This window comes from Gadus chalcogrammus, chromosome 1 (genome assembly GCF_026213295.1).
Source record: "Gadus chalcogrammus isolate NIFS_2021 chromosome 1, NIFS_Gcha_1.0, whole genome shotgun sequence".
Taxonomy (NCBI): domain Eukaryota; kingdom Metazoa; phylum Chordata; class Actinopteri; order Gadiformes; family Gadidae; genus Gadus; species Gadus chalcogrammus.
The window spans coordinates 9,338,201-9,479,953 of NC_079412.1; the positions used below are offsets into that span (position 1 = coordinate 9,338,201).

The 141,753-nt window shown below is 43.2% G+C and overlaps 3 protein-coding genes and 1 long non-coding RNA gene across 32 annotated transcripts in view; 2 read left to right on the forward strand and 2 right to left on the reverse strand.

The window, feature by feature from the left end:
- The first annotated feature begins 18,542 nt into the window (after nucleotides 1–18,542).
- Nucleotides 18,543–82,364, forward strand: LOC130380433 (C4b-binding protein alpha chain-like). Of its 17 annotated transcripts, none has more exons than XM_056587700.1 (18): nucleotides 18,543–18,635; nucleotides 18,869–18,983; nucleotides 27,802–27,987; nucleotides 30,679–30,855; nucleotides 33,054–33,230; nucleotides 47,855–48,040; nucleotides 50,989–51,085; nucleotides 52,213–52,283; nucleotides 52,382–52,567; nucleotides 52,690–52,866; nucleotides 60,075–60,260; nucleotides 64,296–64,478; nucleotides 64,601–64,777; nucleotides 66,152–66,334; nucleotides 66,457–66,633; nucleotides 68,008–68,190; nucleotides 68,313–68,489; nucleotides 82,273–82,364. In XM_056587700.1, the coding sequence occupies exons 1-18, from the start codon at nucleotides 18,624–18,626 to the stop codon at nucleotides 82,278–82,280; spliced, it is 2,658 nt and encodes an 885-aa protein (XP_056443675.1). In that variant the 5' UTR covers nucleotides 18,543–18,623; the 3' UTR covers nucleotides 82,281–82,364. The 17 variants fall into 17 exon arrangements, with proteins under 17 accessions (XP_056443675.1, XP_056443640.1, XP_056443648.1 ...); XM_056587665.1 differs by lacking the exon at nucleotides 82,273–82,364 and adding an exon at nucleotides 78,137–79,328; XM_056587673.1 differs by lacking the exon at nucleotides 82,273–82,364 and adding an exon at nucleotides 76,449–78,049.
- Nucleotides 82,365–88,129: 5,765 nt separating this feature from the next.
- On the forward strand, nucleotides 88,130–107,911 carry LOC130380525 (sushi, von Willebrand factor type A, EGF and pentraxin domain-containing protein 1-like). 8 transcript variants are annotated; one of them, XM_056587806.1, is made up of 12 exons: nucleotides 88,130–88,285; nucleotides 88,518–88,632; nucleotides 95,630–95,815; nucleotides 98,820–98,916; nucleotides 100,248–100,318; nucleotides 100,417–100,599; nucleotides 100,722–100,898; nucleotides 103,097–103,135; nucleotides 104,078–104,107; nucleotides 104,754–104,795; nucleotides 106,398–106,453; nucleotides 106,697–107,911. In XM_056587806.1, the coding sequence occupies exons 1-11, from the start codon at nucleotides 88,163–88,165 to the stop codon at nucleotides 106,427–106,429; spliced, it is 1,095 nt and encodes a 364-aa protein (XP_056443781.1). In that variant the 5' UTR covers nucleotides 88,130–88,162; the 3' UTR covers nucleotides 106,430–106,453; nucleotides 106,697–107,911. The 8 variants fall into 8 exon arrangements, 7 of the variants coding, with proteins under 7 accessions (XP_056443781.1, XP_056443789.1, XP_056443765.1 ...); XM_056587779.1 differs by having other exon boundaries at nucleotides 88,225–88,375; XM_056587814.1 differs by lacking the exon at nucleotides 103,097–103,135.
- LOC130380583 (uncharacterized) lies at nucleotides 107,000–116,725 on the reverse strand. Of its 6 annotated transcripts, none has more exons than XR_008895310.1 (6): nucleotides 116,471–116,717; nucleotides 115,266–115,339; nucleotides 114,666–114,778; nucleotides 110,430–110,543; nucleotides 110,159–110,248; nucleotides 107,000–109,613 (listed from the first exon to the last, which is right to left on the reverse strand). It is a non-coding gene; the product is annotated as an uncharacterized LOC130380583 (long non-coding RNA). The 6 variants fall into 6 exon arrangements; XR_008895307.1 differs by having other exon boundaries at nucleotides 115,307–115,339; nucleotides 116,471–116,715; XR_008895308.1 differs by having other exon boundaries at nucleotides 110,430–110,540; nucleotides 114,666–115,339; nucleotides 116,471–116,725.
- A 9,236-nt stretch (nucleotides 116,726–125,961) lies between these two features.
- The window catches only part of cd34 (CD34 molecule), an 18,687-nt gene continuing 2,895 nt past the window's right edge, over nucleotides 125,962–141,753 (reverse strand). The window contains exons 2-8 of the mRNA XM_056587852.1: nucleotides 132,813–132,884; nucleotides 132,335–132,606; nucleotides 131,547–131,621; nucleotides 130,491–130,602; nucleotides 130,306–130,358; nucleotides 129,642–129,794; nucleotides 125,962–128,044 (exon numbers count right to left, since the gene is read on the reverse strand). Coding sequence (XP_056443827.1) covers nucleotides 127,796–128,044; nucleotides 129,642–129,794; nucleotides 130,306–130,358; nucleotides 130,491–130,602; nucleotides 131,547–131,621; nucleotides 132,335–132,606; nucleotides 132,813–132,884 — 986 coding nt within the window. The 3' untranslated portion in view covers nucleotides 125,962–127,795. The remainder of the gene's footprint in view (nucleotides 128,045–129,641; nucleotides 129,795–130,305; nucleotides 130,359–130,490; nucleotides 130,603–131,546; nucleotides 131,622–132,334; nucleotides 132,607–132,812; nucleotides 132,885–141,753) is intronic.

The following is a 141,753-nucleotide window of genomic DNA, read 5'->3' on the forward strand; positions in this document are numbered from 1 at the left end:
CGACCCTCGTTGCCTACAGCTATGGGTCTGGCCGTTGCAGGGCCCAACCCGCTGCTGACGGAGTGCTCAGATGGTGTCTGCAATACCATACTGAACGCCAGGGCGCCTTCTACCTGGGCGCAGTATGAGAATAGGTGGCAGCTATTTACGGCATGGTGTTCAGACAGGGCTGAGGACCCTGTGCATTGTTCAGTTCCAATGATTTTGGAGTTCCTCCAGTCACTCCTGGATGGCGGCCGGGCCCCAGCTACTCTGAGGGTATACGTGGCAGCCATCTCCTCGAGACATGCTCGGGTAGACAATGACACAGTGGGGGGCCACAGATTGGTGTCCCTTTTTTTGAAGGGGGCGTTGCGGTTACGACCCCCACGAGCACAGCGTGCCCCAGCATGGGATCTGCACCTGGTGCTCAATGCCTTATGCTTGCCTCCTTTTGAACCCCTGGCTCAGGTGGAGCTGAAGTGGGTCTCCACTAAGACTGCCTTTCTCCTCGCCATCGCGTCAGCGAAGCGCGTCGGGGAGCTTCATGCTCTGTCCGTGAGTGACTCATGTCTGAGGTGGAACTCGGATGGCTCAGGGGTTACCCTGTGGCCGAATCCAGCTTTCCTCCCGAAGGTTCTGTCATCATCGAACCTCAACCGACCTGTCCGCCTGGCACAATTTGTCGCCTCGGAAGGGGAGGACAGGTTCAAACTGCTGTGTCCTGTGCGAGCTCTGAGAGCGTACGTAGCAGCGACCGCAGGCATTAGACGCTCGGACCAGCTCTTCCTCTGCTATGGTGGTCCTAGGAGGGGCTGTGCTCTCTCCAAGCAGCGGTTGTCTCATTGGGTTGTGGACGTCATCACCCATGCCTATAAAGGAGGTGGTCACCCCCTGCCATCCGGGGTCAGGTGCCACTCTACCAGGGCTGTCTCAACGTCATGGGCTGCCCTGCGGGGCGTGCCCCTGGAAGACATCTGTGATGCAGCATCATGGACATCACCATGTACCTTCTCCAGGTTCTACCGGGTGAACGTTGCCACTCCCCATCCGTTGGCCGTGGTCCTGTTGCCCGACTCTGCTGTTCCCTCTCAATGAGGTAGGTGTTGGAGTTCCTCGTGACCTTGTTGGTAGGAGCCATCCAGTGCTTAAAGCACCGCCTCTGGCGGTCAGTAAGGATGAAATAGAACGATAGTTACGTATGTAACTACGGTTCTATGAATCCTGGATGACCGCCAGAGCGCTCTGTCACTCAGAATCCTTGTGTACTCGCGAGAAGATTCTGCAGGAACAGATCCTCTGATGTCACCGGAAGATATAGGCTGTCCGGAGCTCATCAGGGGTCACAGGTGACTTTGTTGATATTAGGTACTCGAACTGCGCATGCGCGAGACGGATAAATCCAGTGCTTAAAGCACCGCCTCTGGCGGTCATCCAGGATTCATAGAACCGTAGTTACATACGTAACTATCGTTTTAAGCAGGTTTCATAGTCTAGAATGTTCAAGAACCTTCCTACGTGATTTGACGCGTCATTTGACGCGATCGCCCGTTTCGCGGGCAATTTTCTTTATTGTTTCGATTAAACAATTAAATACAATGCAAATATAAAGTAAAAACAAGTGTTATCGCTATCTATCATAATTCAGATAGCGATCCGCTATCTGTTTTATGTTATTTCGTCGTTTGGAAACATGTTTTCTGCATCGCGTCGTCTGTTGCAGGGCAGGTTGTCAGGTTGTCAGGATGTAAACAAACGATGACGTAGGCCGGTACAATTTTCGCCCCCGGTACAGTTTTAACGTGACAGAGGCTCAAGCGCGCTGATTTGGAATGTCTGTGTTCATGACGTCATCAGGAATCTCAGCTCTTCCCCTTACTCTGCCTGTCCCGCCCAGAGACGTTCGCCCACCAATGAGACTCGACCGTGCGAGCGCCACACGTGTGAGTGTGTGTGTGTGTGTGTGAACTGTGAATACACACACTCTAACGCAAGTGTTTCTTGTCGGTTCTTTGACGTGTCTTGTATTTCCACAACGAGACTGTCGTGGGGGTTATCTGAGCCATGGTTGAGAAGGAATTGGGGGAAAGGAACTTTGGTTTGACTCGCTGAAGTACATGAACTGCGACATGCCGCCGGTTGCCGCGAGGCACCATCGCCCGGCAGCGGGCAGCCAGCAGCGCGCGGTTCAGTCGACTTCAGGTTGATGTGAAAGTGGAAGAACCAGAGACGTCGCAGAACCCGACAAAGTCGTTTGTGATTCATAATATCGTCTGGAGGCGCACACAATATGTTATATGATATAGATATCTATGTATTATATGATATTATTTAGATATAGAGCTCCAGGACTGTAACGCAAGTGTTGTACACTTCCTTGATATTTGGATAACAGTTATGCTGTTGGTGTGATGGCGCATAACACGTCGGACTCTCGTCTCTGGTATTTCTACAACGAGACTCGTATTGGGGGTTATCTCAGCCAAGGTTGAGAATGAATTGGGGGTATTATGTTCTTCAAGGAAAGAGGGGTCGAATCCAAAGGAATAGCTTTAAAGATACTTTATTTGTATAAAGTATTTTCGGTATGGTAAACTGATGCTCTGAAGTTAAGAGAGATTGAAGATGTGCCTTAGCACGTGCGAGAGTGTTCTCCTAGCTGGTCCAAGACACTAACCCACCGATGTCCTAGCGCTGCCTGGAGAGTTCTACCTGTCTCCAAGATGTGGAGGCTTTCTTATGGACTCGGAGGACCGGAAGACTTGGAGAAAACCGGTGGGACGTAATCCTCGGTTTTCCTCGCTTGGTCTGTGGTGCTGCCCTCTGTGGATAAAGTATCTATTGCAGCCTTCAGTAAGGCTCCCCTTGTGGCTATGTATGGTATTTACGGCTAATATGTTTGGTCTTCATTGGGTCTATGTGTGGGTAGCTTAGATTCTTAAAATACGTAACAGTCCCTCCTTGGTCATCTCAGATGACCATACAATAATATTTTAAATCATAAACACCATTTACCACACCGAAAACATAGTCAAATTAGGATCAACACCATCTACCGTTGTGGTAAACTCTTGAATAGAGGGAAAAACCACAACGGGCTCATAATACTGAAATGGCATCCACCTTGTGGGTCTCATTGGAAATACAGGTCATTATTTAACAATACAACAATGAACATAAATCTTGTTATCATACAATCACATGTCCAAATATCACACAAACAAAACTATTCATAGAAATCCTGAGCTAATACTTTTGGTTATGTGCTACAAGGCCATACAATTTTCATCATGTGCAAAAGTAAAGTAAAAATTGGTAGTCATAATACAATTTAAAAATTTCAAAATAATTGATAAGCTATCATGGATTTGGGGGGTTCAGGTGATCTTCGTGTTTTGGTGTGCCGGTTCATGTGGGTGGTTTTGGGCTTGTTATTATTGCAGTCATTGTTTTTTCTGTCGCCGTCTGGCCTGTAATTCATGAACCCAAGACTCGTCCCTCCTTGTCAAGGGCTCAACTCAGAGAGGTTACTCCTACATCATGGGAGCCTTCAAACAGGTTCTCCGTCGTCGTCGTGTCAGTAACAGGTGGCCTGTAAAACAATCGCCTCAAGGAAGATCAACTGTACCATTATTAATGCAGCGATTCAGAAATAACGAGTTGTACTCATAATCAAACAATACTATATAATAACAAACACAATTCGTCTTGGTGGTTCAATAATTAATTATTCAAGTAAATCCAGGATATTGATTATCTTAGACACAGGTGCTACAAATGGTGGCATTTTATTCTATATATTGTAATTGGATAGGTTCAGGTTCCTCAGGTGGTATCTCATTGAAGTTCAACGGATTATATCTGATTCCTACGTAAGCATGAATGTCACCTGGCACTTTTGTGGCGCCCAATGCTGTGGTGATCAGCCGATTCAGTAGCCCTCGTGCGCAGGGAATACAACAGCAGCCGACAACAATTAACACGGCTACTGCCATTATTCCCGCGATGAGTACTGACTGGATCATACCTCTCCACCTACCAAACAGGTTCTCCATCCATCCAGCTATTGGGTCACCAATACCGGAGTTCTCGGCCAACTCCAACTTGAGGGATTGCAGTCCAGCCAATGCCCTGGCCACGGACCCATCTGGTGCTGTGTTATTGGGGATAAATGTACAACATGTTCATCCCGCACACCCCTCCTCGTTCTGCTAATAACATATCTAAAGCTAGCCTATTCTGATAGGTCATCCGGGAGGTGGCATCCAATTGTTCGGACAGTCCTTTGACTGCCTCTTCTGTAAAATTAACAAACCGTTGTTGATTATAGTATATGTAATTTATCCAGTCAACATTTTTATTAATAGTAGACCACCAAAATAGAACTGATTCAAATCCTGCCGCTACCTGATTCCGGGCTTTATGTTCGTTGGGGACCCCTCGGGGTACTCCTATTGCGTCTATGTATATGTTTTTATCAAAACTACCCGGGACTGGTGCATACTCTCGTTTCCGACGGGTCAAGTCCGGGAGACCACCGTTGCTGGATAATGTGAGATCCATCACCGTCTTGCTATCGGGTAAAATGTAGATGGGCATTATTAACTGTATGATTGCGCATGTTCCTGAGAATTCAAAGGGGAGAACTCCCCTGAGGATCAGACCTCCACAGAACCACCATATATCACTACGGGCACGGGTCATATTGGACAACAATTTTATCTCTCTAGTGGTGTTACAAGAGTCAAGAGGAAATGATCCCACCTTTCTCCCTGTTCCCCTTCCTGTGATACAATGATAGTCCGGAGTTAAATTAACTTCAAATCTTGGGGGTAAAGATCTAATCGGGGTCTGAGGATACATGTTATTTAGTCTGGATTTTATTGCAATTGTGCACCCTGGGATGTGGCCGTCCACGAATAATTCCAATAGACAAACAAAACCTTGCGGTGAATTATGCGGGGTGATTCTAGCGGGGGCTGTGGTCAAGGAGGGGCGGCCGGCGGCACAGATAATGCAGTTGGTCTTGCCCTGGGCTCGGGCCGTGTAGTTCATCCATTTTAACCACATGTTCTGATCAAGCTCACCCGTCTTTACCTCCCAATATTCTTCGTGCGTCCCTCCATTTGGGTGCACTACCGGGGGTGGTGAGAGATGTGGCGCTTCTAAGGAATCATACGTCCTTCTAGATGGAAATTTATTGGGACCGCATGCAATTCCTGATAGATGGATAACTACCTTTAGGTCCTCCCCATAAGTATCCGCCCTTAACGTTAGAAAAACCAGGCCTTTGTCTGTCTTATGAGATCTGTTTTCGGGAATGAGTAAATCTGCCCTTACTTTTATGAATATTGACTCTCCCTTGACTGCTAGACCATTATTGCTCCAGACTTCCTTATAGCCATATAATCTTCTGGTAAGGGAGATTCCCTTTTGGATTTCCTTGTAGTTGGACCACAGGGGATAATAGCCCTCCTTGTACCCAGGATGGGTAAGCCACGATGCCTGAGACCACTCTTCGCAGGAATAACCTCTCATGTAGCTACCGTCTCGTCTGGTACTTACGCACATGTACTTTTCTGCCTGGTAGACCCGGTCCATCCTGGTCCCACAGGGCAGCATATCACAAAAATTCAGCTCAAAGATACTTTCTATCCCTCGACAGTACCTTAACCAGACCTGACCTGTTGTTACTGGTTTTGACGGTGGGTACCTGGCGATGTTGTCTCCCGCTCCTTCTTGGAACAGGACTACCAGAAGGAATCCCACCAGGTACTTTACCAAGGGCACGCTGTGGCCCATCGTCTTGGGATGAGGAGTGTTTGTCCTTGGCTTGGAGTGCAGCTAGGTCGGTCAGGGTCTCAGTCCACGATCTGCCAGGAGTATCTGCTTTGCGGCACTGGCTCAGGTGGTGCCACTGGGCTCCGCGTCGGTCCTCTACAGAAACAGAAAAGGGTGTGGCCAAGAGTACCTTGTATGGCCCCTTCCACCGGTCTTCTAGGTCTTTCGATGGTGTTTTTTCACCCAGATCCACTCGCCAGGTGTCACCGACGTTGGTGAAGGATTCTCTGGATCGGACGGCTTCTGGTCTGTGATCTGTCTTGCTACACAACTTTCAATCCTTGATTTAATATTCACACTACATCCCTCCTTGCGCATTGCTTCAGCCATGCGCATTAAAATTAACCAATCCTAACCATTTCTTATTTTGGTATTTTGGACCTCGTCAGGTCTGTTGAACTATGCATTTCTACCGCTTGTCCTCAGGATCCTCTATTGGGGGGGACTCCTCTATTGGAGGTTATCCCAGAACTCTTCTAATAAGAATCCCCAGGCCTGGATAACCCCGGATTTCTGTGGACGAGCGGTATGCACGCTATGGACAACTTTAAAGGCTAACCGTTCATGATGTGGAGTCTAGCTATTTTAAGATCACTGTGTAACTGCCGTACAGGGATCTGGTTGATGCAAGACCTCTGGGTTGGTGCCCTTTTGTAGGCTTCTAGTTTCTGGAATCCGGCTTTCCTAATTGTCGAATACAAGATAATGCATTCATATTGTGGTACGATATTATATCTATTGCAATCGCTCCAACGGAGGCAATAGTTGACCTTTGAACATTTCACGCAGTGTTTATTCGTATGTAGTAGCTGATTATAGCAGAATTTAAGCCATGTAGATTTAGTATTCGCAAAAAACGTATTAAAATTGTGTCTACCGCAGTTGAGCTAACTCCCTCCTTGGGCACCGTTTAAAACCATGTGCACCATTTATTAATTCAACATATTATTCTAGCAGTTGAACCCCGTGTCTATTTGAACCAGCCTGGTTCTCTACCTGTCTTGCTACACAAAACGCATGTTGAATAGACAGAAGGGCTCAGCAACCTGAAAAAAATAATTACTCTCAGTGTTTGGCATTCGTTCTTATACTGCCATTTCCTGGAGAGAGAAAGAATTAAGATCAATGCAGAGAAGTAAAAAGATGAGTGTTTGGCAACTATAATGCTTGTGTTGCCACCTCCTAAAGAGAAAAGAGAATTAATATTTTATGCACAGAAGTAAAATGATGATGATGGGCAACCGATCGTTGTGTTGCCACTCCCTGATTAGAAAAGAGAATATTTGTAGTAATGTTAACGATTAAAATGATGAATGTCGGGCATCCATTACTGCTCGGGTTGCCAAGGCCTGACGAGAAAAGAGAACAAATTTATTACAAATGCAAGAGATCGGCTACTTGGAAAGTTGGGGGGACGTCTAGTTGGGACTCATAATAGTTATATACTTGTGGTACATTTGGAATAATCTCGTGTTAACGAGTAGGCGGCACTACCAAGAACTACAAATATGGCTGCGGTGCATACTACATACGTATCAGCCGACTACAGAAACTTCTGAGTTCTATCTGTCCGGCTGAACACTGTGGTACCTTATGGCATAAGGCTACCACTTAACCGCATTTTGCGCTCTCAGTACACTTTCTCCGCGCTGTGTGTACATGTATATATACATAGATAGTCCTATATGTTCCTTGGATGATAAGGGGAACTACAAATAAAAGTTATCGTTGTTAAAAATAGCGACACAGAGAGATGTGTCGTGGGAGAGGCTGGGGGGTGGTCTTTATGATGAGGGTTTAGAGGGAGGAAGATTGGTGGTGGGGGATGGGGTTCATTAAGACAGTGGAGGAGGAGATTGGAACTCTCGTTAATGTTCTTTGGGCTCGATCTTCACAGAGACCGATAGTGGAGGACCTTACCTCGCACCCATAACCATGAACAATCGTTAACTACAAGTACTCAAAACGACGCCAGTGGGGCATTAAAGACAAAGCTATTCTGTGGGGGGGGTGGGAGATAGGGACTAAAGGATGGGGAAGGAATTTAAAGGGTGAGGGAGGGCCTACCTTTAGACAGGCAGGCAGACAGAGAGAAAGAGCGAGGAATTGGGAGTTACAAGATTGTACAACGTTAATTACTCTTCAATATTCCGTATTGAATCTGTGGAACAACCTTCCTGGTTGCCCAAAAGCAATATGTCTGTACAAACAAAGTGGAGAGAGAGTGAGTGAGTGAGTGAGTGAGTGAGTGAGTGAGTGAGGAAGAGGAAGAGGGAGCGGGGGAGAGAGAGCGAGAGAGATCTGCTATTCCAGGTCAGAGGTCATGCAGTCTTAACAAAAGACTGACCATTCAGACCCTACTGACTTGCAGGAGAGAGAGAGAGAGAGATGAGAGAGATGAGAGGGTGAGAGAGAGAGAGTGGGGGGGAGAGGGAGAGAGGGGGAGAGAGAGCGAGAGATCTGCTTTTGTCCCAGGTCAGAGATCATGCAGTCTTAACAAAAGACCTACCATTGCAGACCCTACTGACTTGTAGGAGAGAGAGAGATGAGAGAGATGAGAGGGTGAGAGAGAGGGGGGGAGAGGGAGAGAGGGGGAGAGGGGGAGAGAGAGAGAGACAGAGATCTGCTTTTGTCCCAGGTCAGAGATCATGCAGTCTTAACAAAAGACTTACCATTGCAGACCCTACCTATTTGCAGAAGAGAGAGAGTGAGTGAGTGAGTATCAAAGTGAGTGAGTGAGTGAGTGAGTGAGAGAGAGAGGAAGAGGAAGAGGGAGCGGGGGAGAGAGCGAGAGAGACAGTGAGTGAGTGAGAGAGAGGGGGAGGTTAGGTGGGGGTGGGGGTCGCGGCACAGGGGCTGCGAAGTACTAAGAGTGTTTGGGTTTTTCGGAATTCACAACTTATTTATCGATAAAGAAACTTTTCTTGATTTCTATCTGAACGACAAAAGGCAGTGATAACCTATTACTATATCCAACACTTAAAGGACCAAGCACACACTATTCGCACGTCGTGCTGTGAGTGTACCCGTCAATAAACAGTATTCAATGGGATGGGGACAGGGATCTGCAACAGGACCTGCGGAGAGGGTGGAGATAAGGTGGAGAAGTGAAAAAATAAAAAGGGGTGGGGGTCGCGGCACAGGGGCTATATCCAACACTTGAATGACCAAGCACACACTATTCGCACGTCGTGCTGTGAGTGTACCCGTCAATAAACAAGTATTCAATGGGATGGGGACAGGGATCTGCAACAGGACCTGCGGAGAGGGTGGCGTTAAGATGGAGAAGTGAAAAAATAAAAAGGGGTGGGGGTCTTTTACTCCAGGACCTGCGGAGAGAGATCAAAGGGGTGTGAAGGGGGTTTACAATAGGATGTGGGGACAAGGACAGAAGGGTGGGGAGGGGGGGGTGAGTTTACGATAGGATATGGGATATTGGGACAAAGGATGGGGAGAGGGGGGTGAGTTTACGACCAGATCTATAGAGACTGAGACAGAAGGGTTGGGGTTATCAAAGGAGTTTACGACCGGATCTGTAGAGACAGAGACAGAAGGGTTGGGGTTATCAAAGGGGTTTTCTAGGATATGGGAGAAAAAGTACAACAACTATTCGAGTTGTTCCAGTCCTACCGGACTGCGCAACCAGGCCACAAGATAGCACCGGCACCGAGAGAGAGAGATCTGCTTTTGCCTAGGTCAGAGGTTATGCAGTCTTAACAAAAGACTGACCATTCATCTCCTACCGACTTGCAAGAGAGAGAGAGAGAGAGAGAGAGAGAGAGAGAGAGAGAGAGAGAGAGAGAGAGAGAGAGAGAGAGAGAGAGAGAGAGAGAGAGAGAGAGAGAGAGAGAGAGAGAGAGGGATAGGATGTAACACTTAAGTTGAGCCCCCCGTTGCTTTAGAGAAATGGCGTCTATTTCAAAAAAGGAGTTCGACTATAACGACTGATGGTATGAACAAAGGAAACGCACTTGGTACACACCACGTGGTACATCCAAAGGGCTGTAGAGACAAACTAGTTTTGATCCAGGTAGCTCTAGTCAAAAGCATGTATTGGATCTCTATAAGAAGTATGAGATTCCTGCAAGTTTGTCCCCACGGCGGGTTAGCGAGGCACTTGATAGCAGATGGGTTATTACTGCGTAAGTCCACCTCTACGGCTGCGTTCTATACTAACCAAAATTGCACATTAGATGTTACATGAACCGGGCTGTGAGGAATCAATTCGATTTGAATTCCTTGGCTAACTACGGCCAAGCTTCCGGTTTAATATGCAACTAAGCTAGGTTAACGTTAAAAACCTGACCTTTCCTCACCCCGCCGTAAGAGTTCAGAAGTTTATGGTCGGTAATAAATATACCTCATGGTGGCCCGGTTTAACTTCGGCGCTTCACCAAATAAATAACACTTAACCACAGGTAATACGTCTCCCACGTTGGTACGAACATTTAGATCTAATCAGGATTGCATATAGTCTATCTACAAACCCATATAAAACACACTCCTAGCCCTTATACTTCGTGAGCTCGTTATTTAATTTCAATCTGTTAGCTTATTCTAGGCCGTTTGTAACCGGCTGTATGAATTTAAACCAGTCCGAGATTACACGTCCCCGCAGCCTGACGGATGCAGTACAAGCTATTCACCTAATGTTACTAATCTAACTATACAGAGTTTAGTCATTGACAACAGGTTCTGTTTACCTTTGTTGTGGCGCCTGTAAGTAGCTTGTACTGCTTTCCGAACGGCCTCGCGGTCGCCAGTCTCGGTCCGGACTTTCCACGAACGTCGGGGTCAACCAATTATTATGTTCTTCAAGGAAAGAGGGGTCGAATCCAAAGGAATAGCTTTAAAGATACTTTATTTGTATAAAGTATTTTCGGTATGGTAAACTGATGCTCTGAAGTTAAGAGAGATTGAAGATGTGCCTTAGCACGTGCGAGAGTGTTCTCCTAGCTGGTCCAAGACACTAACCCACCGATGTCCTAGCGCTGCCTGGAGAGTTCTACCTGTCTCCAAGATGTGGAGGCTTTCTTATGGACTCGGAGGACCGGAAGACTTGGAGAAAACCGGTGGGACGTAATCCTCGGTTTTCCTCGCTTGGTCTGTGGTGCTGCCCTCTGTGGATAAAGTATCTATTGCAGCCTTCAGTAAGGCTCCCCTTGTGGCTATGTATGGTATTTACGGCTAATATGTTTGGTCTTCATTGGGTCTATGTGTGGGTAGCTTAGATTCTTAAAATACGTAACAGGGGGAAGGAACTTTGGCTTTGACTCCCTCAAGAACATGAACCACAACAAGGAGGAGAAAGGGATCTTTGCCGGGCAGCGCTTATGCACCTCCGCCTCCGGCGGTGGTCCCTCAGCGGGGCTCAAGCGGGAGACATTCGCCGCCAACAATCCCTTTCTCCTCCATGTCGTGGTTCATGTTCTTGAGGGAGTCAAAGCCAAAGTTCCTTCCCCCCAATTCATTCTCAACCTTGGCTGAGATAACCCCCAATACGAGTCTCGTTGTAGAAATACCAGAGACGAGAGTCCGACGTGTTATGCGTGTTGCATATTCTCGAAGAAAGTTGTCCAATCCCGGGTTGCTTTAACACTTCATTTATTATAAAGTCGTCGGCATGTTTCGGCATGGTAAGTGAAGCTATACGGAGGGAATTCTAGGAATCGTGTAGAACACGTGTGAGAGATAATAACTCTGGCTACTTCCAGCCACGGGCAGAGGGCCGTGACTGTCCGCGGGGGTCGCTGAAAATCTCTCTCTGTGTGGCCCCTTCCCCTAGTGTGCACAGGTAAGGGACCGTCAAGTGGGCGCGGCCTAGTGGGCGTGGCCGGGGTGCCGTAGTGGCTTCGGCTTCTTCATATATTTAAAAGGCTGGAGCAGCCTCCAATAAGCTCTTGCTCCCCTTGTGGCTTTGTATAGTATTTACGGCTTATATGTTTGGTCCTGCTTCATTTTGGTCTATGTGTGGGTAGCTTAGATTCTTAAAATACGTAACAATCCCTCCTTGGTCATCTTAGATGACCATAAAATAATATTTTAAATCCTAAACACCATTTACCACACCGAAAACATAGTCAAATTAGGATCAATCATCAACACCATCAACCGTGTGGGAAACTCTTGAATAGAGGAAAAAACCACAACGCGCTCATAATACTGAGACGACATTCACCTTGTGGGTCTCGTTGGGAATACAGGTCATTATTTAACAATACAACAATGAACATAAATCTTGTTATCATACAATCACATGGCCAAACAGCACACAAACAAAACTATTCATAGAAATCCTGAGCCAATACTTTTGGTCATGTGCTACAAGGCCATACAATTTTCATCATGTGCAAAAGTAAAGTAAAAATTGGTAGTCATAATACAATTTTAAAAAATTCAAGATTATTGATAGCCTAGCATGGATTCGGGTGGTTCAGGTGATCTTCGTGCATTGGTTCGCTGTTGCATGTGGGTGGTTTTGGGCGATGTTATTATCGTAGTCATTGCTTCTTCTGTCGCCGTCGGGACTGTAATTCATGAACCCAAGACTCGTCCCTCCTTGTCAAGGGTTCAGCTCAGAGAGGTTACTTTTACATCATGGGAGCCTCCAAACAGGTTCTCCGTCGTCATCGTGTCAGCAACAGGTGGCCTGTAAACAACCGTCTCAAAGATCAACAGTACCATTATCAATGCAGCGATTCAGAAATAACGGGTTGCACTCGCAACCAAGCAACACTACACAATAACAAACACAACTCGTCTTGGTGGTTCAATAATCAATTATTCAAGTAAATTCAGGATATTGATTATTTTAGACACAGGTGATTCTACTAGAATAGTATCGGTGTTGACTATTCTACATATTACAGCTGGATAGGGTCGGGCCCCTCAGGTAATGTAAGCCTGAATGGCACTTGCCACTTCTGTAGCGCCCACTGCTGTGGTGATCAGCAGATGCAGTAGCCCTCGTGCGCAGGGAATACAACGGCAGCCGGTGACAATTAACACGGTCTCTGCATTTATTCCCGCAACGGGCACTTACTGGATTCTGCCTTTCCACCTCCCAAACATATTCTCCATCCATCCTGTGAAAGGGTCATTAATGCCGGAGTTCTCTGCCAATTCTAACCTGAGGGATTGTAATCATACCAGCGCCCTGGCCACCAACCCATCCGGAGCAATTCAAATCCTGCTGTTATTTGATCTCCTCATGTGACTGTTAGTCCTTGCTCGGCGGTGGTAGTTTGTAGGCTCCGGGTGTGTCTGCATCTGGTTCTGGAACTTTTGTTTCTATTGCAGAAATACGAACTCATGTACAGCAGTTAGTTGTTCAAAAACATATTTCCATGAATTCTAATTTTAATTGTTTTACAGTATCTACTTTGATTTAATTTCACACTACATCCCTCCTTGCGCATGGCTTCAGCCATGCGCATTGAATGACAACCAAAGCTAACAACACCGTAGTGCAACCAAGTTGCTATAACCAAAAATATGTAAAAGGGAAATAACAATGTTAAAATTTGAATGTTCAATATCACTTCTGTGTTAACCGTATCTCATAATAACAGTTACCTTCATCATACTACCTGATTGTCCTACACTAACTATGTATATTGGATGACCTAATCTTCATTTATTCTACCTATTGCTCGCATTTGATGTTGTCCACACTTTGATTCACTCCTATGTAAATAATACCTATGGTGGTCCCGGCTTAACTTCGGGACATTCACCATTTACCTTATGGTGGACCGGCTTAACTTCAGTCCTTCACCATTTAAATAATACCTATGGTGGTCCCGGCTTAACTTCGGGACATTCACCATTTACCTTATGGTGGACCGGCTTAACTTCAGTCCTTCACCATTTAAATAATACCTATGGTGGTCCCGGCTTAACTTCGGGACATTCACCATTTAATCTAGTTTTTTGTTGGTCAACATCAAATCGATACATTAATTCAACCTTCTGCTAAACTAGGTAGAATAAAGAGTCATCCAAACTTACAACAATTATGCACATCTGGGTATTAAATATATGGTGATATTCTATAAACAAAACAAAAACTGAACCTAAAAGAAAAATTCAGGAGTTATCGGTTGAAACAAATGTTATTGTAATTGAACTACAGCAGTTGAGCTAACTCCCGCCTTGGGCACCGGTTAAAACCATGAATGCCGGGCATCCATCACTGCTTGGGTTGCAAAGGCCTGAAGAGGAAGAACAAATTTAGTGCACATGTGAACATTTACAGATCGTTTAAACTATTAATGTTGGTGAATATCAACTAGGGAGTGGCTCTCTGTACTTCAGCACCCAGACACACAGACCCTCAAATATACAAACACTTAACTAAATGTACATCTTGGGTCCAACACATGGCTAGGTGTGAGGGTGTGAGGGGGCAAGGGGAAGAAAGAACAATAAGACAAGAACCTCAACCCAACCAACAACAGCGAGACCACTTGCCTCTCTATTATTAGTTAAATCGAAGCCCCCGTCCCACCGTTCCCGATCTTCTTTAAGCAATATGAATAAGGAAGGGTAGGGGAAGAGAAAGTTTGCAGGGACAAAGGGTGGGGAGGGGGGGATCTGACGACCGGATTTGGGACAAAGGGATGGGGGGGGGGGGGGGGGGTCTGACGACCGGACCTGGAGGACTGGGACAAAGGGTGGGGGGGGGGGGGGGGGGTACACGTGTGTAGGGGGACTGGAGGGTCTTTTACCTTAATAATTCATCGTCTTTAATAACAAAATACCAACAGACTTGAATTTAAAATGAAGCATGCAGTCTAGGGTGGCATTTAGCGGATCGGCAGATAAGATAGTATGCACTCCGAACGTCCGCTATGGTGCTACTGCTTAGGAACACAGATCGTGCCGGCCTCAGCGGAGAAGTGAAAGATAACTCTCGTTAATATACTATTTTGGCCCGATCTATACTAGACCGATAGTGGAGGGCTTCACCTCTCAACCAGTACCAAGAATGATTGTTAACGACGAGTACTAAAAACAACTCAAGTGTGAAGAAAGGGGGAGGTTGGGCCTTCAGTGTTCCTTGCAACCGTTGATCTACACGTGTTGTTATGCTAGGCCTCTGGAGCAGTACGATCGGCCGGTGTCTAAAACAAACTTACACCTAATTGTTCTTATAACCAATCCTATTTCAGATTAAATCTTTAAGACAATGAGTTCTACTTACCTCAGACGTGTGTGGCCTGTTGAAGTTGTTTTAGCGTCGCGCCCGCCGGGATTTCTCGGGACTTTCTTCCAAACGTCAGGGTCACCATCTGTTGCATAGTTCATTTTGGTCTATGTGTGGGTAGCTTAGATTCTTAAAATACGTAACATGCGCCATCACACCAACAGCAGAACGGTATCCAAATATCAAGGAAGTGTACAACACTTGCGTTACAGTCCTGGAGCTCTATATCTAAATAATATCATATAATACATAGATATCTATATCATATAACATATTGTGTGCGCCTCCAGACGATATTATGAATCACAAACGACTTTGTCGGGTTCTGCGACGTCTCTGGTTCTTCCACTTTCACATCAACCTGAAGTCGACTGAACCGCGCGCTGCCGGCTGCCCGCTGCCGGGCGATGGTGCCTCGCGGCAACCGGCGGCATGTCGCAGTTCATGTACTTCAGCGAGTCAAACCAAAGTTCCTTTCCCCCAATTCCTTCTCAACCATGGCTCAGATAACCCCCACGACAGTCTCGTTGTGGAAATACAAGACACGTCAAAGAACCGACAAGAAACACTTGCGTTACAGTGTGTGTATTCACATTGATGTGGACGTTGAAGAACCAGGAACGTCGGAGAACCCAACGCGGTCGTTTGAGATTCATAATATCGGCTCACACAGCTTTTGGCCGTGATAATATATATTATATGATATAGATATCTGTGTAGGCTATATGATAATATTTAGATATAGAGCTCCAGGACTCCCGTGTGTTCTAGAATATTTACAGAACACGGCTAAAGGCTGTGTGCGCCTGCCATTGCGATACATCCACTGTAAACAGAGCGCATGGTACCGCACGTGGCTGCAAGCTGCTCAGGGCCACACCCCCACCCTCCTCCTTGACACGCCCACCGAAACAGCGCATTTGGGGGAAGCTCAATGTACGACTGGCTCGGAGTGGCTGTAACTCTGCACCACGGCTGAATTTCGGGAACGTCTTTGAATACTGTGTTAGTTGCCCACTAATACATATTAAAGAATACATAAAATAGCATGTCATGGGACCTTTAAGGAGACCTGGAGCACCGCCTACAGCAGAGGGAAAGACTGTTCACAGGGGAACACAAGAAGGACGGCAACAGAGAAAGGGAAAGGGACAGGAAGAGCAAGCGGGACCAATACCCAGACCCAAATGGGCTGCACACTGGCTTCATATGGCAGCAATGCCAAGATTAATGTTGGCGACATCACTCCTGTTAACTTCTGTAGAAATATCTTCCTTTTTATAGAAGTGAATGGTTCGTAATTGTCCATTTTATAAGTTGGTATCACCACCGACCGTTTGTGTCTGGATACGATACGAATGAAGGAAATCCACACAGGATCATGAATAGCTTAAAACACGTGTTTATTTACCTGTTATATTTCGATCACAATTATTGATAGCCTACATAAAGAAGGATCTTCGCATTAAAATATCTTAAAACGACTACACCAATGTTATATATTTCTTGTGTAGCCTACTTAAAGGGGACATATCATACCAGCAGGTCTGATGTAAGAAGCGGCACATTTTCAAAACGGCTCGTAATGGCTAAAAACACTCACACCTGGGTGGTATGATATGTCCCCTATAAATTATCCCAACCTCTTTGAACCATTTCTAAACTCTGTCCATACTTTTTCAAATGGAAGCGTCCTGGGCCATTCTGTCGAGTATTAACGGCATCATCGGCCCTTTAAAGGACAAATCCGTTGTGAAATGGATTTGGGATATGTTTGTTATGATAACGAGTTGGAACCTTCGTTTTGGAGCACAAAAAACGCACGGACGCATTCTTCAGTTGGCTGTTTTTAGCAGATTCTATCAAAACTCTATAAACTTGGAACGATAGGGGCATGTGTTATGGTAAAAACTCAATTGCTATTTTAAACCACTTAAAAGGCTAGAAGTAGCCCGACACTTCTTTGGTAGTATAACAAGGGTCTTAACATATAAAACGAGGCATTGATAACTTTGTTAGTGCACAGATTGTTTATTAAAAAGGACATTTTATACACACAATACCATCAGTAGATCACCCGTCGACGCCATCTTGTTTTTAAGACTTGATAGGTAGATTGAGGAATACAGAGATTGTGACATCCGTCAGCAACACGCAAGCTCTGTGTTCGCCAATCTACTTATCGAGTCTTAAAAACAAGATGGCGTCGACGGGTGAACTAGTGATGTTATTGTGTGTATAAAATGTCCTTTTTGATAAACAATCTGTGCACTTACAAAGTTACCTTATTCATAAGGTTCACGTGACGTCACTAGCTTTGCGCCGCCATCTTGACGACCGATCCCACCCACTGACCCACTGATTTCAGTGGTAACTCAGCACCAACAACAACACCTACGACCACAATCAAACAATGAGGATGCACTCTTTTATTCTCTTTAGTGCAGGTAATGAAAAGTTCTGAAAGATGGCATATCCATGTAGCTTACTAATGAATAAAATGCATACAAAAAACGTTGACATATGACCCACTATGTTCTGCTCCATATACCCAATGTTGACATCGTCTCAGCCAGAGTATTGGTATTAATACCTCATTCATTGTCCAAAATAATCCATAATAATTCAAATTGGGTTTTGTTGTCGGTACAAAATGAATCTTGAAGAAAACTCGTCCTAAGCGTCTCCGGCAGAATGATCGACTATGATTTGATGACTGATTTCAACGATCAATGATAGTAACCCACCACAAACAGTTCACAAGAAGTCACAAATATATAGTACTTAACTTTGCCCTTATCAGATAAAGATTATTGGTGGCCAAGTGCCTCACTTTAGCGTCCTTCACCCATCCAGCCACAGCATATTGGTAGGCATCAGTGCTCTTGAATGCTTTCAAGATATCGCCACTGTATGGGGAGGGGTTGTGGACTAAATAAATATATATGTCATGAAGATTGATTTGAGGCAAGCATACTAATGGACAAAAAAAAACCTAGGGATAACAAATAAGAATCGGAGCCTAAAATCGATAATATCTCTGTCTTTCTCTAACATTCAGAGGAGCGGTGTGGGCGGCCATACTTGGCGAGATCGGTCGTGCAAATGGCGGCGTTCCAGAAAACGTGACGTAGATGAACCGTATGAATTATACTAACAAAGAAGTGTCGGGCTACTTCTAGCCTTTTAAGGGGTTTAAAATAGAGATTTAGTTTTTACCATATCAAATGCCCCCGTCGTTCCAAGTTTATAGCGTTTTGATAGAAACAGCTAAAATCAGCCGACTTAAGAATGCATCCATGCGCTTTTTTGCACCCACATATCCCAGATCCATTTTACGCCGGATTTGTCCTTTAGCCCGTAACATTCAGAAACTTTGGGACATACAGAGAGTGTTTCCCAAAGTTTCTGAATGGTCGATGTGCAAATAAGTGGTGACTGGACTGACAGGAAGCAGTCCTTATATGTGGATGTTGCAGGAGAAATTATGTACTGTGGTTTTAAGGCCAAGCCTACCTTATGACCACAAATAAGGACTTCTTCCTGTCAGTCCTGTCACCACTTATTTGCACATCGACCATTACACTTGGAGCCCATGCAGCAAGAAGTAAGCAACCTAGTGTACAAATGTAACATATATTTAATATATATAAGTATTAATTTGGTTGGGGAAGACTGGACTAACGCCAATTCAGTGGTAACATTAAGTCAGCTAACAGTCTTGGCTATTATGCCGATCGATTATGAAGCGGAAGCTTAGAACATGTAACGTACATGCTCAGTGTTATATGTATTAAAGCCCTCTTGACTGTTGATTTTTGTTCTGGTTATTGTCTGCAGAGTGTAAGGACAGACATGGTGGACTCGGAACAGGTCCTGGGCTGTAAGGCCCCGATGGGTCCGGTCCTGGTGCTTCTCTTGTTCAGCCTGCTTGGGCCTCTGGGACAAGTACAAGGTAAGAAAAACATTTATTTTCGCTGATGGGAGTTATGGAAGATATGTGAATGGAAATGGTTATTCTTGATTTGTGAATTTATATGAAGTGCTGTTTTAATCAAAATTCGGCTGAGATAAAGTTTTGACCCATACCATTAAATGCCATATAACTTCAAAGATTGGCCACCCACAATTGTCAAACCAATTAAAAATTACTTCGAGAATAATTTCAGCTCAGTTTTTCTTAATGAACGAGTTTATTTTGGCAAATTTTTCATGGCAAATTATTATTCTGCCATATTATTTTGACTGAATTAACGAGATAGCTGAAAATCCGAGGAGAAGCTCTGATTCAGATAAGAGCTTTATATGATAGAAGCAAAGATGTCCCGCAAGTGTTATTTTGGTTACGCATTATGCTTCCGTAGTTGGGAGGTACTTGTGTCCTTAAGTGACAGTAAGGTAAGGCATTGTTATTAGTTTGCCAACTTTGCGCAGGCACCTCAGGGTTTAGGGTTAGGATTAAACCCCTCTGATCTGCTGAACATTGCAGCGTTTTTCCAGGATCAACACCGTGGTGTGCGCCCAAAGCGCAGCTTTTCTTGGGATTTTGAGGTATCTCGTTAATTCAGAAAAACCGAGCAGAATTTATTTTCTCAAGTGAATGCATTACGTTTCTAAGCAAGCGTAATGCAGTCACTTGAGAAAGCTGATGAGATACCTCAAACTCCCAAGAGATGCTGCGTTTTGGTCTGAGTTGTATCCCAGTTGTGACCTTCGAGGCGACGTCATTGGCCTTCATGAAACCACTTGTGTGAGACAAAGGGTGATTTGTGAAAACATTCACAAGCTCTGTTGATACAGAGTGGGGGAACCCAACCCCCCACTCGGTCACGAATAACAATGTCCCATCATGTTTTCTTCCATACCTTATATCCAGTGGTGTAGTCTATTTTATTGTAGTGGGTATACTGTGATGATTCCCTCCCAGCCTCGTACAAACCCGTCCGACCGGTACATGTACGTGTGTGGCGCTTATGGGGTGTCGCACCACACTCACCAACGCAGGGGTCTACAACCCGCTGATTTAAGAGTATAACGATTATCAACAATCATGGAAAGCTGAGTAGGTTTATCAGTTTTAATAACAGTATGAACAAATAGAACACAAAAATGACAAGTTGTCCTTTGTATAATATAGTAGCAATAGCACATGCTAAACAAGGACAAAATCTACTCAAAATAATTTAATGAACTGTTTACATCCATGGCTAACCAGTGCATGAGAAGGAGATGACAGGAGACTAATGTTTCACTCTTTCAATTGCTCTAATTTGAGCTCTTACTGTTGTTATCTAACATACCATACAGTAATTGAATTGTGTAAAAGTGTGAAATTACTGCACCTTAAAAATGACCATGAATTAGCTATACTCTCATTTGCATAGTGATTAACAATATGAATTTCAATTGTGTATACCAACTGTATGTTGGCTGACATTTACCCATAACTTTTTTTCCCTCCACTCTAACCAAGGATGCCTTTTTTAAATTCCCTAGCCTGACACCCAGTCTGAAAGGCTGGCCAGGGGTTCTCATCTAAAAGTAACAAGGAGATATAAAGTGGGATTAAAACATTGTCTTCTGTTGACTACTTATTATGTGGTTTACACATTAATATGGGAGGACTGGACACACACACACACACACACACACACACACACACACACACACACACACACACACACACACACACACACACACACACACACACACACACACACACACACACACACACACACGCCCACGCACGCACGCACACGCGAGAAGGAGGGGCTCGGCCCGCCAACTAACGTGCAGAGACGCATGGGCAGCTTCGCGCTTCGTAACAGAGACAGGGCAGAGCGCGCAGCGGGAATTTTATGAATGGTGAATGTAGGAGATAACTTCCCCTGCTTAAACTACTTTATTGCAGTTATACCCAACCGATATTTCCGAAAAATAAACACAGAAGTGAAAGATCTGTCACAAGACGATTGATACGTATCCGTGCACATTTTTAAGTGGGTATACGCAAATCCTGGTGCGTTCCTAGTGGTTATACGGCGTATACCTGCGTATCACGTAGACTACACCACTGCTTATATCAGCGGAACATTATATGAGACTGAATGAACCGTGTTTTATCTCTTCCACGGTTACTGTACTTTGGTACATTATTCAGCGATCAGTAATAAACTAATTTCAAACACTTTCTACTTTTGCTGAAGTGCATTGTCTAGAAAATATTTGGACTTTTATTTATACTAGATTTTATTTCTAGAGCAAAAAATTATCTGGATTTATATTTATAACGTAGCCTTTTTCAAAATGTAATCAAAGCACGAGGAACCAATTATCTAAACCAGACCTTGCGGTCCGTCAGGTGATGCCAGGCTAATGATATCATTGATATGATATTGTGAGACAAATGTGGACATTGGACAATATTTCAAACCTAACCCTTACCGTTGATATCGATTTTCCACCAGTTTTTTTCCACTCTTGGAAATATGTGTGAAACATTTTTCCATGTGTAAACTGGACCAATTTGAATTAAATCGACTCTCAATTAGTTAGGCAAGGCAAGGCAACTTTATTTATATGGCACTTTTCATACACAAAGCAGACTCTAAGTATGGTGTTCCCAACACAGAATGTTATACAGTAGATTTTATCAGTTTGCAGGTTCCCCAATGTGATGATTGGTATTAGGTGGAGGGCACCTATTGGTTGTTCGTGCAGGTATATTAGGGGCCACTCACACTAGGGCCGCGGCCCCGTGCCCGAGCTCATTTGCATACTAAAGTCTAGAACGTTTGGCTAGTGTGACGACGCCATCCGTATTCCAGCACAGAACAGCCCCTTGGCCATGGCACACTTCATGCGCCGTGGCAAAAGTACAGATGCTAATGAGAAGACACCCGCGGATACGCAACCTGAGCTGGATGACGTAGTCCTTGCGCGACCCTTCTTTTTTCTAGGTCCATGCCCTTCTTCCCCACAACAATCATTTTAAACAATGGCGGCAAGAAGTTCACGATTGGGTTTACGTTGGTGTGATAGTGAAGTCGAGTGTTTACTTGAAATTTGGGCCGACGACAGCATTCACGTTGTTGTTCTCCATTGTTGTTATGGCGGCGAGGACGCTTGGGGATAACGTATTTATCGTATTACGAAGTGATGACGTATGTATGAAGGAGCAATCGTGCCCAGGCCACGGCCTTTGGGAGCAGTGTGACCACGGGCCAGCGGGGGGAGTGGGGAGGGGGGGAATCGTGCTGAATCTTCCTGCAGCACGGAACAGGCAAACTTGCATAGTGTGAGTGCGCCCTTTGGCAGAATCGCCACCGGGGGGGCTCTCTGGGTACTCCAGTCGGCCTAAATAGCACGTGCTGGTTGCACTCGTGGATTTCAATAAAGTATTGGATTGAGTCATAAATCTTCCGTGTGCCCTTCAAGTTCTGCTTAAACAGTTTATAACTATACAGTGTTTGAAACACAATCCTGTAATAGATGCAAAATAGTGTACAGTGCAGCAATGCAGTCCAGTTCACAGTTATTGAGTGGGAGTTATAGATGGAGTTATGTGACCGAGGGGTTGGGGGTGTGGTGGGGGGTGAAGGGCCAGGTTGTTCGTTCAGCAATCTGACAGCTTGTGGATAGAGGCTGTTGGTCAGTCTGTTGGTCCTGGAGCGGATGGAACTGCATCTTCGTCCAGAGGGCAGTTGCTGGATGAGATGGTGCGTTGGGTGGACCTGGTCCTGTAGGATGTTGATCACCCGGCGTAGGCAGCGGGAGGTGAAGACTTTGGAGATCTCTGGGAGGCTTATCCCAATGATCCTCCCCGCAGCCTTGACCACTCTGTGGAGGGCCTCCTTTTCTGGACTGGTGCAGCTGGAGAACCACACCAGTAGTCCGTAGGTGAGTACGCTCTCTACTGCACAGCGGTAGAAGTTGACCATCAGTCCCTGTGGAAGTTTTGCCCTTCTAAGTTTCCGCAGTTAGAAGAGGCGTTGTTGTGCCTTACCCACGGCAGAGGTGATGTTGGTCCTCCAGGACACATCGCCAGCCACAGTCACGCCCCGAAACTTGAAGTTGGACACCCTCTCTACCTCCTCCCCTCCGATTAGGAGTGGAGAATGGCTGAGGTGTCTGGCCCTGCGGAAATCGATGATCACTTCCATGGTCTTGGTGGTGTTGAGAACCAGGTTGTGATCACCACACCACTCTACCAGTCTCTCGGTCTCTCTCCTGTATGAGGTCTCATCATTTCCTGTGATGAGGCCAATTACTGTGTCGTCAGCAAATTTCACTACAAGGTTAGATGGAGAAGAGGAGCAGCAGTCGTGAGTGAAAAGAGTGTAGAGAAGTTGGCTGAGCACGCAACCCTGAGGGGCCCCGGCGTTCATGGGCAGGGTGGGGGAGACGTGTTTGCCAATCCTGACATGTTGTGTGCGGTGTGTTAGAAAGTCCAAAATCCAGTTTCACAATGTGGAGTTCAGGCCGAGTTTGTGTAATTTGCTTTGTAGCTTGTTTGGCAGGATAGTGTTGAAGGCTGAACTAAAAAAAACTGGTTTAAAGGGGACATATGAAAACAGCACTTTTCCTGGGATTTTGGTTGATGAATTGGTAGATGGTGCTCCCACACGCATACAAACTTTGAAATAAGTCCGTACATGATTTTTTGAGTGAGATACGCATTTCTGGAAGCAGCCTGCCTCCGGCTACCAAACGAGCGAGTCAGTTTCGGCCCCCCTTCCTACGTAGGAAGGGGGCACATTTGAATATTACCTCCCACTTCCCCACTCCCCTCCAATCAGAGCATCGCTAAGATTTTGTGGACCAGCGGACGAGCAGCTCCGGCGGAGGGACCTCGGCTCTAGCCCTGCAGCTAAGCTACGGGATTCCCTTTCTCTAGCGCCGAGCTCACCCCGCTGGAGCTGCCGCTGAAGGGAAGTCGGGAGGAGGAGACTTGGAGTAGAAAGGGATTGTACTCCCGGAGCTGAGCTGCCGGACTGCCGCCGAGCTACCCCAGCCGGAGCTGCTCTTCCGCTGGAGCTGACACCTAGCTTCGGCGCCAGTTCAGCTCCCGGAGTACTCCTCCGGAGCTGCCGGACTGCGGCCGGACAGCTTTGACGGCGGCCGGCAGCTCCGGAGCGGGGAGCTCGGAGGTAGTCCGGCAGCTCAGCTCCCGGAGTACAATCCTTTTCTTCTCCATGTCGCGGTTCATGGACTTCAGAAAGTCAATGCCAAAGTTCCTTCCCCCCAATTCTTCTCAACCATGGCCGAGATATCCCCCACTACAAGTCTTTACTTGTGGAAGTACCAGAGACGTCAGACACAGTATTTATTATTCATAATATCATCCGAGGCGCACATAGCTTTTGGCCGTGATATTAGATAAATTATATAAATACCTGTATATAATATTATTATTATGTTATATTTAAGCAATAGAACACGCCAGGCTGTGGTATGTGCTCATTATACCACTGTCGAAAGTCATAGACACACTACATTTAAAAAGAAACCAAGAAAGTCAAAGTTGCCGTTTTATTAAAGAATACAAAAAAGTAGTCCCTCCTGGCTGCCTTCAAAATGCACGACGGTCGCTATGCAACACACTTTAGCGTTCCTCCGAGAGAACGGTTGAAACGGTTTCCACTTCAAGGCGCGGAGTGATACTTTCACAAAATGATCGGGCGTCATAGCAGTTATGTATACGCTCATTATACAACAGTTAGGAACCAATCAGATCGCTGGATTTAGGCCCCCCCGTTGTATAATATATAGATATAGAGCTCCTGGAGTCAGCAAACGGCAACAATCCCTTCTCCTCCATGCTGTGGTTCAGTATGACAGCTCATTGGTCAATGGGCAGCAGCTCATTTGCATCAATGCTACAGACATTAGTGGTGGATTCAATGATTCGTTTCCGTGACCCAGTTCGCATGATTCAGTTCGCCACGAAGAGTTGTTCGCGAATCGTTCGTTCGTTCAGTCGAGTTTCCGGGAGCACTAACTCCACTGAGTCTGACTGACTCAGCTGAGAACCGTGCAATGGGGTCCATTCCATGATGCGATTTACCGCTACCGGAAACCATGTCACCACACATGTCACGTTGGTTGATTCTGATACAAAGTCGCCAATGGAAACAAGTAGTTCCTATTTTGTAGGTCGGACCTAAACCAATTTAAGACTGTGCCTGAAAGCCCCACCCAGTTTTCTAACCTGTCCAAAAGTATTGTATGGTCTACAGCAGGGGTCGGCAACTGGCGGCCCGCGGGCCATAACTGGCCCGCCAGACATAATTTTTGGCCCGCCAGATTTTTCTGAAGTTACATGATTTATTTATTTATTTATTTTTGAATATCGATTATCGAATATCTACTGTATATCTGTTAGCTTAAATGTAAAGGGCCGGATACAGTGAACTTTTTTTTTTCTTTCACAACCATTTGTGAATTTAATTGTATCAAATCCTGCTACTACTTCCGGAAGGTTAGAGACACACTCGTCACGGTCACGCGTAAGCTGCGAGGGGCTGAGCGGGAGTTATTGGAAACTGTGCAATGTTAAATGAAACGGACCCCCCCTCTATAGGCCTATATACAACAACCATGGCGACCCGACATCACTTATTTTTGTGTTAACTGCACGGAGAGAAAGGCAGGAACTGTTGACAAAAGTCCAGAAAAGATTTAAGACGCAAAGCTCTGAGACTTTGCTGTTGAACGCAAGTAGAGTCTCTGATGAGGCTACTTCGCCTACAGCTCTTCTAACGTTGAGTAGGCTAGGAACGGAGGTTTGTGGGTGTGCTCAGTCAGTCAGCACCCGCCATGGTGTGTGTATAATGTATGTGCGTGTGCGTGTGTGTGCGCGCAGTCAATCAGCACCCGCCGTGGTGTGTGTGTGTGAGTTAGTGGTGGATTAATGATTTGTTTCCGTGACCCAGTTCGCGTGATTCAGTTCGCCAGAAGGAGTCGTTCGCGAATCGTTCGTTCGTTCAGTCGAGTTTCCGGTAGCACTAACTCCACTGAGTCTGACTGACTCAGCTGAGAACCGTGCAATGTGGTCCATTCCATGATGCGATTTACCGCTACTGGAAGCCAGGCTGAACGAACATACGATTCCTGAACGACCCCTACCAGTTCAGTCGAATTTCCAGGGAATCGATTCACCGGAAACTCGACTGAACGTGGAGGAGTCGTTCGCGATTCAGCCTAGTTTCCGGTAACGGTGAATCGCATCATGGAATGCACGCCATTGCACGGTTCTCAGCTGAGTCAGTCAGACTCAGCGGAGTTAATGCTACCGGAAACTCGTTCGTTCGTTCAGCCGAGTTTCCGGTGAATCGAATGGTGAACGAGACGACCGAACGAACGAGAGAGACGAACCGGTTCGGTTCGTTCTTCCTAAAGACTCGTTCATTCGAACCGGTTCGCGAACGAACGAGCCAACACTAGTGTGTGTGTGTGTGTGTGTGTGCGTGTGTGTAGTCAGTCAGCACCCGCCATGGTGTGCTTGTGTGTGTGTGTGTGTGTGTGTTGTGTTGTGTGAAGTGTTTTAAGGTGCTGCTTTTTTAGTTGCGCACTACCGACCTCTCTCCAGCATAAGGCCTTTCTACACTACCAAGCCGGTTCGGTCGAGGCTTGGCACGCCCGGCGATTTCACCGTCTTGTCTCAAGTTTCCTGTGTAAAACCGAGGGGGTAATATCCCCCGTTCGTCACGGTGCAGGCTTTCTTGGTTCACTGCAGAAGGCGGGGCTGCGCACGGAGTCTAGACCTATTTTTGCATATTCCCGAATGTTTTTTTATGAATGAAGACACCCGCATGCAAAAATGAGTTCACATCTGAGTGTAGGCTACAAACGCGATTAACTATTTACAAGTGCAAAAATGCCACCACATTCTTTATTTTGCGGACCACTTTTGGGTTAGGGACGGATTAGGGTTTTTTATCCTGACAAAAGCCTCATAAGGACAGTTCCGCTGCGTCTCCCTCGTAGATCGCACCATCTTTCAACGTCTTTGTTTAATACGACTGCATCATCTTCTCTCACATGATCAGCAGCTCGTGGATTTCACTTTCTCTCCAATTAGAACTGCTCAGGATGATATCACTGCGTTGTCTCTTTGGAGGCCTCTACCCAACATGATCAGGCATGACATTTATGTTATTAGGGCATACACTTGTTTATATGTACGTCTTTTAAGAGTCATCTGTTGCTTGGTAGGCATATGACTAAGGCAGCTGACGGGTCTGCGCCGCAGTTCCAGATGCACTTTCATTAATCAATTCCTTGGACTAGCCTTTGATAAAGTTCTGGCCCGCCACCTACTGCTGGAGAAATTGGCCCGAGGCCAAACTTAGTTGCTGTCCCCTGGTCTACAGTGTCGAATGCACCTCTGAGGTTACTTATTGAGATGAGGAAGCAAAAACTAGGGAATACTGAATGTCAAACCGAAATCTTCATTGACCCTGTAAGAAATCCAAAACGTTGGTTGATTGCTATAAATAAATACATTTGTGGTAATACATCAAATGCAAAAGGCTTCCTTTTCTGCTCTGCATGTGAAAGCAGCCTCAGGTGACACAGATAATGAGGAGACCATAACCTGTTCAGCAATGCACAACACGGTAACACTGAACAGTTATTAAATGGTTATGAGTTATTTAGCCAGGAGGGCAGCATTACAATAGCCGGTCAAAGCAGTGATGCTCATGTATTTATTTTGGCTTATTGTGCCAAAATGAGAACTCAATTTTGTCTTATGTGCTTTTTCCTTTTAGCTCAAGATTGTGAGAAACCTATGAGGGACACCATGATTTTAATAGATGAAGACATCCTGAAAGAGCATTTTCCAGACGGAGCATTAGTAACATTTGAGTGTGAAACGGGATACAGGAGAATTGGAGGATCTGGTAAAACCACTTGTGAGGCTGGGACATGGACACCTTCGACATTTACATGCGAGAGTGAGTATTATTAGTTTTAAATGTTTACTGCTCATACACAGGGACTGTGTATTGGTGCACCAGCCACTGTGTCTGGTGGATAAAAACAATAGCTGGAATACTGTAGCCCTCATATTGTAAGTAAGCTGTGTTTTTGATAAGTTAAACGGCAGTGTGACAGTGTCACAATATTACGGAAGAGGATTAGGGCCACTCATGTAAAAAAAAATTAAGTTCTGACTTTATTCTCAGAATTCTGAGAAAAAAGTCAGATTTCTGACTTTAATCTCAGAATTCTGAGAATAAAGTCAGAATTCTGACTTTAATCTCAGAATTCTGAGAATAAAGTCAGAATTCTGACATTAATCTCAGAATTCTGACATTAATCTCAGAATTCTGACTTTTTTCTCAGAATTCTGAGATTAAAGTCAGTATTCTGACATTAATCTCAGAATTCTGAGAAAAAAGTCAGAATTCTGACTTTAAAGTCAGAACTACGGGTATCTGTAAGGATCAACCTCCGTGGGAGAGTCACTTTGCTTTATGCAGTAGGAGGAAACCTATGGAATACGGAAGAGGATTAGGGCCACACATGTAAAAAAAAAATTAAGTTCTGACTTTATTCTCAGAATTCTGAGAAAAAAGTCAGATTCCTGACTTTAATCTCAGAATTCTGAGATTAAAGTCAGAATTCTGACTTTAAAATCAGAACTACGGGTATCTGTAAGGACCAACCTCCGTGGGAGAGACACTTTGCTTTATGCAGTAGGAGGAAACCTATGGAATACGGAAGAGGATTAGGGCCACACATGTAAAAAAAAAATTAAGTTCTGACTTTATTCTCAGAATTCCGAGAAAAAAGTCCGATTCCTGACTTTAATCTCAGAATTCTGAGATTAAAGTCAGAATTCTGACATTAATCTCAGAATTCTGACTTTAATCTCAGAATTCTGAGAAAAAAGTCAGAATTCTGACTTTAAAGTCAGAACTAGAAAGCCAAGAAGGCCACAATCCGGCCCTAGAATGGCGCGGTAAAAGTGCACGTCCCATAGCCAACTCACCAAGCCCACCAAGTCCAGTATTCAGAATTCAAAGCATTTATTCACAAATACGTTCTATTTTTTTGACAAGCGGAGCCGACAGTCCTGTGCAAGTATGCAAATTAGCCATGTGCGCCAAACAGAAGATAGACGCAATGTATAGAACTGATTGTTGTGCATTGTTGTGGATATGTAGGCTGGTTAGTTGTGGTTGTTTGTGGTCTTAGTGAAACAGCTTTGCCTTGGAGTTGGAGAAGTTGGAGTGATTGTGTGAGAGAGAGCGCACCTGCCGTGGTGATGTTGGGCTTGTTGTGGGCTTATATGTGATCAATGATGTATCTGTCTGATCGTATTAGCTGTAGATGGATGGTTAAATAATGTCACAAGATCGGTCATACTGCAGGCTCTCATTTGCAAATGCACTGATTGTGTGCCCGTCTCCAATATGCTATATACCTGGCATTTATTCAGTTCATGTTCTTCTTAGTGCGCAAGAACGGTGCCAATTATTGTCGTGTTTGCATTGTAATGCACAACTTTGCCCCTCCCTGTTATAAAATAACATGCATCCCAACAACTTTGGCCAATGCAGGCTCCTATTGCTTTACCAGTGTGTTTAACGTGTGTGCGTGTGTGTGTCTGTGTGTGTGTGTGTGTGTTGTCATGTAGGCTACAGATATAGATTGATTGTCTTGGCTTGCTTGCATCCATGAAATATTGTAATGTTATGGCCTAGCTGGCTACTGCATATCGAGAACAATCTGGGGATGAGGGCATCCCCGCACTTTTACCGCGCCATTCTAGGGCCGGATTGTGGCCTTCTTGGCTTTCCATAGGTTTCCTCCGACTGCATTAAGCAAAGTGTCTCTCCCACGGAGGTTGGTCCTTACAGATACCCGTAGTTCTGACTTTAAAGTCAGAATTCTGACTTTTTTCTCAGAATTCTGAGATTAAAGTCAGAATTCTGAGATTAATGTCAGAATTCTGATTTTTTTCTAAGAATTCTGAGATTAATGTCAGAATTCTGACTTTAATCTCAGAATTCTGAGAAAAAAGTCAGAATTCTGAGATTAAAGTCAGAATTCAGACTTTTTTTCTCTGAATTCTGAGATTAATGTCAGAATTCTGACTTTTTTTCTCTGAATTCTGAGATTAATGTCAGAATTCTGACTTTTTATCTCAGAATTCTGAGATTAATGTCAGAATTCTGAGATTAATGTCAGAATTCTGACTTTATTCTCAGAATTCTGAGATTAAAGTCAGAATTCTGACTTTTTTCTCAGAATTCTGAGATTAATGTCAGAATTCTGAGATAAAAATTCAGAATTCTGACATTAATCTCAGAATTCAGAGAAAAAAAGTCAGAATTCTGACTTTAATCTCAGAATTCTGACTTTTTTGTCAGAATTCTGACATTAATCTCAGAATTCTGAGAAAAAAGTCAGAATTCTGACTTTAATCTCAGAATTCTGACTTTTTTCTCAGAATTCTGAGATTAATGTGAGAATTCTGACTTTAATCTCAGAATTCTGACATTAATCTCAGAATTCTGAGATAAAAAGTCCGAATTCTGACATTAATCTCAGAATTCAGTTGAGTTGCATACTCTTGTTGAGAGAGTAACCAGGGAACGCATCCATGTTAACGCATTTCTATTACCATTTTTCTGCAGTGGTTCGCTGCAAAGCGCCGTTTATAACAAATGGTTCGCAAAAGTCTGGAGCCCGCCCTCCGTATGTACACAGGAGTTTGGTTGAGTACGAATGTAACCCTGGATTTAAGATGGAAGGGGAGGGGGTCATGACCTGCCAACTGAACAGCACATGGTCATCAACGCCAGAGTGCAAAGGTAAGGGCTGCTTATAAATGAAGTTGATAGATAATTACCGCATTTTTTTGCTTATTCTGTGTTTCAAACAATTAATCAGATTTGATTCTGCCGATATTTTCTTCTAGCATTTATCATGACCACAACTACCACCCCTAGAATCATGACCCCAAAGACCCTTCGCCCCCACCCAAAAAGATGGTAGCTTTGTTCTTGAGCTATATAAAAATCTTGATTATATATTATATTGTACATTATTAGCAGTGACGTGCAGTCAGGGTAGGCAAGGTAGGCACTGCCTACCCTGACAAAATTCAAACGTAAAAATGTTTATTAAATAATTTTATTTAATAAACTTGTATTTGTATTTGTACCGAGTATTCTTGTGTTTTATATATGCAATATATACGGTATTCCAATTGTTTAGACGTTACGATGACAATTGTATCAGTTACGCAACATCAAATACAAAAACCGGTAGAATAAGCAGTGCCTTTACTGTCCATTCATTTGAACGGCAACGAAAAACGAATGTGGCGCATGCGCACTTCGAACATGTATTCTTTAACATCTACGCCGAAAGGCACAACTCTGCTGTGCCTTTGTACGTAAATATGTTATGCCAGTAATCATCTACGCTACGTATCAAACATGGACCAATCGAAATCGAGATATTAATGGACATTTGCGCAGCTGACGTCATTACACCGGCTACACGTAATCCCCGCGAAACTCAAAAAGTTAAAATGACAGCAGCAACATCTACCGATATTTTAGAGCTAAGAAATTTCTCTAAACTCAACTTTACTAGAAAAAATGAGCTACTGGCAAAAGGGAGGCCTATGCCAACACTTGATGCACTCTTGCAGAAAAAGGGACCGAAAATTGTTCGCTCGTTTCAAACGGATTGTGCGCCGCGCTTGTGCATAGCCTACTGTTGTCACGTAGGCTCGCCTATTAGCCTAAACAATAAATGAGGTAATCTGGCTTTCATAACTCAGTGCCTACCCACTTACTGACTTCACCGCACGTCACTGATTATTAGGGGTCCACCAATACAGTCATCTGTAAATGTAAAGCATCAGAGTCTAGGCCTTAACCCTTGTGCTCTGGTCAGCTTTCTTACCTTCCTCTGAGTCAATCAAAATATTAACCGTTGTGCTCTGTTCAGCTGTCCCACCTTCCTCAGTGGCATCTAATTTAAATGTAAATTATTTTCTATGGGTAACCTGCCTGCCTTCCTCAGAATCAATCGTGATGTTAACTTTCATACTTGGGTAAAACGGTCACAAGGGATAGGACATCCTCAACCTGTATTCTGGACTCACTCTGCAAGGGAGGAGTCTAATGTATGCATGCATTAAACCTAGGTTATATTTGTTCTACAAGTGTGGTGTGCTTTTTGCATTTAGAAATCTCATCTTTCCTAGACGCAATATCTGTTAAAGGAAATTGCCATGATAATTTGGGGCCTCGTTCGGGATACCTAACCTGAAGATTCTACAAAATATTATTCCAAAGCAGGTCAACCGTGCTAGGTTGGGGACTGGTTCCCAGAGCTCTACCTCACCACCAGTTGACCGTAACCAGCTACTGGGGTGAGAAGAGAGCGCCTGTGGGAATAGATTTGGTTTTTTCAGTACGGTATCCTGAGGGAAAATAATTCGAACAGGTAACTGTTCATATAACAGTAAGAGACTCCGTTATATGAACAGTATGTATGGAACGGTAAAGAACCTCAGTTTGGGGCGTATATATATGAACGTATAGCCTAAAACGCTCAAGTTACTTTCATAGGGTCGCTAAAGCACATCCATTCCGTAAGTATATATACGTAACGGTAAAACACCTCTGTTACAGGAACGGTAAAGAACATCCGCTCCGAAAGGTGTATATACGTAACGCTAAAGTAACAGTTAAAAAGGGTAATATTTGATAATAGTAAAATAATCCCTAATAGTGTGTATTAAAAAATTGGAAATAAATCGGGAAAATTGGAAATTGCGGGACCTGAAAAGGCAATGTCGGGGAAACATGGTGAAACGGCTCTGGAGGGTTTAAAATACAGGAATAAACTGGGCTTTCCTGGAATGGGGATTTTTAATTTAAAACGGTTAGAAGAGTTAGAGGGAAGGTTGTTGGAGTCGGCATACTCTTGTTGAGGGAGTAACCAGGGAACGCATCCATGTTAACGCATTTCTATTACCATTTTTCTGCAGTGGTTCGCTGCAAAGCGCCGTTTATTCCAAATGGTTCGCAAAAGTCTGGAGCCCGCCCTCCGTATGTACACAGGAGTTTGGTTGAGTACGAATGTAACCCTGGATTTAAGATGGAAGGGGAGGGGGTCATGACCTGCCAACTGAACAGCACATGGTCATCAACGCCAGAGTGCAAAGGTAAGGGCTGCTTATAAATGAAGTTGATAGATAATTACCGCATTTTTTTGCTTATTCTGTGTTTCAAACAATTAATCAGATTTGATTCTGCCGATATTTTCTTCTAGCATTTATCATGACCACAACTACCACCCCTAGAATCATGACCCCAAAGACCCTTCGCCCCCACCCAAAAAGATGGTAGCTTTGTTCTTGAGCTATATAAAAATCTTGATTATATATTATATTGTACATTATTAGGGGTCCACCAATACAGTCATCTGTAAATGTAAAGCATCAGAGTCTAGGCCTTAACCCTTGTGCTCTGGTCAGCTTTCTTACCTTCCTCTGAGTCAATCAAAATATTAACCGTTGTGCTCTGTTCAGCTGTCCCACCTTCCTCAGTGGCATCTAATTTAAATGTAAATTATTTTCTATGGGTAACCTGCCTGCCTTCCTCAGAATCAATCGTGATGTTAACTTTCATACTTGGGTAAAACGGTCACAAGGGATAGGACATCCTCAACCTGTATTCTGGACTCACTCTGCAAGGGAGGAGTCTAATGTATGCATGCATTAAACCTAGGTTATATTTGTTCTACAAGTGTGGTGTGCTTTTTGCATTTAGAAATCTCATCTTTCCTAGACGCAATATCTGTTAAAGGAAATTGCCATAATAATTTGGGGCCTCGTTCGGGATACCTAACCTGAAGATTCTACAAAATATTATTCCAAAGCAGGTCAACCGTGCTAGGTTGGGGACTGGTTCCCAGAGCTCTACCTCACCACCAGTTGACCGTAACCAGCTACTGGGGTGAGAAGAGAGCGCCTGTGGGAATAGATTTGGTTTTTTCAGTACGGTATCCTGAGGGAAAATAATTCAAACAGGTAACTGTTCATATAACAGTAAGAGACTCCGTTATGTGAACAGTATGTATGGAACGGTAAAGAACCTCAGTGTGGGGCGTATATATATGAACGTATAGCCTAAAACGCTCAAGTTACTCTTTCATAGGGTCGCTAAAGCACATCCATTCCGTAAGTATATATACCTAACGGTAAAACACCTCTGTTACAGGAACGGTAAAGAACATCCGCTCCGAAAGGTGTATATACGTAACGCTAAAGTAACAGTTAAAAAAGGGTAATATTTGATAATAGTAAAATAATCCCTAATAGTGTGTATTAAAAAATTGGAAATAAATCGGGAAAATTGGAAATTGCGGGACCTGAAAAGGCAATGTCGGGGAAACATGGTGAAACGGCTCTGGAGGATTTAAAATACTGGAATAAACTGGGCTTTCCTGGAATGGGGATTTTTAATTTAAAACGGTTAGAAGAGTTAGAGGGAAGGTTGTTGGAGTCGGAAAGAAAAAAAAAGTTTTAAAACATGTTGGTGTGCATTTCATTTGTGGGAAAAAGAGGGCCAGGATATATAAAAATCAGCTAGAGACAGAGAGCATAGAGAGTGTAGGGATTCTTTATCTAAATTTCACCCGAGATGTAGACCCGGACCTGGACTGCACCGGCGGACCGCATGCGAATCCCCTTCCACATCCATCGTATGACATCACCCAGGCCACCGCTCGACCAGTGAACCTCTATCCTGACCTCACAGCAGAGGAGTAGTACCCACCAACAGCGCAACGGGGGTTACCCACTCGTAGCCAGGTGAAAGCTCAATGATCACACCGGCAGCTGGCGGCCACACCGACCAAGCGGGAACCCGTTGCCAGCCGCATAAAGAACGAGGAAATGACGCTCTGCCTATCTCCTCAACACGAGGGCAGGGAGGATGGACTGTTCCCCATGATCGAAGTACTGAACCCCCAGGATCGCAGTCAAGCATACGTTATCCGTGCATGGAGACCCAGTGACATTAAGGACATAGCAGAATGTCTCCCGGAACCATCTGCAATGGGAGGGGCAGCCCTCGCAACAGCCATTCTTGAAATGGCCTAACAATACAGGTCATCCATCTGTGATGTGCGCCAAGTCTGTATGTTCAAACTGGACCTGAACTGGGGTCGCATTCAAGGGGACATTCCCGGGAGAGACCAAGCTGATATAATGTTCAATTGGGACCAAGGACCTGTATACAGCACCGTCGTATGGGGGGGAAAGGTTATGACAATTATAAGGGCCCACAGCCTACTAGGCCCCACAGCCCCCAGTAGCCTCTATGACAAAATGATTATGCATACACTGAACTAATATATATTCATATGAATGAATCCGAATTAAAACAAAGCCACAAATCATACAATATTCTAATTTTAATCATTTCAATCAGGGGCGAGTCTAGGTTGTTACTTTTGGGGGGGCTCAACCCCAGGCAGCCACAGGGGTATATGAAGTATATAAAGTCCTGTGCAAGATATTTTTTTTTCACAACCTTTATTTTCTTAGTTACTATGCTGTTGTATGTCCAAGCAGATAGCTGGCAGTGTCAGATAAATAATGCAGTTCTGAACCACTAAAGTGATGAAATGAAAAAAGACTGTTTGGATGAAGGAATAATCAATGGTTGTGAACTGGAATAACAAATTTGAGGTATATTAAATTTCCTACGTGTAAGTTTCACTCAAAAATTACCATATTTTCCTGAATATGTTACTGAAACACATTGGTACAACATGATGTCGCCTCACTTTCATGGACCCATACAATTTATAAATGTAATCAACATACATTTTTATAAACTTTTGATGCAAAAAAATCAACAACATGTACAAGTCGAATACTATGAGAAACAGACCACTATTTCGGGAGCACTAAACTATGAATGGGTCTCACCTTCAGGGACCCATTCATTTTTATAAAACTTCTGATGCCAAAAAATCTTGTTGTTCTGATGCAAAAAAAAAGGATGCTAATTTTCAGTTTAAAAATAACCGCTGGCATTATTTTATCAACTGAAGGAGTTTTCATTGCCATAACAACGTGAGCTAATCAACAAGTACAACATGTTCTAGACCAGTGGTTCTCAATTATTTTTCTTTCATTCCCCCCCTAGGAGACAGACATTTTATCATGCCCTCTCTGAATTGAAATAGCCTACTATTGAGAACCTGCTAATATTTATTTATTTCGATTAATAAAATGAGCGGAGATAACATCTGCAACAACTTAAAACTATTTCCAACTTCAGTTTATTAACTCCATTTGTAACATTTAAACAAGACGGCTAAGTCTGTGTGAATCTCAAAACAGAGAAACAAGAGCAAATGATTCACTGGGGTTTGCATTTAATTATAATACTTTTAAAAAGTAAACATTGGTCACTTGTCAGCTTCATCAGCTTATTCCCTTTCAAAAAAAATTATATATGTTCATCTTTCAAGCATGAATAAAGACACCAAGTCCCTCTGTCATGACTTTGTAAGATTACAATTCTTGTAAAACTTCTGACCCTTGTTATTATGTTTTTTTTAAATAAAATAAGTAACTTATTAAAATAAATAAATAAATACATAAGACACTAAGGGCCCTATCTTGCATCCGGCGCAAGTGACTTAGTCACTGGCGCATGTGTCGTTGCTAGTTTACAACTGGCGCAGAGCGTTCTTTTCCCACCACCGCCACTTGCCGGTAAATTAGGGATTGATCATGCGCCCCAAGGGGCGGTTCGGCGAAAGGAGGAGGCGTGTTCTGGCGCAAACGATATTTTGCCGTTTCTGAATACAACTGCGCCACAGACCAGGAAATACCTGGTTTAAAGTCAGTGGCGCGTTGTTCAGATGCTGTTTTAAGGGTGCATGCATACATGCGCATGCGATGCATACGGATTGCTTGTGCACCTCGCGCATACACTTTGCTTCTCTCATCTACACAGCAGTTCCCATTTTTGCAAACCATACATAATTACAAGAAAAATAAAATATTACCACACAAGGAAAATCATTGTGGTGTCCATAAAGATAAAATAAATAGGCATAAATCTAGCGTACACATTTACCCAAATTATTCACGCGAATTGTAGCAGGTGTAATGACGGATCAAATTAACCTGGTTGACCAATAGTGGCAAGAGAGATATGTAGGCTATATAAGGACACCTGTCAAAGTGGGTTGTACTTCAAGAATCAGGAACCACAATTCTGAAGACTACGAAATAAATTCTGAAGACTGCGAAATCACCTTCTGTAAGTCCATTTAAAACCTTAATCTGCAATTTACCAGTTAAGTTGAGGTTGCTCATAATTTTTCTATTGCACCGTGGAATGGAATACGTCTTGGGACCGAGGATCAGACGCCGGGGGGAGAGGGTCTACCGGCCCAGACACACCTATCTCTCCCTGAGTGAGGAGGAATGTTATCATCTCTCCTAGAGGCCCTGGATAGCATCTTTGCTAGGTGGAGCTTGACTAATTAAGTCAAATCAGAGGTCACTAGTCTAAGGAGTTATTTTACATCTTTTAGAGCCATTGTTCTCCTGACTGTCTGAAAAAAATACTGCAGTCCATTGAAGACAGAAACATAATTCTGCAATTCAGAAAAATTACACTAGATGTAGAAGCAGCCAATATAGAGGCATTGAAGGAAGAAATGCAGTTCTTTCGCAACTCCTGGGACGACTTCCTTGCAGAGGCTTTCCTTATCGCAGAAGCTATGGATGTTCCCACTGGATTTCCAGTCAGCCACAAGCGAATGAGAAAACGTTTTGCATATGAGAGTCAGAGGTCAGAAGAAGAGGGAAACCAACAGACAGAATCAAATCTGTTTCGCAACAGCGTGTTCTATGTGGCTTTAGATAACATCATCTGTGCCTTGGACACCCGCTTTCAATCCATTGCAAATATCTGTGAGGAATTTGCTGCAATACTGAAAATCAAGGATTTAAAAGATGATCAGATTCACTCAGTTTGCCATTCATTAACAAGCATATACAAACAGGATCTTAGTGCTAATTTTGAAAGTTAAGTGCAACATTTGAGGTCTGTTTATAGTGCCACATTTTCAGACTGCGACTCCCCCCTTGAACTGCTGAATTCCATTCATAAACTTCAGCTTCAGAGCATTTTTGGTGAAGTATGTGTTGCCATCCGAATCTTCTGTACATTACCTGTGACTGTGGCAGGTGGAGAAAGGGCGTTCAGCAAACTGAAACTAGTTAAGAACTATCTCAGATCCACAACAAGCCAAGAGAGGCTAAATAACCTTGCTAGACTTTCAATTGAAAGTCAGCTAAGCCGACAATTGAACTTCAAAGACCTCATCAGCGAATTTTCTAACAAAAAGGCTTGGCGTTTCTGATGAGACTTACAGTGAACAAACAAGCCAATTTAAACTTTAATTGAGATTAGATGAGGCTTGTTGTTGTTTTTGATATTTGTTTTACAACAACGTATTCCATGTGCTCTTTGTTTCACTTGCACATTTAAGTTAAATGCTACTTATTTACCTGTGGACTATCTTGAGCCAGGACACTTTGTTTTTTGCATATCAGTGCTTGATTGTTAAATACAATAAAATACCCACACCTATTTGTTGAGTGGTTAATTGAAAATGTATTTGCAAACAGAGGTGTAATAACGTGATGCAAATCAGGGAAATGAGAATAAGACAATTAATAATACCTAATACATAGTAATACTCTGACTTGTTAAGTTATTAAATGTAAAAAAGGAAACAAATTTGGTGTATTACACCAGGCACCGTCAAGAACACTGAAAAACAAGAACATTTAAGGTGGCAATGATTGGGGTAGAGGGGCCCACACCGATATTCTTTCAGGGGGCCCAGAATTCCTAGCAACTGCCCTGCCTGTACACCAACTCCTGGTGGAGAGACTCTGCGATCGGACCTAGGGGGCATTCCCTATGATTAAGGACTGGACCGCTATTCGCAAGGTGAAACAACAAGAAGGCGATTAAATGGCTGATCTGGTAGATCGTGTTAAGAAGGTGTTCAAGATCCATGTTGGGAAGCCCGTACCAACCGACAGACTAGTTCAAACTATGTACGAAGAAAACCTTACCGCCGCCTTCCTGGATGCGTTGGACAACAAAATATCAGAATTCATAGAGACACATTGCATTGGATGGTGTACCGCCAGCCTTGCCGTGATTGCAAGCTACGCCAACCATGCAGAAGGAGAAGAAGAAGAGGAAAGAAGAGCTCAGGAAAAAGGAAGAAAAAAGGAGAGCCAAAGATAAGGCAGAGACAGCCCATAAGCTTCGACTCACTCACCTGAAGGCCCTGGAGAATCCCACGCCCATCCGTCCCATCAAACACCAGGGAGGCGACCGGTCAAAAGGGAGGAACATATTTCATGGAGGCGCCAGGTGGCAAGGACGACCAAAGGAAAGTGGTGAAGCACAGAGGCAGGCCTGCTTTCGTTGTGGCGGCATGGATCATTGGTTCAAAGATTTTCCCGACAGAATGGACAAAAACAATGGAACGGCCGGCTGACAGTTTGCAATAAGTTTGACTGTGAATCATCCAAGAGGCAGCGGTGGATGGGGGCATTTGTATTGACGGGACGCAGGAGCAGGCCAGGTCCAAGGAGGAGGTACGAGCACCATAAAGGCTTAAATACAACGGCGCCGCAGCGCAGCGGCGCGCATTTTACGCGCGTCAAAAGCCGCCCCTAGCACCAACAGGAGGAGGCGCGACGGCCGCGCTGCAGTATAAAATCAGGAAGTCACCTGTCAATAAACCGCAGCAAAGAGACGAAACGCAATGGGTGAGTAGCCTATTGTAGCCTAGTTTATTTATTTTCCATCTTTTTGGCTGAATAATTTGAAAAATGTATAATCTGCGCAGTGAAAGTATGTTTTCAAGAATCAGATCAACTTAGTTTGTAGGGCACTTTATTGTTTTATTTACTGTCATTTCTTATTTCTTTTATATTTTGCAATTATTCATCTACTGCATCAACAATCTCAATAAGTGCAGGACCTTCTATTAAGCCTTTTTAGTATATAGTGCAGTCACCTTTTAAGGCCAATTGTTATTGTGTGTATTTATTGTATTGAGCTACTGGATGGCTTTATTGGTCCCCATTGGGACCAATAAAGTAGCTATCTATCTATCCATCTATATAGCCTTAACATAGCCACACCTTTACATGTAGGCCTATGCAGCCAGTAGTTATCCATTTTAATTGAACACAAGTTATTTCATATTTTATTGAGTTTTTTTTATTTCAACAGAACAATTGTTGCCAGACAGAGGGTGGTTGCCCTTCTTCTGCTGCGCCGTAGGCGGGCAAGGAGAAGTCCCAGAGAGACAGTTAATACATGTCAATGCATTTTTGAACTTTGCCTGTGTTTTCTTTTACTTAGCCTATCTATTTTATTGTATTGTATATTTATTGTATTTCTATGTGAAGCACTTTGAGTCTGCTTCATGTATGAAAAGTGCTATATAAATGAAGTTGCCTTGCCTTAAATAAAAAAATATATATTACAAGTAATCTGGTTTCTACCTATACATGGTGTGATTATATGTGACTTGATTTCGTCTATTTCCCATTATGGTTAATGGTTTGGGTACTTAGTCCACCATTGTTGATTTCTCACCTGAAGAGCCAATCTCCAGAGCTATGGCTTGCCAGGCAATGTCCTTTTTGGAGTTGTCTTTGTTATGACGAGAACATTGGTCATACAATTCGACATATTTTTCCACCTCGACGTCTATCATCGTCCATTCTCGTAATTGTTTCTCACAAACGAAAGAGGGCGACATCCAGTGATGAGGGGTAGAAATGGAGGTGCCTACGGGACCCGGGATGTACAAACCAGCTTTTAAAAAGCCCCTTTTCAGGGGCGGCGACGCTTGGGAATAGAACTCTTGTCTCGAAGACTAGTTGGGCGGCGCGGAACGCTGCCGCGCAGCTAGTCGGCGCTGGTGTGGGCTAGTATATCCGGAATAATGGGGGCAGACTTTTTTACGCGCCGCTGCGGCGCCGGTGTATTTAGGCCTTAACACATACATCACCAATGAAATGAAATCAAATATTGCAGTCAGTCATCATCAATGGAGAACCAAACCCATTACATCCTGACCGGAAATGACTCCATCAGCTAAATTATATTTTAAAAATGAGAGAGATGCATTAATATTATTATTAATCATAAATGTTAATGTGAAGTTGTTTAAGATAACCTCATGAATCTAATAAAAGAGTAAACACTGAACATTTTCACGACCGACTGTTATATTGCCTGATTCACTGAACTTAAATTAATTGTGAATCGTTATTTCAAGAGAAAAGAATGATTAATAGTTAGTAAAAGTATGTAAAAAAAAAAAAAGTATAAAAACAAGATATACCATAGATTACACTTGGGTTTTGGTTTGTTGGTGCCATTAAAGTAGTAAACAATTATAAATGCTACTTTAACGGCACGACAATCCAAAACCCAAGTGAAATCTAGATGGAAAAACTGTGTAGTTCAAAATGTGAGCAGCTTTTACTGCTTCGCCACCTACAGAGTATGTTATGTACGATCATTCAAAAACTCCATGTTATTTCCCATAGACATTTGATCGATGGAACCAGGAGCCTCGGAGGCGGGACTTATTCTCCGTAAGTCTGCTCCTTCCGGTAGACACCCATGGGACCTAATGCCGCGTTTCCACCGCAGGGTGCGGTACGGTTCGGTTCGCCTCAGTCCGGTAGTAGCGGTATAGCCCAGCTAAGTTCCGAGGTCGCGTTTCCACCGCCGACAGTACCCTTTATGGTAGGCCGGATGTCGATCACCGCGGCAGCTATGTAAACATCGTAAACAACGTCTTCCTCCCCAAGAATGCAGAGGAACGTCTCCACCTCCTTGTTCGCCCAAGCAAGCATTTTACGCGACATGTTCATTGTAAAGAATAATACCTCTAGGCTACTTTTTTTCGTTTGTTTGTTTTTATCCCCACGTCGCCCGGAAGTGACGATTCTGTCGACCAATCAACGGAGGGGGTGTGTAGCTCGAATTTTCCGGCACTCTTTCAGGCGTCTCAGTACCCCAACGGAGGAGTACTGAAGACGAGGGCAAAACGAGTACGGCTCAGTCTGGGTCTTGCCCACTTTTGACGGTGGAAACGCAATCCGTACCGCACCTTTGCAAACCGAACCGTACCGCACCCTGCAGTGGAAACGCGCCATAAGAGATCACACATATGTGGTTTGTGGATTTAAATAAAAAATGTTCATGCAAAGATACCAGAACATTTTTGTGAAGTTTGATAATGTTAGGTTTTGTGTGAGGCCGCTTTGTGAACTACAGCCCCTCGCTGCTCTCGACACGAATATACGTCACCACCACTCTGGTACAGACATGGCGATCTCTCTGCGCCACTTCGCTGCTTTTTTCCAAGAGGAGGATAACCGCATCGAAAGAGGTCCATTATAAGTCGGGTCATGTGGTGATTTTCAGTTATGCCGATGGGGAGATTGTCGGTCTTGTCCAGGCACGTCGCAGGGAGCGTCACGTCACATACGAGACGTGTAGTCTTTCTCATTGTGTTTTCTCTACAGCCTTTAACTGAACAATGAACCCCATTCATATTTTACGATCTCAGAGGTCCCATGGGGGTGTACCGGAAGAGGCAGACTTACGCACTCTATTTACCATATATAGTATAAACATATCCCCGGTTTACCGCAGCTCAGGTTCCGGTCCCTTACTTCCTATAGGCTATGTGCATTAGTTAACAGTCACCGGAACGAAAAAAAAAAAGAATGATAAGAAGAACAATGATGAGTGGATGAATATAGATTTCTGACAAAATACTTGACAAAGCATTACTAAACATCTGAAGGAAACGGGTTTAACCAGAAGTTCTCTCGCCTCGCACATGGACATATTATAAAATGGACAACGGATTCCTAAATGGCGCCCATTCATTCCTATGTAAACTCATGTGCCATGTTCCAATATCCATACTATCCGTACTTCATAGCCTAAGTTTGAGTAGTAGGGCGTTCCGATTCAGATCGGGCGAAAATAAGTGTACTGAAAGGACCCTGATGTTGCACTCAAAAACGGTAAAATCGCGAAGTTTGTGGCGATTTTTGTAGTTTTTATAGTTTTGTAGTTTTTATAGTTTTTTTTATAGCTGCCAGGCGTAAAGAGTTCACCATTCAAAGCGGGATGTTTATTGCGGGGGAGGAGCCGCGGCGGCAGTCGTGATCGTAATTTCCGGTTATTGCACCACGGAGTATTCGATTTGGAACAACACTGAAATCTGAAAATTAGCGCACTTAGTGAGTGCGGATAGTGTACTTCGTTTAAGTGTACTGATGGAAGTATGGATATTGGAACACGGCAATGGACATATTATAAAATGGACAACGGATTCCAAAATGGTGCCCATTCATTCCTATGTAAACTGCTCAATTGCGCAGGGCATCAAGGAGAGATATGCTTCCGCATCATGGGTCCATAGCCACGCCCTACTTCATGATGTACCGGATGCAGAAATATTCTTGTTTTTTAGCATTGTTAGCATTGTAGCATCATAAGCGAGAGGTCTGAGCGATCGCAATCCCATTGTTTACCGACCATGGAAGTACAGGTTACTAATCCCCTGATGATTCTCTATATGTTTAACAATTATTATTTTAGATTAGTTTGCCCCTTTTTGACTTTATAAGAAAAGCACCTTGTATATAACTTTTCGAATGTTAAATAGAAATCATAATTACCACTCGTTTTTTTTATATATTTCTGTTTCTGAACCGAGAATCAAATGCCCAATATATACACAGACCCAACAGCTGGTGTACCCAGGGAACTCACAAGGTGTTAGGAAGCAAAGGAGTCTGAAATGACCCCACATGGTATCATGGACCTATTATGTGTGGGTGCAATAAATAAGACAGATATGATGGTGCCAGCCCCACGTCAGGTTCCAAAAACAAGTAATACTGAAACTGAATCTCAAACGTCATCCTGAAATGTATTTAACATTGATCGATGGAGGAGGCTGTCAGGTGTGCAGGAAGAGTATGATGGACAGGGATCTGACATGGACAGGGAATTTTTTTATTTAAACATTGAGAGGAAATCAAGCTTACTGTAGGCCTATGTAAATAAGATTAAAGATAGTATGAATGATAATTGTTAATGGCAGGTGTACTTTGATGGAGCCATAATGTTACGTTAATAAAAAGCATTTTATTGATGGGCACCTTTCAGGCCACTTAAGCACACCTTACATGTATAATTAATAAAAGATTAAAAACACTGGGGTGGAGCGTGTTTGTCACTTATGTGAAAGAGCTTGAAAGCTGGAGTAACGCAATAAGGGAACATAGAACAAAGACTCACATCACAAACTCAGACAGTCACAACATGAAAAAAACACATAAATACATGAAACATGTACATAACTACGAGACCATAGACCCACATCACAAACTCAGACAGTCACAACATGTAAAAAACATATAAATACATGAAACATTTACATAAATACGAGACCATAAGATATGTTTGAGTTTCTCTTGTTTTATCTTAAAAACAAAATACACATAACATTAAGAAAAGAAGTGAAGAAAATAAAAGTAATAATAGATAGAGCTAAACTCAGTTAGTGATGGGCATACATTTTAATGTACAAAAAATACAGAGGTCACTGATCGGATGTGCTGTTCAAAAATAAATGGTCTACAAGTCTACAATTGAACAATGTCTTTTTGCAGTTTTAAGTGCTTTGTGCCAACTTGTGCTCCGTCATGCAAGCTCCAAGTGTCACACTGCTTAAGAAACAGATTCCTTCCAACTAACTATTTACGGCTCCCGCCGTTCTGTCGTGGGAGGAGAAATTATGTACTGTGGCTTTAAGGCCAAGCCTACCTTATGTCCACAAATAAAGACTGCTTCCTGTCAGTCCTGTCAACACTTACGCCCCGTGCCCACTACCTCCGTCAGTTGTCCGTTGCCCATTGACTTTGAATGGGGACGGTCGCGCAATGCATTGTGGATCCGTCCGTTGACTTGGAGCGTTCGCCACCGTCAGAAAGTTGAAAAATGTTCAACTTTTTCGGCAGCGACGGTTCCGTCATCCAATCAGATCGCGTATGCAAATTTAAGCACTGTGACGCGACTCGGGCTCTGACGATACTGGAAAGGGGGAAAGCGGGTCTTCTTGCCTCGCAACAAGCAGGAAGAAGCGGGAAGAACCCGGCGAACCGATTTGATTGGCTGACGGATGCATCTGCAAAGACTACTCCCCCATCCGTCAGCCACGCCTTCCCACGTCCGTTGACTGACGGTGCAGTGGGCACGAGGCGTTATATGCGGATCGACCATTACACTTGGAGCCCACGCAGCAAGAAGTAAGCAACCTAGTGTACAAAAGTAACATATATTTAATTAAGGATTACTTTGGTGGGGGAAGACTGGACTAACGCCAATTCAGCGGTAACGTTAACAGTCTTGGCTATTATACCGATCGATTATGAAGCTGAAGCTTATAACATGTAACGTAGCCTACATGCTCAGTGTTATATGTATTAAAGCCTTTTGACTGTTTATCTTTATGCTGGTTATTGTCTGCAGAGTGTAAGGACAGACATGGTGGACTCGGAACAGGTCCTGGGCGGTAAGGCCCCGATGGGGCTGGTCCTGGTGCTTCTCCTTTCCAGCCTGCTGGGGCCTCTGGGACAAGTACAAGGTAAGCAACGCATTTATCTATCGAAGTCGGTGACTTTATGGACTCAATTGAGACGTTCAAGGGGATGACTGAAGTCGAATAAAACAAGGATTGCTCGTGTTTTAAAAAGCTTTCTTAATTGTCCCATTGTATTATTGCTATATATAGAAATGTAGTTCAGGTTGTTTGACCTACTACTGTTTATATCTATTGTACATTGGTATTTCTGTTTTTATTTGTATGTTGTTATCAGGGCATCATTAAAAAGAGAGCCTGCTCTCAATTACTGTGCGTTAACATCAAAAGCGAATTGAGCTGCCAAATCACCGGAAGTCATTCACTTTCTATGGGCAAGAGTGACCAAAGCGACACAAGCGTCAAACGCTAAAAGGTGAGGGGACTCTCTAAATCAACGCCACTTCGACCTGGGTGGGACTTTACGTCCTGCGTCGCTATGGGCAGGGGTGGACTGGCCATCTGGCATACCGGGCATCGTCCCGGTGGGCCGTTGACCAGGGGTGGACTGGGAGAAAAATTCAGCCCTGGCATTTTCTCTCCAGACCAGCCCACTACATTATTAGCACTAGGGGTGGGGCGAAACGAACGGGAAGAACCCTGTATATCCGAATAATAGTGCAGTTTTTTGTTTTTCAAGTTTGTTTTTCTTGTGCTGCTGACAAGAAAGTTGTGAAACCCGAACAGGAAGTTAACAGACATCCTGTGGTTGCTGCATCTCCAACCGCCATATCTACTACAAAACCCTTGTTAAATATCACACATGATCCAACGCAAAATCCTCTCTTGCTGTTATTAGTCTGTGACTGTGAAAATCGTTTGGTGTAAGCCCAGCATTAGTTAAAACCGGACTCGGACAATAATAACAAAATCTCCTGACAAATAATCTAAATAGAAACATATTACAGACAGTAACAGCATTAGAGCTGAAACCAATTTGTTTTAACGGTGACTCAGTCATTATGAAACCATAAATAGAGAATTTAATTTTTTTTCTCATATTCTCATACACGTGTATGTGCACATGTATGTATACATGTGCACACACATGTATATGAGAATGCATATCTATTCAGACCTGTAATTCGGCCTACCTGCATAACTGTTAATTTAACTTAAAAGATATGCAAATGTTTGAAATTAAAATCAATGTGAAAATCTTCAACCAGGAAATAATCATAATCAAACCTCTCTCTCTCTCTCTCTCTCTCTCTCTCTCTCTCATCATAGAATAACTTCTAGCAGGTGATTTTGTGTGAAATATGTGTGAAACATTGCCACGTATAAACAGGACCAATCTGAATTAAATCAGCTCTCAATTACTTATTGAGATGAGGAAGCAAAAACTAGGGAATACTGGACGTCAAACCAAATTCTTCATTGATCCTGTCAGAAATCCAAAACGTTGGTTTATTGACATAAAATCATACATTTGTGGTAATACTCAATGCAGTTGTCCGAAAGGCTTCCTTTTCTGCTCTGCATGTGAAAGCAGCCTCGGGTGAAACAGATAATGTGGAGACCATGACCTGTTCATCAATGCACAACACTGTAACACTAAACAGTTATTAAATGCTAATGAGTTATTTAGCCAGGAGGGATGCATCATTACAATAGCCGGTCCGAGCAGTGACTCAATGCTGAAATTAATCCATCCAGTGTCGTTCTTCAGCCCAAGTCCAAACCTGATTTAATCTTAGGGATTTAAATGCATTTAACATGGCAAGAACATCTACCACTATTACTCAAGTAAAGAATGGAATATGCTCTTGAATCTTGAGTACAAATGCCAATGTGGTCCTTTGACTTTTACTGCAGTAATTCTGTGTCTCAGCTTTTGTACTTTACTTTTACTAAAGTAAAATATCAGAGTTCTTCTTCAAACACTCGTTTACATTGTTTCACGAAGGAAGATCCCATAGACCAAGTAGACTAACATATGCGCTTTCCTGCTAATGTTGAATATGTATTCGTTTCGGCTTATTGTGACAAAATGAATACTAAATTTTGTCTTATTGTGCTTTTTCCTTTTAGCTCAAGATTGTGAGAAACCTATGAGAGACACCATGACTTTAACAAATGAATACATCCAGAAAGAGCATTTTCCCAGCGGATCATTGGTAACATTTAAGTGTGCAACGGGATACAGGAGTACTGGAGGATCTGGTAAAACCACTTGTGAGGCTGGGACATGGACACCTTCGACACTTGGATGCGAGAGTGAGTATTATTTGTTTTCAATGTTTACTGCACTGACACAGGGACTATAACTACATTTTTGGTGCACCAGCCACTGTGTCTGGTGGATGAAAACAATTAGCTGGAATCCCGTAGCCCTCATATTGTAAGTAAGCTGTAGGCTCTTTGAGAATATCTGTAACGTAATGAAGGAATAAATATGAGAATTTGGGCCACGGACTGGTTTGAGAAAGCCATTCAGGTTTTGTACTCAATGTGCCAAATATGGATGATTTCTGCTGTTGGGTGCAAGAATGTCAACACTGCATAGAAGATAAATCTACTCTGCCAAAATAAATGTGTATAAACCAGACAGATGGGAGATGTCACGGAGGCTAAGTCCAGTTGTCCTTTCTTGGCACTTGTGTGTTTTTGATAAGTTAAATAAGCAGTGTGACAGTGTCACAATATGGAATGGCGTGTTTTTGCTAGGGATGGGAATTGAATTTATGTAGTTTTTTTGACACTGATGGCATTATCGATTCTTCCGATTGATTTGATTTCATGATAGATTCCTTATACCTTTTCTGCTAAGCCTGCCTGCATGGCATTAATTATAACATAGAATTACTAGCCTCGGTAACGGTCGTCATTTTACAACAACTTATGCATTTTGTATTATGTTATGTACTTTGGTAAAGTTTTGAAGCAAGACTAATTTATAGTCCAAAAATAAAGCCAGTCAGTACAGTGATTGGTTTGTCAAGTGCAGGCGAGTGAAACTCTTAGTAAAATAAATTAGGAGTCCTAAATTTATGTTTGACACGCCCATTATTTTTGTGTACTCGTGTAACCGGTTAGTAAATCAAAACCCTTTAGGAAAAATCAGTAAACGAAGACCGTAAAAAAAAAAGTGTACATATTTATAATTTGAAATTCGTCCCAGCCTTTATACCACAGACACTATAGAGTTTATAGCATATAACCGCGTTTTCTGATTACCGTTTAGTGAAACAGTAAGTTGACAACATCCTAATTAACACCGCAACTGCAAATGAACCCCACGGAGATAACCATGGCAACGGGTCAAACAAATGTTCTTTTTGCCATCATTCTTCGCGAGCATCCGCTGTGTTGATAAACAAATAACCCTATTGAACGAGGTTAAACCGAGTGAGCGCGGTTTTACCGTGTACACGAAAGAAATGGGGTTGTGTAACCGTTTACAATTTTTTGTAACCCTAATTTGGACCATGTATCGGTTAAGAGTTTTTTGATATTTCTTGCATCCCTACTTTGGACTGTTTCTTCCTCTATGCTATGAAGAGTTCAATGTTTTGAAATGCGCATGTGCAACTGTCAGACAAACATGCTGGCATTGATGAAAGGGATTGAAATGCTCAGGTTTACTACAGATATCATAATTTTGTTATTGCAACTTCTTGCTCTGCTCAAGTATTTGTTGTAATTTAACTTAATTTAGCCTATTTTTCAATCATGGGTCAAAAGGAATAATGCAGACTACGTTTTTTGAGATTGGTCTAGTATTGAGGGAGAACACTCTCAGATGTCATGTGCAGCTCACTGACATTTTCAATTATCTTCCTGCAACAACTCCACTTTCATTGAGCGAGACTCGCTTGGACGCAATAACAAACAAACCATAATCAGGTGAAAGGCAAAGAGACAAGTTTCATTCCTTTTTAGGGATCCGTTCCAAAATGATAGAATATAATCTGAATCAGTGGCAAAAGCCATCACTTTTAGAGGACCAACAGCGATGAGTGCTTTTGCCCCAATAGATTACTGCCCGTTTACGTCGAACAGGGCTGCAACCAAAATTATCAGATAATCCAGGTTGAAAAATGCAGAGGTTTCCTTTTGTTTCTCTCGTATTCTCTGAGGCTGTATTTTTGATCGCTTTACTGTAAATCTGGACTTTATAACTTATATACTGCAGCTATTTTCTCCCATTACCAATTTGGAACCAGACATTTTCTCAAGAATAAAATTAACCCATCTAGGTAATTTCCCTCAAATCTTCTAAGTCTTATTCAGACCGTGAATACATAACATACACATTTAAGGCTGCGTTCACACTAGGGCTGGGCGATTAATCTAATTTTGATTGTGATTTCAATTTTGGAGTAAAACGTTCACATACTAATATAATCGAATTTTCTTTAATAATTATTATTTTTTTTTATTAATGATTGCCTATTATACTACTTTTCTGGTCTTAATTTCTTTTTAATGACTCCTATAGAGCAACCTGACACGAATCACAGCACAAAAACCTATGTAGATTTTCGGGAAACTCTTCCTCTCATCTGGGCGCTTTCAGCATCAACGCTCGGTTTCGTCGCCCCTCCTGCCAACCCCACTCTGTTGTGATTGCTTACCTTCCGGAAGACCTGCGAAGGGCATTACCATACATGGAAAACCCGGATTGTTCTGCGTAAATAAATCCCGGAAATTTGATCAAATTAATCGTCACCGGCGTCCCTACTGTCAGCAGGGAATATGTCTAAATTCATGTACGTCATTATTTGACACTTTAGTATGGTTAAACATGACTATAAATCATTATAACAACGTTTCTAGGTCATAAAAGACGAAAAGCATAATAGGTGCTCTTTAAATGTTTAATAGAAAGAACAGCTGGAGATATATAACATTTTCTCTTTGACCATTTTGTGTATTTTTTTAAGGCGAAATTTCAAAGTTCTCAGTTACAAAGTGTTTTTGGGGATTGAGATGCTGAATAAAGACATGTTTTTAAACTCAAAAATAATCGTTTGAATAATTATGATTTCAATATTGACAAATAATCGTGATTATGATTTTCTTTCCATAATCAAGCAGCCCTAGTTCACACCTCATCTATTCGGACAGTTTAAACCATGGAGGGTTTTCCCCTCGTAGATGTTGCTTTAAATCAATATTTATGGTCTTTTGACTTTATTATGTGCTTTTGTGTTTTTCTGCAGAGTTTAATTGTGGGAGCCTCAAGCTAGTAAACGGGCATGTGGAATACAGTGAAGGAACCTCATTTGGGAGCGTGGCTATATTCTCCTGCAACGACGGGTTGGTGATTAACCAAGTTTTATTTATTTGCATCCCCATTTGGTTATAAATGTTCCTTCAATATCTTGTAGGAATATAAAATATCAAGGACGTATTTGGTTCCTTTCCGTGCACTTGATACTAAGCATTGACCGGGAATTGGATTCGGTAGATTAGATGTGCACTTGAATTAAATTAGGAGGGCTAAGGAGTTGTTGACGGTTGTTTTTAGACCTACATTGTCTGGCCACAGAGATATTCAATACTGTGGGAATGGGAACCGTGGAGGTAGGTATGTAGAATGAGGTTATCTCAATCTATTCCCACTAATTAATTCACTTTTTTGGGTTAGGGTTAGGGTTTCCTTGCTAGGGTTAAGTACAGTGGCGGTGGGTCAATAGAGGGCGCTAGGGCGCCGCCCCTCCGTGAAATATTCACTTGAATATATCTGCCAACTATTAATCAAATTTTATCAATACAAAATAAATCAACAAAAATACATAGCGTTTATCCTTGTTTAATTGTGTGAAACACTTGTCACTGCCAGCAACCATTTAAATGCGTCTGAACGTCAATGATTTGGGCTAGGCTAGTTATTGGTAATTCGAAATAAACCCCTCCTCCAAGTCAGGGGCGCCGGCCATGTTGACGTCAATGTAAGCTCGCTAAGTTTTTGCCCTGCAAGTCAGGATGTAGGCTATGAATCTGAATGAATAGTAAGTTAATAGGTAGTAGTGGCCATTCCCAAAATGCACCAGAATACAGGAAACGTTTATGGGGGGGGGGGGAACCCCAGGCCATGTCTATTTCTTTGCCCCACCAACATTTTTGATTGAGTACTGTACCTTGCAATATGGGGAAGTGATGATGAGGCAAAGACTCCTCATGTGCCATGCTAAGAATTACGAGCGACTGCCACAATTTTACCTTTACATCTTTTTTTCCTGATCAGTAAAAGCTATCAACTGTAGTACATTTTAGCAAAAGTTATGCCTTATTCTTACTTACACACATTTATGTCGTACTTTGGTGATCTATGAAGTATCTTTAGAACATTTCTAGGTCATTTCCAAATGATGTACCACAATAATCCAATACTTTTTTTGTTATGTATGATCATGTATATTTTCTGTATGTCTTTCTTCAAGGTACATTTTGGAGGGCAAGAATTTAACCTGTGGAAATACAGCATGGCTAGGCAGAACGCCGACCTGTTCAGGTTTCCAATCATATAAAGCATATTTGTGCACATATTTAGTTACCATACATTTTCGAAGCCCCCCCCCCCCATATCTAATATCTATCTTGTTTTTTCAGTTGTAAAATGTGAATCACCGCCTTCAGTTGATAAAGCTGAAGGTCCATCTCCAAAACGGGATTTCTATGATTTTGCAAGCATTGTGAAATACAAATGTCAGAAGGGTTACAACATCACCAATGGCTCAGCATCACTTAAATGTTCAAGCAATGGAAAATTCACACCAAATCCTCCAACTTGTTTAAGTAGGTTATAATGTTTTCGGCAGCTTTCCTTAAACCTGTCTCGATGAGTTGCATACTCTCGTTGAGAGAGTAACCAGGGAACGCATCCATGTTAACGCATTTCTATTACCATTTTTCTGCAGTGGTTCGCTGCAAAGCGCCGTTTATTCCAAATGGTTCGCAAAAGTCTGGAGCCCGCCCTCCGTATGACTACAGGAGTTTTGTTGAGTACGAATGTAACCCTGGATTTAAGATGGAAGGGGAGGGGGCCATGACCTGCCAACTGAACAGCACATGGTCATCAACGCCAGAGTGCAAAGGTAAGGGCTGCTTATAAATGAAGTTGATATAAAATTACCGCATTTGTTTGCTAATTCTGTGTTCCAAACAATTTATCCGACCACAATATGAAAAAAGTGGCAGTTTTTGGGCTTTCCTTTGGAAATGTTTGAACTTCAGTTCACGCAACTAGTATATTGTTGGCTTTTCTTCTAGCAATTATCATCACCACAACCCCCACTACCACTACTACCACCCCTACCACCCCTACAACCATGACCCCAAAGACCCCCGCCACCACCCAAAAAGACGGTAGCGTTGTTATATTATATTATATTGTATATTATTAGGGGTCCACCAATACAGTAATCTGTAAATGTAAAGCATCAGAGTCTAGGCCTGAACAGAAGAGACACAGGTGCTGTCGCGGATTACCGATCACCATAACACATAGAATGATACGTTTGGCCAGTTTGATGATTGCTGAAACGTTGAGGGGAAACTATGTCTGAGGGATGTCTCCATTATATTATTCCATCACTGGGATATTAAGACCAAGTGGAACCGTACCTTTTTTACCTGTGGTTCCTAAATATGCATAGACATAAAAACTTTAAATGTGCATACATTTTTTTAATACTACAGCGTTGAAATTTGATCTACCGAACAAAGAATATTCGGGCTCAGCCATAGAGATTAAAACCAATATCGGAGATATTGTTGTGAGATGCAATATCTCCTTAATAGATACATCTATTAAGCTGCTATCTTGATATTCGGGTTGTTGACAGATGGAGCCGTCGCGTCTCTATAAGATAATTAATGGATTATGTGTGAATCTATAATCCTGACCCTAAAGTACTAACTGATACAGTGATGCTGAAGATTTTCAACAAGTTTGGAGTGAAAAAATGTGTTACAAGTATTACAAATTAAAAGTATTGGTGTATCCTATTAAACGCATTTGCCGTGTGTGGTAAAGTTTCCCCTTTACCTGGCTGCCTTTGACATCAAACCTTTAGGGCTTGGCTGTATGCGTGTAGCATGGTTCGATGAATGATCCTTACTTACTAATTTAGCTGCACTAGCATTAAATGATTGCATACCATGACTGTGTTCAGCCAATGTCAATGTCATGTTCACAGATTCAAAAGGTGTTGATGTTGTTCCACCAAGGCCTCCCCGTAAGTCATGTCATTAAATATATCTGCAAGAATTGTTTAAACAGTCATTGAAGGCATTTGAACCCTTGTCGTTTGGCTCATACGGGGTGAATGTACAAACCCACCCAAAAAGACATCAATTTCCTCCTGCTAGTGCCCTTACGCCTGGTCCCAGGCAGTAGGCCTAGACCCTGGCACCAGGCGGTAGGCTAGGCACCAGGCGGTAGGCCTGGACCCGTTCTAGTAGTCCCCCCGAATGCAATTATTTACCCTAAAAAAGCATGATACAGGATCTTTAAATGCAGGGACCTCCTTTTGAATCAAGGAGTACTTGTCACTCGCTCTGTGACAAATAAACATTCTTCTTCTTTTTTTAGGTGATTCCAAAACAGGGTTGCAGTACTTGTGGTTTTTAGTAATAGGTAGGTTTTATGGTCTTTAACACCTGCATGCACATTATTTAAGTTCTTTCATTATATTTCTCTGAATTGCATTAATCTTTCCGATTGAAGGTCTAAGGACACAGATTTGGTTGAAAGGTTCACATTTTAATCAAGGGCTGATAAATCATCGATTGGTGATGAGAGATTTCATTTCAGCCATTGCAAACGAATGATGTTACAATTCACAATTTCTTTTTCATGTCCATCAAATATTGCATATGCTTGAGGATAATTAAAATCTAACTTAAAGGTTGGGTATGGGATTTGCGAAACGCCAGCAGATTTTGAAAACACACAACTCAAATGGTCCTACCCCCTCTCCTTCAACGCTGACTCTGAATCCACCCATTCCAAGTACATGGACGCGCAATCATGCACGAGCGCGAACACAGATGCGCGAGAGCAAGCCATTAGCTAGTTAGCTAGCTCCAGTAGCGCAGGATAACAATAAACAGAAGCTTGCTCTGGGTCACGAGCTTTGAGTATGTACACGAAGGGGTCGCACGGGGAGCGGGGGAGGGGAGGGCAGGGCGAGTGCAGTTCGACTGTTTTATTGACGTACTTACCGTCCAATGCCACTCGGTGGGTCTGGATATCATTGGCTGGGGTTTTTCGAGCCCTGGCCGTTCCACAGATGATTGACTTGCTAATTTTCATGTCAGTGTACTTCGAACTCAGTGGCTGTAAGTGGGTTACGATAAGGATTTCAAGTAATTTTGCAAAAATGGCCCAAAAAAGAAAATTCCATACCCAACCTTTAAAAAGTGCAAATAAAAATGTCTGCCAGCCTGATGCTCGATAATCTACGTGTGACAAGCCACCTAAAGGGTTTGAAAACAGCCCTTTAGCACCAATTACACACAGTGAGAGGAAATGATGACCAAACAATTTAGTCATTAAAGTGATGGACAAAAACGCTCACGATGCAGCTTCAAACCAAATCTTATTTTGCTGACAAATTACTCGGGATACCCAATAAATGCATTTATTTTTCTACAGAGGCCAATGCGCGATTATTTTTCCTTGTAAATTCATACATCTCACTCTTTACCCCAAATAGTTCCTATTGGCGGTGTATTCCTCATCTTAGGGCTAATTTTGAAAAAGAGAGGGTAAGATTTCATGTTCATGTTCATGCAGAAACCCTTCGCCTTTGCTGGGTTTCTGGACTCCTTGCTTCTGACTGTTTTGTGCTCTTGCTCCTTCAACTCTCCTTGCTTGATTTTTATTGCTGTTCAACTCTTTCTGCACACCAGCAATTATACTTTAAGTACAATATAAGTCAAGCACTGGCTGTTGTGAATGAAGAGTTTTGGATCCTGAGGCGAGGTGAATGCAAAGTTGTAGTGTGAGTTTCTTTGAACAAATGAGGCTGTGCTCACCGAATGATGTGATGTTGCTTTAAAGACGTTTTAAAACATAAATATATATATTTTTACTAAAGAAGACCTAATCAAGGCGTTATATTCAGTGTACTGTTATCTGATATTTCATTGTGTCTTTAGGTCCATATCATGTCTCGGGTCTTGCATATTGCTTGTGTCTCTTTTATGTTAGTAACCACATACGTATGCCTTTCAGCTCTCAATCTCTTCGTGCTCGAGTTCCATTCGAGGAAGACAAGATATTGTAGGCTGGTAAGAAAGTGGATTGAGTAAAGTAAAGTATTCAACATGTCATTTGAGTAGGGGTTTGAGGATGAAATGCCTCAACCCCGGAAATAACAACAAAAAAAAGCTGAAAAAGCTAAAAAGCTGCATTGTAAAATATTTCTAACCATCAGGTTCATCACCTTCCTGCTGCTGCGCTGTATTTGAAAAAAATTTACTACTCTATCTCTTTTTCCCCATTTTTGTTCCTGGGAAAGGTTGCCCTGACGATGTTCTACTGATTACCACACCAAGCCGAGAGGGAAGAATTATCACTAGACCAGGATTTGAATGTAATCTCCCGCCATATGCAAACAATTCAACTGGGGTCCACAGTCAATATAATTGGCACAGTTGGATGCTTGCCAAGAAATATAATGCATACTGTATTCATCCATATGTATCTCCTGTTCTTCTCAATCAGAGGAGTGTTTTTTGGTGCACGCATGCTTTTCTAATCAATCTGGAATCTGTTCACTTGGCATCTGAAGGACATCGATCACAAAATCATATTGCTTTGCCTTAAGCATGGCTTACTCCAATGAATGCTTCTGAATTAATGCTGTATTAGATTGATAAATATGTGTGCAGATCAAATCTGAAGTCTCAGATCATTGTGTTCCAATCGTTTGCTATCGATTTTCCACATTCTAAATGTGACAAAATGTGAAAAGCGAAATAAATCTATTGCCATTTAAAAATATCTATCAAAATGGTCAACTGCATTAGTAATATCCATAATTTATTAGCATTGTATTTCATTGTGCCTTGACAACCATTTGATATGAACATGAGCTTGAAATTATAAAAATGATTAAAGTACTTCCGTCCACGTTCTGTGTTACTGTACTCTCTGTTTGAGTATGAAATGTAGTTAGTGATTCTGAGTCTTTAATATCGGTCAACAAATGGATTACAATTTTTATAATCCATTCAGCATTTAATTTTCATTCATCACGTATGAATACCAAACATTACATTCCTGTATAACGCTTAAAAATAAAAGATTTCAGATGAATGCTTCTTGGCCATTAGCCCAATACATTCAGTTGCATTAAAGACCTGCTAGTTCAATTGAAGAGAACTAGTGATCTTAGAACTAAGGCCCCTTTTTAAACCCTTCTGCCCAACCCCAGTCTGCCCACGGGCCCGCCGCAGAGGAGCTCACCCTCCCGATGAGGTATCCTTCATTGTAACCGATTTCAAATGGTGCTAGAAACACAAGAAGACTCTGAACACCGAAAGAATTCAGTCAACCTTGGAAAAGAGGACCTTAAGCTTGCACTGCTAACTGTGTCACTGCTACTGTGTCAATGCCAACTGCGTCACTGCTACTGCGTCAATGTTAACTGCGTCACTGCTATTGAGTCACTGCTAACGGTCAATGATAACTGCATCACTGCTACTGAGTCAATGCTACTGCATCAATGGTAACTGCGTCACTGCTACTGTATCACTGCTACTGCTCAATGCTAACTGCGTCACTGCTACTGAGTCAATGCTACTGCGTCAATGGTAACTGCGTTACTGCTCAATGCGTCACTGCTACTGAGTCACTGCTACTGAGTCAATGCTACTGAGTCACTGCTACTGAGCCATGGCTAGCTGAATGACTGCTAACTGAGTCACTGCTACTTTGCCATGGCTAACTGAGTCATGGCTAACTGCCTCACGCTAACTGATGGTGTGTTCCAGATGCCTCGTACACCAGCCGAACGAGTTGCAAATGGGGTAATCTCCCAGCTTTCTTGCAGCATTTCACCTGGGACCGACCAAAAGTTTTGGTCGATTCTGAGAGTATACAGAGTTCAGTGAGGTTGACCGTACAACTCGACAACAAAAATGGCTGGTCCAAAAATTGGATTTATTTTCTTTGTATTCGTACCACGTTGGTCATTTTAATGTCGATTTTAAATGCTCTTACACACTTGATTAAATTTCTTCGTTATTCCGGTCATCAATTTATGCATTGCACGGTCTTGCTGTGCGTGAAATACAATGTAAAGTTGTGTTTGTTTTCTAGCTGGTTTGCTAAAGAGGCTAATGTGGCTAACAATGACTAGCCAATGACATGACGCAATCACAAAGACCCGCCGTGGTGTGTGTGTGTGAGTTAGTGGTGGATTAATGATTTGTTTCCGTGACCCAGTTCGCGTGATTCAGTTCGCCACAAGGAGTCGTTCGCGAATCATTCGTTCGTTCAGTCGAGTTTCCGGTAGCACTAACTCCACTGAGTCTGACTGACTCAGCTGAGAACCGTGCAATGTGGTCCATTCCATGATGCGATTTACCGCTACTGGAAGCCAGGCTGAACGAACATACGATTCCTGAACGACCCCTACCAGTTCAGTCGAATTTCCAGGGAATCGATTCACCGGAAACTCGACTGAACGTGGAGGAGTCGTTCGCGATTCAGCCTAGTTTCCGGTAACGGTGAATCGCATCATGGAATGCACGCCATTGCACGGTTCTCAGCTGAGTCAGTCAGACTCAGCGGAGTTAATGCTACCGGAAACTCGTTTGTTCGTTCAGCCGAGTTTCCGGTGAATCGAATGGTGAACGAGACGACCGAACGAACGAGAGAGACGAACCGGTTCGGTTCGTTCGTCCTAAAGACTCGTTCATTCGAACCGGTTCGCGAACGAACGAGCCAACACTAGTGTGTGTGTGTGTGTGTGTGTGCGTGTGTGTAGTCAGTCAGCACCCGCCATGGTGTGTTTGTGTGTGTGTGTGTGTGTGTTGTGTTGTGTGAAGTGTTTTAAGGTGCTGCTTTTTTAGTTGCGCACTACCGACCTCTCTCCAGCATAAGGCCTTTCTACACTACCAAGCCGGTTCGGTCGAGGCTTGGCACGCCCGGCGATTTCACCGTCTTATCTCAAGTTTCCTGTGTAAAACCGAGGGGGTAATATCCCCCGTTCGTCACGGCGCAGGCTTTCTTGGTTCACTGCAGAAGGCGGGGCTGCGCACGGAGTCTAGACCTATTTTTGCATATTCCCGAATGTTTTTTTATGAATGAAGACACCCGCATGCAAAAATGAGTTCACATCTGAGTGTAGGCTACAAACGCGATTAACTATTTACAAGTGCAAAAATGCCACCACATTCTTTATTTTGTGGACCACTTTTGGGTTAGGGACGGATTAGGGTTTTTTATCCTGACAAAAGCCTCATAAGGACAGTTCCGCTGCGTCTCCCTCGTAGATCGCACCATCTTTCAACGTCTTTGTTTAATACGACTGCATCATCTTCTCTCACATGATCAGCAGCTCGTGGATTTCACTTTCTCTCCAATTAGAACTGCTCAGGATGATATCACTGCGTTGTCTCTTTGGAGGCCTCTACCCAACATGATCAGGCATGACATTTACGTTATTAGGGCATACACTTGTTTATATGTACGTCTTTTAAGAGTCATCTGTTGCTTGGTAGGCATATGACTAAGGCAGCTGACGGGTCTGCGCCGCAGTTCCAGATGCACTTTCATTAATCAATTCCTTGAACTAGCCTTTGATAAAGTTCTGGCCCGCCACCTACTGCTGGAGAAATTGGCCCGAGGCCAAACTTAGTTGCTGACCCCTGGTCTACAGTGTCGAATGCACCTCTGAGGTTACTTATCGAGATGAGGAAGCAAAAACTAGGGAATACTGAATGTCAAACCGAAATCTTCATTGACCCTGTAAGAAATCCAAAACGTTGGTTGATTTCTATAAAATAATACATTTGTGGTAATACATCAAATGCAATGCTGCAAAAGGCTTCCTTTTCTGCTCTGCATGTGAAAGCAGCCTCAGGTGACACAGATAATGAGGAGACCATAACCTGTTCAGCAATGCACAACACGGTAACACTGAACAGTTATTAAATGGTTATGAGTTATTTAGCCAGGAGGGCAGCATTACAATAGCCGGTCAAAGCAGTGATGCTCATGTATTTATTTTGGCTTATTGTGCCAAAATGAGAACTCAATTTTGTCTTATGTGCTTTTTCCTTTTAGCTCAAGATTGTGAGAAACCTATGAGGGACACCATGATTTTAATAGATGAAGACATCCTGAAAGAGCATTTTCCAGACGGAGCATTAGTAACATTTGAGTGTGAAACGGGATACAGGAGAATTGGAGGATCTGGTAAAACCACTTGTGAGGCTGGGACATGGACACCTTCGACATTTACATGCAAGAGTGAGTATTATTAGTTTTAAATGTTTACTGCTCATACACAGGGACTGTGTATTGGTGCACCAGCCACTGTGTCTGGTGGATAAAAACAATAGCTGGAATACTGTAGCCCTCATATTGTAAGTAAGCTGTGTTTTTGATAAGTTAAACGGCAGTGTGACAGTGTCACAATATTACGGAAGAGGATTAGGGCCACTCATGTAAAAAAAAATTAAATTCTGACTTTATTCTCAGAATTCTGAGAAAAAAGTCCGAATTCTGATTTTAATCTCAGAATTCTGAGAATAAAGTCAGAATTCTGACTTTAATCTCAGAATTCTGAGAATAAAGTCAGAATTCTGACATTAATCTCAGGATTCTGACATTAATCTCAGAATTCTGACTTTTTTCTCAGAATTCTGAGATTAAAGTCAGTATTCTGACATTAATCTCAGAATTCTGAGAAAAAAGTCAGAATTCTGACTTTAAAGTCAGAACTACGGGTATCTGTAAGGACCAACCTCCGTGGGAGAGACACTTTGCTTTATGCAGTAGGAGGAAACCTATGGAAAGCCAAGAAGGCCACAATCCGGCCCTAGAATGGCGCGGTAAAAGTGCACGTCCCATAGCCAACTCACCAAGCTCACCAAATCCAGTATTCAGAATTCAAAGCATTTATTCACAAATACGTTCTATTTTTTTGACAAGCGGAGCCGACAGTCCTGTGCAAGTATGCAAATTAGCCATGTGCGCCAAATAGAAGATAGACGCAATGTATAGAACTGATTGTTGTGCATTGTTGTGGATATGTAGGCTGGTTAGTTGTGGTTGTTTGTGGTCTTAGTGAAACAGCTTTGCCTTGGAGTTGGAGAAGTTGGAGTGATTGTGTGAATGTGCGAGAGAGAGCGCACCTGTCGTGGTGATGTTGGGCTTGTTGTGGGCTTATATGTGATCAATGATGTATCTGTTTGATCGTATTAGCTGTAGATGGATGGTTAAATAATGTCACAAGATCGGTCATACTGCAGGCTCTCATTTGCAAATGCACTGATTGTGTGCCCGTCTCCAATATGCTATATACCTGGCATTTATTCAGTTCATGTTCTTCTGAGTGCGCAAGAACGGTGCCAATTATTGTCGTGTTTGCATTGTAATGCACAATTTTGCCCCTCCCTGTTATAAAATAACGTGCATCCCAACAACTTTAGCCAATGCAGGCTCCTATTGCTTTACCAGTGTGTTTAAAGTGTGTGCGTGTGTGTGTCTGTGTGTGTGTGTGTGTTGTCATGTAGGCTATAGATATAGATTGATTGTCTTGGCTTGCTTGCATCCATGAAATATTGTAATGTTATGGCCTAGCTGGCTACTGCATATCGAGAACAATCTGGGGATGAGGGCATCCCCGAATATTGACGGGTATTTCGCACACTGCCATCTCAATATGACTAATAGCCGCGGCTATTAGTTCCGTACGGATTCCGTACGGAATTCTTGCACTTTTACTGCGCCATTCTAGGGCCGGATTGTGGCCTTCTTGGCTTTCCATAGGTTTCCTCCTACTGCATAAAGCAAAGTGTCTCTCCCACGGAGGTTGGTCCTTACAGATACCCGTAGTTCTGACTTTAAAGTCAGAATTCTGACTTTTTTCTCAGAATTCTGAGATTAAAGTCAGAATTCTGAGATTAATGTCAGAATTCTGATTTTTTTCTCAGAATTCTGAGATTAATGTCAGAATTCTGACTTTAATCTCAGAATTCTGAGAAAAAAGTCAGAATTCTGAGATTAAAGTCAGAATTCAGACTTTTTTTCTCTGAATTCTGAGATTAATGTCAGAATTCTGACTTTTTATCTCAGAATTCTGAGATTATTGTCAGAATTCTGAGATTAATGTCAGAATTCTGACTTTATTCTCAGAATTCTGAGATTAAAGTCAGAATTCTGACTTTTTTCTCAGAATTCTGAGATTAATGTCAGAATTCTGACTTTAATCTCAGAATTCTGAGAAAAAAGTCAGATTTTTTAGATTAAAGTCAGAATTCTGACTTTTTTTCTCTGAATTCTGAGATTAATGTCAGAATTCTGACTTTTTATCTCAGAATTCTGAGATTAATGTCAGAATTCTGAGATTAATGTCAGAATTCTGACTTTATTCTCAGAATTCTGAGATTAAAGTCAGAATTCAGACTTTTTTCTCAGAATTCTGAGAATAAAGTCAACATTTTTTTTTTTTTTACATATGTGGCCCTAATCCTCTTCCGTACAATATGGAATGGTGTGTTTTTGCTAGGGATGATAATTTATACGTTTTTTTTTATTCAGATGGCCTTATCGATTCTTCCGATTGGTTTGATTTCATGATAGATTCCTGATACCTTTTCTGCTAAGCCTGCCTGCATGGCATTAATTCTAACATAGAATTACTAGCCTATGTAACGGTCATCATTTTACAACAACTTATGCATTTTTTATTATATTATGTACTTTGGTTTTTTGAAGTTTTGAAGCCAGATAAGTAATTTATAGTCCAAAATAAAGCCTTTTATTTTGGAGTAGTTGCTATTGTTGATTCTCGAGCACAAGTTTAGAAGCGGTCAGTACAATGATGGGTTGTTGAGTGCAGGCGAGTGAAACTTACCCACAACATACCCGCAATATAGGCTACAGATTAAGTCCTATCAAAAAGTTATGGACAGTGCAGTTAGCAGAATACACACATGATGACGAGTTTGTGTAGACCACGATATTTACGTTGTATGCAGGTTATAGAGAGAGACAAAGCAAAAAATATAAATATGTAAATTGCATTATATCAAGGAGGTATATAAAGCACCCTGCAAACTGCTATCCAATGAGCATATTTCCAGCACTTCAACACTTTAAATATCATCCCACACCGCCGTTCAAGTCCTCCTATCATAATAAATGATAGCGAAGAAAAAGACGTGAAACGCAAACAATAATAAATCAGCTTACAATAAATTATTAGATAGTAATCATAAGTATGAGTAGTTATTATATTATTTTTTACTTGGAACTTACAGCGCTACTGTTTAAATAATGATCATTATTATTATTAAAGTAATTTTTTCCTATCATCATTTGAAATAAATAAGGTTGGTTCAAGTGATTTATTTACATATTAAATAAGACCGCCGACCTGTTCAGGTGTCCAGTCATATAAAGCATTGATATGACTCAACACACAGCGTGCCTTCCAGGACTGCAGAGGGTACTGAGGAGTCGGCACAAGGCCAGCTCAGCTGAGCTGGTGAGGAAGTGAGCGGCCATGTTTAAATTCTACCCCGCATGGCTGGTCAGTGCTCATTCATGGTTTGCATGCTACAGGTGCAACTTCTCTTGTGATCTTCTCTTGGGAATTACTTTGGAACTTTGGATACGCTAACTCTTCACTTGACCCTGCTCGCCTCGACTTCGGATTTTGGATTGTGTTTTGGACTGTATGCGTGGACTCTCTTTGGATTATGGTATTGAACCCTGCTTGCCCTTAACTTTCCCTTTGTCTTGCCCTGTCTGGATACGTCGCTACGCTGATTGAACTCTGTGCTTTGAACCTGGACTGTGCCCTGGACTTAGCCTGGTCCTACCAGACCATCGTACTTCATTTCATTTGTACAGAAGGTCTGGAAATGCTCAATTGACAAACGTTCACTCACTTGGAGGCGGGTGTCTGTAGAAGTTTTAAAATGATTGGATCTGCCCAGTGCCACTCTGGATCTGCCATAACCAATCGCATAGCGTTTGGTCGTGACGTATGTCATGCGACGGGACCGGCTCCTTCACCACTAACGGAGCCAGCTGAAAAAATCAAACTTTCCCGAATCCGGTGGGGAGAAGCGCCACAACATCATGGCCACCAACAAAACTCTGCAAAGCTTGTTCTTGCTCCGGCTTATTTATACTGAACAATTAAACTTTGAACTGCATCAGCGACTGTGCCCGTCCTTCTATCCTGACAAGCATATTTGTGCATATATTAAGTTTCCATTCATATTAGATCCCCCCCCTCCCCCATATCTAATATCTATCTTGTTTTTTCAGTTGTAAAATGTGACTCAGCGCCTTCAGTTGATAATGCTGAAGCTCCATCTCCAAACTGGGAATTCTATGATTATGCAAGCGTTGTGAGATACAAATGTCTGAAGGATTACACCATCAATGGCTCAGCGTCACTAAGATGTTCAAATAATGGAACATTCACACCAAATCCTCCAACTTGTTTAAGTAGGTTATAATGTTTTCGGCAGCTTTCCTTAAACCTGTCTCGATGAGTTGCATACTCTCGTTGAGAGAGTAACCAGGGAACGCATCCATGTTAACGCATTTCTATTACCATTTTTCTGAAGTGGTTCACTGCAAAGCGCCGTTTATTCCAAATGGTTCGCTAAAGTCTGGAGCCCGCCCTCCGTATGTACACAGGAGTTTGGTTGAGTACGAATGTAACCCTGGATTTAAGATGGAAGGGGAGGGGGTCATGACCTGCCAACTGAACAGCACATGGTCATCAACGCCAGAGTGCAAAGGTAAGGGCTGCTTATAAATGAAGTTGATAGATAATTACCGCATTTTTTTGCTTATTCTGTGTTTCAAACAATTAATCAGATTTGATTCTGCCGATATTTTCTTCTAGCATTTATCATGACCACCCCTAGAATCATGACCCCAAAGACCCTTCGCCCCCACCCAAAAAGATGGTAGCTTTGTTCTTGAGCTATATAAAAATCTTGATTATATATTATATTGTACATTATTAGGGGTCCACCAATACAGTCATCTGTAAATGTAAAGCATCAGAGTCTAGGCCTTAACCCTTGTGCTCTGGTCAGCTTTCTTACCTTCCTCTGAGTCAATCAAAATATTAACCGTTGTGCTCTGTTCAGCTGTCCCACCTTCCTCAGTGGCATGTAATTTAAATGTAAATTATTTTCTATGGGTAACCTGCCTGCCTTCCTCAGAATCAATCGTGATGTTAACTTTCATACTTGGGTAAAACGGTCACAAGGGATAGGACATCCTCAACCTGTATTCTGGACTCACTCTGCTAGGGAGGAGTCTAATGTATGCATGCATTAAACCTAGGTTATATTTGTTCTACAAGTGTGGTGTGCTTTTTGCATTTAGAAATCTCATCTTTCCTAGACGCAATATCTGTTAAAGGAAATTGCCATGATAATTTGGGGCCTCGTTCGGGATACCTAACGGGATACCTTGGGAATTACTTTGGAACTTTGGATACGCTAACTCTTCACTTGACCCTGCTCGCCTCGACTTCGGATTTTGGATTGTGTTTTGGACTGTATGCGTGGACTCTCTTTGGATTATGGTATTGAACCCTGCTTGCCCCTGACCTTCCCTTTGTCTTGCCCTGTCTGGATACGTCGCTACGCTGATTGAACTCTGTGCTTTGAACCTGGACTGTGCCCTGGACTTAGCCTGGTCCTACCAGACCATCGTACTTCATTTCATTTGTACAGAAGGTCTGGAACTGCTCAATTGACAAACGTTCACTCACTTGGAGGCGGGTGTCTGTAGAAGTTTTAAAATGATTGGATCTGCCCAGTGCCACTCTGGATCTGCCATAACCAATCGCATAGCGTTTGGTCGTGACGTATGTCATGCGACGGGACCGGCTCCTTCACCACTAACGGAGCCAGCTGAAAAAATCAAACTTTCCCGAATCCGGTGGGGAGAAGCGCCACAACATCATGGCCACCAACAAAACTCTGCAAAGCTTGTTCTTGCTCCGGCTTATTTATACTGAACAATTAAACTTTGAACTGCATCAGCGACTGTGCCCGTCCTTCTATCCTGACAAGCATATTTGTGCATATATTAAGTTTCCATTCATATTAGATCCCCCCCCTCCCCCATATCTAATATCTATCTTGTTTTTTCAGTTGTAAAATGTGACTCAGCGCCTTCAGTTGATAATGCTGAAGCTCCATCTCCAAACTGGGAATTCTATGATTATGCAAGCGTTGTGAGATACAAATGTCTGAAGGATTACACCATCAATGGCTCAGCGTCACTAAGATGTTCAAATAATGGAACATTCACACCAAATCCTCCAACTTGTTTAAGTAGGTTATAATGTTTTCGGCAGCTTTCCTTAAACCTGTCTCGATGAGTTGCATACTCTCGTTGAGAGAGTAACCAGGGAACGCATCCATGTTAACGCATTTCTATTACCATTTTTCTGAAGTGGTTCACTGCAAAGCGCCGTTTATTCCAAATGGTTCGCTAAAGTCTGGAGCCCGCCCTCCGTATGTACACAGGAGTTTGGTTGAGTACGAATGTAACCCTGGATTTAAGATGGAAGGGGAGGGGGTCATGACCTGCCAACTGAACAGCACATGGTCATCAACGCCAGAGTGCAAAGGTAAGGGCTGCTTATAAATGAAGTTGATAGATAATTACCGCATTTTTTTGCTTATTCTGTGTTTCAAACAATTAATCAGATTTGATTCTGCCGATATTTTCTTCTAGCATTTATCATGACCACCCCTAGAATCATGACCCCAAAGACCCTTCGCCCCCACCCAAAAAGATGGTAGCTTTGTTCTTGAGCTATATAAAAATCTTGATTATATATTATATTGTACATTATTAGGGGTCCACCAATACAGTCATCTGTAAATGTAAAGCATCAGAGTCTAGGCCTTAACCCTTGTGCTCTGGTCAGCTTTCTTACCTTCCTCTGAGTCAATCAAAATATTAACCGTTGTGCTCTGTTCAGCTGTCCCACCTTCCTCAGTGGCATGTAATTTAAATGTAAATTATTTTCTATGGGTAACCTGCCTGCCTTCCTCAGAATCAATCGTGATGTTAACTTTCATACTTGGGTAAAACGGTCACAAGGGATAGGACATCCTCAACCTGTATTCTGGACTCACTCTGCTAGGGAGGAGTCTAATGTATGCATGCATTAAACCTAGGTTATATTTGTTCTACAAGTGTGGTGTGCTTTTTGCATTTAGAAATCTCATCTTTCCTAGACGCAATATCTGTTAAAGGAAATTGCCATGATAATTTGGGGCCTCGTTCGGGATACCTAACGGGATACCTTGGGAATTACTTTGGAACTTTGGATACGCTAACTCTTCACTTGACCCTGCTCGCCTCGACTTCGGATTTTGGATTGTGTTTTGGACTGTATGCGTGGACTCTCTTTGGATTATGGTATTGAACCCTGCTTGCCCCTGACCTTCCCTTTGTCTTGCCCTGTCTGGATACGTCGCTACGCTGATTGAACTCTGTGCTTTGAACCTGGACTGTGCCCTGGACTTAGCCTGGTCCTACCAGACCATCGTACTTCATTTCATTTGTACAGAAGGTCTGGAACTGCTCAATTGACAAACGTTCACTCACTTGGAGGCGGGTGTCTGTAGAAGTTTTAAAATGATTGGATCTGCCCAGTGCCACTCTGGATCTGCCATAACCAATCGCATAGCGTTTGGTCGTGACGTATGTCATGCGACGGGACCGGCTCCTTCACCACTAACGGAGCCAGCTGAAAAAATCAAACTTTCCCGAATCCGGTGGGGAGAAGCGCCACAACATCATGGCCACCAACAAAACTCTGCAAAGCTTGTTCTTGCTCCGGCTTATTTATACTGAACAATTAAACTTTGAACTGCATCAGCGACTGTGCCCGTCCTTCTATCCTGACAAGCATATTTGTGCATATATTAAGTTTCCATTCATATTAGATCCCCCCCCTCCCCCATATCTAATATCTATCTTGTTTTTTCAGTTGTAAAATGTGACTCAGCGCCTTCAGTTGATAATGCTGAAGCTCCATCTCCAAACTGGGAATTCTATGATTATGCAAGCGTTGTGAGATACAAATGTCTGAAGGATTACACCATCAATGGCTCAGCGTCACTAAGATGTTCAAATAATGGAACATTCACACCAAATCCTCCAACTTGTTTAAGTAGGTTATAATGTTTTCGGCAGCTTTCCTTAAACCTGTCTCGATGAGTTGCATACTCTCGTTGAGAGAGTAACCAGGGAACGCATCCATGTTAACGCATTTCTATTACCATTTTTCTGAAGTGGTTCACTGCAAAGCGCCGTTTATTCCAAATGGTTCGCTAAAGTCTGGAGCCCGCCCTCCGTATGTACACAGGAGTTTGGTTGAGTACGAATGTAACCCTGGATTTAAGATGGAAGGGGAGGGGGTCATGACCTGCCAACTGAACAGCACATGGTCATCAACGCCAGAGTGCAAAGGTAAGGGCTGCTTATAAATGAAGTTGATAGATAATTACCGCATTTTTTTGCTTATTCTGTGTTTCAAACAATTAATCAGATTTGATTCTGCCGATATTTTCTTCTAGCATTTATCATGACCACCCCTAGAATCATGACCCCAAAGACCCTTCGCCCCCACCCAAAAAGATGGTAGCTTTGTTCTTGAGCTATATAAAAATCTTGATTATATATTATATTGTACATTATTAGGGGTCCACCAATACAGTCATCTGTAAATGTAAAGCATCAGAGTCTAGGCCTTAACCCTTGTGCTCTGGTCAGCTTTCTTACCTTCCTCTGAGTCAATCAAAATATTAACCGTTGTGCTCTGTTCAGCTGTCCCACCTTCCTCAGTGGCATCTAATTTAAATGTAAATTATTTTCTATGGGTAACCTGCCTGCCTTCCTCAGAATCAATCGTGATGTTAACTTTCATACTTGGGTAAAACGGCCACAAGGGATAGGACATCCTCAACCTGTATTCTGGACTCACTCTGCTAGGGAGGAGTCTAATGTATGCATGCATTAAACCTAGGTTATATTTGTTCTACAAGTGTGGTGTGCTTTTTGCATTTAGAAATCTCATCTTTCCTAGACGCAATATCTGTTAAAGGAAATTGCCATGATAATTTGGGGCCTCGTTCGGGATACCTAACCTGAAGATTCTACAAAATATTATTCCAAAGCAGGTCAACCGTGCTAGGTTGGGGACTGGTTCCCAGAGCTCTACCTCACCACCAGTTGACCGTAACCAGCTACTGGGGTGAGAAGAGAGCGCCTGTGGGAATAGATTTGGTTTTTTCAGTACGGTATCCTGAGGGAAAATAATTCGAACAGGTAACTGTTCATATAACAGTAAGAGACTCCGTTATATGAACAGTATGTATGGAACGGTAAAGAACCTCAGTTTGGGGCGTATATATATGAACGTATAGCCTAAAACGCTCAAGTTACTCTTTCATAGGGTCGCTAAAGCACATCCATTCCGTAAGTATATATACGTAACGGTAAAACACCTCTGTTACAGGAACGGTAAAGAACATCCGCTCCGAAAGGTGTATATACGTAACGCTAAAGTAACAGTTAAAAAGGGTAATATTTGATAATAGTAAAATAATCCCTAATAGTGTGTATTAAAAAATTGGAAATAAATCGGGAAAATTGGAAATTGCGGGACCTGAAAAGGCAATGTCGGGGAAACATGGTGAAACGGCTCTGGAGGGTTTAAAATACAGGAATAAACTGGGCTTTCCTGGAATGGGGATTTTTAATTTAAAACGGTTAGAAGAGTTAGAGGGAAGGTTGTTGGAGTCGGAAAGAAAAAAAAAGTTTTAAAACATGTTGGTGTGCATTTCATTTGTGGGAAAAAGAGGGCCAGGATATATAAAAATCAGCTAGAGACAGAGAGCATAGAGAGTGTAGGGATTTTTTATCTCAATTTCACCCGATATGTAGACCCGGACCTGGACTGCACCGGCGGACCTCATGCGAATCCCCTTCCACATCCATCGTATGACATCACCCAGGCCACCGCTCGACCAGTGAACCTCTATCCTGACCTCACAGCAGAGGAGTAGTACCCACCAACAGCGCAACGGGGGTTACCCACTCGTAGCCAGGTGAAAGCTCAATGATCACACCGGCAGCTGGCGGCCACACCGACCAAGCGGGAACCCGTTGCCAGCCGCATAAAGAACGAGGAAATGACGCTCTGCCTATCTCCTCAACACGAGGGCAGGGAGGATGGACTGTTCCCCATGATCGAAGTACTGAACCCCCAGGATCGCAGTCTAGCATACGTTATCCGTGCATGGAGACCCAGTGACATTAAGGACATAGCAGAATGTCTCCCGGAACCATCTGCAATGGGAGGGGCAGCCCTCGCAACAGCCATTCTTGAAATGGCCTAACAATACAGGTCATCCATCTGTGATGTGCGCCAAGTCTGTATGTTCAAACTGGACCTGCACTGGGGTCGCATTCAAGGGGACATTCCCGGGAGAGACCAAGCTGATATAATGTTCAATTGGGACCAAGGACCTGTATACAGCACCGTCGTATGGGGGGGAAAGGTTATGACAATTATAAGGGCCCACAGCCTACTAGGCCCCACAGCCCCCAGTAGCCTCTATGACAAAATGATTATGCATACACTGAACTAATATATATTCATATGAATGAATCCGAATTAAAACAAAGCCACAAATCATACAATATTCTAATTTTAATCATTTCAATCAGGGGCGAGTCTAGGTTGTTACTTTTGGGGGGGCTCAACCCCAGGCAGCCACAGGGGTATATGAAGTATATAAAGTCCTGTGCAAGATATTTTTTTTTCACAACCTTTATTTTCTTAGTTACTATGCTGTTGTATGTCCAAGCAGATAGCTGGCAGTGTCAGATAAATAATGCAGTTCTGAACCACTAAAGTGATGAAATGAAAAAAGACTGTTTGGATGAAGGAATAATCAATGGTTGTGAACTGGAATAACAAATTTGAGGTATATTAAATTTCCTACGTGTAAGTTTCACTCAAAAATTACCATATTTTCCTGAATATGTTACTGAAACACATTGGTACAACATGATGTCGCCTCACTTTCATGGACCCATACAATTTATAAATTTAATCAACATACATTTTTATAAACTTTTGATGCAAAAAAATCAACAAGTACAACATGTACAAGTCGAATACTATGAGAAACAGACCACTATTTTCGGGAGCACTAAACTATGAATGGGTCTCACCTTCAGGGACCCATTCATTTTTATAAAACTTCTGATGCCAAAATATCTTGTTGTTCTGATGCAAAAAAAAAGGATGCTAATTTTCAGTTTAAAAATAACCGCTGGCATTATTTTATCAACTGAAGGAGTTTTCATTGCCATAACAACGTGAGCTAATCAACAAGTACAACATGTTCTAGACCAGTGGTTCTCAATTATTTTTCTTTCATTCCCCCCCAAGGAGACAAACATTTTATCATGCCCTCTCTGAATTGAAATAGCCTACTATTGAGAACCTGCTAATATTTATTTATTTCGATTAATAAAATTAGCGGAGATAACATCTGCAACAACTTAAAACTATTTCCAACTTCAGTTTATTAACTCCATTTGTAACATTTAAACAAGACGGCTAAGTCTGTGTGAATCTCAAAACAGAGAAACAAGAGCAAATGATTCACTGGGGTTTGCATTTAATTATAATACTTTTAAAAAGTAAACATTGGTCACTTGTCAGCTTCATCAGCTTATTCCCTTTCAAAAAAAATTATATATGTTCATCTTTCAAGCATGAATAAAGACACCAAGTCCCTCTGTCATGACTTTGTAAGATTACAATTCTTGTTAAACTTCTGACCCTTGTTATTATGTTTATTTAAAATAAAATAAGTAACTTATTAAAATAAATAAATAAATACATAAGACACTAAGGGCCCTATCTTGCATCCGGCGCAAGTGACTTAGTCACTGGCGCATGTGTCGTTGCTAGTTTACAACTGGCGCAGAGCGTTCTTTTCCCACCACCGCCACTCGCCGGTAAATTAGGGATTGATCATGCGCCCCAAGGAGCGGTTCGGCGAAAGGAGGAGGCGTGTTCTGGCGCTAACGATATTTTGCCGTTTCTGAATACAACTGCGCCACAGACCAGGAAATACCTGGTTTAAAGTCAGTGGCGCGTTGTTCAGATGCTGTTTTAAGGGTGCATGCATACACGCGCATACACTTTGCTTCTCTCATCTACACGGACAGCAGTTCCCATTTTTGCAAACCCATACATAATTACAAGAAAAATAAAATATTACCACACAAGGAAAATCATTGTGGTGTCCATAAAGATAAAATAAATAGGCATAAATCTAGCGTACACATTTACCCAAATTATTCACGCGAATTGTAGCAGGTGTAATGACGGATCAAATTAACCTGGTTGACCAATAGTGGCAAGAGAGATATGTAGGCTATATAAGGACACCTGTCAAAGTGGGTTGTCCTTCAAGAATCAGGAACCACAATTCTGAAGACTGCAAAATAAATTCTGAAGACTGCGAAATCACCTTCTGTAAGTCCATTTAAAACCTTACTCTGCAACTTACCAGTTAAGTTGAGGTTGCTCATAATTTTTCTATTGCACCGTGGAATGGAATACGTCTTGGGACCGAGGATCAGACGCCGGGGGGAGAGGGTCTACCGGCCCAGAAACACCTATCTCTCCCTGAGTGAGGAGGAATGTTATCATCTCTCCTAGAGGCCCTGGATAGCATCTTTGCTAGGTGGAGCTTGACTAATTAAGTCAAATCAGAGGTCACTAGTCTCAGGAGTTATTTTACATCTTTTAGAGCCATTGTTCTCCTGACTGTCTGGAAAAAATACTGCAGTCCATTGAAGACAGAAACATAATTCTGCAATTCAGAAAAATTACACTAGATGTAGAAGCAGCCAACATAGAGGCATTGAAGGAAGAAATGCAGTTCTTTCGCAACTCCTGGGACGACTTCCTTGCAGAGGCTTTCCTTATCGCAGAAGCTATGGATGTTCCCACTGGATTTCCAGTCAGCCACAAGCGAATGAGAAAACGTTTTGCACATGAGAGTCAGAGGTCAGAAGAAGAGGGAAACCAACAGACAGAATCAAATCTGTTTCGCAACAGCGTGTTCTATGTGGCTTTAGATAACATCATCTGTGCCTTGGACACCCGCTTTCAATCCATTGAAAATATCTGTGAGGAATTTGCTGCAATACTGAAAATCAAGGATTTAAAAGATGGTCAGATTCACTCAGTTTGCCATTCATTAACAAGCATATACAAACAGGATCTTAGTGCTAATTTTGAAAGTTAAGTGCAACATTTGAGGTCTGTTTATAGTGCCACATTTTCAGACTGCGACTCCCCCCTTGAACTGCTGAATTCCATTCATAAACTTCAGCTTCAGAGCATTTTTGGTGAAGTATGTGTTGCCATCCGAATCTTCTGTACAATACCTGTGACTGTGGCAGGTGGAGAAAGGGCGTTCAGCAAACTGAAACTAGTTAAGAACTATCTCAGATCCACAACAAGCCAAGAGAGGCTAAATAACCTTGCTAGACTTTCAATTGAAAGTCAGCTAAGCCGACAATTGAACTTCAAAGACCTCATCAGCGAATTGGCTAACAAAATGGCTCGTCGTTTGAGACTTACAGTGAACAAACAAGCCAATTTAAACTTTAATTGAGATTAGATGAGGCTTGTTGTTGTTTTTGATATTTGTTTTACAACAACGTATTCCATGTGCTCTTTGTTTCACTTGCACATTTAAGTTAAATGCTACTTATTTACCTGTGGACTATCTTGAGCCAGGACACTTTGTTTTTTTGCATATCAGTGCTTGATTGTTAAATACAATAAAATACCCACACCTATTTGTTGAGTGGTTAATTGAAAATGTATTTGCAAACAGAGGTGTAATAACGTGATGCAAATCAGGGAAATGAGAATAAGACAATTAATAATACCTAATTTACATAGTAATACTCTGACTTGTTAAGTTATTAAATGTAAAAAAGGAAACAAATTTGGTGTATTACACCAGGCACCGTCAAGAACACTGAAAAACAAGAACATTTAAGGTGGCAATGATTGGGGTAGAGGGGCCCACACCGATATTCTTTCAGGGGGCCCAGAATTCCTAGCAACTGCCCTGCCTGTATACCAACTCCTGGTGGAGAGACTCTGCGATCGGACCTGGGAGGCATTCCCTATGATTAAGGACTGGACCGCTATTCGCAAGGTGAAACAACAAGAAGGCGATTAAATGGCTGATCTGGTAGATCGTGTTAAGAAGGTGTTCAAGATCCATGTTGGGAAGCCCGTACCAACCGACAGACTAGTTCAAACTATGTACGAAGAAAACCTTACCGCCGCCTTCCTGGATGCGTTGGACAACAAAATATCAGAATTCATAGAGACACATTGCATTGGATGGTGTACCGCCAGCCTTGCCGTGATTGCAAGCTACGCCAACCATGCAGAAGGAGAAGAAGAAGAGGAAAGAAGAGCTCAGGAAAAAGGAAGAAAAAAGGAGAGCCAAAGATAAGGCAGAGACAGCCCATAAGCTTCGACTCACTCACCTGAAGGCCCTGGAGAATCCCACGCCCATCCGTCCCATCAAACACCAGGGAGGCGACCGGTCAAAAGGGAGGAACATATTTGATGGAGGCGCCAGGTGGCAAGGACGACCAAAGGAAAGTGGTGAAGCACAGAGGCAGGCCTGCTTTCGTTGTGGCGGCATGGATCATTGGTTCAAAGATTTTCCCGACAGAATGGACAAAAACAATGGAACGGTCGGCTGACAGTTTGCAATAAGTTTGACTGTGAATCATCCAAGAGGCAGCGGTGGATGGGGGCATTTGTATTGACGGGACGCAGGAGCAGGCCAGGTCCAAGGAGGAGGTACGAGCACCATAAAGGCCTAAATACAACGGCGCCGCAGCGCAGCGGCGCGCATTTTACGCGCGTCAAAAGCCGCCCCTAGCACCAACAGGAGGAGGCGTGACGGCCGCGCTGCAGTATAATCAGGAAGTCACCTGTCAATAAACCGCAGCAAAGAGAGAAACGCAATGGGTGAGTAGCCTATTGTAGCCTAGTTTATTTATTTTCCATCTTTTTGGCTGAATAATTTGAAAAATGTATAATCTGCGCAGTGAAAGTATGTTTTCAAGCATCAGATCAACTTAGTTTGTAGGGCACTTTATTGTTTTATTTACTGTCATTTCTTATTTATTTTATATTTTGCAATTATTCATCTACTGCATCAACAATCTCAATAAGTGCAGGACCTTCTATTAAGCCTTTTTAGTATATAGTGCAGTCACCTTTTAAGGCCAATTGTTATTGTGTGTATTTATTGTATTGAGCTACTGGATGGCTTTATTGGTCCCCATTGGGACCAATAAAGTAGCTATCTATCTATCCATCTATATAGCCTTAACATAGCCACACCTTTACATGTAGGCCTATGCAGCCAGTAGTTATCCATTTTAATTGAACACAAGTTATTTCATATTTTATTGAGGTTTTTTTATTTCAACAGAACAATTGTTGCCAGACAGAGGGTGGTTGCCCTTCTTCTGCTGCGCCGTAGGCGGGCAAGGAGAAGACCCAGAGAGACAGTTAATACATGACAATGCATTTTTGAACTTTGCCTGTGTTTTCTTTTACTTAGCCTATCTATTTTATTGTATTGTATATTTATTGTATTTCTATGTGAAGCACTTTGAGTCTGCTTCATGAATGAAAAGTGCTATATAAATGAAGTTGCCTTGCCTTAAATAAAAATATATATATTACAAGTAATCTGGTTTCTACCTATACATGGTGTGATTATATGTGACTTGATTTCGTCTATTTCCCATTATGGTTAATGGTTTGGGTACTTAGTCCACCATTGTTGATTTCTCACCTGAAGAGCCAATCTCCAGAGCTATGGCTTGCCAGGCAATGTCCTTTTTGGAGTTGTCTTTGTAATGACGAGAACATTGGTCATACAATTCGACATATTTTTCCACCTCGACGACCAGTCTATCATCGTCCATTCTCGTAATTGTTTCTCACAAACGAAAGAGGGCGACATCCAGTGATGAGGGGTAGATATGGAGGTGCCTACGGGACCCGGGATGTACAAACCAGCTTTTAAAAAGCCGGGGCGGCGACGCTTGGGAATAGAACTCTTGTCTCGAAGACTAGTTGGGCGGCGCGGCGCGGAACGCTGCCGCGCAGCTAGTCGGCGCTGGTGTGGGCTAGTATATCCGGAATAATGGGGGCAGACTTTTTTACGCGCCGCTGCGGCGCCGGTGTATTTAGGCCTTAACACATACATCACCAATGAAATGAAATCAAATATTGCAGTCAGTCATCATCACGTAGTACTTAACTATACCCATGTCCTTTGCTAGTGCGGAGCGCAGCTTCTCCATCTCCACCCTCCGTCGACTGAAAACAGATTACGGTCCACAATGACAGAGAAACGCCTGAACAACCTTCTCTTCCTCCACATCCACAAGGATTTCACTGATGCCCTGGACCTCAAAAAACTGCTCCGGAGGTTTTGCTTTGCCAGCGAGCGAAGGGAGCTGTACTTCGGGAAAATCTGAGGAGGATGGAATAAGAGACGGAGTTAAGACAGTGAGGCTACAAGTGCTACTTTTTGAGTAGGTGTAGGCGGCTACTCCATTCTTTTGGCCCAAATAGTGTTCAGTAAAAAAAAATGAATAAAAATAATAATAATAATAATCAGTTGGTGACTGACTGTTGGCTTGTTTTAGCCTTACACAATTCTATTGTTTTACAATAAATTATTCTGATAACATGATGTTTCATTTATTCACTCCCTCACTCGCTCACTCCCAATTAGTTAAACTCATAGTGGTAGATATAACAGAGTGGCAACACTTCCATTGGACTCCGTTGTAGCGCCTACTTCCGGGGTATGGAGCCTCGAATAGTTCCAAACAACCATTTTACGGCGTAGGAGATCATTAATTTCCATTGCTGGCCGTCGAGTAACTTCTGAGGTAAATTGATTAAATAGCTACCTCTTTTGAATGGTCAACTTTCTATATTGTATCAGAGGCCCTTTATGATGCATATACTGATGTTTATTTGTAAATGCACAGCGTAATTATATATATATTTATCTTGGTATACGACCGATTGCCTGCTAGTTTGTTAGCTCAACTTCGTCACCTGTGAAGGTATCTCCAGGGGTAAATTGATGAAATAGCTACCTCTTTTGAATTGTCAACTGTATTTTATTAGAGGTCCATTTATGGTGCATATACTGATATTTATTTGAATATGCACGGCGTAATTATATGTATATTTATCTTGGTAGACGACCGATTGCCTGCTAGTTTGGTAGCTCGACATCACCACCTGGGAAGGTATCTCCAGGGGTAAATTTATTAAATAGCTGCCTCTTTTGAATTGTCAACTGTCTGTATTGTATCAGGACCTTTATGATGCATATACTGATATTTATTTATATATGCACAGCGTAATTATATATATATACATTTTTTATCTTGGTAGACGACCGATTGCCTGCTGGTTTGTTAGCTCGACTTCGCCATGTGAAGGTATCTACACCAACAATTACGAAGTTCAGTAGTAATACATAATAATAATAATGCATTTAATTTAGAGGCGCCTTTCAAGACACCCAAGGTCACCTTACAGAGCATATAGTCATCATAAATCGTTTAAAAAACAAGACATTGTGGAAAAAAAATAAAATAAATAAGTAGTAGTGAATCTAACTTTTATTTAGTTAGTTATTTATGTTGGATTACTAGGATCATTTAGGTTGATTTAAGGACGGGTTTTATGATGCGATAGCTAGTAGAAATAACGGTGTGCTTGTTTAATTGTATCCTGGAAAGGGTGATGTTCAGCACATGAAGCCCTATAGATGCCGCCGCTTCAACAATGCTGATTATGATGGGCGGTGAATTTAACCTGTATGGCTTTTTCGTTTTAACTTGTTGTTGACTGAATTGTTTCTCTTTCTTAGTGCCAAATGGATTCTTTTTTGTTTTACAAGAGCCCTCTCTGCTCTCCTTCTCATTAATTTTTCCTTTTCTAGTTGCCTTATTAGGTCCTCCACAGTCACCCCATCAGTCCCTGGCAGTCTAGTCCCTGGATCACCTGCCCCTGGATCACCTGCCCCTGGATCACCTGCCCCTGGATCACCTGCACCTGGATCACCTGCCCCTGGATCACCTGCCCCTGGATCACCTGCCCCTGGATCACCTGCCCTGGCAAAGTGGCCTCTTGATTGCTCTCTCTGTCTCCTGTCATGTCCTTTTCATCGCTCTTGAAATCCACCTCAATTTCTCCCTCAATCTCTGTAACAGTTACAAGGTAATGTTGCTGTTATATGTATTTTGCCTTTGCATTTGCAACTACTGTCATCTCCAATGTGAGGCAATGTAAGAAAATTAAATAAAGCGAAACATTTCTGTAATGTGAATTCAATCATCTGCCACAATCAGAAACCAATAAAATGTATAAATGGATCTACCGGCAATTGTTGATTGGTTAGAAATGTGTCGATTATCTACATTGTGTGCAAATCCTCAGAGAATCCCTGACCTCTGGTTGTTTTTTAAACTGAATGTACAAATATGAATTATGTAATCTCATTAGGAGTGTAGTTTATCCTTGAATTACTTGAAATGGGGAATATTGCTAGCTGCATTGATCATACCGAAGTTAAATTTGGCGCAATATGTGTGGTCCGTTGCACTTGGTTCTGGAGGCACCCTCACAGAAGGGGGTTTCCTCTTCTTCAGCTTAGGGCGATGAGTGAAAACTGTTGGGACTGCATCGGGCCTCAGCTTCAACATCCCTTCTTTTTGTGGCAGTGAATTGGTCATCTTCAAAGTGTACCTGTAGGTAGGCTTGTAAGATCAGTTTTTGACTGTTGCTGACCCCTGTCACTTGTAAGTTTTGACGGCTGACCATTGCCATCCATTTCTTTCTGCGCTCTTGGTCTTTGGAAGCCATACATGTGGTAACCCTTCTCAGACCGATTGGAGAATCCAAACGCTGCACAGCCAACCATGGTATGACCATTGATCTAAATCAATTTTGAATTTGCTCAGGGCTCTTATAAGTATTGTAATGGCATAAAGTATAGTATATTTGCAACGTTATATGTTAATGGTTTGCCCTAAGTATATTGTGTTCCCTGCTGTGTCCATTGTTGAATCTGTTCACACAATCGCACTCACTTGTTCTTGTCACACTAATTGTTTAATAAAAAAAAATACTATTTCATTCATCCAAGCGTAATGAGTTGTTATTCTTTAATATATTTGATACTTTGTGTGGCTCATGTCTTAAAATGATCATGGTAAAACATCTTGAATACTTTGATTTCAATACAGATGTAGGGTAAAAGTTAAGGTTAAGCCAGTATGCTAACACGAACGTGAAGCTTTCCCTCAAACTTAAAAACATATCTAAGTAATACTTAGAGATAGCTTTCAGTTGTCCCTCTACCACTCTAAATGTAAAACTGACATTAACAAATATGCGATAATGCCATAACAGTCAGACAAATACTTGTATGTGTTTTTTTCATTCATATTTAACATTCAATATTGAAATCTCTGCTGTCCCATAGAATAACATTGACAGCGCGGCGTGTTTGGAACTATTGAGGCTTACATGGACCACGTGACAACCACGTGACCACCCTGTCGGCGAGATCATAGCGTGTCGCAACTCTCTCTCTATAGCTCTGGTTAAACTGTAACCGCAAACAATTTGGCAACAACGTGGCCTAGCCTAGCCTGCTTCTGAGGAAACATTACAAACAAACTGTTAGGAATAGTTACCTTGTTAATTCTTGAGTTATAGGCTCCTCCATTTTAGCCCAAATATTTCTATTCTATTCTTTTTCTTAAGTCTTTTTAAAAAAATAATATCAATGATCAATAATAGATTGAACATTACTTTACATTTATTTTTTATTTGTGATGTCCTCATCTACCTCATCACTTAGCGGCAGGTTCTGAGATACTTGATTGATGATTATACTTGATTGATGATTATATATGATAGCCCCGTATTGCAGTTTCACAAGGATCCATATTTGATAATCTTACCTAATGAAATGATCAGTTGCATATATCATAAGTAAATGTAATGGCTAAAACACATGCCAGCTCTTTTAGTGTACAGACTTCCTTCCCCACTCTGTTTCCCAAAGTTTCTGAATGTTAAAGGGCAGAGGACGCTGTTAACATTCGATGGAATGGCCTCTGAGTGTAGAAAAGGTTGGATACATTTGACATAAGGCAAATACACAATCAAATCAAACGCATAACATAGGTCTAGTATTTTTTTTGCTGAAATCATACATATTATACCATTAACTACATTATCATGCTGGTGGCTAGTCCATTTATTGATGGGCAAATGAAGCTTCGGTGAAGCACTGAACCACTTAGGCACATTGTTTCGAAAATGGGTTCATTACTTGAAGCTTCAGTAACAGTGACCTCTCCTGGTGAAGTGCCAAGGCTGCAACTAAATTAGCCTGGCTAGATAGTGGCCAGGAGGCTTTAAGACAGTGACATAAATCAAGTGCGCACGCACAAAATCACACACACACACACACACACACACACACACACACACACACACACACACACACACACACACACACACACACACACACACACACACACACATACACATACACATACACATACACACACACACACACGCACACCCACACTTATACAAAGATTGTGATGTCATTATTTTTTTACTAATTAAGATTAATGAATTTATGTATTGTGCTATAATAAGAACGTGCTCGGAAAATATGGCAGAAGTTGGGTGTGCTTGTGTAACCAGGGGGTATGTGGGACAGGGAATACTCAAAGATTTTGATTCAGGACCATTCTTTTTTCAACACTTTTTGGACTGAGCATGTTTCTTTTTTTGCTTGCAATTTCTCCACAACATCCACGAGAACATTTGTTCAGAAGGAACATATGAGGCCGTTGTACATAAACATTGTTGCGCCAGTATGAAGAGATGAGGGTACACATTTTGTGATTGATCCAATTCACCAGTGGCTCCTCGGATATTTCCAGCGGTGGATCGGTCATGTACCGCTGAACAGAATAAAGTGTTTCCACATGTCAGAACGACCTCACTTCCTAGATGCTTCCATAATGATGATAAATCAATACGAACGTAATGACTGTCACAGTATGAGATAGGCTACTACGAACCAAACGCAATGTTGTGCATTAAAGTTTTTATGCTTTGAAGGCGCTACAATTCAGACTCGAAACGAGGCGGTGCCAGTTGTAGTGGCAGTGTGTGGCTGCGCAAACCACTCAGGCGATTGGACTGCCATCACTAAGTCCATTGACCAATTGTGCTTGCAGTTGGCAATCATTATAGTCACTATCCAGTTTCCTTATGGCCTATCTTAAATTCTTAAAGATAACATTTGCCATAAAGTAAGATGACGACTAGGTCCTTAGTTACCACCACGACAGGGTAGAATCTAAATTTCGAAACATTTCTTCCCTTCCCCTCTCAAAATCAATACAGAAGAATACCACGGATGTGATTGCTCTAGACTAACAACTGAGTCAATGCTGAGTCACAGTCTCCATGATAGCCTTCCCAGGAATGCCGTCAGCATGTTTGGCAGGGTGAGGTTTTACAGCCTCCATCACACAATGGAGAACCAAACCCATTGCATCCTGACCGGAAATGACTCCATCAGCTAAATTATGTGTTTAAAAATGAGAGAGATGTATTAATATTATTATTAATCATAAACGTTAATGTGAAGTTGTTTAAGATAACCTCATAAATCTAATAAAAGAGTAAACATATGAACATTTTCACGACCGACTGTGTTATATTGCCTGATTCACTGAACTTAAATTAATTGTGAATCGTAATTTCAAGAGAAAAGAATGATTAATAGTTAGTAAAAGTATGTAAAAAAAAACAAGTATAAAAACAAGATATACCATAGATTACACTTGGGTTTTGGTTTGTCGGTGCCGTTAAAGTAGTAAACAATTATAAAAGCTACTTTAACGGCACGACAATCCAAAACCCAAGTGAAATCTAGATGGAAAAACTGTGTCGTTCAAAATGTGAGCAGCTTTTACTGCTTCGCCACCTACAGAGTATGTTATGTACGATCATTCAAAAACTCCATGTTATTTCCCATAGACATTTGATCGATGGAACCAGGAGCCTCGGAGGCGGGACTTATTCTCCGTAAGTCTGCTCCTTCCGGTAGACACCCATGGGACCTAATGCCGCGTTTCCACCGCAGGGTGCGGTACGGTTCGGTTCACCTCAGTCCGGTAGTAGCGGTATAGCCAGCTCAGTTTCGAGGTTGCGTTTCCACCGCCGACAGTACCCTTTATGGTAGGCCGGATGTCGATCACCTCGGCAGCTACGTAAACATCGTAAACAACGTCTTCCTCCCCAAGAATGCAGAGGAACGTCTCCACCTCCTTGTTCGCCCAAGCAAGCATTTTACGCGACATGTTCATTGTAAAGAATAATACCTCAAGGCTACTTTTTTTCGTTTGTTTGTTTTTATCCCCACGTCGCCCAGAAGTGACGATTCTGTCGACCAATCAACGGAGGGGGTGTGTAGCTCGAATTTTCCGGCACTCTTTCAGGCGTCTCAGTACCCCAACGGAGGAGTACTGAAGACGAGGGCAAAACGAGTACGGCTCAGTCTGGGTCATGCCCACTTTTGACGGTGGTACCGCACCTTTGCAAACCAAACCATACCGCACCCTGCAGTGGAAACGCGCCACAAGAGATCACACATATGTGGTTTGTGGATTTAAATAAAAAAAATTCATGCAAAGATACCAGAACATTTTTGTGAAGTTTGATAATGTTAGGTTTTGTGTCAGGCCGCTTTGTGAACTACAGCCCCTCGCTGCTCTCGACACGAATATACGTCACCACCACTCTGGTACAGACATGGCGATCTCTCTGCGCCACTTCACTGCTTTTTTCCAAGAGGAGGATAACCGCATCGAAAGAGGGGACACCATTATAAGTCGGGTCATGTGGTGATTTTCGGTTATGCCGATGGGAAGATTGTCGGTCTTGTCCACGCACGTCGCAGGGAGCGTGGCGTCACATACGAGACGTGTAGTCTTTCTCATTGTGTTTTCTCTACAGCCTTGCACTGAACAATGAACCCCATTCATATTTTACGATCTCAGAGGTCCCATGGGGGTGTACCGGAAGAGGCAGACTTACGAGCTCTATTTACCATATATAGTATAAACATATCCCCGGTTTACCGCAGCTCAGTTTCCGGTCCCTTACTTCCTATAGGCTATGTGCATTAGTTAACAGTCACCGGAACGAATAAAAAAAAGAATGACAAGAAGAACAATGATGAGTGGATGAATATTGATTTCTGACAAAATACTTGACAAGGCATTACTAAACATCTGAAGGAAACGGGTTTAACCGGAAGTTCTCTCGCCTCGCGCATGGACATATTATAAAATGGACAACGGATTCCTAAATGGCGCCCATTCATTCCTATGTAAACTCATGTGCCGTGTTCAAATATCCATACTATCCGTACTTCATAGCCTAAGTTTGAGTAGTAGGGCGTACCGATTCAGATCGGGCGAAAAATAAGTGTATTGAAAGGACCCGGATGTTGCACTCAAAAACGTCAAAATCGCGAAGTGTGTGGCGATTTTTGTAGTTTTTATAGTTTTGTAGTTTTTATAGTTTTTTTTATAGCTGCCAGGCGTAAATATGTGATGATTCTCTGTATGTTTAACAATTATTATTTTAGATTAGTTTGCCCCTTTTTGACTTCATAAGAAAACCACCTTGTATATACCTTTTTGAATGTTAAATAGAAATCATAATTACCACTCGTTTTTTAATATATTTCTGTTTCTGAAACGAGAATCAAATGCCCAATATATACACAGACCCATCAGCTGGTGGCAAAGGAGTCTGAAATGACCCCACATGGTATCATGGACCTATTATGTGTGGGGGCAATAAATAAGACAGATATGATGGTGCCAGCCCCACGTCAGGTTCCAAAAACAAGTAATACTGAAACTGAATCTCAAACGTCATCCTGAAATGTATTTAACATTGATCGATGGAGGAGGCAGTCAGGTGTGCAGGAAGAGTATGATGGACAGGGATCTGACATGGACAGGGAATTTTTTTATTTAAACATTGAGGGGAAATCAAGCCTACTGTAGGCCTATGTAAATAAGATTAAAGATAGTATGAATGATAACTGTTAATGGCAGGTGTACTTTGATGGAGCAATAATGTTACATGAATAAAAAGCATTTTATTGATGGGCACCTTTCAGGCCACTTAAGCACACCTTACATGTCTAATTAATAAAAGATTAAAAACACTAGGTCGGAGCGTGTTTGTCACTTATGTGAAAGAGCTTGAAAGCTGGAGTAACGCAATCAGGGAACATAGAACAAAGACTCACATCACAAACTCAGACAGGCACAACATGAAAAAAACACATAAATACATGAAACATGTACATAACTACGAGACCACAGACCCACATCACAAACTCAGACAGTCACAACATGTAAAAAACATATAAATACATGAAACATTTACATAAATACGAGACCATAAGATATGTTTGAGTTTCTCTTGTTTTATCTTAAAAACAAAATACACATAGCATTAAGGAAAGAAGGGAAGAAAATAAAAGTAATAATAGATAGAACTAAACTTAGTTAGTGATGGGCATACATTTAAATGTACAAAAATTACAGAGGTCACTGATCGGATGTGCTGTTCAAAAATAAATGGTCTACAAGTCTACAATTGAACAATGTCTTTTTGCAGTTTTGAGTGCTTTGTGCCAACTTGTGCTCCGTCATGCAAGCTCCAAGTGTCACACTGCTTAAGAAACAGACTCCTTCCAACTAACTATTTACGAAAAATGCAATCAATAACTTATGTAGGCCTACAAATAAATGGTTACATTTCAACCAGCAACGAAGTTGGAGTGGCCAACACACAAAAATAATTGTAATACACCAACATTGTTAACTGTCATACATAGGTAGCTAAACAAGCAAATGAAAAATTAAATACCAACGCTGAAATGTTAATTAGACTATTAACAATAATATAAAATGATACCGCACCTGTTCTTTGTCTTTTGATCTTTTGAATAAATGGATCAATATGCGTGAACGTGGGGGAAACACTGCAATAATAATGCAAATGAATGATGCATGGCACTAACGTGTCACTTCAATGCAGTCGGTTTTTGTACGGTTTCCGTGCGGTTTAGCACTTTTACCGCGCCATTCTAGGGCCATACCAGAGAATGTCTAATATGAGGAGAACTGGCACTCGCGGGTTAGTTCCGGTTTTCTGGACTGGTTGCAGTAATAATCTTTTACCACGCGGGGCGCTCGTAGGCAAGTCCAGAATGAATGGGAGCCAACAGGGTTTTATCCTCAGAATCCACTTTTCTCACGATGTAATTTTTTGTCAAGTAATTTGGAAGTTGCTATCAAAGGGTGGGGCTAAGATAATAAACTCAGCTGAATATTGCATTTTTTAAGGTCACGTATTTGTTCTAAAAAGGCGTTAAAAACATGCGATGACGTCACACACTCTGTAATACTGTCAGAGGTACTGCTTTACGGCAGTTTCTAAAGCAGTTCCCTTTTCCCGCAACGATAACACCAGCTGTTGGAGGTAAGGCTTTTTTTTGCTTAATACCCTAGTTACAGAGTTTTAGTGAGCTAATGTAAAAAAAAGAAATGCTCGAATGTTTTACATATGTAGGCTATGTTACTTACAGAGAGTGTTTTTTCTAATCCTCACTAGTGCCGATGATAAAGCTTTTTTTTTTAGAAACGATTATGAGCCATTTCTTTCTCCTATAATAGAAACCTGGATTAGAATCATAATTTTAAGACTGCATCAATTTAGTTTACATCGACTTTTGAACCATAATCTATATTGAACTTGCGGAATCTACAATAAAATTTGCGACATTTCAACGACAAGCAGGTGAAAGGCATAATTAGCCGTTTAGCCCCATAGACTCCCATTCAATCTGGACTCGCCCGCGATCACCCCCAGTGGATGTCTCATGGAACTACAACCAAAATCGGTACAATGGGGCATATAGGGAGTGCCCAGGCTCTTCGTAGACGGGCTCTGGCCATACTGCTGCAACCCCACCCTAGCGGAAACACTGGGGGAAATTTGTGGTTTTGAGCTTGTTTCAGCCTGATTACACTCTAGCTGGCTCAACCGAGATGGGAGAGAGAACGGAAATGGTTATTCTTGATTTGTTAATTTATATGTTGTGCTGTTTTAATCAAAAGTCGGCTGAGATAACGTTTTAAACCATACTATTGAATGCCATGTATCTTCAAAGATAGGCCACCAACAATTGTAAAACCAATTAAAAACTACTTGGTGAATAATTTCAGCTCTGTTTTTCTGAATGAACGAGTTCATTATCTCACATAGGTTTTCATGGCAAATTATTATTCCGCTTTTGACTGAATAACGAGATAGCTCAAAATCCCAAGAGGAGCTCTATTTCATAGAAGCAAATATGTCCTGCCAGTTTTATTTTGGTTATGCATTATGCTTCCATAGTTGGGAGATGCCCTTATCACAATGATCGCAAGAAGAGGACCGTGAGAGTTATTGAGCAGCAGCTGAACCAGTCTAAAAATCGGACACGTCAATGGAGCACTGAACTAGGCCATCTCGGATGCCAGGGCGAAACAACATTTGTTTCACTTCGACTCCTTTCAGCTGCACACCCCTCCTACATTATTTTAGGACATGGCATAAAGATAATTATGAGCCTTTGATTGATATCCAGACATTTTTTGCGGAGACACATCCCTGTTCCCCACTTGCATTGGAGTGAACGGAGATATCTACTTCTGGGTCCTTTGAATCGTGGGACCCGTCCACAGCCCGCTTAAACAGCTGCAATACCAGGCTTGGTCGCTGAGCACTGGTGGATTGCGGAAGTATGCACTGTTCCCGGGGGCTCCCGCCGGCAAATTTTTTTTTTGCAGGGTGGTAGCGGGAAGCTCATCCCTGATTGGCTGGGACTTGTTGGCTGGGACTTGGCTCGCTGGGACGTTGTCAGAGGGCTTGTGTGAAAATCACGAACGCAAATGAATTAAACGTTGTTATAAATCAACACGAATAATGTGACACATGATACCCACCAACTACACGGCAACTCTATAGCTACCTTTCTGTAAGTACAAACGTTAGCTCACTCGTCTAAAAGCCCATGTGTCACAGCCTGGGCTACTGTAGTAAATCATTTTTTTATTTATTATATTTTATAACGTTAGGTATAGCGCATCGCAGTGCTTTCGGCAGCTGGTGATTGTTTCCAAGTTTTTTTTCTTCTAATTGTTGTCCATCCATGTCTTGATATTTCCATTAAGATTCCATTCTGTTCTGTTTCTAGAAGTAGTGAGCATAATGGCAGGATTTATTAAAGCTTGCAACATTTGCCAGACCCACGTGTCAACTTTGAGGAGATGGAGCTGCTGGAGGTTAGGTGTAGATGGATAAGAATAAACCGTGTGATTTCTGATATTTGTTCATAGTGGTTCTGCCACACCCCACAACCAATTACATTATAGAAAGAAGGGCCATCAAATCTGTAGGCCTATCCATAGAATATTTTCGCGTAGGGCTAAATTAATTTTAATATTGATTTTCACCTATCAATCCACCTACTACACGGCAACTCTATAGCTACCTTTCTGTAAGTGCCAAAACAAACGTTAGCTCTTAATGCTAACTCGTCTAAAAACAACTACTGTAGCCTATAACATGTGTCACACTATTGATACAATGATTTGTGTTGATTTATAACAACGTTTCATTTATTTGCGTTCGTGATTTTCACAAGCCCTCTGTTTTCACAAGCCCTCTGACAAAGTCCCTGCGAGCCAAGTCCCAGCCAATGAGGGATGAGTTCCCTCATGAATATTCACGAGCTTCCCGCTACCACCCTGCAAAAAATAAACTCGCCTCCCGCCGTTCTGTCGTGGGAGGAGAAATGATGTACTGTGGCTTTAAGGCCAAGCCTACCGTACGTCCACAAATAAAGACTGCTTCCTGTCAGTCCTGTCACCACTTATATGCGGATCGACCATTACACTTGGAGCCCACGCAACAAGAAGTAAGCAACCTAGTGTACAAAAGTAACATATATTTAATAAATATAAGGATTACTTTGGTTGGGGAAGACTGGACTAACGCCAATTCAGCGGTAACGTTAAGTCAGCTAACAGTCTTGGCTATTATACCGATCGATTATGAAGCGGAGGCTTATAACATGTAACGTACATGCTCAGTGTTATATGTATTAAAGCCTTTTGACTGTTTATCTTTGTGCTGGTTATTGTCTGCAGAGTGTAAGGACAGACATGGTTGACTCGGAACAGGTCCTGGGCTGTAAGGCCCCGATGGGGCTGGTCCTGGTGCTTCTCCTTTCCAGCCTGCTGGGGCCTCTGGGACAAGTACAAGGTAAGCAACGCATTTATCTATCGAAGTCGGTAACTTTATGGACTCAATTGAGACGTTCAAGGGGATGACTGAAGTCGAATAAAACAAGGATTGCTCGTGTTTTAAAAAGCTTTCTTAATCGTCCCATTGTATTATTGCTATATATAGATATGTAGTTCAGGTTGTTAGACCTACTACTGTTTATATCTATTGTACATTGGTATTTCTGTTTTTATTTGTATGTTGTCAACTTATCAGGGAATCATTAAAAAGAGAGCCTGCTCTCAATAGGCTCTGTGCACTAGAACCCGTAAGTCAACTGACGGTGTCGGCATTCTAGTTTCCGGTCTACTTATGCCGCTTTTCCACCGCACATGTAGCTCGACTCGACACGACACGACTCGACACGACTCGACACGGTAGCAGCGCGGGTCCTTTTCCACCGCAAATAGTACCTCCGGGACGTGGGCGGGGTCGGCTGCGCGAAAGGGACGTGACGAATTTTTGTACGCGACGCAAACAACACCTACGTAACCCACACATGGACAGAACCCACATAACAACAATGGAGAACATCGATGCGATGGTATTCGTGTTCGTATTATTAGCTGGCATGTTGAAGAAGTGGAATATGTTGGCTGCGGCGCTGCTATGGCTGTTACCAGCATGGTTGCCATTTCGCTCTCGTGACTTCGTCACACTCTCTGGCCAATCAGTGACCGGCCGTCTGCCGACGTCACCTTTTAGCATCGGCTCAGCCGCTTGGAACCTAGAGCGAGGCGGTACTAGAAAAAGCAGCCACTTCAGGTACCAGATACCATGTTTTCGCGGTGGAAACGCAAAAAAGGCGAGCTGAGTCGAGTCGAGTCGTGTCGAGCTGGTACCATGCAGTGGAAAAGCGGCATTACTGACCCAGTCCATAGCGTGAACATGTCTGACTTTTCTAGATGTCTCCAAGACCTACCGACAATAAATGTTAACGATGTTCACCGCATTGTTGGTGCTAGTTCCCTTGCACCTACAAGCAAGCGGGAAAAAGGATTTAAGATCTATATTTCGAGTTATTTGCATAACTTTGAGGGTAGGTAACAGACTACCGGCTTTTTAGTGAACATTTGTTAGCGACAACATTTTTTTTCTGTATTTAAAACACTTAACTGTCCGTTGTTGTACTAACTGTACCAACGTGTGTCCATTTTTTAGTGTCTAGCAAAGATAAGGGAACATCGGAGGTGATTATCGGAGCATTGTGCCACAGGTCCATGAAGAAATCAGAGAAGCCTCACAGCTTGAGTGTATGTTAAAGCTAGCGATAAACCAACCGTTATAAACAAACCGTTATACGCCTGTTTCTTTTATAACAGTGTCCGTGGGGGGATTTAGCTGAGGTCATATGTTTAATCAATACAAACATGTATAATTAAAAAAACAGCACAAATGTACACACAAGCGCACTTTCCTCGTCAGCCACCACAACACGCAGAAAGCTCCAGCCGAGAGCGCCCACCACGGCCCCAACACAGTGCAAGCACGCGAGCCGCACACAGACACAAACACACCAGCTTCACATTGCCTCAAACTCCACAAATGTCTCTTTTTGTATAGCACTGTAGTGCTCACGGTCAACACACACTGTACTAGTAGCACTGTACTCATGGTCTAAGACCACGGGTAGCTCAGGCTCTTCGGGGTCGGAGCAAGGCTCGGGACTCGCCGGTCTCTCTCTTCGCTCCCACACACCAGCCCGTGTTACCGGCTGGAAGCTGAGCACAACTGTACACAGCAGTGTTGGTTTGATCCGCCTTCACTCCGTTGAAGCTTGTGAAGTCTTCCAACATTAAATTTCCGTTGTTTGGTTGGGTTTTCCATCTTTTTACTATTTATAGTTGCCGTGGTAACTGATACGGGAAGTAGACCGGAAACTAGTATGCCGACACCTGGCGACACCGGAAGTTCGCTTCTAGAGTTGTGCACAGAGCCTATTACTGTGCGTTAACACCAAAAGCGAATTGAGCTGCCAAATCACCGAAGGTCATTCACTTTCTATGGGCAAGAGTGACCAAAGCGACACAAGCGTCAAACACTAAAAGGTGAGCGACCAAAAAAAGTTGAAGACGGCTGAACTTGATGCAAATTACTATGAGGCGTTTCAGCGGCAAAACACTGACAGCCAATCGGAATATAGACGTTCTTTGCTTGCGTGGATCCCAGGGAACACCGAACACTGGCACTTTGGTTCCTACCTACTTTTTTGGTTCCTACTGACTGTACAAAATGTAGAATAAAAAATTAATCGCGGCTGTAACTGGGCACCCGGTGTTGTACGATCCGAGCCCTTTCCATTTCAGAGATCGCCACTGGTAATCTGGTATTCCTGCCAGATTACTGAAAGACGTGTCTAACACTGTTGGCCCATACATTTTAACGTTAATAAACACCTGCCTTTCCTCAGGCTGTGTTCCATCTGTTTTTAAACATGCTATAGTCCAGCCAATTATAAAAAAACACAACCTCGACCCCTCTGTTCTCTCCAGCTTTAGGCCTATCTCTCAGCTTCCCTTCCTCTCTAAAGTGTTAGAAAAAGTAGTTTTAGAACAACTGCAGGTACACCTGGATTTTAATGACATAACAGAAAAGTTTCAGTCTGGTTTTAAATCACGCCACAGCACAGAAACGGCACTTTTAAAAATCTTTAATGATCTGAACTGTCGATAATGAATGAACTGTCGATTCGGGGAGCTCTGCTGCGCTCGTGCTTTTAGACTTGACTGCTGCCTTTGACACAGTCGACCACCAGATTCTTTTATCCCGCCTGGAACTCTGTGTTGGTATTACTGGAAATGTCCTAAAATGGTTCAAGTCATATCTGTCCAAGATAACCTTCTCTGTTCATCTAGGCCAGTACTCCTCAGCTGCAGCCCCACTAGTCTGTGGGGTCCCCCAAGGCTCTATTTTATCTCCAATTCTTTTTGCGTTATATCTGCTGCCCCTATAGGTTCCATTTTTAAAAAACACAACATTTCGTTCCACTGCTTCGCAGATGATCTACAAATATACCTGCCATTAAAATCAATCAAAGAATCAACAAATGCATTGTCAAACTGTCTGAAAGATGTGAAAACCTGGTTGGAACTTAACTTCCTATCACTAAACAATGATAAAACCGAAATAATTGTTTTTGGCAAATCCGAACTGCTGGATGGCATCGACAGTGTTCTTGGTCCCCTTGCCTCCTATAGCCGCCCTTCTGTCAGAAACCTCTGAGTTATTTTCGACTGGTTTTAAATTTAACAAGCAAATAAGCTCAGTCGTGAAGACAAGCTTCTTCCAGCTGCGACTCCTAGCGAAAGTAAAGCCGTATCTCCCACCAAAGGACTTTGAAAGAGTCATTCACCTGTTCGTAATGTCCCGTCTAGACTACTGTAATTCTCTATACTTTGGTGTGGACAAATGTCTGCTCCGTCGCCTGCAACTGGTCCAAAATGCTGCTGCACGTATCCTCACTGGAAAAAGGTGATATGACCACATTACCCCTGTCCTGGCCTCTCTCCACTGGCTTCCTGTGGTTTTTAGAATTCAATTCAAAATTGTGTTTTAAGCTACATGGGCTGGCACCTAAATATATGTCAGAGCTGGTCCGCATCCATGCTCCATCTAGAGAAATTCGGTCAGCTCAGCAGATGCTGCTGGATGTACCCAGTTGCAGACAAAAAACAAAAGGCGACAGAGCCTTCGCTGTGGCCGCTCCTAACCTTTGGAACAGTCTCCCCCTGGGTCTGAGATCTGCCCAGTCCATAGAATAGTTCAAAACACAACTAAAGACTCACTTTTTTTTTACATTGGCTTTTAATACAGATTAAGATTTTATTTTATCTTATTCATTGTTGTTGCTAATATGCAATATTAAGCCTTCTTGTTCTTTGTTTTGTTTTTTATATTGTATTTGTGTACAGCACTTTGGTCAACTACTGTTTTAAAATGTGCTATATAAATAAACTTGACTTGACTTGACTTGACAAAAAGGCTCTGGCCTAAATTCCTAAATTTACAATAACAGCTCATTGACCGCCCTTTCAAAGATAAGAGTACGTTGAGATGGCTGGCCCTGGGCGTGGTTGGTTGGTCTGGTGCGTGAGTTAATGAAACGTTTGAGATGATTGTAAAATAGGCGTGATACATGCCTGCTAACCGAGATCCTAGTATACTAATCTTCCTTGCTCTGAATGGGACGATCTCGTTTTCAAATATCGAAAATAAATAGGAAAGGAATAATACGTTGTTCAAAGGAATAATGCACGCATAATAATGCAATAATAATGCAAATGAATGATGCATGGAACAAACGTGTCACTTCAATGCAGTCGGTTTCTGTACGGTTTCCGTGCGGTTTAGCACTTTTACCGCGCCATTCTAGGGCCAGTTAGTGGCCTTCTTGGCTTTCCATACTGCTGCAACCCCACCCTAGCGGAAACACTGGGGGAAATTTGTGGTTTTGATCCTCTTTTTGAGCTTGTTTCAGCCTGATTACACTCTAGCTGGCTCAACCGAGATGAGAGAGAGTATGGAAATGGTTATTCTTGATTTGTTAATTTATATGTCGTGCTGTTTTAATGAAAAGTCGGCTGAGATAACGTTTTAAACCATACTATCGAATGCCATGTATCTTCAAAGATAGGCCACCAACAATTGTAAAACCAATTAAAAACTTCTTGGAGAATAATTTCAGCTCTGTTTTTCTGAATGAACGAGTTTATTATCTCACATAGGTTTTCATGGCAAATTATTATTCCGCTTTTGACTGAATAACGAGATAGCTCCAAATCCCAAGAGGAGCTCTATTTCATAGAAGCAAATATGTCCTGCCAGTTTTATTTTGGTTATGCATTATGCTTCCATAGTTGGGAGATGCCCTTAAGTATTAGTAAGGTAAGGCATTGTTATTAGTTGCCCGACTTTGCGCAGGCACCTCAGGGCTTAGGGTTAGGGTTAAACCCGTCTGATCTGCTGAACATTGCAGCGTTTTTCCAGGATCAACGCCGTGGTGTGGGCCCAAAGCGCAGTTTCTCTTGGGATTTTGAGGTAAAGCGTAATGCATTCATTTGAGAAATCTAAAGAGATACCTCATGCTCCCAAGAGAAGCTGCGTTTTGGTCTGAGTTCTATCCCCGTTGTAACCTCCGAGGCGACGCCACTGGCCTTCACTGCCCTTTGTCTCCCACTTGTGTGAGACAAAGGGCGATTTGTGAAAACATTCCCAAGCTCTGTTGATACAGAGTGGGGAAACCCAACCCCCTACTCTGTCATGAATAACAATGTCCCTTCATGTTTTCTTCCATAACTTATAGTAGCGGAACATTATATGAGACTGAATGAACCGTTTTTTATTTCTCCCACGGTTAATTTAATTCTGCTACATTCTTCACCGATCGATACTAATTTCAAACACTTTTACTCAAGTGCATTGTCTAGAAAACATTTCTAGAGCGCTTCTGTTACTTTAGTTTAAAATGAAAAATCTGGATTTATATTTATAACGTAGGCTATTTCAAAATGTAATCAAAGCACAAGGAACCAATTATCAAAACCAGACCTCGCGGTCCGTCAGGTGATGCCAGGCTAATGATGTCCTTGATAGGATATTTGGAGACAAATGTGGACATTGGACAATATTTCAAACCTAACCCTTACCGTTGATATTGATATTCAATCCGTTTTTTCCTCATATCAAGGACTTTGTGGATAAAAACTGTTAAGTCTGGATGAAAGCCAGAACAACCAGACTTAAAAACAGTTTTTATCCACAGGCCATCAGGCTGCTGAATGACTCTTTCAAACACTGATGACACCCTGTATTTCCACTATATTCAATACTGTGAACTGTATTTATTTTCAACTGTGAGCTTAATTTGCACTAAGTACTTATCTACTAATAATATTCAACATCCAATGTATATATTCAAAATGTCTATATTTCAATGTCTTCCAAGGCCTTCTGCTGTATGCAAACATTGCACGTGCTAAACAGCACCTTATATTGAACTGTTTTTGTTTAACTAAATTCTGCTCTTTGTACAGATATTTTTAGTAGTTTAGTTTATTTATCTATTTATTTTAAGTATTTTTTGTGTGAAGGGAACTTGCAAATTAAGAATTTCATTTCCCAGTGCAAACTATGTTTCCATTGTGTATATGACAATAAACAATCTTGTATCTTGTATCTTTGTGAGGCACTCAGGGAAATATGTGTGAAACATTGCCACGTATAAACAGGACCAATCTGAATTAAATCAGCTCTCAATTACTTATTGAGATGAGGAAGCAAAAACTAGGGAATACTGGACGTCAAACCGAATTCTTCATTGATCCTGTCAGAAATCCAAAATGTTGGTTTACTGACATAAAATCATACATTTGTGGTAATACTCAATGCAGTTGTCCGAAAGGCTTCCTTTTCTGCTCTGCATGTGAAAGCAGCCTCGGGTGACACAGATAATGTGGAGACCATGACCTGTTCATCAATGCACAACACTGTAACACTAAACAGTTATTAAATGCTAATGAGTTATTTAGCCAGGAGGGATGCATCATTACAATAGCCGGTCCGAGCAGTGACTCAATGCTGAAATTAATCCATCCAGTGTCGTTCTTCAGCCCAAATCCAAACCTGATTTAATCTTAGGGATTTAAATGCATTTAACATGGCAAGAACATCTACCACTATTACTCAAGTAAAGAATGGAATATGCTCTTGAATCTTGAGTACAAATGCCAATGTGGTCCTTTGACTTTTACTGCAGTAATTCTGTGTCTCAGCTTTTGTACTTTACTTTTACTAAAGTAAAATATCAGAGTTCTTCTTCAAACACTCGTTTACATTGTTTCACGAAGGAAGATCCCATAGACCAAGTAGACTAACATATGCGCTTTCCTGCTAATGTTGAATATGCTCATGTATTCGTTTCGGCTTATTGTGACAAAATGAATACTAAATTTTGTCTTATTGTGCTTTTTCCTTTTAGCTCAAGATTGTGAGAAACCTATGAGAGACACCATGACTTTAACAAATGAATACATCCAGAAAGAGCATTTTCTCAGCGGATCATTTGTAACATTTAAGTGTGCAACGGGATACAGGAGTACTGGAGGATCTGGTAAAACCACTTGTGAGGCTGGGACATGGACACCTTCGACACTTGGATGCGAGAGTGAGTATTATTTGTTTTCAATGTTTACTGCACTGACACAGGGACTATAACTACATTTTTGGTGCACCAGCCACTGTGTCTGGTGGATGAAAACAATTAGCTGGAATCCCGTAGCCCTCATATTGTAAGTAAGCTGTAGGCTCTTTGAGAATATCTGTAACGTAATGAAGGAATAAATATGAGAATTTGGGCCACGGACTGGTTTGAGAAAGCCATTCAGGTTTTGTACTCAATGTGCCAAATATGGATGATTTCTCCTGTTGGGTGCAAGAATGTCAACACTGCATAGAAGATAAATCTACTCTGCCAAAATAAATGTGTATAAACCAGACAGATGGGAGATGTCACGGAGGCTAAGTCCATATTGTTTTGTCTTTCATTTAACATGACATAACAATTTAAAATTAATTAATGTCAAGTTGTCCTTTCTTGGCACTTGTGTGTTTTTGATAAGTTAAATCAGCAGTGTGACAGTGTCACAATATGGAATGGCGTGTTTTTGCTAGGGATGGGAATTGAATTTATGTAGTTTTTTTGACACTGATGGCATTATCGATTCTTCCGATTGATTTGATTTCATGATAGATTCCTTATACCTTTTCTGCTAAGCCTGCCTGCATGGCATTAATTATAACATAGAATTACTAGCCTCGGTAACGGTCGTCATTTTACAACAACTTATGCATTTTGTATTATGTTATGTACTTTGGTAAAGTTTTGAAGCAAGACTAATTTATAGTCCAAAAATAAAGCCAGTCAGTACAGTGATTGGTTTGTCAAGTGCAGGCGAGTGAAACTCTTAGTAAAATAAATTAGGAGTCCTAAATTAATGTTTATCACGCCCATTATTTTTGTGTACTCGTGTAACCGGTTAGTAAATCAAAACCCTTTAGGAAAAATCAGTAAACGAAGACCGTAAAAAAAAAAGTGTACATATTTATAATTTGAAATTCGTCCCAGCCTTTATACCACAGACACTATAGAGTTTATAGCATATAACCGCGTTTTCTGATTACCGTTTAGTGAAACAGTAAGTTGACAACATCCTAATTAACACCGCAACTGCAAATTAACCCCACGGAGATAACCATGGCAACGGGTCAAACAAATTTTCTTTTTGTCATCATTCTTCGCGAGCATCCGCTGTGTTGATAAACAAATAACCCTATTGAACGAGGTTAAACCGAGTGAGCGCGGTTTTACCGTGTACACGAAAGAAATGGGGTTGTGTAACCGTTTACAATTTTTTGTAACCCTAATTTGGACCATGTATCGGTTAAGAGTTTTTTGATATTTCTTGCATCCCTACTTTGGACTGTTTCTTCCTCTATGCTATGAAGAGTTCAATGTTTTGAAATGCGCATGTGCAACTGTCAGACAAACATGCTGGCATTGATGAAAGGGATTGAAATGCTCAGGTTTACTACAGATATCATAATTTTGTTATTGCAACTTCTTGCTCTGCTCAAGTATTTGTTGTAATTTAACTTAATTTAGCCTATTTTTCAATCATGGGTCAAAAGGAATAATGCAGACTATGTTTTTTGAGATTGGTCTAGTATTGAGGGAGAACACTCTCAGATGTCATGTGCAGCTCACTGACATTTTCAATTATCTTCCTGCAACAACTCCACTTTCATTGAGCGAGACTCGCTTGGACGCAATAACAAACAAACCATAATCAGGTGAAAGGCAAAGAGACAAGTTTCATTCCTTTTTAGGGATCCGTTCCAAAATGATAGAATATAATCTGAATCAGTGGCAAAAGCCATCACTTTTAGAGGACCAACAGCGATGAGTGCTTTTGCCCCAATAGATTACTGCCCGTTTACGTCGAACAGGGCTGCAACCAAAATTATCAGATAATCCAGGTTGAAAAATGCAGAGGTTTTCTTTTGTTTCTCTCGTATTCTCTGAGGCTGTATTTTTGATCGCTTTACTGTAAATCTGGACTTTATAACTTATATACTGCAGCTATTTTCTCCCATTACCAATTTGGAACCAGACATTTTCTCAAGAATAAAATTAACCCATCTAGGTAATTTCCCTCAAATCTTCTAAGTCTTATTCAGACCGTGAATACATAACATACACATTTAAGGCTGCGTTCACACTAGGGCTGGGCGATTAATCTAATTTTGATTGTGATTTCAATTTTGGAGTAAAACGTTCACATACTAATATAATCGAATTTTCTTTAATAATTATTATTATTTTTTATTAATGATTGCCTATTATACTACTTTTCTGGTCTTAATTTCTTTTTAATGACTCCTATAGAGCAACCTGACACGAATCACAGCACAAAAACCTATGTAGATTTTCGGGAAACTCTTCCTCTCATCTGGGCGCTTTCAGCATCAACGCTCGGTTTCGTCGCCCCTCCTGCCAACCCCACTCTGTTGTGATTGCTTACCTTCCGGAAGACCTGCGAAGGGCATTACCATACATGGAAAACCCGGATTGTTCTACGTAAATAAATCCCGGAAATTTGATCAAATTAATCGTCACCGGCGTCCCTACTGTCAGCAGGGAATATGTCTAAATTCATGTACGTCATTATTTGACACTTTAGTATGGTTAAACATGACTATAAATCATTATAACAACGTTTCTAGGTCATAAAAGACGAAAAGCATAATAGGTGCTCTTTAAATGTTTAATAGAAAGAACAGCTGGAGATATATAACATTTTCTCTTTGACCGTTTTGTGTATTTTTTTAAGGCGAAATTTCAAAGTTCTCAGTTACAAAGTGTTTTTGGGGATTGAGATGCTGAATAAAGACATGTTTTTAAACTCAAAAATAATCGTTTGAATAATTATGATTTCAATATTGACAAATAATCGTGATTATGATTTTCTTTCCATAATCAAGCAGCCCTAGTTCACACCTCATCTATTCGGACAGTTTAAACCATGGAGGGTTTTCCCCTCGTAGATGTTGCTTTAAATCAATATTTATGGTCTTTTGACTTTATTATGTGCTTTTGTGTTTTTCTGCAGAGTTTAATTGTGGGAGCCTCGAGCTAGTTAACGGGCATGTGGAATACAGTGAAGGAACCTCATTTGGGAGCGTGGCTATATTCTCCTGCAACGACGGGTTAGTGATTAACCAAGTTTTATTTATTTGCATCCCCATTTGGTTATAAATGTTCCTTCAATATCTTGTAGGAATATAAAATATCAAGGACGTATTTGGTTCCTTTCCGTGCACTTGATACTAAGCATTGACCGGGAATTGGATTCGGTAGATTAGATGTGCACTTGAATTAAATTAGGAGGGCTAAGGAGTTGTTGACGGTTGTTTTTAGACCTACATTGTCTGGCCACAGAGATATTCAATACTGTGGGAATGGGAACCGTGGAGGTAGGTATGTAGAATGAGGTTATCTCAATCTATTCCCACTAATTAATTAACTTTTTTGGGTTAGGGTTAGGGTTTCCTTGCTAGGGTTAAGTACAGTGGCGGTGGGTCAATAGAGGGCGCTAGGGCGCCGCCCCTCCGTGAAATATTCACTTGAATATATCTGCCAACTATTAATCAACTTTTATCAATACGAAATAAATCAACAAAAATACATAGCGTTTATCCTTGTTTAATTGTGTGAAACACTTGTCACTGCCAGCAACCATTTAAATGCGTCTGAACGTCAATGATTTGGGCTAGGCTAGTTATTGGTCATTCGAAATAAACCCCTCCTCCAAGTCAGGGGCGCCGGCCATGTTGACGTCAATGTAAGCTCGCTAAGTTTTTGCTGTCTATCAAGCAGAGACAGCTTTTCATTGATGCAAGAAAATTCGCCCTCGGGTCGCACCAGTGTCACAGAAAATGGACGCTATAGGACAGTGATCATGATTTGTCTCAATATCAGAATAACAACAATTGGTGGTGGATGGATGCAATGGATGGTGGAATGGCCATAAATTAGGTCTGTATATGCAGTGTAAGCTTGTCCAGGCCCTGCAAGTCAGGATGTAGGCTATGAATCTGAATGAATAGTAAGTTAATAGGTAGTAGTGGCCATTCCCAAAATGCACCAGAATACAGGAAACGTTTATGGGGGGGGGGGGAACCCCAGGCCATGTCTATTTCTTTGCCCCACCAACATTTTTGATTGAGTACTGTACCTTGCAATATGGGGAAGTGATGATGAGGCAAAGACTCCTCATGTGCCATGCTAAGAATTACGAGCGACTACCACAATTTTACCTTTACATCTTTTTTTCCTGATCAGTAAAAGCTATCAACTGTAGTACATTTTAGCAAAAGTTATGCCTTATTCTTACTTACACACATTTATGTCGTACTTTGGTGATCTATGAAGTATCTTTAGAACATTTCTAGGTCATTTCCAAATGATGTACCACAATAATCCAATACTTTTTTTGTTATGTATGATCATGTATATTTTCTGTATGTCTTTCTTTAAGGTACATTTTGGAGGGCAAGAATTTAACCTGTGGAAATACAGCATGGCTAGGCAGAACGCCGACCTGTTCAGGTTTCCAATCATATAAAGCATATTTGTGCACATATTTAGTTACCATACATTTTCGAAGCCCCCCCCCCCCATATCTAATATCTATCTTGTTTTTTCAGTTGTAAAATGTGAATCACCGCCTTCAGTTGATAAAGCTGACGGTCCATCTCCAAAACGGGATTTCTATGATTTTGCAAGCGTTGTGAAATACAAATGTCAGAAGGATTACACCATCAATGGCTCACCATCACTTAAATGTTCAAGCAATGGAAAATTCACACCAAATCCTCCAACTTGTTTAAGTAGGTTATAATGTTTTCGGCAGCTTTCCTTAAACCTGTCTCGATGAGTTGCATACTCTCGTTGAGAGAGTAACCAGGGAACGCATCCATGTTAACGCATTTCTATTACCATTTTTCTGCAGTGGTTCGCTGCAAAGCGCCGTTTATTCCAAATGGTTCGCAAAAGTCTGGAGCCCGCCCTCCGTATGACTACAGGAGTTTTGTTGAGTACGAATGTAACCCTGGATTTAAGATGGAAGGGGAGGGGGCCATGACCTGCCAACTGAACAGCACATGGTCATCAACGCCAGAGTGCAAAGGTAAGGGCTGCTTATAAATGAAGTTGATATAAAATTACCGCATTTGTTTGCTAATTCTGTGTTCCAAACAATTTATCCGACCACAATATGAAAAAAGTGGCAGTTTTTGGGCTTTCCTTTGGAAATGTTTGAACTTCAGTTCACGCAACTAGTATATTGTTGGCTTTTCTTCTAGCAATTATCATCACCACAACCCCCACTACCACTACTACCACCCCTACCACCCCTACAACCATGACCCCAAAGACCCCCGCCACCACCCAAAAAGACGGTAGCGTTGTTATATTATATTATATTGTATATTATTAGGGGTCCACCAATACAGTAATCTGTAAATGTAAAGCATCAGAGTCTAGGCCTGGCCAGAATACATAATTTTAAGCTTTGAATATTGGTTTAGTTTTCCAAACGAATATTCTTCTCTAAAATTAATTCTAGTGCGTATCATTCCTTCCCTGAACCGACGCGATGGAGACCTCTGCCGCAGAATCATATTTTATCAACTCATCGTATTTCCTCAAGGAAAACTGGAATATCACGTAGGATTCGTGCATGGACCTCGTGGCTTTAGGATCCACTCATGGATCTGAGTCCTACTCGGTCACATTTTAAATTTACATTGAAGGGATTTTGCTGACGATTTTACCCACACCAACGGTGAAGTCAACCACACGGGGGACATCAGGAGCAGTTAGGGTGAGGCGTCTCGGCACTCCGGGGAACCGGGGATAGAACTAGCAACCTTCCAGTTACCCCACTCTACCCCCTGAGCCAGATAGGTTCCAGAACACGTGACCGTCGTAGCATGAGGGAAGGCCTACGAATAAGGTGGTCTGCTCCAATGACACGGCATAATTAGCGCTGTTTACACGAACAGAAGAGACACAGGTGCTGTCGCGGATTACCGATCACCATAACACATAGAATGATACGTTTGGCCAGTTTGATGATTGCTGAAACGTTGAGGGGAAACTATGTCTGAGGGATGTCTCCATTATATTATTCCATCACTGGGATATTAAGACCAAGTGGAACCGTACCTTTTTTACCTGTGGTTCCTAAATATGCATAGACATAAAAACTTTAAATGTGCATACATTTTTTTAATAGCGTGAAGTTGATATAAAATTACCGCATTTGTTTGCTAATTCTGTGTTCCAAACAATTTATCCGACCACAATATGAAAAAAGTGGCAGTTTTTGGGCTTTCCTTTGGAAATGTTTGAACTTCAGTTCACGCAACTAGTATATTGTTGGCTTTTCTTCTAGCAATTATCATCACCACAACCCCCACTACCACTACTACCACCCCTACCACCCCTACAACCATGACCCCAAAGACCCCCGCCACCACCCAAAAAGACGGTAGCGTTGTTATATTATATTATATTGTATATTATTAGGGGTCCACCAATACAGTAATCTGTAAATGTAAAGCATCAGAGTCTAGGCCTGAACAGAAGAGACACAGGTGCTGTCGCGGATTACCGATCACCATAACACATAGAATGATACGTTTGGCCAGTTTGATGATTGCTGAAACGTTGAGGGGAAACTATGTCTGAGGGATGTCTCCATTATATTATTCCATCACTGGGATATTAAGACCAAGTGGAACCGTACCTTTTTTACCTGTGGTTCCTAAATATGCATAGACATAAAAACTTTAAATGTGCATACATTTTTTTAATACTACAGCGTTGAAATTTGATCTACCGAACAAAGAATATTCGGGCTCAGCCATAGAGATTAAAACCAATATCGGAGATATTGTTGTGAGATGCAATATCTCCTTAATAGATACATCTATTAAGCTGCTATCTTGATATTCGGGTTGTTGACAGATGGAGCCGTCGCGTCTCTATAAGATAATTAATGGATTATGTGTGAATCTATAATCCTGACCCTAAAGTACTAACTGATACAGTGATGCTGAAGATTTTCAACAAGTTTGGAGTGAAAAAATGTGTTACAAGTATTACAAATTAAAAGTATTGGTGTATCCTATTAAACGCATTTGCCGTGTGTGGTAAAGTTTCCCCTTTACCTGGCTGCCTTTGACATCAAACCTTTAGGGCTTGGCTGTATGCGTGTAGCATGGTTCGATGAATGATCCTTACTTACTAATTTAGCTGCACTAGCATTAAATGATTGCATACCATGACTGTGTTCAGCCAATGTCAATGTCATGTTCACAGATTCAAAAGGTGTTGATGTTGTTCCACCAAGGCCTCCCCGTAAGTCATGTCATTAAATATATCTGCAAGAATTGTTTAAACAGTCATTGAAGGCATTTGAACCCTTGTCGTTTGGCTCATACGGGGTGAATGTACAAACCCACACCAAAAAGACATCCATTTCCTCCTGCTAGTGCCCTTACGCCTGGTCCCAGGCGGTAGGCCTGGTCCCGGGCACCAGGCCGGTCCCAGGCACCAGGCGGTAGGCCTGGTCCCGGCCACCAGGCGGTAGGCCTGGTCCCAGGCACCAGGCAGTAGGCCTGGAACCACCGATGACTTATGTATACATGTTTTAAGTCCGAGCCTGGGGGAGTATTTGCACCCACTGAGAACCCCCCTCAATAAGGGCGTGAAACAGCCCAAACGTTACTTCCGTAACAGTCCAATCAGACAGTGGGCGGTGCTGACAGTGCAGAAGTCGGCCTCCCGGCTACCCGCAATGTTTAAAACTTCTAGAGGGTGTGAATTATTCCAACGCACGCGCAAAGTGTTCGACTAATCGCAACAGAGTGGACAGGCTGACCAATCACAGCAGACTGGGCTATTCGGGAGGGGGGCCTTAAAGAGACATGATACAAAACAGAACATTTTTGAAAGACGCTGACATTGGTTTTGCAGAAATAAACAGTGTGAGAATAATAAGAGGTATTCTAACATACATGCATGTAACCCTATTCTAGTAGTTCACCCAAATGCAATTATTTACCCTAAAAAAGCATGATATGGGATCTTTAAATGCAGGGATCTCCTTTTGATACCGATGAATGATCCTTCCTTACTTATTTAGTTGCATTAGCATTACATGATGGCATACCATGACTGTGTTCAGGCAATGTCATATGTGTCAATCACCAATGTTCACAAGTGATGATCATTATGTAATCAGTCAGACGATGTTCGATCAAGTAAAATGCATCTTTGTTTCTGTACTTTTGATTTTAGTTCTCCCTGTTGATCCAACAAGTTCTCCCGGTAAGTCATGTCATTAAATATATCTGCAAGAATTGTTTAAACAGTCATTGAAGGCATTTGAACCCTTGTCGTTTGGCTCATACGGGGTGAATGTACAAACCCACACCAAAAAGACATCAATTTCCTCCTGCTAGTGCCCTTACGCCTGGTCCCAGGCAGTAGGCCTAGACCCTGGCACCAGGCGGTAGGCTAGGCACCAGGCGGTAGGCCTGGACCCATTCTAGTAGTCCCCCCGAATGCAATTATTTACCCTAAAAAAGCATGATAAAGGATCTTTAAATGCAGGGACCTCCTTTTGAATCAAGGAGTACTTGTCACTCGCTCTGTGACAAATAAACAATCTTCTTCTTTTTTTAGGTGATTCCAAAACACCTAAAAAATGTACAAACCCACACCAAAAAGACATCAATTTCCTCCTGCCAGTGTCCTTACGCCTGGTCCCAGGCAGTAGGCCTAGACCCTGGCACCAGGCGGTAGGCTAGGCACCAGGCGGTAGGCCTGGACCCATTCTAATAGTCCCCCCGAATGCAATTATTTACCCTAAAAAAGCATGATACAGGATCTTTAAATGCAGGGACCTCCTTTTGAATCAAGGAGTACTTGTCACTCGCTCTGTGACAAATAAACAATCTTCTTCTTTTTTTAGGTGATTCCAAAACAGTGTCGCCGTACTGGGGGTTTATAACAGGTAGGTTTTATGGTCTTTAACACCTGCATGCACATTATTTAAGTTCTTTCATTATATTTCTCTGAATTGCATTAATCTTTCCGATTGAAGGTCTAAGGACACAGATTTGGTTGAAAGGTTCACATTTTAATCAAGGGCTGATAAATCATCGATTGGTGATGAGAGATTTCATTTCAGCCATTGCAAACGAATGATGTTACAATTCACAATTTCTTTTTCATGTCCATCAAATATTGCATATGCTTGAGGATAATTAAGTTCTAACTTAAAGGTTGGGTATGGGATTTGCGAAACGCCAGCAGATTTTGAAAACACACAACTCAAATGGTCCTACCCCCTCTCCTTCAACGCTGACTCTGAATCCACCCATTCCAAGTACATGGACGCGCAATCATGCACGAGCGCGAACACAGATGCGCGAGAGCAAGCCATTAGCTAGTTAGCTAGCTCCAGTAGCGCAGGATAACAATAAACAGAAGCTTGCTCTGGGTCACGAGCTTTGAGTATGTACACGAAGGGGTCGCACGGGGAGCGGGGGAGGGGAGGGCAGTGCGAGTGCAGTTCGACTGTTTGATTGACGTACTTACCGTCCAATGCCACTCGGTGGGTCTGGATATCATTGGCTGGGGTTTTTCGAGCCCTGCCCGTTCCACAGATGATTGACTTGCTAATTTTCATGTCAGTGTACTTCTAACTCAGTGGCTGTAAGTGGGTTACGATAAGGATTTCAAGTAATTTTGCAAAAATGGCCCAAAAAAGAAAATTCCATACCCAACCTTTAAAAAGTGCAAATAAAAATGTCTGCCAGCCTGATGCTCGATAATCTACGTGTGACAAGCCACCTAAAGGGTTTGAAAACAGCCCTTTAGCACTGACTAGACACAGTGAGAGGAAATGATGACCAAACAATTTAGTCATTAAAGTGATGGACAAAAACGCTCACGATGCAGCTTCAAACCAAATCTTATTTTGCTGACAAATTACTCGGGATACCCAATAAATGCATTTATTTTTCTACAGAGGCCAATGCGCGATTATTTTTCCTTGTAAATTCATACATCTCACTCTTTACCCCAAATAGTTCCTATTGCCGTCGTTTTATTCCTCTCTGGGCTATTTTGGAAAAAGAGAGGGTAAGATTTCATGTTCATGTTCATGCAGAAACCCTTCGCCTTTGCTGGGTTTCTGGACTCCTTGCTTCTGACTGTTTTGTGCTCTTGCTCCTTCAACTCTCCTTGCTTGATTTTTATTGCTGTTCAACTCTTTCTGCACACCAGCAATTATACTTTAAGTACAATATAAGTCAAGCACTGGCTGTTGTGAATGAAGAGTTTTGGATCCTGAGGCGAGGTGAATGCAAAGTTGTAGTGTGAGTTTCTTTGAACAAATGAGGCTGTGCTCACCGAATGATGTGATGTTGCTTTAAAGACGTTTTAAAACATAAATATATATATTTTTACTAAAGAAGACCTAATCGAGGCGTTATATTCAGTGTACTGTTATCTGATGTTTCATTGTGTCTTTAGGTCCATATCATGTCTCGGGTCTTGCATATTGCTTGTGTCTCTTTTATGTTAGTAACCACATACGTATGCCTTTCAGCTCTCAATCTCTTCGTGCTCCAGTTCCATTAGAGGAAGACAAGATATTGTAGGCTGGTAAGGAAGTGGATTGAGTAAAGTAAAGTATTCAACATGTCATTTGAGTAGGGGTTTGAGGATGAAATGCCTCAACCCCGAAAAAAACAACAAAAAAAAGCTGAAAAAGCTAAAAAGCTGCATTGTAAAATATTTCTAACCATCAGGTTCATCACCTTCCTGCTGCTGCGCTGTATTTGAAAAAAAATTACGTGAGATCATTCATACTCTATCTCTTTTTCCCCATTTATGTTCCGGGGAAAGGTTGCCCTGACGATGTTCTACTGATTACCACACCAAGCCGAGAGGGAAGAATTATCACTAGACCAGGATTTGAATGTAATCTCCCGCCATATGCAAACAATTCAACTGGGGTCCACAGTCAATATAATTGGCACAGTTGGATGCTTGCCAAGAAATATAATGCATACTGTATTCATCCATATGTATCTCCTGTTCTTCTCAATCAGAGGAGTGTTTTTTGGTGCACGCATGCTTTTCTAATCAATCTGGAATCTGTTCACTTGGCATCTGAAGGACATCGATCACAAAATCATATTGCTTTGCCTTAAGCATAGCTTACTCCAATGAATGCTTCCGAATTAATGCTGTATTAGATTGATAGTGTTACATTCAATTATTTATTTCTCTTCCACCTTCAACATGTTTATTTGCCACGTTTTAAGTTTTGAGAAAAGGTCAATGCGTTTGATAGAAACATTTCTGGCTGCATTTGCTGCCAAAGTACAATTATTTGGTTGATTACTTTGCCATCAACCCTGTATTGTAAACCTTATTGTAGATTGATTTTTGTTAAGAAAAGAAAATGGAGCCGTTTTGTATTGCTACTCGTTCTTGGTTGGTCTATTTGGCCTTGGTCGTTTTGAACCCAATTTATGGTTGTAAGCAGATGAATTAAACAAGCCCTTTTTGGAGGGGCTTGTTTTTAACCAATGGGTTGTTTAGTTGTGGAGTTGACGTTATTGGGTTGGATGTGTGAATGTAAAATAAAATGTTTTTTTTACTGTGGTCCCCCACTCAAATCTCTAAATGTGGAGGTAAAACATTTATATTTATTTTAAATTAATCATCGCCCAATGTTTGAGGTATGTATTTTTTGACAATTTGCACTTATAGGCTTTGCTGGGGCCGTAGCGCCATGGAGACATTCTGTGGTTGTAAATAATTGAAATGAGGTATAAATATGTGTGCAGATCAAATCTGAAGCCTCAGATCATTGTGTTCCAATCGTTTGCTATCGATTTTCCACATTCTAAATGTGACAAAATGTGAAAAGCGAAATAAATCTATTGACGCCATTTAAAAATATCTATCAAAATGGTCAACTGCATTAGTAATATCCATAATTTATTAGCATTGTATTTCATTGTGCCTTGACAACCATTTGATATGAACATGAGCTTGAAATTATAAAAATGATTAAAGTACTTCCGTCCACGTTCTGTGTTACTGTACTCTCTGTTTGAGTATGAAATGTAGTTAGTGATTCTAAGTCTTTAATATCGGTCAACAAATGGATTACAATTTTTATAATCCATTCAGCATTTAATTTTCATTCATCACGTATGAATACCAAACATTACATTCCTGTATAACGCTTAAAAATAAAAGATTTCAGATGAATGCTTCTTGGCCATTAGCCCAATACATTCAGTTGCATTAAAGACCTGCTAGTTCAATTGAAGAGAACTAGTGATCTTAGAACTAAGGCCCCTTTTTAAACCCTTCTGCCCAACCCCAGTCTGCCCACGGGCCCGCCGCAGAGGAGCTCACCCTCCCGATGAGGTATCCTTCATTGTAACCGATTTCAAATGGTGCTAGAAACACAAGAAGACTCTGAACACCGAAAGAAATCAGTCAACCTTGGAAAAGAGGACCTTAAGCTTGCACTGCTAACTGTGTCACTGCTACTGTGTCAATGCCAACTGCGTCACTGCGTCAATGTTAACTGCGTCACTGCTATTGAGTCACTGCTAACGGTCAATGATAACTGCATCACTGCTACTGAGTCAATGCTACTGCGTCAATGGTAACTGCGTCACTGCTACTGTATCACTGCTACTGCTCAATGCTAACTGCGTCACTGCTACTGAGTCAATGCTACTGCGTCAATGGTAACTGCGTTACTGCTCAATGCGTCACTGCTACTGAGTCACTGCTACTGTGCCATGGCTAGCTGAATGACTGCTAACTGAGTCACTGCTACTGTGCCATGGCTAACTGAGTCATGGCTAACTGCCTCACGCTAACTGATGGTGTGTTCCAGATGCCTCGTACACCAGCCGAACGAGTTGCAAATGGGGTAATCTCCCAGCTTTCTTGCAGCATTTCACCTGGGACCGACCAAAAGTTTTGGTCAATTCTGAGAGTATACAGAGTTCAGTGAGGTTGACCGTACAACTCGACAACAAAAATGGCTGGTCCAAAAATTGGATTTATTTTCTTTGTATTCGTACCACGTTGGTCATTTTAATGTCGATTTTAAATGCTCTTACACACTTGATTAAATTTCTTCGTTATTCCGGTCATCAATTTATGCATTGCACGGTCTTGCTGTGCGTGAAATACAATGTAAAGTTGTGTTTGTTTTCTAGCTGGTTTGCTAAAGAGGCTAATGTGGCTAACAATGACTAGCCAATGACATGACGCAATCACAAAGACAAACAGGAAGGCTATAAGTGTTACAAGCCAGGAAATTACGCCACAAGAGCAACTCGTGCGGGTGGTGTAAGAGGCATCTGGAACACATCATAAGTCACTGCTACTGAGTCACTGCGACTGCAACTGCGCCACTGCTAACTGTCCCTCCGGCCCGTTGGTAAGGGGTGGGTGACACTTCCTGGGTGATGAACTCCCGTTTTCCTCCCCTCCCACCAAGTGTGATGCAGTGTTGCTGGCACGTATCCAGCATCTGTGGGAGAAGTTCACATCCCACCACAAGAACACTGATTTCAAATGGTGCTAGATGGAGGACCGCACTCTAAGCCACCATCGGAAACCAGCTTCCAAGGGGAGTATTTCTGAGGGTCGGTTCCACCTGTGACGCAAACAAACTGAAACATTACAAAGGAAAAAGTTAGGCACATATGAAAAGGCTGACCTTAGGTATTTTCTGTGTTAGTTTGAAAGTCTCACCCAGGATCCTCAGCCTCTCGTGGCTCTGAGTGCAACAACAACGTATGGTTTAAGGAATGCAATTCACAATGAAATGAGTTAAATGAAAAGTTAAATGCATTGTGCAAGTACAGTAATGCTATTTGATGTATTTAAGGAAGATAACAAAACTGGGACAGCTGGAATAGACATACAGTATCTATGGCCCTATTCATTTTCAGGGCCTAGGTGACTTACTACTGGGTATAAGAGATACGGTGGGAAAATACAAATCCTCCCATGTTATAGTAGTGCTTCTGGGGGGAGACGGCAAAGCCTAAGCAGGAAACCAACAGGAGCAAGGGGTGGAGTTACACCTGGTTTCCTGTTTCGTAAAGAGATATTCTACAGAAAAAACTCAATCACACCAGTGGATGACATTTTAAGCAGAGGATTGTAATGTAATTCTATAGTAGTCCGTCTAAAATGGGTGGATTTGAAACCTGTACACTTTTACTTTTTTACAGTTAACTACTGCTGGCCGAGTTCGTGTTTATTGATCACCGCCTCCAGCAACATGATTTGTCAAAACAAGAAAGTAATTTTACTCACATTAGATTCTGCTATAAGACTTCCGAGCTGAATCTTCAGTCAGATTTTTGATGCTAGCATTATACTAGTCATGGGTGTGGTACTGCTGAACTGAGGGAAGGAATGACATTAAGCCATTATTCAAACATACAAATATTGCATGCAATCACTGCTGTTTGAATTAGCCAAGCATTAAGACACAGCTACGATACATTTTTGGGTTGACATCTGCATTTGAAAAAATCAAAAACATCAACGGCTAGAAGGCGGAGTAGTGCAGTCATGGTCTCACCTGTATATCTGAGCAGAGCGCCCCAACCGGCCCTCGCTCATGTAAACCATCTCCCTCTTCCTCTGCGCGGCTGGGGCGGAGCGACGGTGGCAGTGGCTCCCGACTCCCCCGCTGCTACAGGGCGGGACCAGGAGGAGGCAGTGTGTCAATGAGCACTACATTTACATCACATTTTGTGTGAGAGCTTGCTGACGCTTTTATCCACAGCAACTGAGAACCATTCATTCACACACACCGAGTTCAACAACACAGTGCGGCAGCCAGCTTGCCAGGAGTAGTCAGGGTGAGGCGTCTTGCTCGGTGTCAACTCAACACTCCGGGGATCGAATTAGCAACCTTCCGGTTAACATTTAAACCACTCTACCTCCAGAGCTACTTCCGCCCAACTACAAAGCAGCCAGGTATTGTGTCTGCAAGGTGCCTACGCTAGCTAACACTACTCCTTCCTGAACATTCTCTTTTCTTCTTCCATTTTATTGTACTGATGGGCTTGCTTCCCCGGGTGTTCCTAGGTAAACTGGGAACTTTCTCTCCATGGTGAGAATACCACCAACTGACTCTGTGGCTCAGAGTCACTTTGATTATAACAATCGAGAACCGCCAAGTCCCCTGAGACATGACATGATGATGTAGACCAAAGCCACATCTTGGTCAATTCCTGGTGACCCGATGGTGGCCTGTGATGAGGTTGTGTTTATGTGGCTGTAAGTAAGCAGTGTCTGATCATGGTCTACGTCTCTGTCCAATGCTTTCAACGTGTACAGAGTTAACCTCAGAACCCCCCCAATATTTTACATAGCTACATTCAGAATATCACATAATTTTACGTTTTTTCCATTGAATGCATTGTAGCACCAACATGTTACAAATCTGCTCATTTTAATGCGTATCGATACAATTATTATTAGAGTATTACTTCTCTAATATGTTTTAACCACTCACTCTGAAAGTTGGTAGAGTTTCGTAAACCAAATTGAAATGAAGAAACAACTCGAAAAACCAGATCTTAAAAAGATGAACACTCAATGCAGACCATTGTTAGGCAACGCTTGACTTCAGTAGGCATGGACTAGGAAAGGACTAGGGCTGCTCGATTATGGAAAAAATCATAATCGTGATTGTTTTGGTCAATATTGAAATCACGATTATTCAAACAATTATTTTTGAGTTTGAAAACATGATGTATTTATTCAGCATGTCTCTCCCAAAAGCACTTTTCTAACTGAGTAGTTCCCCTCTGCTGTGTCATCTTGAAGCACAGAGAAGGAGCCCTCGAGGCTGGGTGGGCTCTAAGGTGCTTGCTACCGCTGATAGGCTGTGGGATTGGCCTTCGCAGCGGAAGCCGCTGCTAAAGTAAATATTAGTACTAATTAGAAGTTTAATTAAGTTAGTTTTGTTGGCGACTGTACCGTCGTCTGCATCGAAGGACGTTATTATAAAAAACAGTTGAACAATGGACGCTGTTCGCATTGTCTGTTAACTTCACTAGCTCAGCGCTCAATAACCCTTACTACAGTCCATTTACTTTAATAACCCAAGCAGCCATTGTTGCTTGTAACGTACAACCAATCAGATTATTGCATTCTGGATGTGAGCTTGGGCCTGGCCAATCCAGTACTGCCTTGCAGCCAAATGAAATCCTCCTAGCCAATGAGAATTCTGCTTTTGCTCAAAGGCTTGCGAGGCAGCAGCTTTAGGAAGTACAGTGAATTGGAGAGTTGCCAGTGCAGAGTCACCAAAGCATGCAAGGTAAACAACTCTTCTTCCCTCTTTGTCTCTGATCATGAGCCATGACATTTTGCCTGTTTTAGTCCTTCCTTTTTCAAAGAGAGAGAGAGAGAGAGAGAGAGAGAGAGAGAGAGAGAGAGAGAGAGAGAGAGAGAGAGAGAGAGAGAGAGAGAGAGAGAGAGAGAGAGAGAGAGGTAGGGCAGAGATAGGGCTACAAGCCATGTACTGGTACAAGTCCAGCCCAGAAATGACTGCGTCACCAGCCTCTGTCTCTCCTAACTACGCAGAAACAAATGTGTCCTGGGAAGGGCTTCAGCCAGTCCCGGTGGCCCTGTGAGACATGAAAAACAATCAACCTTAAAAAAAAAAAAAACCTTATGACACAAGTATCACGAGCCACACACTCAGAATACGTATGTTTCCAAATCAAATACTGGCAAGCTGGGTGTAGAATAAATGTACAAATGTGTGTTTCTCTGCACTCTCTTGGCTGCCCTTGAACTCAATCAAGAATGAACCACAGGTAAAACAGCATTATATAAATGTCCGTATAATTGTTGCGTAGCAACATGTCCAAATCCTCCAGGCTTAATGTCAAAGAAAAAAAGGCGTCATTTGCTACAATACCGTGATGTTTACCTCTACCTCGCACCTATTTATACTCCGATATCACATAAAGACCAGCATACACCTTTCATAATATCCCTTCAATCAGAGCGCATAGTGCACTAGACTGCAATTGATTTAAAATATAGCTTTTGCGTCAAATACATCGATTGTGGCAAAACAGCATCACTCGGTTACCTCTATGATTCCCTGCAAAACATTCCTGAATTTGCTTCGCCTCGACAACAAGAACCCTCCAGAATGTTCTGATGTTAACCCCTCTGCTGCACTTGTGCCCATCCTCGATATGCACCTAGCTAGCACATCTAAACAACACTCTTCTACTGCATCCATGTGAAACTCCTGAATCCAGCTCACAGGCAGAGCAGAGGCAGCACACACACACACACACACACACACACACACACACACACACACACACACACACACACACACACACACACACACACACACACACACACAATAGCGACAGGCAAAGAGAGCAAAACTACCGACAAGGAGGATGAAGAGGAGGAGGATGTCGGAAAAAGCGTTGCGTCCACTCTCAGGTGGAGGAGCTCGATGACTCCGAGCTTCTGTAATGTTAGCTTCTGTTTACCCCCCGACGTGAAAAAGTGACGTAGCAACTAATCCACAATCTTTCTCCCTCTCTGTTTCTCTCTCACTCCCTGACCTGCTCTCCCTTCACTCGCTCTATCTCCTGCCTGCCTCCCTCTCTCTTTCCTCCCCTTGCCTTTGAAAAACAGGCACACTCGATGTTCATCTTGTTGTAACAACCATGTTGCTGCTCTTAGAATGCTGCTCCAAACCGATACCCATGTAAACACCACTCATTCTGATCACACATAGCTCACCAACAGCCCGGCGCCAAGTCACACACACACACACACACACACACACACACACACACACACACACACACACACACACACACACACAAACACACAGTTGGGCATGCGCATGCATTATCAACCTATTCCTCTTCCCAAGTGTGACGCAGCATTTAATTTTCAGATCTTTGTGCTGACATAAACACGACTTCAACCAGTTCTGGTATCCCACTTGCTAGCTGCCAAACAGGCAGACTGAGCGCATGCAGAGCTCAAGTTAACGGGAACCTGCTACCATGGCTTCCTTTTCTCTGCTCTGTGACGCGGCCGTGTCCCCATTTCCCCCCTCACGCTCCTTCTAATTGGGTCTCTCTCTCTCCTCTCTCTCCCTCTCTCTGCTGTCCTTCTTTCCTCCAACTCGAGCGAGACACACACACATACACCCTGGATCCTCTGTCTGCGACTCTCCCAGCTGTCTGTGTCTCTGCGATCACCTCTCAATCCTCTGGTTTTAAAGGCACATGACCGTTTGTATAACATCCAAGACATATCGGCATTCAGATTTACACCATCAAAGGGCTCTTTTGTAAGGTATCTTCAAGGAAGCACTATTTTTGTCTCAAAAACATAACCGTGGTGTAATTTCCCTGCAGATTATGTGTAATGCCGGAGTAGATACGAATGCAGCTCGTATGAAATGGCAGACTTTAACCATGTGACCCTGGAGAATACCCATTTTTGTACTTCCTGTTCTGGTTGCCCTGCCTAAAGTACACAAACACAGCACTGTTCCAGCCTGCGTTCCTAATAATTAACTAACCATTTTTTCTGTATACATTTGTTGAAGGTACAGGACGATTTTAGGCTTAACATTATTCACTATGAAATATGACAGAATTGTGCTTATTTTGTTGACTGTGAGACACAAACTTTTCCCTATTTTAGCATTTTCTGTTCATTTCTATCCATATGGAGGCTAAGGCAAACCCACCCCATATTTTTTGTTTATATTTAGGGCATTCACAAGACGCTTTTGTCCAAAGCAACTTACAAGGTTAGGTGTCTTGCTCAGGGATACCTCAACAATCAGCTAGGAGGAACCGGGGGTCGAACTAGCTCTACCTCCTGAGCTTCCCCCATGTGTCACGTCTGGATATTAGAAAGCTGAAAGGGAATTATCGTTGCTTATTAAAAAAAGTTTTGATATGATCTGAATTTCCATGAAATGTTCCTGGCAGGGTTTGTCGAATTTGAATGTCATCAAGAAATATATAATATATATAATATAATATATATAAAAGCTCATGGGTATTTATAGAAGTCTACTATAATCTCTGTTTGCCTGTTTCATTGTGGTCTATAAACAGTTGTACCCATGACATAAACAACAAGATAATTATTGATGTGGAATTTTGCTGCCTCTGTGACTCAGCATATTGTTTCCTGTTATTCATAATTTCCACATTGACTGCGCCCTCTGCTAGCAAAGGCCTAGATTCTTCAGATTACATGAAATTAAATGTTTGAGCATTCAATGTTATTGTTTGTTGGGGATTGAAATGTATTCCAAGGCTATGATTTAGCACCAGAAATTCATTATTCTATTCAGCTGGATAAATAGTTGGCTGTCTTAGGGTTGTGTAATACTTACGTTTGTCTCATGCATTTCCTGGCTGGTGCAGAGAAACTTACCTTCCACTGCCACTGGGATCATCTTCTTTGGATCTTTTATGAAAAAAAAGAATCAACGATTAAAGGCCAAAAAACATTTTAACTTACTTTCAAAAGACTGATTTATGTGTATTGGATTTTTTAGCCTTTTGTCAGATTTGATTTGAAACAAACAGGAACCCATCATTCAGATCAGCTGTTTATAGTAACTTTGGCGAAACAACATTGTACGTAAATACATGCCAAATCAATGGGTTTGACGTACAGATAGGTAGGGCTTGTGATTTTTCTAAATCATAACAAAAAAAACGTCAAAACATGAAAAATGGCACCACCACGAGGTCAACACAAGTAATGCTTTGGATGGTTTGTTTACATCAGTAATAAGAAGTGCGTATCCCATAGAAACGTCTGGAAGGATGGAAATACTTAGAAAAAGTACACTATGGGCATAGACTACGCACCTTAATTTACAGAAAATGTATCACAACTATTAAAACTACAGGCCTACTTTGCTTATTTATGTGGATTTTATTTCAACGCGCAGCCAACAACAATCAGTTATAGGCTACATCACATCACGTTTATATTTTAACTTTGGGCCAATGTAATTGCATAACAATTAGGCTACTTGGACTTATAGGCCCAACACAACTGAACATTGAACAAATTGTCAATATGCTTTTTGTTCTACAGTAATGTTACAACTAACATTAAAAGGTGAATAACACCAGTAGACCTATGATTTAATAATATATATTTTTCATTATTGTTATTATTATTATTATTATTAATAATAATAATAATAATAATAATAATAATTAATAATATAATAATAAATAGATGTTATGGATAAAGAGATCGTCCCTGACAATGAAAGGTAATATTTAACTGAAGCATTTATATTACATATACACTACTGGATCATAATGCAGTGTGCGCGTGTTCTAAATGAAAAGGTAAATAGAAGTGCGCAACATCCTCCAACATCTTCTATTATGACGCACATCACAGCTTTCCATTATTTTAATTGGTTCACTATTAAACTATTAATCGGACATGCTTGACCTACAAGCAACCATAGGATGGTAATAATTAACATGCATAGATCTAGAACGGTTAGCTAGACATTAACACCGATTCTTATTAAAGAAGGCGTTTAAAGTGGATTTATTTGATACTTACCGTTAATGAGGGACGATGCACTTTACCAATAGAAACAACACCGTTGGGAAATGAAGGCGTTAACAATTGCTGCAGCTGTCTTTCTCAACTATACAATAAGCACTTTCAATGAACTGTCATATCAGTGAAACGATTTAGACCCACCGCTTGTTCTGCCGTTCCTTTACCTGCTAATCCATCGACATTTTCGCAGGAGCAGGAAAGCTTAAAATCCCGCCTTCTTCACACACCCCCGTTTCTTTATTGGCCACTGCGCTCAGAGAGGGTCAGGTATTGTAACGTTATCCCGGTCCACCGCGACGCAATATCCGGTCTTGTACTTTCGAATGAACTGTAGTGTACGCCGCTAAAAAGTCCCGAAAGAGGGCACAGGAACATAAAAAGAATAACAACAACAAAGACAGTGAGAATCAATATGTAGTTTTTTACGAACATATTGATAAAGCAATACCCGAAACATGTAACGGAAACTGATATCTCTAGATCGGAAGTCCCGTCGGCGCTCTCTACACTGCGAAACCCGTGTACCTGAAAGTACATTTTTGAGCATCCCGTCCCATGCGTTCAGAGCTGATTTGGGGTCAGGCGATCGTGGTCACCTGATGGCTTTGCAGAAGATGCAGAAATAAGCTATAGATTTTATGATCCATTTGAAGAAACCGTTTTTTATGGTCTGTATACACAAAAACGGACCTAATGATTCATATCCGCGAGCAAATTTCTACTATTCACTTAAGCAAAGTGATGCCTTAGGGCCTAGGCCCTATGTTCACCAGGGATTGTTATAACCGGCAGAGGTTGACTGTGCAAAACAATTTGAGGGTTTTTCAAATACACCAAAGCTTAACCTGGGTCGAAAACATTTGCAGGACTAAGGTGGGTCGAAAAGGCTGAAGACCGCTTGTTTAGGACCTGGGTTGTGTTTATGCGAATGCAGATCAACGTCATTACCGAGATGGCACAGTAGGGGGCGCTCTAAGACAATAACAACAGTAGACCTGCTTTTGGGCCTTCAATATCCATACTCACAGGATTCTTAGGTTGCTAATGCAAATGTTCAATCAGGAAGACAACATTCCCCTTCTGTTTACCCTCGATCTATCTGGGATTTAAATTCCCACGCTGTCATCGCAAGCCCCTCCCCTTCATATCTCAACCAATCAGGTCCTCATCCAATTACCAGGAGTGCGAATGCGCTCCAACGCGGATTGTATCTAAACATCTCTCATTCATGGTGGTCATGTGTCTGTTGTTTTCATTGAGACTCGTTGCAGCCGTCCTCCATCCCCTCCACCTCCAGGATTAAGCACCCCCTGTCTACGGAGAAAGCCATTACTTCCTCCAGGGCCGAGGCACCCGTCCACACGAAGCCAAAACAGTTACGGTTTCGATCTATCCGGTTTCGGAGTATCTCCGTAAAGACGGAGTCAAGCGAAACCGGGTAGATCTGTAGAAACGCTGTAGTACACATTCCAGGCCCATAAGGGGCGCTGCTTCTGCTACAGCAATCCAGAAGGAAAATAAATAATAAGAAGAGGAGAGCATGCGCATAAAAGCTGTGTTCGAAATCGTTCCCTATCATGGATGTAGTGCACTAAATAGGGTGCACGCCATTTTCTAGGGTGTTCGAATTCTCAGTGGTCCACTATATAGGGCACTATATAGTGGACTTAAAATAGGGTACATACGATGTTCCCTACATGTTACTCCCGTATACCACAATGCAATGCGGTTGTATTTTTCCAGGGGAGAAGAAGAAGCCGAATAACCGCGAAAACGAATACATTTAATGATGGAGTCTCCGGCTTTCGTTTAGAAATGTCAACAATTTATTTGGGATTTAACATAGAATATTTAACATTCAAAATTAATTAAATAAGGAAATTTAACATTCAACATCAATACAACCTCCAGCTTTCATCGTGAGTGCCCGGTTTGTTTACTTGATGTGGGCGCATCTGTCTGCGTCACACAAATACCCGGCGCATTTACTGACGCAAATGACGTTTAGAAATGTTCAGCGTAGTGTCCGAATTCTCGTTCCTTATTCCCTATATAGTGCACTATATCATGTACACTATATAGGGAATAGGGAACGAGTGTATAGGGAACGATTTCGAACACAGCTAGGAGGGTGAGATATTGGTGAGACTCCGCGGGCTTAACAGTCATTGGCTAGAGGGTCGAGGGGTTGGGCGATGACGTCATGGTTTACGGTTTCAGTCGGTTTCAGGCGTCCACACGAATCCAAAACGAAAACGGGTAGATTCATACTCACACATATCCATGAGGGCCTTCTTATGAGTTTAAAGGTCATCTGCCGTTGTTAATGTGCGCTGCAGAATCATTGTGGAATAGAATGTTTGTAATGTTAGTGTGCTTATGTTTATTTATTTATTTATTTATTTATTTTATTTTTTTTCCACAATGTCTTGTTTTTTAAAAAATGTATGATGACTCTGTAAGGTGACCTTGGGTGTTTTGAAAGGCGCCTCTAAATTAAATGTATTATTATTTATTATTATTAATAATATGTTTGTAATGTTAGTGTCAATAATCTGTTTCTAATGTGAGTGTCAATACTTTGTTTCTAATGTTAGTGTCAATACTATGTTTGTAATGTTACTGTGAATATAATGTTTTGTATGTAAATGTCAATATTATTTTAGCATTGTTAGTGTTATGTGCACAACTCATGACAGCCATGCTATTCACAGTTGACGTCATTCTCAAGATGATTATGGATATCAGATGCAAATCAGATGTCAATGTGTACATTGTACAATCACTGAACTCTAATTTAATTTAATCTGATTAATGAAGTATCTTTCCTATAGGGGGCAATTTCCTGAAGGCATCTGCAGTTACTTGCCTACCTTACATCCTTTACTTAGGTCTACATATATGAATATAAGAAAGGGGTTGTTAGACTTTTAACTTGTATCACTTTTGCATGAATAGAAAATAAGAGATAATTCCTTCCACATAGTTTCCTGCAGATGTTTCCTAACAGACAAATGACAGCAGAACGGCTTTCTGCGGATGGATTATCCCTCAGTTTGTTGTCCCATATATTTTGTTTATGGGACAAAATATAACATCTAAAAATCTTTGGTTTTCAACTGAACCCTTGGCATGGCCTATCTGAATACAAGCATGGTCCATTGTCACTGTATTAACTACATTTTAATTGAAGATGATTCAATAAGATTTAGTATGAATGCGTATATAGGAAAATATATAAACACAGGCAGAAATATGTAATATGTCACATAGCCAATTGTTGAGAAGTAATGCTGCGAGTTAGGCAAGGCTGGGATATAGCTATAGCATGGATGTGTTGGGTGTTTCTGGTTACTCCCTAATGTGTGAACACCAACTTCACTGCTGCTGCATATTAACCTTCTCAATGGGTCCGGTGTGTAATATGGACAGCGTCATCGCATCCAAAGAACACATTCCTTCTCCTTTCCCATGATGCAGTCTGAATTTATTTTTTCAAACATTTACATTTTCTTTATGGTTCTAATTCTGCTTTTGGAATCAACAAAACTGTATCTTCTTTTTTCAAACTGAATAAAGTAATAAAACGTTTAAACTGTATTTTGGCTATATAGTTTAAACACACACATGCAGTTTATTTTGACGTATTGATGAATTCCGTTTCTATATTTAAAAGTGTAAATGAGTTTTAATAAGACCCCTGAAGGCTTTGTCTCTCCCTTCACCATGTTTAACAGATGAGGGCAGTTCTTCCTGCTAGTCACACTTTCCCCTTGCCTTCCCTGATACAGACTGAAACTGCTTCAAAAGGATTTGGTCGTTTAGAAGACTCTCAATTCAATTTCTATCATGGTAATGAAGTGGTATTTTTCATCGTATTTTCCATGTTTATACATCTTTCATGAAACAACAAGCTGAGAATGCGGGTTAATATACCGTAGCCTAGTGTAGGTGCAGTCTGATTTTCTTTGCACCCCTGTTGTTTTTCCCCAAATACTTATGAATTCTCTTTCCCATCTTTCTGTGTTAACATATAATCCAAACCTGTGGATTTGGCTCGGTAGAGCCAAACTGCCCTAGCCAGGGCAGTTCGTACGCATTTACTTGTGTTGGACAAACCAAGATATATTTATGGAAGCTGCTAAATACTTGTTTTTAAAGGTCCCATGGCATGAACATTTCACTCTATGAGGTTTTCTAACATTAATATGAGTTCCCCTAGCCTGCCCATGGTCCCCCAGTGGCTGGAAATGGCGTTAGGTGTAGAACAAGCACTATAGGTTTCCTGCTCCGACTTTGAAGAAATGAAAGCTCAGACGCGCCGATTTGAAATTTGGCCCCATATGTGTATATATAAATCATCATAAGGGGCAAGGTTACCTCCCCTTTCTCTGCTTTGCCCGCCCAGAGAATATGGCCCGCCAATAAGACAATGAGCTACGAACGTGCGAGCGCCACATGTGTGTATGTGAATACACACACTGTAACGCAAGTGTTTATCTGTTATTTGGATAACCGTTCTGCTGTTGGTGATGCATAAGAATACACAAGGTAAGGTTTGCGTAAAGCTCCCATTTGGTGAAAAGACTAGACTGTGTTGGGTTCTCTGATGTCTCCGGTGCTTCCTCAACAAGACTCGTAGTGGGGGTTATCTCGGCCATGGTTAAGAAGGAATTGGGTGAAAGGAACTTTGGATTTGACTCCCTGAAGTCCAGATTGAACCGCGACATGGAGGAAAGTGGGATTGTTGCCGTTTGCGGACTCCCGGCACTTCCAGAACGAGACTCGTAGTAGGGGTTATCTAATTGAAGCCATGGTTGAGAAGGAATTGGGGGAAATGAGCCCCGGCAGCGGGGCTCAGGCGGGAGACTGTCCCGGGCAATAATCTCGGGCAACCATCCCATTCTCCTCCATGTCGCCGCTCAGTCCTCTTCAGATTGACATGGAAGTTGAAGAACCAGAGACGACGGAGAACCAGACGCAGTCGTTTGAGATTCATAATTTCATCCTGAGGCGCACACAGCTTTTGGCCGTGATAATATATATGTTATATCATATAGATATCTTTATATTGTATTCTATTATTTAGATATAGAGCTCCCGGTCTCCCGGCGGAGCACCCGGAGTGTTCTAGGATATATACAGAACACGGCCAAAAGCTGTGTGCGCCTCCAGAGGATATTATGAATCCGAGCCATTGCGATACATCCACTGTTAAACACTAGCGCATGGTTCTGTGGCCGCAAGCTGCTCAGGGCCACACCCCCATACTCCACCTTGACCCGCCTCTAAAAAACGCCACGCTTGTGGAAAGCTCAATGTGGTACTGGCTCGTAGTGGCTGTAATTCTGCACCAAGGCTGAATTTCTTGAACGTCTTCAAATACTGTGTTAGTAGGGGCCTACTAGCATGTAGCATGCCATGGGACCTTTAATATAATGGATGGTAATGGATGGCCAAGTGCCCAGTGAGTTAACAATTAACCTGGGGTCTTAAGTGAGTAAGGCCAGTACTTAAGGCCAGTAAGTAAGAACACAATAAACCTGGATCCATCTGTTTATTATAGGCACCACGCCCACCTTCCTCCTGGAAAGTCCTTCTGGTCTGTAACATACGAGTCCCTTTTCAAGCGGAGTTGCTAGAAAAGCGATCTTTTGGCAACGTTTATCAGGACCTATTGACGGCAGAATTTAGAGAGACCCTGTGAAGTTTTTACCCTTGAAAAATGAACGGCCTACCAGAAGGTAGAGCGGACAGGGAGGAGCTATAGGGAGGTTTAGGGGGCGTTTGGGGACGGGGCGGGGTCGATGAGACGAGGCACTGATGAGGGGGGATGGGGAATTTGGTGAGATGTTGATCTGAAGACCTGGAGCTCCCAGGATTCCCAGCGCCTTTAGCCAGGAGTCGAAGGGTAAGGGGGACCGATTAGTGACTCATTAGGGCCTGCATTATGTTGAGAATGCACTGGTGTCGGCTGGAGCTGAACCGAAGATTTCTGGTGGGGGGCGGCCCTCACATGATTTAAATACCCAGCAAGACAGACCGGTAGAACTAGGCTAGAACCAGGCTCGAACCAGGATAGAATCAGGCTAGAATCAGGCTAGAACCAGGCTAGAACCAGGCTAGAACCAGGCTAGAACCAGGCTAATCCTTGAATACTGGCGATGTGGGCTCTTAGCTGCAGCGTGTTTTAGGGTGCAGGCTCATAGGGTTTGGCCTCCGGTGATCCGGTAGCTCCTACACCTCGGAACAGATGAAATGGAAGCCGGTTCAGTGTTGGCCGACGTAGAACCTCGATGAAAGGAATCGCAGGAAGCAAGTGTTTGAAGCTTGCCGACATCTGCAACAAGTCTCAATAAAAACTACAGACAAGAGACAAGCATGAAAAGTATACCCTGTGCATTGGCGCGCAATTGTACTCCTGTTAATGCATGAGGTCCTGATTGGTTGAGCGATGAAGTGGAGGGGCCTGCGACCACCACGAGAGAATTTAGAACCCAACATAGAGCTGTGAGAAATAGAAGGTTAATGTTGTTTTCCTGAACTTAAACTACATTTGCTTAAGCCTGTTGTTCCAGTCTGGTAACTGCACCACTATCTTTCGGTTTTGGACTAAACCTTAAAAATACCTTTACACCCTTATAATTATTGTTGTCATATTGTAAAAAACCATAGTGTTGTGTTGTGTTCAGCCGGCCAAGTTGTTTAACGAGTCCAGCCTTGATCAACCCTCCATGTCAGCCACGGGCACCGGCCCATGCTAAAGGAATAGAGTGGTTGTTCTTGGTATATTAAAGCGCGTCCTGTTGCCAAAAAGAAGCACCTGGGTTAATCTCCCTGTGATGTCCACCTACTGCTGGCACCGGGACATTGTATCCACCGTGGAGCTTGATCCGCTGTCAACAGAGGTCCCCATCAAAGGCTGACCTCCAGCCCCTCACTGAGGGGAGCCAGAGTGTGTCTTGGCGTGCAGGGAGGAGGGGATCATGACGTACTTGGCAGCTGTGAGTACATTGTGGGGGGACCCCGCCCCGGGCGTGAAAACATCCAGCCGAGATGTGATCCTAACCCCTGAGCCTGGCCGCTCACACACACACACACACACACCAATGCTCTGTCTGTCTGTCTGTCTGTCTGTCTGTCTGTCTGTCTGTCTGTCTGTCTGTCTGTCTGTCTGTCTGTCTGTCTGTCTGTCTGTCTGTCTGTCTGTCTGTCTGTCAGTGTGTGTCAGGTTAGCTGTGTGGGTTGTGTGTGTGTGTGTGTGTGTGTGTGTGTGTGTGTGTGTGTGTGTGTGTGTGTGTGTGTGTGTGTGTGTGTGTGTGTGTGTGTGTGTGTGTGTTGGTCAGTGTGTTTGTCTGTTGTCCTTCGAGTGGTGCTGCTTGACATGTTCCAAAAGGATGTACACTCACACTGACACCCACACGCTCTCCCCCAGTGCACATGGGTGGGGTAGTTAATGTGCTGAGATACAACCGCTCCTAAGCAGAAGGGTGTAGCAGCTAAGTCATTGTGGAGCCCTATGGGATTGGGGTCACCTGGGAGTTACCCTTAACCCTAACCCCCCCCACACACACACACACACACACACACACACCCTCATACTCTCTCCCCTCCGTGATTCTACAACATCTGCACCGTGTCAGTCAAGGTCCTGCTCTCTCTTTCACCGCAGCTAGAGAGAGGGGGAGAGAGGTAGAGACTAGGGGTGTGACCGGGTACACGTGTAACCGGTTAGTAAATCATAACCGTTTAGGAAAAATCAGTAAACGAAAACCGAAAAAAAATAATATTTAAATCAAAAATAACACATACTATTTATTTAGCGATTAATAAAGCTACAAATGTTCCACTTGGACAACATTAAGGAGCAAATAAATGCACGCGATAAATGTTGGGTAACTGAACACCGGGCATACGTCATGTAACGTGTAAGTTCACGGTTCCAGTGCTGGCCCTACCGTGCGTTCACACCAAACGCGACGGGGCGACAAGATCCCATACAAAGTGAACGCAGAGACGCGTATCGGGCAAATTTTTCGCGAGAGAAAACCGGCAACAAGTTTTGATTTGTCACGCCACACTTTTGCCGTGCACAGGCGAGCGCGTTGACGAGAATTTGTTGCGCGAAAAATTCGCTCGAGTGCAAATATTTGAACTTTGACGCAAATTTCACGTGATGACGCGTGATGACAGCCAATCAGCGTTCAACAGCGTGGCCACAGAGTCACATGTGTAACGTAACAGCCAATCAGCGTTCAACCGTCAAACTCAGTGCAGTGCAGTCCGGGGTGAACTGCAGCACGGAGGAGAAAGTGAATGTTGCCGTTTGCGACTCCCGGAGCTCTATACATAATATAATAGTATAGAATATAATATTTGTATGTATAATATAAAATTAAATAAAACGGTTAACCGTGTACACGGAGAAAAAAAAGGGGTTGTGTAACCGTTTACAATATTTTGTAACCGTTCACACCCCTAGTAGAGACAGACTTTAAGATGAGACAAGCCTGCATGCAACTCAACAGCATGCCTTTTCGCGCATACCGCATTACAGCAACACACATCGATGCAGTGGGGAATTCACGCATTAGACATGGGTGACCCTTAAGCAGGGGACAGGCTTGGGCTAGCTTGTGTCTGATGCTCATGTCTCCGTGGCCGTCTCTTTGCAGGCCTGGTGTTCGCATGGCGAGGGGCTGAGGGGGGGGGGGGGGGGGATGGGGTGGACGTCGCGTTGGAAACACTTGTGCTGAGAGTCTGATGAGCGAGGCGGGTGTGATGACACACACGGGTTATGAATAACACCGGCATGTAAACAGTCGAAAGGCAAAAACACATCACAGGCACACCTCTCCTCTGATGCACACTATTTGCTTTACGAAGAGAATGAAGCCTTCTAATGAATTGTCTAAATAATGTGCCGGTCACATGGGTCAGGTCTGTAGTACATGGTTAGAGGGAGCGTGTCCCATTCAGACAGCTGGACATGTTTTTCTGTGCCCCACCCAAACAGAGAATGATAAAGCTGTGAAGTGATGTCATTACTACCGCTGATTCAAACCAGCTGTACGACCTTAAGGGATTTACATTCTTAATGAGTGAGAGCCTGTGTTTGTGTGTGTGTGTGTGTGTGTGTGTGTGTGTGTGTGTGTGTGTGTGTGTGTGTGTGTGTGTGTGTGTGTGTGTGTGTGTGTGTGTGTGTGTGTGTGTGTGTGTGGGTGTGTGTGCGGAAGTGTCTGTGTGTGTGTGTCTGTGTGTGTGTGTGTGCATGTGTATATGCATATGTCTTCATGCTGTATTGTTTTCCTCTTGTCCCACAGTACACGTGTACAGATGATTGCCTGTAAATATTGATCTTTCCGCAGCGTCTGGTGAGGGAGGATGTATACTTATGAGGGCAGCCAAGAGGAATGCATGTGATTGGTTGCTTGCTGCATGTGTTGCATTGTAACTTATCAAGGCAATAATGTGTCCCCACTATACAACAGATAAACAAGTTGTGTTCATTTGTTTCTTGGTTGTTTATGAGTTTTATTTTTGCGCAAGGTTATTGAAACGGACAGACAAAACAGACTTGTTTTTTGGGAAAATGGAAAAAAGATTTTATTAAATGTTGTTCATTGTCTCCTTTTCCATGATCTTTTTCGTTACGTCACAGGGCTTACATTATGAAGGGGCCAAACAAAACGGTTATTCCAAATGTTCCTCTCTTCCTTTTTTTATTTTATTCAAAAAGCAATCAAGTATAACCATTTGGCACAAAACAAAGCACGTGAGTACACAGCACGAGAAAAAGAATCCAAAACAGTCCAATCGCCATATTTTACATCACTGTTCTGCAAAAAAACAAACGCTATTACAAAGAGAGAATAGGTATCAAAAAACTATAATACTGACAACATATTCGGCAGCAGTGACAAAAATGCGGCCCTCCCTCGGGTGGGGGGCCCCTGACTCGGTCTCGGGGCCCGAGGCGCCACAGACAGAAGGCTGGTGGACCTTCTGTCTGAATCAGACTGGTCTCAGAGAGGCTGGCAGGTCTTGTTGCAGTAATGAGGTGCATAGAGCGTCTCGTGGGAGGGGTGATTGTAGGGTCTTCATGTTGCGTTGGGATTAAAGCCCCCGTGGCTTCTTACCATCACTTTGTCAACTGGTTGTACACATCTGTACGGCTTTGTTGTGCTACTGTCATGCGATGCACATCCGGGCACGGTACCCGAAAGGAAATGTCAAACGGAGCACAAATGGGGATATGGAAACAATGTTGATGTATAAGGATACATACATACCATGCCAGTATAGATACAAAAAAGACATTCACTCTTCCTTTCTCTCACTGTCTCTCTCTGTCTCACATAACGCACACGTACACAAAAGACACACACACATACACGCACACATGAGCACACACACCCACACCTTTATTTGGAATGTACCACTGCATGACCCATGGGTATACTGATTTGCGTACAGACACAGACACACATCACATCACAACTCTAGTCTAAGGTCAGAGCCCTAAAGAATACTTTCAGAGGGGTTGGTTGTCCAGGCCTCTGCCCTTCCACTCAACCAGGGCGGGGAAGGGGGGGCGCGGGGGGGGGGGTTATTAAGAAAATTGTGCTTGCGTTATGGATAGAAGAAGGTGTGGCCAACGAGTTAAGGCTGACGAAGTGCCGAGGGACCGCTTGTATTGGGCGTGGACAGAGAGAGACACAGTGACTCCTGAGGCCGGTGTCATCATTCTTAATAACCCTCGTAAAAACACAGCCAGTCACACACCCAGCCACACAACGCCAGCGACCCCAGAATGCTGAACCCAGAACGCAATCAACTCAATTCCTTTGTGGCTTAACGTCTTCTGTGAGGAGGACGGCGGGTTTAGTAGCAGGGCTGGTTACACGATAGGGGGAGGAGAGGCCCTGACAGAATGATTGGGGTTGGGGGGAGGGAGGGAGGGAGGGGGTGAAGGATGGTTCAAGTTTAGCATGTCCACTGTGCTCCTAGCTCTTGTGTTCCTCCAGTGGAAAGAGGGTTGGTGTCGGGAATCTCGGAGAGAGTGGACGGGATGGGGAGGTGGACATTTTGCATGTGTGTGTGTGTGTGTGTGTGTGTGTGTGTGTGTGTGTGTGTGTGTGTGTGTGTGTGTGTGTGTGCGTGTGTGTGTTTGTGTGTGTGTGTGTGTGTGTGTGTGTGTGTGTCTGTGTGTCTGTGTGTCTGTGTGCGTGTGTATGTGTGTGTGTGTGTGTGTGTGTGTGTGTGTGTGTGTGTGTGTGTTTTTCGGGGTAGGGGTGTCTACCCTATGGTGGTTTAGTGTTGTTACAGCTCAGTGTCCGCTGTCTTGGCGGCGGTGGAGGTGCCGTTGGTGGGCGGCGGGGGGTCCACCTTCACCTCCTCGGGGGCCTCTCCGTTCTCGATGGGCTTCTCCGGGACCTCCGCCGGCTCCTTGGGCTCCGGGATCTCGGTGGTCTCGGCGGGCTCCTGGGTCTCGGGAGGGGGGTTTAGGGGGGCCACGGACACCAGCGTGTTGCCCTGGTTCTCCACGTCCACCGGGTAGGCCTCCTCCGCCTGCACAAGGGCACAAACACACTAGGTGAGAGGCCGCAGCACTGGGACACGTCCTCCCCCGTCCAGAGCGGGTCTAGTGTGTTGAATCGCTCCTCTGGGGGGAACGACGGCTGGGCCAGAGACCAGAACGTGAAGGGTCACGCTTCGCTTCTTTCCTCTTTTGTTACGGAGATATTCTACTGAAGATAAACTCTTTGGCAAAAGAAAATTATCGGAAAATAGGGTCAGAAAAACATAGCGTCCACATAGGATCGAAAAATCCAGAAGTTTTCCTATTAACACTTCATGTTAATGTCTGCATTTAATCACCATCTCGGTGAACATAATAGTACACACACCCACACACTCTTTCATACACACACACACACACACACACACACACACACACACACACACACACACACACACACACAAACACACACACACACACACACACACACACACACACACACACACACTCATGCTGTTATGTGGTCTCCATCATGTGATGTTTTAGCTGTTACAGAGAACCAGCTGTGTTAAGCTGGGAGATGGAATAGGCAGAGCAGCAATAAAATACAGCGAGAGAGAATAAGGCGGAGGCCCTCGGACAACACACTTGTGCTCTACGGTACTCTGATACCCGGCCACACACACACACACACACACACACACACACACATACACACAACCCTTTCTCCTGATTGAGTTTAATTTGGATGGTCTTTGTTCTGTGTGACCTCATATGGTCTCGCTGCTTGAAGACCATATGAGGTCAGAAATACACTGTTGCTTGTGCATGCTTTGAAAAGGAAACAATCTGAATTATTATCAAGGAAAACATTGGGTATGGCACAACTGGATCGAAATCATTATTATTATTTATTTTTAGATATACTTCTGGTCTTTACTCTAGCAATCAACATGTAATTAACTTCTAATTGCCTTTTAATTGCATCTGTATGAAATGTGCTACATAAATAAAGCTGCCTTGCCTTGCCTAACAAATTCAACAATTATTTGTGTTTGATTTATCGTCATTTTTGTTTTGTAAAGTATGACAAACCATAATCAAATTATTTACAAGCACACCCACTGGAGCCTGCATTGCATAACCTCTGTCGGGGAATCACTAATCTGGAATCCAGTGGCTTACTATGTTATAGCAGAACCTCTGGGGGCAGACGGGACAGAGATTAGGACTGCAGGGGGCAGGCTTACTCCTTGATATCGGCTTTGTTACGGGGATATTCTACCAAAGAAAACTGTGAGTGAATGAAGCTACCCGAAGGGGATTTGAATAAGTGTATTTCTACAGCGCCCCCTGCCCAGAATACACAATGCTAGTTTGAACATTTTACTGACACTTTTTGATCATTGTCTGATGCTGGACACGTTTGAATTGGCCAATTACGCAATCCTCTGCCTCCCAGAACATGATTGGTCGAAACCAAACACGAAGAAAGGAAAGTGAGACGTCCCCTCTTCCTAGATTTGAGCGGATCTTCCATCAGAATTGAGACATCGATCTAAACATCTAAAGTGTGATTTGTGAGAGGAGGAAACTCCCGTCCACCACGGGGGCCTGGAGCTGAGGTGTGCGGCGGCGCGGTCGTACCAGTCGGGTGCCCTTGTCTCCGGGGGTGCGGCGGTTCTTGAAGCAGTAGCCTCCGATGAGTCCGGCGGCCACCAGCAGGCCGGTGAGCAGGACCCCCACGAACACCGAGGCCCCGGGGCCCGACGAGCTGGACTCCACCCCCGACACGCCCAACTGCACACACACACACAAACACACACACACGCACACACACACACACACACATGCACGCACACACATGCAAGCACACAATCACACACTCATGCAAAAAGGCACAAACACACATAGATGCACACATGCACGCATACAGGCACACACACACACACACACACATTCACGCACACAGGCACACTCGAACACGCACACACACACACACACGCAACACACACATGCATGCACACGAAAAGGAACAGACACACACACACATATATGCACACACACACCGGAACACACACGCATGCACAGACTCAGGCACGCACACAAACACACACACACACACACACACACACACACACACACACACACACACACACACACACACACACACACACACACACACACACACACACACACACACACACATGATTAGAGTGTGAAGGTTTTGATTCGTGTGATGAAAGAATTGTACATTTCTAAGTCAATATGGACCTCAGGGGGCTGTTAGAGGGTCTGTGAGTCAACCTACCGACTCTTTGATCTTCTCACCCTGAAGAGCCGCTTTAATAACACTAGGTGTAGCTGTGGGGGGGGGGGGGGGGGGGGAGAAGAGGGTCAATTAGTTCACCATCAGTGAGTACCACATCAGTAAGGAACTGTGAAGGAAGTCCTGTGTGTCATGTGAGTGGCGGCGGTGGCTCAGGCTGGACCCACCGTCGGGGCTGGCCACCAGGATGGTGTTGCCGTCCTGGGAGACGTCCAGACGGCAGACCTCTGCTGCGCACCAGGCTGCAGGAGCTGCCCGCAGGGCCACCATCGTTTCCTCCTGTATCCGAGGAGCGTCAAGCGTCAGTCGTTTACGCATACTAAGACTGATACATCTCAAATACATCTCTCTTTCCTAAAGCGGTTCCAACGGTGGTCCTGTCAAAAGATTTCGGTGGCTTGACATATACTTTCATTTACATTTAGCAGACGCTTTTATCCAAAGCGACTTACAATAAGCACATCTGTCAGAAGGTGGTGAAACAACAATATATATCAGCAAGGATGTTCATAGAACCAAGTGCTAAGCCCTAACAATCTCTAGGTTAACCCATTCCCCATAGACAACAAAGATAGCTATGATTAGATGCGACACAACTAAGTACTATAACTAAGTACGATATACAATAAGTGCGTACATAAAGTGCCAGGACGTACAACATACAGTAAGTAGGAGGGGTGGGAAGAGGTGGCTATTCAGAGTCTCGGTCTTGATCATATCCATTCAAGTCCTGTTTTTTTTCTAAAGGTGGCTCAAATAATTTAATGAATCTGATTTCACAAAATGGAGAGCATTTCCCTGAGCACTGGGTTGTGTAACAGGGTGATGTCACGGAGCTCAGCCCGTGGCAGCGCAGCTCTGTTTCCCCTCTACAATGTCTTCACTCTCAGCTGCTCCACCTCATTTCAAATGATTGCGGCCAGGAGTGCGTTGGCCCCGCCCTGACTGTTCGTCCACGTGACAGTGTGTGTGTGTGTGTGTGTGTGTGTGTGTGTGTGTGTGTGTGTGTGTGTGTGTGTGTGTGTGTGTGTGTGTGTGTGTGTGTGTGTGTGTGTGTGTGTGTGTGTGTGTGTGCGCGCGCTCCGCAGCACGACGCTCAGGGAGGTAACCCGAGGAAATATCTCCCTGTGGGTCCGCTCCGACTTTAAGATTTACCAAGGCCGTGTGTGTGTGCGTGTGTGTGTGATGCTTTGTATGAGGCATCGCCTGCGCTGAATACGTACACAGGTGCTGGTAGTCACGACAGCCTTGACGTGTTCGGCTTTGATGCCCTCCTTCACCACACAGTTGACCACGGGCTGCGGGGAAGCAAGATGGCGTTAGCACAGGGAGCAGAGCATTCTGACCATGGAGGAAGACCCCGGGAGCCTGCGGGGGCTTCCACTGCTGGAGCCCTCTCTGTATCTCTGCGTCCCTCCTCTACAGCATCACACAAGTGTTTTCAAAAGTGAGCTGATGCATCTGTCGATGAGATCCTCTTGGATCTCTTCAGCACAAACACACACACACAAACACACACACAGCGCTCTTCTAAATAGGCTGCACAACATGTCATACTGGCAAGGCATCAGAAGTACGTGTGCCTTGACCCCGGGTATGAAGCCAGTTTATTGTTTTAAAAGACAAAAAGTTTTAAAAGTTTCAACTTATTGAGTGCATTTTTTACAAACACAGACACAAACAGATACGCACACACACACACACACACCGACACACAAACACTGACACATACACTGACACACACACACACCCACACACACACACACACACACACACATACGCAAACACACACACACACACACACACACACACACACACACACACACACACACACACACACACACACACACACACACACACACACACACACACAATGGCACGCACACACATGTGAATCACTATGAGTTGGATGTGTTGTGTGTCTCCTAACACGGTCTTCATGTTCTATGACTACCACACACACCAGCGGTCATACTGTTCTCCAAGGGCCGGGGGGCCTCTAGACACTCACCACCACCAGCTTCAGGGGGGCCTTCGTCTCGGGGGCCTTCGTCTCGAGGTCCGTCGGGGCGGCCGGGGCGTCGGTGGCGTCTGACGGGACTGCGGCGGGCTCCGGGGTGCTCTTGCCGGTCTCCTGGGCCGCCACCTCCAGCAGGCTGCCGACGTCGGTGATGACGGAGACGGCCAGCGGCGGCCCGGTGACCGCGCCGGTCGTGGCGTCAGCCCGGACGGGGGTCTCAGAGGTGGCCTCTGGGACCACTGGGGCCGGGCTGTCTGGGGCTCCTGCACATCAAAAGACAAATGCACTTTAAAAGAGGGCAGTGGATAGACAGCTTGTTGTGTGGGTGAGTATGTCTTGAATGGAAGCATTTCATGGATGCTAATGACTTCTAGCCGGCGTACTTTTAATCACAAGTGACAGAAGAGCGTGAGACTTGGCTGGAGGCATGTTGCATATTGCAGGAATTGCCGCGTTGATGGACACCTACCTGTGGTAGCATCCAAGGAGGCATCCATCACCGTGGGAGCCTCTGTTTCGTCCCCTAGACACATCAAACCATCTGAAAATGGATCGCAGAGGAAAGGAGACAAGAGAAACAAACAAAGACATGATGAGTGAGAACATCAATATACGTTGAATATAGTAGAGACCTTAAAGGGCAGCTGGAGGCTCAGTGAGAAAATAATGGCTTCGAGACAGCCATTTTCGATTGTCTTTAACAATCAACATTCAATCTGAAGTCAGCCTAATGAAGGCAATATTAATTTTTCATGTTCTGAAAATCACCTGAAGATGAAAACACACTTCAATTTCAATGTAAAACCAAAGTTGTGTGTGTGTGTGTGTGTGTGTGTGTGTGTGTGTGTGTGTGTGTGTGTGTGTGTGTGTGTGTGTGTGTGTGTGTGTGTGTGTGTGTGTGTGTGTGTGTATGAGTGTGATCATGTGCAGCCGGCTGGATAGAGACCAAGCCTGGGAGACCCAGGCCCACCACATCCATTCAGCGTGTGCTTGGCCAAGACCTGAAACTAATTGATAATTAGCCAAATAGAAAGGCACTCTCTGGCAGCAGGCCAGGGGAATGAGCAGTTGTGTCATGAGGTCTCGGTTCCCTGGTACCACACCCATCTCTGGAAGAGATCTTGTTCCTACAATAAGAGGATCGAGTTGTGTTTGAGGGAGGGCTTCCTCCCAGTCCCTAGCATGGCTGAGGTGAATAGGTCTTCAAAATAAAGCACAGCTCATGTGAGGCGCGGGTGGGGTCAAAATGGCCGGTATTATTCACAAATGTCGTTGAAAAGGTCTACCAGTGTTATGTTCCAGAAGAGCCTTTTTTGGTTCCATTAAGGAGCGGCAGGCAGTTTAACATCTCGCTCAAGGATTCCTACAGGCTGTGGACATTGGGTTGAGAACCCAGAAGCTTTGGCTTGGATTCAAACACCTTGACTTTACTGCCCCTAATTATACTATTATACTATATTATGGATCGTGTAATGGGGCAATTTGACGGTGACTGACTCCAGAATGAGACAGTATGTGTTCCTGCCCATGTGAAGGTGCTGTAGCAGCCTCAGGAGTAATGACTGTGACGTCACTTCTCTAGAGCTGTTAATGCCAACAGAACACGGATAAATGTGTGTGTTATGGTGTCTATATTATGGACATTGTATAATGTTTGTGTAGCCTGCATTGTGATTTATTTAGTAGTAAAAAACTGTGCAGAGCTCTTCATAAATATTTTATTGATGTGTGCTGGAATAAATCATAAATACTTAACTGTGTTATTAAAATCAATATCTATTACATCATCTGTGTTTATTAACGTAATGATTTATTATTTATTAGTACAGTACAAGCAAGGGGAATGCATGGTTGGCCCCGAAAATGATGTGTATGTTGTGAAGATAGACCAGGTGGTGTGAATCTCTGATGACTGCATGGTTCTGTATCAGTCACCCTTAGAACCATGCATCGATGGTCACAGATCCCCCCAGAAACCCCAGCCGAGAGTGTCTCTGATGGCTGCTCCCAAGCCCCTGGAGCAGGGAGACCACCCCATTGATGTCCAGTCCCAACACAAACACACCAGGGGTATACATAACACACTCACCCCGTATTACAACACAACCTTGGACCTGCTCCAACACACTGTTTTCATGAGCTGATCTTAGCATAGCATCTAGCCAGGGTGTCAGACAAAAGGGGAACTCCTCCTCCTCCTCCTCCTCCTCCTCCTCCTCCTCCTCCTCCTCCTCCTTCTCCTCCTCCTCATCCTCCTCCTCCTCCTCCTCCATCATCTACATCAGTGGTGGGGCCTTGGGGCCCAGTGGTGGGGCCTTGGGGCCCAGTGGTGGGGTGGTGGGGCCGGGTGCTGTGGCCGGCCCCGGTGGGTGTTCCCGGGCTTGTCGGCGGTGTGCGGGGGCAACGGTTGTGGCAGTCGAAGCGGGGCTGGCTCATGGCTTGGAGGCAGAGTGGGACACGATAGACGGGAGTGATGGTTCAAGTTCTGCCTCTTCAAGCAGCTTGTGGTCCAATCCATCAGCAGCAATTATACGCTTGGGCAAAGCCAGGGATGTTTTACACAGCCACGTCAGGGTGCATTTGGGTTTTTCCTAAGTGCCTTTTACCCTTAACTTTCCCCTGGTGGAGGAAATGTAATTCAATAGGATTTTGCACTTCCTTTCATATAAACATTCATTTAACTTTTGGAGTGTATCATTCAGAATGACGCTCATAAGGATACTTCCTATATGCGTTCTGATGGCTGACACAGCCCAAACGGGCAATGGGATCCCCTTCATATTCCACTCAACACAGAGCGCATGGGGGGGGGGGGGGGGGGGGGGGGTTCTTCCTCAAAATTATTGAAGATCTGTAAAGATCCAGCAAGATCCACCGAGTCTTACATCCGATAGTCACTCACGATATATCATATGCCGAGAAACAGAAGAGAAGGACCAATGAGTTAAGGCGTAAATCGTTTTTTATCCACCGAACTGTCAAGTGGTTTGAGGTTGCTAAACAATCCTCAAAACAATGTGTTTGCACTTAACCAGAATAAAAGACGGAACGCCTTCCCTGACGGTCCCTCCGGTGGATCCATGCAGTGCGCCGCTGTTCCTTCATGAATGTGCTCTTTCCACTGGAATGGCAGGGCTGTGATTGCTCTCTGCTTTTTTATGGCCCGTGTTTCCATAGCAAACAGGGTCTCCAAGGCAGATGTGGGGGGGCCGAGGGGCTGGGGACATGACAGCCAGAATCCCAGATATCTCTGCAGCAAAGCTGCACACTTTAAAGGGGTGGGGAGGGGTTGATAAGTGGTGGAGGTAGCATGCTTTACTTTGGTCTATACTATACCATAACCAGGTCTACTTTCAGCCATCATCCTGACCCCCAAACGTTTTCTCTGGGCTTCGGCCACCTGGCTCTCGTGCGGCCCTGGCCTGCAGGAGAGGCTTTTCATAATAGATACTAGTGTGTGTGTGTGTGTGTGTGTGTGTGTGTGTGTGTGTGTGTGTGTGTGTGTGTGTGTGTGTGTGTGTGTGTGTGTGTGCTTGTGTGTGTGTGTGTGTGTGTGTGTGCGTGTGTGTGCGTGTCTATGCTCTCAATATGTGTGCATGCGTGTATGTCTCTGTGTGTCCATGCGTCTGGCGGCCCTGGCCTGCAGGAGAGGCTTTTCATAATAGATACTAGTGTGTGTGTGTGTGTGTGTGTGTGTGTGTGTGCGTGTGTGTGTGTGTGTGTGTGTGTGTGTGTGTGTGTGTGTGTGTATGTGCTTGTGTGTGTGTGTGTGTGTGTGTGTGTGTGTGTGTGTGTGTGCGTGTCTATGCTCTCAATACGTGTGCATGCGTGTATGTCTCTGTGTGTCCATGCGTCTGCACACTCACACACTGCACACCTTTACTACGAAGTAGCAATGAGGGACCTCCAGTCTTACCTTCCCCTGTCCGTACCTCACCCTAGCCACCGAGAGCCGTAGCATCCTAGCTTTCTAGCCCCCTAGCACCCGAGCATCCTAGCCACTCCGCCCCCTAGCACCCTAGCTCTCTTTCACCCTGGTCAACCGGCTGCTCTTCCATGTCTGAGGAGAGGTGTCTTTGGTAAGACCGGGGGGGGGGGAGGGGGGGGAAAGCGGTGGCTGCAGATTTGTCCGGGCTGACGATGGAAGAGGAATGGGGGGGGGGGGGGGGGGGGGGGGGGGGGTGAAGACATTTGGGAGAGGATTGAGTAGAAACGTGACGGCGGTCCTGCTGCACATGGTCTTTATGAGGACGTCTCCTTTCTCCTTTGTGGGGGGAATAACTGAGCCGGTAGAGGGGAGGAGAAGAGCAGCTGCCGCACGGCCCCCCCCCCCCCCCCCCCCGCCCCCCGAACCCCACCCTCAGGGCGCCCCTAACTTCCTCCCGTTTTTTTACACTACAGCCTCCGTCCACATGACTCGGTCCTCCACCCAATCCTCCGAGATAACACTGTAACTCTGAACACCTGCTCCACCCCCCCCTCAACCGGCCCGTTCCTCTAAATCCACACACGTTCCTATTTTCCAGATGTGTTGCAGCCGCGCCCTGGCGTCCACCCTGTCTCCCCCTCTCGCCCCCCACCCCCCCCCGCCCCTCCCCCCCCGTCCCCCGTCCCCCGTCCCTACCTAGAGTCCTTCACGGAACAGTCACGATCAGCAACCCTCGGGTCAGGTCCCAGAGCCCTCCTCCCAGTGTCCATGGCCTGGGGGAAGTGAGGGTGGACTGACTCAAGGACATGAGGATCTCGTTTTGGGCCCGTCAGCACTGCACACTGAGGTCCATTCATAATGCTCAGGAGCTTCACTACAACAGGTCAGTGGAGTTCCGCAAGGCCCCGGGCCCTCAGCCCCAGGCACTGCAGGCAGTGAGACACGATTTTACATGGATAGACAGGCAGGCAGTGAGACAGACGCAGGGCTGGACATACACACAGTGATGATCAAGCTGGACTCTGCTGCGATGGAACTATGCTTGGGTAACCGCGGTGACCTGGTACGGTGACGGGCTCACGTTTCCTCTTGTGGATGGAAGCGCGCCACACCCAGCCAGGGGGGTCTTCAACCCAGGGTTAGTGGTCCACGACGGCAAACCTGAGTAGTGTTTATGTTTCTGAGGCTAATAGTGGCAGAGGTTGACCTCTGTTGGCCCCGCCCACACCTCTGGGGTCTTGAGACAAAACACAAAAGAGGGGACGAAAGAAAATCTCGAAAAAGGAATTAACAACAGCTCTGGAATGTTCGCCACGCACATCCTATGACAGGATGTGGCTGTGATGGCGCACAGCGTGGGCTGACCCCTCTGTGGTCGGGAGGTGAACATGCTGGGGGCTACAGATAATGCCCACCAGGCCTGGGATTATGGACCCACCTAAGCTATGTCAGCTATGTCATGGCCTGTGTGGCCGTGCGGCAGACTGGAGGCAGACCTGGGTGGATAGCGTCTGCAATGCGGCACGCTGCTCTGGGAATGTTTTTGTATTATCTCGTTGTTATGATGTGGCTTTTTATTATTGAATATCCAGTCCGAAATGTCAGCACATAATGAGATAAGGCAGGCACACACACACTCATTGTTCTGAACTCTTTTTTCTTTGAAAACCTCCCCTTTTTCTGGAGCGATAAAAAGAATACTACATCACAAAAATAAATAATCAATAAAATAATGAGACAAAGTTTTAAGAAAGTAAAACTATCTTGTTAGCGCGACAGGCTGGCTAGCCCCGGGCAGCTGGTGAGAAGAGGCTAACAGCCTAGCGGTCTCTGCGCGGCGCTGGGCTGTGTAACAGCAGATGTCTGCGGACACGTTCCAACGCCCTCCGGTGACATGGGCCTCTGGAGAGCAGAGGATATCAGAGGGCAGCCGGGCCTCATAGACACATTCAGACTAGCAGCTAGTACAGAAAGGACGGGGAAGACTATTCCAAAAAAATGCCGGACACTCACTCATCAACAACCGGTCTGACAACCGGTTAGACACACACACACACACACACACACACACACACACACACACACACACACACACACACACACACACACACACACACACACACACACACACACACACACACACCACACACACACACACACACACACACACACCACCCACACACACACACACACACACAAACATTTTCAAATTCTGAGCAAAACACCACCTATTTCCCTCTTTTGAGAACCTCCTACAGGCAACACATATTTGAGCACAGCCCCCCAAACAAACACCATCCAGTTAAGATCTATAAAGCAACATTGTGCTTTCAATTAGTCCCCATAAACATCCCAAACGACTTGCTGAGCATTCATTACAAGGAGCAATTATTGTGGCAGCAAGAGGTCCCTGCCAAGGCCAATTAGCTGTTTCCCCTGTTGGTGTGCAGAACTGGGGGTTGAAATGGGTTTGGACAGCCGCACTGTCTCTACTTGCTTCACACTATGCATTCTGATTCTACCTTCACCCATCAGGCCATTTATTAAGATCCAGCAATGAATGTGAAAAGCTTAAAGCCTGTGAGACACAAGGAATCGTCAAAATGAATTCTCTGTGATTAGGCATTAGAGTTTGCACTGATCCATGTGCAGAGTCCTCTGTTGTGAGGGAATGGCTTCCACCCCCCCCCCTCCCCACTCTTTACAGCCCCAACATCTGTAAACCTGCAGCTGGGTGCCAGGGGAACAAGGAACAACATGCTCACCAGAACACAACTGCAGTCATTTGGAGGGAAAGGAAGATTTGAATGTCGGTGCGCCTGCTATTCATTAGCACTGTTTCACTAAGGTAAATATTGTTGCTAGACGATGCACTCCTGCTCACTCTTTACCCCGGACCTCAATCCCCACCCCCTCTCTTCCCTGGCGGAAGATTAGCATTGGGTGGTGACAACTCACTTTGGGTTTTGTTATGATAAGTCTACATTTCCCTGGAAGAGCCTGACTGGCTTCGAAAGAAGTTCATCAACTTTGGTTCCCTTATCGCAAATGTGGAAAAAATCCCGTGCAGGCGAGGGGTTGTAAAGGGGACCCAGAGCAAGGATGTGGGAGTCTACTGGGCCGCTCAAAGTGATACAAAGTGGTTGTTGGCGACCGGCTCCACCAAACTGAGAATACGATGGTGAAGGCTGAAGGCAGTGTGTCTCCAAGGAAAAAGCTCCTTGCAAGCGGTCATGGATACTCAGCCTTGACTCCAGGTCCAGCGAAACACACGCCCTGGGGGCTGACATAAGACTTCTCTCTGCCAAAGGCTTATGTAAAAGGCCCACACCCGCAATGGATGACGGCAACCGAAAGCTTCCATCACACCACGGAGCTGGAAGAATGCGGGGTGATGGGCCAAGGCCATGAGAAAGACAGTGGCAATATTCTGGCCCTTGTTTGTGTTGGCAGAGACGCCCCGTCTGACAGAGAACCGGGGCGGACATTCAGAACAGATACCCATGATGTGATGCGGGCCTTCTCTCCGGCCAATAGACCCTGTGTTCTCGATTAGGTGTTCCCCGACGAACTCTTCTGACTGTCTTGAGGGAGTGAGGGTGAGTGTGTGCTTCACCAAATGTGGGACTCCTTTGTGTGTGGCCACCGGGTTCACGGTCTCAATGTTCTCGGCTCATGGCTCTGAATGACTGGACTGTATTAGTGGGAGGAGATCAAAATGTCAATCAAGTGCTGTGACACAAAGGAGGAATAGTGGGATGATTCAGTGACACATTAGTGGCATGCACGCACACACACAATCACACATTGGGCACACACGCACACACACAGACGCACACCAAAAACACTCACTTATCTGCCATCTGGGACAACGTACACAACACAATATCGACTCATCCTTGCCGCTGATATCAACCCTCCCGTGCTCACTGGTCGATTCCTGTAGCCGCATAACTTCCACTCGAAGAAATCAGTTGGAAAAAAAATAGATTTTCTGGGACAAAGGAAAGAATTTCTAGCACCGGTTTTCCCCCAAAATCTTTGGAGAGACGCTTCCAAGAGGCGTTCGATTACATCATGCGCAGACGAAGCGACCGTACCCATTTCAACACTACATACTTGTGGGCCGGCAGCGGGGCTGAATGGAAGCCATGGGAAGCAGGAACGTAATAAACTAAAGCAGCGTTGGTCAGAGAGGCTGTTGGACTGGACGGCTTCAAAGGGAGCAGGCCGTTGGCCCAGCAAAACCAGTCCAAACATGTTCGTCACAGAAGTGCTTTTGACTCTTTTTCTGATGCCTATCCTGCTCTCTCTCTCCCCCTCTCCCTCTCCCTCTCCCCCCCCCTCTCTCTCTCCCGCCTATCACATCAATGCCATTGAATGAAAAAAGCAAAGTGAAATATTTTCATTTTCATTCTATGTATGTTTTGACCCCCTTGGTGATATTCCCAGATAAATGTAAATACAGCCCTAAGAGTTCAGGAATTCAGATAACCAGGTTTATACAACGGGTAGAAACTAAAATAACATTGCTCGCGTTGTTTTGCCTTATTGCCAATGTTGTGGCTCTATTTGTATTGCATCATTTCCCCTTGAAGCATGACTTCTACCTCCATAAATGTGCTTATTTGTATGTGTTTATTACCGTAAATGGTTCCAATGGTTTCCAGAGTCCTCAAACGGCCTTTCTACGTTGTTTTTTGTTTATTTCTGTGTGTGTGTGTGTGTGTGTGTGTGTGTGTGTGTGTGTTGCATACTTGGTCCATGTAAATCACGCAGAGTGTTTGTTAACACAACCCTGAGATCAGCTGCCTCTTCCTCTGGCGCTCATTGAGCTGGTGGTGACATCACTGACGTCACCCACAGCGGCAATCCAATGTGGCATGGATTAAACACACACACACACACACACACACACACACACACACACACACACACACACACACACACACACACACACACACACACACACACACACACACACACACACACACACACACACAAAAGAACCAGAAAGCATGAACAAGACAGGAAATGTGCTGCGACAACATCTGTGATCTATTTCGATGGGTGACTTGACAAAGGGACGACTTCATGTGCTGTCGTTCCAAGAGCAGCCGACACAAAGTGTGAAACACGGACACTTCCTGTCCAGGCTCCCTAAATGAGGACTGACCTCAATGGCCTAGAGGCAGCAGTGGGTCTGAAAGAGCAGGCTGATGGCATCTCATCAACCGCACTCGATTTGGGAATCAAGAATAGAATGTTATATTATATTTAGTTGTTTATGCCATCAGGCTGAACAGAGACAAACCTCACTCGCTCCAGATTAAATCTTCTCTCCGGCATCCAATCACATCCGCTGTATATTACAGCTCTGACCTATCCTCCAGATGCCCGCCGGCAGCGCTGTGCACCGCAGTGGGCCAGTTGACCCCGTCCTGGAGGGCTGAGGGGCGGTGGCTCAGCGTGGGACGGAGGC

Excerpts from the sequence above, each read along its gene's own strand:
- LOC130380433 (XM_056587630.1), top strand. Across the intron at positions 52,284-52,381 it reads CAGAACGCCGACCTGTTCAG|TTGTAAAATGTGAATCACCG; the intron begins GTTTCCAATCAT and ends TTGTTTTTTCAG. Across the intron at positions 68,490-75,586 it reads ATCAACGCCAGAGTGCAAAG|AACAATTGTTGCCAGACAGA; the intron begins GTAAGGGCTGCT and ends TTATTTCAACAG.
- LOC130380525 (XM_056587790.1), top strand. The coding sequence starts at position 88,163 with ATGATGTACTGTGGCTTTAAGGCCAAGCCTACCGTACGTCCACAAATA. Across the intron at positions 98,917-100,247 it reads ATATTCTCCTGCAACGACGG|GTACATTTTGGAGGGCAAGA; the intron begins GTTAGTGATTAA and ends TCTTTCTTTAAG. Across the intron at positions 104,108-104,464 it reads TGATCCAACAAGTTCTCCCG|GTGATTCCAAAACACCTAAA; the intron begins GTAAGTCATGTC and ends TTCTTTTTTTAG.